Source organism: Nilaparvata lugens, chromosome 3 (assembly GCF_014356525.2).
Source record: "Nilaparvata lugens isolate BPH chromosome 3, ASM1435652v1, whole genome shotgun sequence".
Classification (NCBI taxonomy): domain Eukaryota; kingdom Metazoa; phylum Arthropoda; class Insecta; order Hemiptera; family Delphacidae; genus Nilaparvata; species Nilaparvata lugens.
Genome location: NC_052506.1, coordinates 7,761,985 through 7,906,163, shown reverse-complemented (window position 1 = coordinate 7,906,163; position 144,179 = coordinate 7,761,985). Strand labels below are relative to the sequence as shown.

The following is a 144,179-nucleotide window of genomic DNA, read 5'->3' as shown; positions in this document are numbered from 1 at the left end:
ACTTGGTATTGAATTATAAATTTTTGGTCCCAATATGTGTAGTTTCTTTGCCCAAATGTAGTGTTCATCCTTGGTACTATTGAATACGTGTTCTCTGCCTTGTTTGATGGTTATGATCTGCCAGTCTTATGTGTTCGTTGTTTCTCCTCATTCGCGTGATGATAGCCTGGATGTAGAGTTGTCTTACACTCAGTACTTTACTGTCCTTGAAAAGAATGTTCGTGGGGAATTGATTCTCCTTGAAGCCTATTATTTTTAGTATTCGTTTTTGAAGTTTATAGAGAGGTTCAACATGTGTAAAATTCGTAGCTCCCCAGATAATTATGACGTATCTTAAAATTGATTGCACTAAAGAAAAATAAACAGTTTTTAATGTTTCATAGTTGAGGATTTTACGGAGTTGATAGAATTTGTAGAGAAGCTTCCTGATCCGGGTAATTGATAGATTAATGTGCTTGTCCCATTTGAATTTGTTGTCCACTATTGTTCCTAAATATTTATTTCATTGACTTGTTGAATTGAAGGGCAATCACACGGGTTGTTGGTGCTTCCACAGTGATGCAGGATTATTGAAGAATCCGGTGGTCTCGTCCGTTCTGTCAGAGAAAAGGCTAAAAATTTCGTTTTTGTTGCATTTACTGTAAGCAAATTTTCTCTTAACCATTTATCGACTTTGATCAATTCTTCCTGTGCCAGATTAAAAACTTCCTCCCAGGTGTTTCCTTCAAATAGTATACACGTATCATCAGCAAAAGCTATTACTCTTCCTCTTATCTTAATTGAACATAGCTCATTTGCATATGCCAAATACAGAATTGGCCCAAGAACTGTTCCTTGGGGAATCCCAAACTTCATCGTTCCCTCTGAACTGAGATGTTCTTCAACTTTGACTTTTTGACGCCGGTCACAGAGGTATGATCTAAACCATGCTAGAGGAACTCCTCTAATTCCCATGGCTTCTAATTTCTTCAGCAGCAAACTGTGATTAACAGTGTCAAAAGCTTTTGCTAGGTCCAGGAACACTGCTGCACATTTTTGTTATTTTCTAGCTTATCTGTGACAAAATTTGACAATTCTAATACCGCATCTTCTGTACTCCTCCCCTCACGAAAACCAAATTGATTCCTAGATAGTAAGTTGTTTTTTTCCATGTAATTCACAAGACGTTTCTTTACCAGTTTTTCCAAAATCTTAGAAATATTGCTTATAAGTGAAATAGGCCTGTAATTGGTGGCATTTGTTTTGTCGCCTCCTTTATGTAATGGTCTAACACATGTCTCTTTCATAGCTTTTGGAAAAATTCCTTTTGACAGACTTAAATTAAATATGTGAATTAATGGTTTTACAATTACATTTTTTATCGACTTCAATGTTCTATTATTGATTCCATCAAGTCCTGGAGCACTGTCATTTCGCAAACTACTAATAGCTTCAAGAAGCTCATCTTCAGTTACTGGGTGAAAGTAGATGGAGTGTAGAGTTCTTGTAACAGGTTTATATTGGGATATGATTTGGTCTAGTGGTTTTCTTAAGGAATCTATTATTGTCTCCGCCATTTCTTCACCTACATTTGTGAAAAAGTTATTCATGTGGTTGAGCACAGTTTCTGGATTTTCCTTTAGATTGAAAATCCTATCATCTATTTTAATAGCATTCAATTTCATTTTTGTTTTTGATTTAGAGTCAGTAGCATCTTTGATTACTTTCCACATTTTTTTATTATCCTTTCCAGCTTCATACAATTTCTCTCTATAGTATTGGTCCTTTGTTTCATGAATTAAAGCTGTGAGTGTATTCCTATACCGACGATAGAAGTTGGTTAAGTTAATGTTGTTTGGGTCTTCCTTTCTTCTTTTGTTGAGAAGATTTCTGGTTCTTATTGCTGCTATATCTATATATCTTATCTATCTCTATATTGTTTAAAACAATATTTTTCCACTATTTTCAGTTTCAGTTTGTATATTGTAATGTATTTTGGAAGAATAAATTTCAATTTCAATTTCAAATTTCTTTCGTGGTTCAGTTCTCTTTCGTCAAATAATATCATCTATCTCCAAATTTGTTAAACCAATATTTTTCCATTATTTTCAGTTTCAGTTTGTATATTGTAATGTATTTTGAAAGAATAAATTTTAAATAAATCAATTTCAAATTTCAATCTATATACAGAGTGAGTCATATGTATGGGAACCCTTCATTAAGTTGAAGACTGTTGTAGATATAATACTGTAACTTTCAAGATAAGTTATTGGTCGATACTCTACCTTTTGACGTACAACTGAATTTCAACCCCAGGGGGTGACTTAGGGATTGTAACTCGAATATTTCAAATGTAAACACCCATTGTGTGGTACATCATTTTTGAGGCCTTTTCAAAACAAGAAAGATGACATCAATTAGAATGTTCTATGATATCTGTATCCAAAATACGTCAAATGGAGTGATCCGTGGTCTAGTGGATAGAGTGCTTGCGTAGCAGCATAGAGATCCCGGGTTCAAACCCTCCCATTACCAAAAGTTTTTCAACCAGTTCTCTCCCGTGTTATCGGATGGGCACGTTCACTGTCGGTCCCGGCTGAAGTATGACAGTCGTAAAGCTAATTGACGGCTTAAATTATATATTCAGGCGGTGAGACCTTCCCGTAAGGGACTCCCCACCAACAAAAGCCATACGAGTTTAATTTTTTACTGTATCCAAAATGGCGGCCGATTGAAGTTTTAGTTTTCGAAGAAATGGAAGGTTGCAACTCAAATATTTCAATTGTAAACACCTATTGTGTGGTACATCATTTTAAAGGCCTTTTCAAAACAAGAAAGATGACATAAATAAAAATATTCTATGATATTTGTATCTAAAATGGCGCATGATTGAAGTATCAAGTAAAAACTAAAACTTGAAATTTCGCAAATTTTTTTCTTGATTTACCGACGATGGTTATAGGCCTATTTTAAATTCTTCAGAATTTCAGTTAGTCAAGTTTTCAATTAGACCCTTGCGGAGCACGGGTTAACTGCTAGTAGACAATAAGATCAAGCTCTTTGAGAATTTAATTGATGCTTTATGTAGACTATAGAATGAAAATAAAAAGTAACAAATAACAAAATATTGAGTAGCCTATTGTTTGTTCGTACTGAATAAAGTAAAGTACAGTTTGGTCAAGTTTAGATCTCTTTTTTCGGGTTTCTTTCGCAAAATATAAGACTGCACAGTGACAGAGCTCTGTTATTAGTAACTCAAGTCAGCTCAAGTCAAGTCTTATAGTGTCGGTTAAATTTAAACCGTGATTAATTTCACGTGAAACACCAATCAGAGAAGCCATCTTATCAAAAAGGCATTCTCTGATTGGTTCTCGTGAAATTAATCACGGTTAAACTTTTTGTGTAGTTGAGAAGTTGATATTGTGGTAATTATTCATATTGAATGGAAAAGACTAAGAAATTGTCAAAAAACCACTGATTTATTGATTATTAGAAAGACCGGTTTCGGTTATTACACCATTGTCAATCTCTGATAAACACTAAACAGAGACAATTTGTCGACACTTGTCAATCTCTGATAAACAGAGACAATGGTGTAATAACCGAAACCGGTCTTTCTAATATAATCAATAAATCAGTGGTTTTTTGACAGTTTCTTAGTCTTTTTCATTCAACATCACGGTTAAAATTTAACCGGCTTTCGTGCAACCGGGCCTTAGTAGCTGAAGACTACAGTTTCAAGATGAATGAAAGGCTGACTGCCTTGTTTCGATCTCCTTTGACTCTTTCTTGAAGCTTTCTAGAAAGCTAGGGACTTCCGGAGGGTGCTGGAGTGTTTCCTCAATTCGGCTGATACTTAGTGGAGGGGCAAAAGAGAACAGTAACAGAAGATGGATTACAAAAGGAGAGTTGAAACAGTTGAAGAGTGAATGATGATCAGACGTCAGCGCATGAGTGGTGGGGGGAGCAGAAAGCTCAGGAGATGAATGAAGAGAAGGAGAATGAGAAGATTCAAAAGAAGAAGTAGCATAAGGAAGAATGAGACCGAAATGATGATTTCGGTGATGATAAACAAAATCTATCGCTCAATGTATCAACACATTCTTAGGCCCCGTTTCCGAGCTCGGGATTTAGCCAAGTTCTAGACTTTAACTGGCTTTAAACTCTGGAGTCAGAAAATTGGCTTTCCGAGTCAGAGAGTTAACGTAGTTTAGAGATCACGTTAGACCCTGGAGTTTAGAGATCACGTTAGACCCTGGAGTTAATAATTTTTCTTTCTGAGTGAAGGGCTTATAAGTCCAGGACTTGAATTAGATTCTCGCCTCTTTCCGAGTCAAGGATTTATCAAAAATCGTCAAGTACAGGACTTAAACCGCATGACTTTAAACCCTCGACTGGGGTGGGGTTTAAATTCAAGTTCTAGACTTAACTGAGCAAACACAATTCAGTTATTGTTTTGGAGTAGATAAAAAGCGAAAAAGATGTCATATAATACCTAATTATTTGAATTAGTCCATCTAAATTCATAATTTATGATTTGCAAGTTCATTTTGGAATAAAATTGTATAAGAATTATTCGTAAAAAAACTAACCTCATTTTACGACTGTGACATAACCTAAAAATGTTCAAGCAAAAAATACAAGGATTGCCTTGGAATTTATATTCCGATCTGAATGTTATTAATCAATATTCAACATATTCATAATAATAACAATAATAAATTATTATTCCAGTTTTTTCAAAACAAATACGTTTTAAAACTCAATAACCTAATGAAATTTTAATTCAAAATCACTGGTTAGGATCAATGATCAGTAATAGCATAACGTAAAATGAAATGTTTAATTATGTATTTTTCGAAGGTTTTGCTTTGAATACGCCCACAAAGAAATCGAAACGTATTATTTTACAAAATAGTTTGGTGAGCATGCTCACTTGAATTGTCCCGCTGCAATCAGCTGTTTCCGTTTTGCTATAATGCCAACAATATAACAGCAAAATATTGTGAATTTCCCTCATGTTTACTGCGTTAAAGTCCTGGACTCAAATGAGTCGAGAACTTGATAGACTCCGGAGTTTGGAAGATAAAATCGTGACTCAGAAAGTCAATTTGGACCCGAGAGCTTATTTTAGTCCTGGACTCTGTAAATCCAGAACTTATAGATCCCGATCTCGGCAACCGGCCCTTAGCAAACTCATAATACTCCTCCAGATTATACCATAGAGAAACGATAGCATAAGTAGATATCCCATGGTATAGGGAATTTATGTCGCAACTTTTACTGTTATCCCAAGCCGATAGTTCACGTAGTTCTTTCCCTTGCAGCTGTGTGACACTGGTAGTCTCTCAAATTGTGCCGTTCATACACTTTCACCCCAACAAAACAGTAAAAATTGACAATAATCGACAGTAATCGGCTTGAGATAACAGTAAAAGTTGCGACATAAATTCCCTATACCATGGAATATCTACTTACGCTATTGTTTCTCTATGATTATACAGAGTGGAGCGCGGTAAATTGCTTTAATCAAATCGTGAAGAATTGAAAATAGGCCTATAAAAACAATCCTCGGTTAGTTAAGAATTTATATGAAAAATTTCAAGTTAATCAGTCCAGTAGTTCAGACGTAATGATGCGTCATTCCTTAATTTACTTTCCCTACGTGTATAAGCCAGTTCTTTCCTTTATTATAGTAAAGATTTATGGATAAGAGGAAGGGGTGTAAAATAAGGCTTCTAAGGAAAAAAGGAGAGATGGACAAACAAGAGAGAAGAAAGACAAAGAAAACAAGGAGAAATGTGTGAAAAAAAGATGGAAAAGGAAAAAAGAAGATAAAGAGGGAGAAAAATATAGCCTTGGAAAGAGGAATAAGGGGAAAAAGACGGTAGGTACAGAAGAAATGGGCAGCAAAAAAAGTAATTACTGATTTATGGATAAGAGGAAGGGGTGTAAAATAAGGCTTCTAAGGAAAAAAGGAGAGATGGACAAAGAAAAGAGAAGAAAGACAAAAAAGATGGAAAAAGTGAAAAAAGATGGAAAAAGGAAAAAGAAGGAGAAAAATATAGCCTTGGAAAGATGAATTAAGAGAAAAACGACGGCATGTACAAAAGAAATGGGTAGCAAAGATAAGTAATAACTGAAAAATGGAATATGAGGGAATGGAAAGGGAAAAAGAAGATAAAGAATGGGAAAATCTAGCCTGAAATAAGGAATTCAGGGAAGAAAAAGATGGTAAATACAGAAGAACAATGCGAGGAAGCATTCAAAGACAGAAAACTCCAGACAGACCCTTTCAGGCAACCATCCATGACTACAATCATGTCTAACGAAGAAGCTTCGATGAGGGAGAACTTATGAATCAAGAGAGAGATTGACTGAGTGAGAAACTATTGTCATCGTCATCATAATAATCTTCATGATCATCATCATCATGAGGAGGGGAGGGAGAGACTATCATCATCATCCTCATCATCATCAACATCATGAGGAGGGGAGTGAGCACACCCTCTTCAATCGTCAACCTCTTGAAAAGATGGCTCTCCAAGGGACTTGACAAATTGTTTTACTCCCTAGGAGTTAAGCTTACCGTGGCGAGATGGGCGATATACTATGCACTCGTTATTAACTACGGCACTGAAAGCAATACTGGGCAGAAATTTCGAAAGGTCTCCAGCCGGGCTGAGTGGTCCGAAATAGCCATGTAATTCAATGCCTTTCTTGTGCATAATTATTATTGTAAGACAGCAGGGTTGCTGTGCGATATTATAGTACTGATTGAATTTAGAATTGCTCCAATTAGTAGGACTTCTTGTGAAACAAAATTAAGTCTTCGTGTCCAGTTTCATGAATTTATATCAAACGTTTTACACGTATTTTTGAACTTTTTAATTCCACGAGAATAAAGCAGGGAACCCACTATGCCGTCACCGTCAGGCGCCGTCCGGCACCGACCGTCACCGTAAAGCTGCGTACACATATTCGTGCTTCCAACCCGCACCGAGCACGCTCCTCCCTCGTACCGCCCTCGTACCGCTCTCGTACCACCATCGAACCACAGTCGCACCGCCCACGCACCCATCATGAACGTTACGGAAGATGTTAGATCTTCTCGCGTTCCCCGGTCGAACCACTGTTGCTCGCCGGTCGATCATCAATCGCTCTGCTGGAGTGACGTTCGGTTGCGGAGCAGAGCACCTTCAAGTACCGGTAACATTGCTTTGCATTGTTTTAAACGAACGGCAACCCACTATACCCGTCCGTCACCGGCCACGACCGTATCCGTCAGTCACCGTCGGCCACTATTGTTGTTTGGGGCATTCTTGCCGGTCATCATTCTTCCAGTCGACATTCAACTATAGTGCGGTCCACGTTATAATGTCAGTATTTGATCAACATTGGACTTGCTATCCTTGTCTATCATTCAACAAAGCAAATAGCGTTATACTTTTCTAGCTCCGCAAAGCTGCCAGATCGTTATTTAATATAATCTGGCAAGGCAGAGAATCAGCAACGCTGTTCTCCTATCCTTTTCCACTGCTATTATAACGTGGACTTCACTATATCAGTGAAGTCACATCGCCAGTGTTTTGTTGTAGTGCGCCTTTGTTCTGTGAGCGATGAGTACGGACGAAATGTTGATAGAGGCTATTAGGGAGTATCCCTTCCTGTATAATACTAGTGATAATAGTTATCACGACAACAGGAATAAAGATAATGCTGGGCAGGAAATCTCAGAAAAGTTTGATACCATGTCAGGTAAGTTATTTACAAATATTATTCTGTAAGTGAAATTATGAAATCAAAGTTTAGGCAGTTTGACAAATCACACGATGATGGGAAAGGGCTCAAATTTAAAGTCTTGATCCCAGGGACTCGGGAAAAGTTAGCAGTTGTCTTAAAAGTCAGCACATGCTGCGGCTATTACTAGCAATTCCTCGTCTGATGAACTCTCCATCGCAACTGATGCATTTCTTCTGGTTAGCTCCGGTTTCTGACGGAGCTAACCAGACGGGCAAATGGGTTATCGCCGGAAAAATGACGGTGAAGGCGGCGACTGACGGTGACGGTCGGTGCCTGACGGTGACGGCATAGTGGGTTCCCTGCTTTACTAATCTAAGCTACTAAATCAGCACCTCAATCTAGCTGGGGTATAAGGAAAAGATTGATAGCAAATCTAGCCATTTCCATTTAATTCAGGGTCAGGGACACAAAAATTCAATTAAACTACCGTAAAATGACGTCATGTTTGTTCATGCTCGGTGCATTGGTTTCTGTGGGTAACTATTTACGTTCATTTTACATTGGTTAAGTGGGTTTTTTTTTTCGAGGAGAAACTGGTGCTAGTTAAAATTTTGTGAAGTTTTTGAACAGAGCAGATTAGTACTTTCAAGTCGCATCTGAAATGAACGAGATAATCGTTAGTCCTGCGTTCTATTCCTGGTCTCACCAAATATTACACAAATATTATTAATGTAATTATTAATGTAAATATTATTAATGTAATGTGATATTGTAATGTAATTTTGGTAATATTACACAAATATTACCAAATCTCACGTAATATAGTTTTCGTTACTCTAGGGTCGCGTTTACGCCAGAGTTGTCAACTGAGTTTTCAACAAATTGTAACTATTTAATGCTAATTTCTTGAAAAGCACAGCAACATTTTGTCATCAACTAATAGAAATCCTTGTTTTCAACAAAACTTTTGTTTCCCACTTAGTGTAAAGGAAACACTGCGAAAGTTACCAACAAAATGTTCCTCCTCGACAAGTCCTCTTCCTCTACGCTTTCTATAAAGAAATTGACAACTATTGTTGCTCTACATATTTGAGATCGGAAACTTATTTTGTATACAACTCTAAACTACTACTTGTGGACAACATTTTGCCTAAAAGTTTGATGTAAATGCAGCTTTAGCAGCGTTCTTAGCAGTACTATTTTTGAGTTATCAACAATATTAAAGTTCAATATTGAAGTTTTATTAACAATCTATCTAAATTTGAAATTGTTTGTTTTATTTTGATTTGTATATTCAGACTGATGATTTCGTGTATAAATTGAAATGGACATTACCTGCATAATTTGGACAATTTAAGACAAAATAAGGAAATTGAAGAAGTTTGGGGCAATAACCTATTTTTTTTTCCGACTATTGTATTGTTTGCTCTAATTGACCGAGCGAAGTGAGGTCTAAGATTCAAGTCAACGGTTTGGCATTTCTCTTAATGTTTAAATGTTTATATGTTGCGCATTTACGGCGAAACGCGGTAATAGATTTTCATGAAATTTGACAGGTATGTTCCTTTTTAAATTGCGCGTCGACGTATATACAAGGTTTTTGGAAATTTTGCATTTCAAGGATAATATAAAAGGAAAAAGGAGCCTCCTTCATACGCCAATATTAGAGTAAAAATCGGACTATAGAATTATTCATAATAAATCAGCTGACAAGAGATTACACAGATGTGTGGAGAAGCTAGTCTATTGCTGTATTTCCATAAGGTCTATAGTTTCAATCAGGTACTTGTGGATGAGAATACTGCGTGAGGTCTACTGTTCACAGAACTACTAGTATAGTTATTATCAGTTGGTAATTGATAAGAATTTTCAAATTTACAATCCAGCGTTACAACCCATTTCCACTGAAACATGCAATACGATTTGAAGGTCTTTCAGTAAAATATGGTTCCGGCAATAATAGCCTAATCACAGTATAGCGTTACTGATTAGGCATTTTTTAATCTGCAGCCATAACTCCATAATCACTATCCCCGTATTTGGCTAACGATAATAGTAAACATGCAACCACCATCAATAACCAAATATGCGTTTCAAAAGATGTTACGAAATCCAATTTCCCGCTATTTCACGACAAACTATCATCTTGAATTACAACACTAATGAAATGTTTACAAGTTGGTAATTATGGGATTAGAATAACTTACAATTATTTATGGAGAAGTGTCGGGGGAAACTTAGGAATATCGTTGGTGGGATTATTTAGATATTGAGACACTCACAAATTAGATGTTGATCGCAAAACTTGAAGGTCCTAATTCTTCATTTCTAGTAAGGCTGGTTTATTCTATTGAAGGAATTTTTCAAGTTGAGAATTTCAATTTGAAAAGCTCAGGACCCTCGACATGCCATCAACACTGGCTAGAACCGATAGTATAGAATGTAATACTATACTAGAAGTATATTATCATTCTATGATCTCTGAGAAGGTGCGAATGACATTAACGAATAATATTAATTATAATAAATTGTGATGTTACAATACACTTTTACAACAGAGCTCACGATTTTGTTGCTTTTCGGACGCGTTTCGTTGCACTGAGCCCCATCCTTAGTGTACAAGGAGTAGCTAGATACTAGAGTATGTTTAGAGGATTTAGAGATCTAAATTACCCCCCACCAAAGGTGGGTTCGGGGGTACTCCCCCGGAAAATTTTGAAAATATACCTTCAATTTGGTGCGATTTTACTCAATTTCCACTTGAAAACAAACAAGTATTTTTGGTGATCAGTAGACAACGTATTATTTCGATTTTCCTTGAAAATTTCATAGGCCTATGGGTTTTCGATTAAATAACAAATGGAATGAAATGGACTGGAATTTTATTAGTCATTCAATTGTTAAAAAATAGTGATTTTGTAGAAGGCCTACTCATTATTAGATGACAAGCTAGAATGCTTAAATTTGGCTCCAATAAAGCACTATTTCAACCAACTTTATAGTTTTAGTTTTAACTTAATTAACAATTTTTTCAAATTCACATGATTTTACTTGAGTGTTCAAACTTACATTGGTTTGGGGGGGAGATAATTTTTTTTTTAAATATTGGGGGGGTGACCCTCCTGTCCACGATACAAACTACGCCCGTTCATCATAACCGGATTACTCTATAGAAGAAGGTGCTGGAGCTTTGTTTAAGAATATGCATGGAACTGAATAAACTATAATCAACTATAAGCTATAATAAGCTATTTTGAATTTCTTCATAATAAAGATGGTAAAAAACTAACTTTGAAGTGCAATCTGTTGTTTCTCTATCCCCTGCTATCTAGTCCCTACGCAAAAATGAAAGCATTCATTCTATTCTATTCTACGCACTAGACCACTCACTTTTTATAATAAAAAGCTCATTGCTATTGCAGTGCCATTCTCTCATCCCTTATATATCTTGACTTACATAGTACAATGTAACAGAAATATGGCATTAGATGCTAATTTTTGTGGCTGTTCCAGCCACAAAAAATTCAGGTTCATTTCGGATACGCCACTGCAATCTTCAATATTGACTATCCTATCATCTATCTACCGACTATGAAGATTAGGTACTACAACCTGTTCCTGGATAATGTACTCCATAGAATTACATCAATGAAATTTCTCCATGAGTACTTACTTTGTACTACATGATTTACAACTCGACTCACTAGAGCAAGGCCCAAATAACACAGTAAACCAATACTAGACATTTATGAATTATATTAGTATATATTGTTGGGCTTTTACTCAGCCCAGTTGGCACAATGATGATATGAAACTATGTCATGGTCGTGCGTTGTACCCAACTATACTTATGTTGTGCTTATCTAGTCAGCTTTCGGGTTCAGCTACGTGATTTCAGCGCATGACACAAAATTATCTAATTTCGTTACGAAATTTGTGTTGATCAAGAACTTTCAGCAACAGAAGACAATCTATCAAGGCTTTTGCACTACAATGAATTATCTTTCCATATTGTTGGAAATCATAAGAAAGAATTTACTGTAGATAGTATTCGTGAAATTTGTCCAACTTATATTATTGTTCTAGTTTCCAAGTATTACTTTGTTCTGATTTATTCACTATCAATGCAGGAAATTTGTCTCCATTTTTCTAGTTTTAGAATGTCACATCTGGCAAAATATCATTGTTCTGAGAATGGTATTGTTTCGTTATTCAAGTACATTAGGCCTTATATTTGCATCTACTACTAAGAAAGTATTGAATCTTACATTCTATACTATACCAGAGACAAACAACTTAGATGAGAATGTAGAATAGAATAGAATGACTTTTTTATTTATGTTGACGTGGCGAAGTTTGGACAATATTGTCCACTCTACCACTTAATCACGTCGTTAGCAAACAATACAATACAAAATATGATTGATTGATTGATTGAGTACTTTATTTATGTAGATTACAATATATACTGGCTTATACACTTATATACAATAGCTTACAATACAGCAAAATTATAGATGAATTTACAAAATATAAACTAAGAAAATAATTATTGAGCTGTATATAATATGAAAAAAAGCAATTTGGGATAACTATCGATAATATTGGTAGATATGCATCTACATAAATTGGCGGAGCTTTGGACATATCAATGTCCATTCTTCGGAAAGAATATTCGAAGTATCCTTCCCACTAACTCTCTAATATAAATATGCAGAGATAACAACAAAAAATTGAAGCAAGAAATGACAATAAAATGTAATAAATATGAGAGATTAATATTGAATAATAAAAGTATTTTAGAAAATAAGTGTTTTCCAATAAACTCAATCACTTCACTGCTGAAAGAAAAAGCAAAAAATAAATTAAAACAAAATAAAAGACAAGCTACTGGAGAGAATTAATACAGTAAGAATTGGAATCAAAGATGAAATTGTTTATTTTATGAAAAGTGGATATGGATATGAGGAAAAAGAACCTGTGTAGGCCTAACAGTATTCAATACCTGGGAAAGAGAATAAACAAAAGTGGGGAAAATCAGATAGCGAATAAGAAGATTTTAAATAGGAAACATTTTGAAAAGAAAGAGAATAAGATGTAGCTACCTAATCAATACATATTACCATAGAGAACCAATAGTGTAAGTAGATATTCCATGGTATAGGAAATTTATGTCGCAACTTTTACTGTTATCTCAAGCCGATTACTGTCGATTATTGTCAATTTTTACTGTTTTGTTGGGGTGATAGTGTATGAACGGCACAATTTGAGAGACTACCAGCATCACACAACTTCATAGGAAAGAACTACGTGAACTATTTGCTTGGGATAACAGTAAAAGTTGCGACATAAACGCCCTATACTATGGGATATCTACTTGCTATCATTTCTCTATGATATTACGTACCGGTATATTACATAAAATACAACTTACGCTCATCTTTTCTCTGAGAATATAATTATACTCTCTGCTACTACCCTAGATATAATATTTTTATTTTTTCCTAATCAATACGGAAAATCTCTGTTCTAAATATCGTTTTAATATGTAATGTTTGTGCTAACCTAACAAATAAATAAATAATCTGATTTTAGGTATATTTTCAAGTACAATGTTTTTGCATCATGTTATCATTTGAATCTACAGTGTTATGTGTTAACCAACTTTTATATTTGACTCTCACTACTTCCAAGGACAGTTGACTTTCCTTTGTCAAGTTTTCCATTTCATTTACAGTATCCTGTAGTCTTTGATTCGCGTGGGCCCAACAGGTTACGAAAATATACGAAGGAACTTTTTCGTTTTGGGTTTGGCACAACTGTATCAACACAACATCTGGCACAAACAAACAGATGTTTGAAGCAATATTTTGATTATTATTATTATTTGTAATGTGTAGTTGTGTGAACAAGTGGGATGAACTGAAGCATGAGTATGAAAGAGAGAGAGAGAGAGAGAGAGAGAGAGAGAGAGAGAGTTGTTGTTTTATCAAAAAGGGAGGAGCCCCAAAATTCAATCAGTATTTAGCCCTCGAGGTCGTACAAACTCATTAACCAACATCAAATAATAATGCATATCTGAAACAAACACCCCTATTTTTGTTAATCATTGTTTTATTGACAAAAAACTTTGCTAACTGGTCTGGCTTCCACTCCTCAGTAATTTGATATTCCTTTTGGTCCATATTCCTATGTTTTCAATGATAATAATACTGTACTTTTGTTTACTATTTCACCAATGTTTTTAATTATTTGTATTTTGTGTATGAATTGTGTATTTTAATAAAACAAAATAAATCTTATAGCACCCTTTATTCTTTAAAAAATATTAAAATAGTTGAACAACTAGTTTCGGTTTACACCATCTTCAGGTTCTAAAATAAAATAAAATTCAATAACTGTTTTATTTTAGAACCTGAAGATGGTGTAAACCGAAACTAGTTGTTCAACTATTTTAATGTTTTTTAAAGAATAAAGGGCGCTATAAGATTTATTTTGTTTTATTAATTTAAAAGCAGCCCATGTCAATAAGTGTTTTATTGTGTATTTTTTATTATGCATAGTGGATGGGGTGGTATTTATGTGAGAGTTAATAAGCATCGTAAATAAATAATGAAAATGATTCTAATGATATCGATAGATTCATAAGTAAGAAATTATAAACAAAATTCTAAGTACCTTTTTTAAAACTGTTTATTTACGACATTTTTCGTCCTTGATGCCATTATCATGTAATCGAATAAAAACTATATTCTATTACTTGATAATGGAATCATGGCCGAAACATGTCGTAAATAAATAGTTTAAAAAAAGGGTTTTTGGAATTTATTTTTATTACTATTCAAGAGTAGCCCTAACAAAAAAAATATCAATTAATTTGAAATTATCCCCACATATAAAATTTATTCAGACTTGATTAGAATATGGTAAGCCATAAAATCTTTATCCAAATATGAGATAAGAATGGACTATGTGTTTTCATCTTTCACGAGAACGACTTCAATTTGAACCGAGAGAAAATGAGATGAGATGATGTAAATGTATGAAAACAATTTAAATTCAGAGGAATTCAAGATTGATACTGTATCATGTGTGGTGATAATGTATCATTTTGTGGTGGTATTGTATCATTCACGATTATATTAAAGATAAACGAATGGATAGATTGATAGAGGATGAAGTAAAGAAACTATGAAAGAGAGAGAGAGGTCTCTTATAGAAGGCATGCCGTACTGGCCAATCACAAACAAGATACAAATCGAGACCACGCCTCGAAGCTCCATTGCTCTCTCTTGATTGGTCGACAAGGGATTTGCATTACGGATTTCTGCCGATAGATGGCATTAGGTACTGGACTGTGCAAGACTTTCTTATTCAAATATAGCTACAACCAAGTGAACATCCGTTCAATAAGTTTGTATTCATAACTAACAGGTAACCCGTGCTCCGAAAGGGTCTGTTTAAACACTTGACTAACTGAAAACTTGACGTGATGAAATCTAGAAAATAGGTATATACTGGGATCATCTTAACTTCTCTTTTCTTTTTGAAATGTAGTTAGCAGTTGCAACCAAGAGAACTATCGTTCAATAAATTTTTGTTCAATATATTATGAGACCTGCTTATATGTATTTTTCGAGTGAATGTTTATTAACCAGTTTAGAAATTGAGATTCCATTGAAACTTCAATACTTTTGATAATAATAGCCTAATGTAAAAGACTTAAAGTTTGTTAGAGGCATTAAAAATCACTTCATATTCATTAAAGTATTTAGTATGATGATTCAGATCATACTGATTCGGTTGTGGAACAATTTCGTTGTTGATTTATCAGACTCATGATAATGATTTATCAGACTTATAATGATAATTAAAGGAATATGGAGATTAATTGATTGATTTTCATATGATGTGCAAGCAGCAAACCTCGACAGACTCATTGCATAATCTAATAAGACAGACTCATTATCCGAATAATACATAACATATATAATATGTGTTACATAATACATCCGAATATACAAAATAAACACAATATAGCAAAAAAAAATAAGTATGGTGAAAAAAATAGAACCATGAAGAGATCCTTCAATTTCTTAGCCGATAATAATCAATTTACTAGACTTGTATACAATTCCACTTGAAATCCTGTTATATTCAGCGAGCAATTTCTGTATGTATTTATTCATGTATGTCCAACGGATCTCGAAAACGGCTCAACTCTATCGTTTTTCATGAAATTTGTAACATGACTCAGCTGTTGAACTATTTCAATCATTTGAAAAGATACTTAGTACTTGCACCAAAGCCGGTTAATTTTAATCCTGATTAACTCCATGAGAACCAATCAGAGAAGCCGTCTTTTTGAAATGGTCTTCTCTGATTTGGTTCACGTGAAATCAATCAGGATTAAAATTTAACCGGCTTTTGTGCAACCGGGCCTTTGTGAGAGAGATTTTTGCATTCCACTGGGAATCTCAATCTGAATCCACTGTGATTAGAGAGCCTTTCTGAATAAAGGCTAGTAGTTCTGTGAACAGTAGACCTCACGCAGTATTCTCATCCACAAGTACCTGATTGAAACTATAGACCTTATGGGAATACAGCAATAGACTGGCTTCTCCACACATCTGTGTAATCACTTGTCAGCTGATTTATGATGGATTAATCCTATAGTCTGATTTTTACTCCAATATTGGCGTATGAAGGAGGCTCCTTTTTCCTTTTATATTATCCTTGAAATCCAAAAACCTTGTATTTACGTCGACGCGCAATTAAAAAAGGGACATACCTATCAAATTTCATGAAAATCTATTACCGCGTTTCGCCGTAAATGCGCAACATATAAACATTTAAACATTAAGAGAAATGCCAAACCGTCGACTTGAATCTTAGACCTCACTTCGCTCGGTCAATTATAATCTCCTCTTTCGTAATAAATGTTCTATGATTTTGTACTCCAGCTCCAGAGCGAAGGTCGGTACCTCGATATTAGTTCAATAAGTAGTCAAGATGAACCAGATTACCACAAACTTGGAACATGTAGCTCTACTCAAAGCAGAATCATCGTGCACAAGCTTACTTTCTAAAATTATATATCAATGAAGTTATTATAATAATTAACCTGGATTATCACGTTCATTCTTCATCACAGATTCATTAATATTCAAATATTTTGGAATTAAAATAAACTTTACAGAATAAACCAGTAGTGCGATTAAATTCCATTTCGGCGCAAAACAACGTAGACGCTAACTTAGCACTTACGTGAAACCTTGAGCACTATAAAAACATATAAAAGTGACCAAAATTCACTTATTTTTGGGTTATTTCGGAAATCTGACTATCGCTTATAATTTTTGTGGGTGCTGGATCCAAATCCGAAAACAGAATCTTTCTACCAATGTGTGTTTACATGAATTGATTGTACTTTTAAAGTATCATGCTGATGTAAAAAGTATTTATTCAATCATCTAGAACTACACAACTTTCAGAAGAGTTCCACAGAACGGTTCCAATTCTAATTTATTCTAATTTCTATTTAATCATAATCGCACATTCAGAAATCAACATTGGAATAATCCTCCAGAAACCGAGAAGCTTCAACCAAATAATTTATTGTGTTTGTATTATCGTAATTCCGGTTTTTGTTATCCAACTCCTATTTCCTCAGTTCCGTCTTTGAGTTTTCCTTTGTGGTTGGCGCTGAGTCGGCGCTGAGTGACGGATGGCGTTCAAATTGACTTCCGTGGAAAGTGCAACAAAGCATGGCGCAAGGCACGATCTTTACCATGACCAATCGATTTTCCATCGATGGACCACGTTTCGCCTCTTAACACAACTATTTGTCACAAGTTACTCAAAATTCGGCATTGTTTTCTTAGGGTTTCAAATAATAACTCACATTTTTTCTTTCTGAACTAGTATTATCCTATTATATTGAGCGAGCAATTTCTGTATTTATATATCTGGATATTTATGTTTTAAGGATCTCGAAAACGGCTCTAACGATTTTCACGAAATTTGGAGCATAGAGAAACAATAGCGTAAGTAAATATCCCATGGTATAGGGAATTTATGTTGCAACTTTAACTGTTATCTCAAGCCGATTACTGTCGATTATTGTCAATTTTTACTGTTTTGTTGGGGTGATAGTGTATGAACGGCACAATTTGAGAGACTACCAGCGTTACACAGCTGCATAGGAAAGAACTACGTGAACTATCGGCTTGGGATAACAGTAAAAGTTGCGACATAAACGCCCTATACCATGGGATATCTATTTATGCTATTGTTTCTCTATGATAGTAGGTTTATGATAAAGATTCGATTGCACTAGGTCTCATTCTTTGGAAAACTCGCTGAACGATATTAAAAGGACAATTCATCCTTGGAAAACAGATGATAATTTCGTCGTCTCTCGATAACAGAAGATGCGTGTGCCTGTGTGGGAGAGAGACAGAATTATTTCCAGCTGTGTGATCATAATCAATCAGCTAGAAATTTTATCTAGCTAGACAATTTAATGGATTTGATCAACACAATCTGATTTGTTGACATGACAATCATGATAATCCTCCTAAACTAGAGTATATCATAATTTTATTAAAGTTGATCAATATTTGACAATTTCAAGTGATTAGTGAGGGTTATTTTGTTATTCAATTTGGCTTTTATATAACCTGAATTATAATTTTCCTGTTTTCAAATGTTTGAACAGAAAATTGAACCTGGATTCAAGTGTATGGAACATAACGTTCTTTCTGGACTATTTATAGTGTATAAATCAAAATTCGGGAAAGAAACAGTTTTGGGCTGTGCTGTTAGTACTTCCCCAATCATTTTAAAGAATTGTGTTCGGTTTATGAAAAGTCAATGAATAAATAACGAGCGAAGCTCGGTGCCCCGATATTGAATTTTTAATATTTATATTGAAAATTGATTCGAGGGAGGAACAGTTTTGGGGCTGTGCCTGTTGATCCTCCCCAATTATTTTAATGTGTCATCTTGGATCTATAAATGAATTTGAAAGTTATGATGGTGGACTCAAACGAGATTTGCAAAACTACAATTTTCGTAAAAATACAATAGACACTATAACAAATTCGCATGGATGAGAGCTCTGTAGTGATATTCATGTTAGAAAGTCAGTGGAAATGATAAGGAAAACATTGTTGCCACTTGTAGAGTATAGAATATACTATAATTTATTTATTTATTTATTAGAACAGTCACAAACACGATATTTGGAAAGAGAAACAGGCAATTGCCCAAAACTTCTTCAATTCCTTGATTTTGGCACATAAATAGTCCAAAGTGAGGTTAAGTTTACGAATACGTATTCGAGATATGACTGATGAATTTTGAATTTCGAATGGTTGATAAGAGCCGGAAATAACACTAAACAATCCGAAAGTTTCAATAATATTGAAATAAACTTGAAAATTTTGAGCAGAAAAATTAAAACTACTATCACTGCAACTATCAGCTGATTTTTTCAGCTGATAATCTCACCTATAGCCACCTATTCACTCACTATAGTCACCTATTCAACAACTTTTGTTGCATATATACAGAGTGAGTCATATATATGGGAACCCTTCAATGAATTGGAGACTGTTGTAGATATAATACTGTAATTTACAGAATCAGTTATTGGTCAAATACTCTACCTTTTGACGTACAACTGAACTTCAACCCCTCATAAAAGGGTGAGTTAGGGGTTGTAACTTGAATATTTTAAATGTGAACAATAACTGCCTGTATTTTCAATATTGGTGAAAGAGTGATTATCCAAAGAGAAGAATATTACATTCCATATTCTCTGGTCTTATCCAATGCCATAATTCAAAATCAACAACAATAAATTGATTGTAATTTATCATTTTCTCAACCTTCAACAAGAATTTATACTCAGTCTTTTCATCAATATTGATCAAGATGATAGAAATATTTGAGCTAAAATAACAGTACATGCTTGAGATAAAGACGACACACACAAGAATACATACACCAATACATCCGCCTCGAATATATTCCAAAGACTATGATTTGATTGACCGAGCGAAGTGATGTCTAAGATTCAAGTCGACGGTTTGGCATTTCTCTTTATGTTTAAATGTTTATATGTTGCGCATTTACGGCGAAACGCGGTAATAGATTTTCATGAAATTTGACAGGTATGTTCCTTTTTAAATTGCGCGTCGACGTATATACAAGATTTTTGGAAATTTTGCATCTCAAGGATAATATAAAAGGAAAAAGGAGCCTCCTTCATACGCCAATATTAGAGTAAAAATCAGACTATAGAATTATTCATCATAAATCAGCTGACAAGTGATTACACAGATGTGTGAGAGAAGCCAGTCTATTGCTGTATTTCCATAAGGTCTATAGTTTCAATCAGGTACTTGTAAATGAGAATACTGCGTGAGGTCTACTGTTCACAGAACTACTTGTATATAAATCAACAGATAATTTATTGATAATTCAATCTGAACTAAATAACATACTTCTGAGATCTATTCGCGTGCAGACTAGTTGCGTGCAGATAGCTCCATAATTAAATATAGTTAGTAATATTATTTGTTTTAAAATAAGACACAGAGAAGATAATTGACAGAGCATGAATGGCGAATTCTACTTCTTCCTCTTTAACTTCATCTCTTCTTCCTGTGCCAACATAATCTCCTCCTCCTTCTTCTACATTTCCTTCATCTCGGGACATCGACAGAGATTTACAGTTGCTTCTAGTTTCTCTACAACGTAATAGAGATGAGACTAAACGCTACTGTACGTGTTTGCATTTCTTTACAGTCCCCTTTAATCAAGTCCTGGGGGTTCTTTCTTCAGACCAGATGCCTTCCATATTCAGCACTCTGTTTTGTTTTCCATCTATGTGAGTACTATTCATTGTTACTTTCCTTGCCCTATTACCATAGGTAAGGAAAGTATTGCTTTCCAAAAAAATTAAGGTACCCTAATTTCAAGTTTTCTATACGTTTCAAGGTCCCCTGAGTCCAAAAACATGATTTTTGGGTGTTGATCTGTGTATGTGTATGTGTGTGTGTGTGTGTGTGTGTTGTGTGTGTGTGTGTGTGTGTGTGTGTGTATTTGTGTGTATGTGTGTGAGTGTGTGTATGTCTGTGAACACGATAACTCCATTTCTAATTAACCGATTGACTTGAAATTTTAAACTTAAGGTCCTTATACCATGAGGATCCGAAAATAAGAAACTCAATAAAATTCAATTCAAGATGGCGGAAAAAATGGCGAATAATTACTAAAAACCATGTTTTGAAGTTTTTCTCGAAAACAGCTCTAACGATTTTCTTCAAATTTATGCCATGGATAGCTATTTATAAGCCCTATCAACTGCCATTAGTCTCATTTCTGGGAAAATTGCAGGAGCTCCGTAATATTCTCAAGAAAAATGGCGGATAATTACTAAAAACCATGTTTTCCACGATTATCTCAAAAATCTGGTGTGGTACACTCACACAACTTTCCTTGCTCATATTCGAAACTACGATCAGACTTATGTATATGTGTATATATAATTGTTTTCAGAGTACTTTTTCCTTTGTGTAAATTGTGAAATTCAATGATTTTTTTAGTCGTCATTTTTTTAAAGTCGTCAAAACAGCTGTTCTACAGATGAAATATCTCGACTATGTGTTCTTTTTATGAACTGCTCTACCTACCTACCTCATGCACGAGAAGGAGGTTACAAAGTCCATTTCTCAAGGATGGGGTGGACCCCCCATTAGTTTCCCAGAAAAGAGACTCATGCCAGTTAATAGAGCTGATAAATAACTATACAGAGTATGAATTTGAAAAAAATCGGACAAGTTATTTTGAAAAAATCGTGAAAAACATGGTTTTTTAGTAATTATCCGCCATTTTTCTCAAGAATATTACGGAGCTCCTGCAATTTTCCAAGGGAAAAACTCATGTCATTTGATAGGACTTATGAATAGCTACCCATGGCTTGAATTTGAAGAAAATCTTTAGAGCCGTTTTCGAGAAAACCGTGAAAAACCTGGTTTTTGGTCATTATCCGCCATTTTTCTCAAGAATATTACGGAGCTCATGGAATTTTCCCAGAAATGAGACTCATGCCAGTTGATAGTGCTTATGAATATCTATCCATGGTATGAATTTGAAGTAAATCGTTAGAGCATTTTTTGAGAAAACGGTGAAAAACATGGAATTTTAGTCATTATCCGCCATTTTTCTCAAGAATATTACGGAGCTCCTGAAATTTTCCCAGAAATGAAACGTATGCCAGTTGATAGGGCTTGAAAATAGCTATCCATGGTATAAATTTGAAGAAAATCGTTGGAGCCGTTTTCGAGAAAACCGTGAAAAACATGGTTTTTTAGTCATTTTCCGCCATTTTTCTCAAGAATATTACGGAGCTCCTGAAATTTTCCCAGAAATGAGACTTATGCTAGTTTATAGAGCTTATAAATAGCTATCCATGATATAAATTTGAAGAAAATCGTTAGAGCCATTCTCGAGAAAAACGTGAAAAACATGGTTTTTTAGTAATTATCCGCCATTTTTTCCGCCATCTTGAATTGAATTTTATTGAATTTCTTATTGTCGGTCCTCATGGTATAGGGACCTTAAGTTTAAAATTTCAAGTCGATCGGTTAATTAGGAATGGAGTTATCGTGTTCACAGACATACACACACACACACATACACACACACACACATACACACACACACACACATACACACACACAGACCAATACCCGAAAATCATGTTTTTGGACTCAGGGGACCTTGAAACGTATAGAAAACTTGAAATTGGGGTACCTTAATTTTTTTTGGAAAGCAATACTTTCCTTACCTATGGTAGTAGGGCAAGGAAAGTAAAAATGACTTGACCGATTTTTTTCGAATTCATACCCTGTATAGTTATTTAGCAGCTCTATCAACTGGCATGAGTCTCCTTTCTGGGAAACTAATGGGGGGTCAACCCCATCCTTGAGAAATGGACTTTGTAACCTCCTTCTCGTGCATGAGGTAGAGGTCTAGTAGGTAGTAGGTAGGTAGAGCAGTTCATAAAAAGAACACATAGTCGAGATATTTCATCTGTAGAACAGCTGTTTAGACGACTTTTAAAAAATATCATCGAATTTCACAATTTACACAAAGGAAAAAGTACTCTGAAAACAATTATATATACACATATACTGTACAGTAGTCTGATCGTAGTTTCAAATATGTTGCTGCCAATCGTCATTATGTTATTCCCCTAAATTATTCTTTTTTAAGAATGGGGCTTACAGTTCAATGAGTAAGAAAAGTTGTGTGAGTGCGCCACACCAGATTTTTTTCAAGTAGTCATATACAGTACAAGCTTCATACTAGAGATATAGTATACTATAATAAAAGAAAGAACAGGCCTACACACTCACGGAATAGGAAAATTATGTTTGACGCATCATCACGTCTGAACTACTGGACTGATTAACTTGAAATCTTGCATATCAATTCTTAATAATCAACCGAGGATGGTTATAGGAGTATTTCCAATTATTCAAGATTTCATTACGTCAAGTTTTCAGTTTGTCAAGTTTTAAAATACACCCTTGCGGAGCATGGGTTTCCTGCTAGTATTTGTACACAAATCTTCTATGATGGTTCATGTAAAGGTGCGTACAGATATACGCGCCGCGAACATGAGCAATTCACCTTTAATCAGCTGACTATATCTGTATTTTTACAGAAACGGTAAGATACAGATATAAAAGTTTGGCATCAGCTGATTAAGAGTGAATTGCTCATGTTCGCGGCGCTTATATCTGTACGCACCTTAATATCTAGTATGTATTCATCAAATCGAATGAAATTTGAAAACGAAAATCTCTCAGATAATAAGCATGGACAAGCTTTCCTGTGTGGATTTCTTTAACCATAATAATTAGAAATTTAATGAAAAAGACAAAGTTATCACAACCGTTTATTTATCCAGGAAAATACTATTTAAAACCATTTAAATAGCCAATAAAATAGTATTTTAACCATTTAAAAACTATTAAATTTGAAACCATTCTCTGCCAGAGCGTATAGAATGCAATTGTACTATAGAATTAGTCTATATTGAAGACTTTAGTCTATATTAGACTAGTATATAGACTTATATAATTAGACGATAGAATTACATACTATACTCTCTGTTCTGACGTCGTTCTATTTTCTATTCAAAATGAACATGCATCAAATCATATCATTCACTAATGTACTACAAAGTGAACAAAGTAATTAAACTGAAAGAAATGAAGAATGAAATCGGAAAAATTGGGTTTTAAAATTGAGAATTGAATGAAAAAAATCTGATTAATTTTGAAAAACATATTTGATGACAGAACATACTTTTTACTCAAGGCTGTGCAAAGGCTAAAAATAAACTTTCTACTCGTGATATTTTCCAAAGTTTTTCGATTCGTATATCATTAAGCTTTCAGAATGAGAAAGTTTCCTCAGGAAAACATTTTTTTCCGATCATTACTTTTTGAGATATGAGCAACTGAAGTTTGAATTTTTGGGACAGAACATTTCAAATTAGGTACGATATGAATCCATGAGATTTAGAAGATGGATTCTTCATAGTATTGTTGATCTAGTGGAACAAAAATTTTCTGAAAATATCAAATTTTGGAAAAGTTATTCAATTTACCAAAAAAAACTCAACTAAAAGTTAGTTTTTGTAAATTGAACTATCTTAAAAATTGATATTTTCAAAACATTTTTGTTTTACTAGATCAACAATACCATGAAGAATCTATCCTCTAAATCTCATGGATTTATCTCTTACCGAATTTGAAATGTTCTGTCCCAAAAATTTAAACTTTAGGCGCTCATATCTCAAAAAGTAATGATCAAAATAATGATTCATTTTGATAGCTTGATGATATACAAATCAAAAAACCTTGAAAAATATCACCAGTAGAAAGTTTATTTTTAGCCTTTGCACAGCCTTAAATCTACTCTACACTCAAAAACTGAATCAGCGGCAACCTTCGATGGAGATTTCTTCTCAATGACTATAATTGGTGTAAAATAAAATTCACAACACAAAACTTGACATTTCCTCGAGTTGGATTGTCCTGTTTTTTGTAGAAAATAACGTTTGACATTCTAAGAGACGTGGGTTACACGGTAGCTGTTATTTTCGTTGCAGTGGGTTTTTTGGAAGTCGGTAGGGTGATGGACCTCCTCCTCCTCCTCCTCCTCCTCTTCCTCCTTCTCATCAAATTACTCCTCCTCCTCCGTCATTCTTCTTCTTCTCCTCCTCAAGTGACAGGCGGAAACTCTGTCTTTTCGACTTCCTTTTGACGGCTGTTTATTCATTCAGGAGTAGGAAGGTTGGATACGGCTACTTGTACAAAAGACCAAATGCTACTGAGTAGGAAAAAAGGGCCCCCGATATAAAGCTGCCACTTCCACTCGTGGGAATAGAGTTGGACCCCTGAGAACTCGCAAACACCTCATCACATGCATACATAACAACAGCCGTATCTAGAATATTATTCAATTCAACTTCTAATGGATCTACTACAATCTAGCTGGGTTTACAACAAACAGTAACGGATTTTGAGGTAATATTGGCATAGAAAAACAATAGCGTAAGAAGATATCCCATGGTATAGGGCGTTTATGTCGCAACTTTTACTGTTATTTCAAGCCGATAGTTCATGTAATTCTTTCCCGTGAAGCTGTGTGACGCTGGAAGTCTCTCATAATGTGCCGTTAATACACTCTCACCCCAACAAAACAGTAAAATTCGACAATAATCAACAGTAATCGGCTTGAGATAACAGTAAAAGTTGCGACATAAACGCCCTATACCATGGGATATCTACTTACGCTATTGTTTCTCTATGATATTGGTCAATTCAATTTCAAATTAACGAATAATTTTATTTGAGTTTCAACTGAGAAATCTATAAACTGAGAAATGAAAAATTGAAGATGACGCTGGAAATTTGGAATCTTTATTCTTGGCGTAATTTCAAAGCACTCGAGACACAACTTTTGTATAGACTACCTATCTGAACTTGCGTACCAATTAGTTTTCGGAAAAGCAGAAAAATGCTTAACGATTCGGGCCGGATCTTTGGTTTCATTTCGAAGCCCTTTCGATACAATATTTTTATACCTTACCTGAACTTCTGTACCAAATTTGTAAATTTTCTATTTATTTCTTCTCGGAAAAGCCTAGAAAACGCCCAAAAACTAAGATTGTGAGCGTATCTTTGAAAATTTTTACAAATCCGTTCTTAATGAGACTCTGGAATGTCAACTGAGCATAAGTGTGAGAACTAGTCTATATTTCATACAAACAGAATGGATAAATAACAGCCTTCATTGAATTTTTCGAATAACTTTAGTAACAAACTAATGGTAACTATTCTATTGTATGTTTTCCATAACTTCCAGATTCCTTTTTAAGGCAGCATTGGCATATATTGATATACAAATCGGCCCAATTCAATTTTCTGAGGAAAACATTCAAAATTAACTGTGATGTTTAAGACCTGTCTTAAACATACCTGAAATTTCATTGAGTTTTTCAACCGCCGATTCGGGGCGGATCTTTGGCTACATCTCAAAGTTTGGCACTTCTGCATCAAATTTGAAAATTTTCTGTTTATTTCTTCTCGAAAAAGCTCAGAAAACGCCCAAAAACTAAGATGGTGAGCGAATCTATGGAATTTTTTACAAATCCGTTCTTAGTGCGACTCTAGAGTGTCAACTGAGCATAACTGTGAGAACTAAGTCTTTATTTCATACAAAATGAATGGATACCACAGCCTTCATTGAATGTTTCAGAATTTTCTGAAAGTGAACGTTCAAAATTAACTGTGATGTTGAGGACCTGAAATTTAATTGAGTTTTTCAACTGCAACAAGATTATTCTTTCATTTAAAATATTCAATAATTGAATTCCTTGTAAGCTAATTTGACATTAACACATTTTTTTAGCCTACATTCTATATTCGTCTTCCTCCAAGGTTATCCTTGATTGAATGCAAATTCAATCTATATTCTCAAGTGTGCAAGTCTCAAATCATTCATTTAAGAAAATGATTATCTTTTAAATCTACCCGTATCTTAACAGGAATGCATAATGTTACGCAACAGTTGGCAAAACTGGAAAGTGCACACTGATAAAACAAGCTAATGACAATACTTCGAAGTAGGCTTTAAAAGCAGTACCAACTATTGCAAGGTAATGCAAGGAAATGCAACCAAACCGCATTGTGCAAGGTCATAGATACAACTCTAATAGACACTTTCACAGACTAACAAAATTATAGCCTAGACCGCAAGCCTAGATAATCGACTATAATCACAGAGTTCATAAACATGTGGAAACTCAAAAACCATAACATAAAACTGGAGCCAATTCTAACATGTCATTAAAATGCGACGACTCAAAGAAAAGGATGCATGTGAAATATGTACCATAATTATTTCAAACTGAGACTATAGTTTACAAAAATATCGGGGTCCGAACTTCGCTCTGGAGTACAAAAGCATAAAAAAATTATCACGAAAGAAGAAATTATAATAACATTCATACAGGAATGTTCTATCTAATCACAGTAAATTGGGATTAATTCTCTGAGGAATGCAAAAAATTCCCTCACAAAGGCCCGGTTGCACAAAAGCCGGTTAAATTTTAAACCTGATAAACTTCACGTGAACCAAATCGAAGAAGACCATTTCAAAAAGACGGATCTACTGGAGGAATTAATCAGGATTGAAAATAACCCGGCTTTTTTGCAAACGGCACTAAAGTACCTGATTAAATGATTACAAAAGTTCAACAGCTGAGTCATAATTTTGACACAGTCCCACACACATGAACTCGCTCACTCACATCCATCACCAACAGACGACGAAATAATTATTATCAGATGTTTTTCCAAAGATCAATAATAATTATCCTTTCAATGTCCTTCAGCGAGTTTTCCCAGGGATGAGACCTAGTGCAATCGAAACTTTATATTATAAACCTACTATGTTCTGAATTTCGTGAGAATCGTTAGAGCCGTTTTCGAGATCCGGTGAAATACAAATATATAAACATCGAAACATATAAACAGAAGTTACTCGTTCAATAGTATAGGATACTATATTACTATGATGAATGGAATAAATAAACTCTCATCCCTCATTCTTGATTTGTAATTGTACAGTATTTGAAAAATACTATATTACTTTGATGAATGGAGAAACTCTCATCCCTCATTCTTGATTTGTAATTGTACAGTATTTGAAAAATACTATATTACTATGATGAATGGAATAAATAAACTCTCATTCCTCATTCTTGATTTGTAATTGTACAGTATTTGAAAAATACTATATCACTATGATGAATGGGGTAAAGGTACTCTCATCCCTCATTCTTGATTTGTAATTGTATAGTATTTGAAAAATACTATCTTACTATGATGAATGGGATGAAGGTACTCTCTCCCTCATTCTTGATTTACACAAATAGAATATTATTTCAAACTGAGACTAAAGTTTACAAAAATATTACTATGATGAATGGGGTAGAGGTAGGCCTAGTCTCATCCCTCATTCTTGATTTTCAAAAGAGCAGTTTACTCTGAAGAGTTCCTTAGGGAACACTTATTTGAAAAGGGGAACGGATTCTCCAGTTTCATCATAAAATAGTAAGCACTGGGGAGCTCATAATTTCAATGCGTCTCAGGGCTAGGGGTTGGCATTCAGACATATTTATAGTAACCTTCGCACAAAGTACTAGATCAAGTTACCTAAAGACCCTTTTAGACTGGGCGTATATTAATACGATGGCAACATTGTATAATAAAGTCTTTCGGGTGAGAAATCTGGATTAAACATGTCTAAAAACATCTATGTGACATAAAAATACGAACAGTATGAAGAGACAAAATAACTTGAAGTTATAAAAGTCAAATTTCATTTGTTTTTTGCTCATTTCAATTTATAACAATATAGCCTGGTTTTCATTAGTAGAGTTAGTGGTAGAATTCCCTGGGCAAGTACTAACTATCTTGTGAACTCTCTCAATGGAAACGTTCATGGTAGAATAGAGTCAGGTTGGAGTACTAGTTTTTAGTAGAGTGAAGTAGGATAGCACAGTGGGATAGTACTGTACCACTTGCCTTCCCCCACCGTCGCTTCTCACTTTACTTTACAACTACTAGTAGATCCGTGAACAGTAGACCTCACGCAGTATTCTCATCCACAAGTACCTGATTGAAACTATAGACCTTATGGAAATACAGCAATAGACTGGCTTCTCCACACATCTGTGTAATCACTTGTCAGCTGATTTATGATGAATAACTCTATAGTCTGATTTTTACTCTAATATTGGCGTATGAAGGAGGCTCCTTTTTCCTTTTATATTATCCTTGAAATGCAAAATTTCCAAAAACCTTGTATATACGTCGACGCGCAATTAAAAAAGGAACATACCTGTCAAATTTCATGGAAATCTATTACCGCGTTTCGCCGTAAATGCGCAACATATAAACATATAAACATTTAAACATTAAGAGAAATGCCAAACCGTCGACTTGAATCATAGACCTCACTTCGCTCGGTCAACTATGCTAATAAAAACAGTCTCAAGCTAGTAGAGTAGAGTTGTGCCCTAGACTATCAAGTTTAATAAGTATTTTTATTATTATTGAAAAGAGCTAATTTATTAAAGTGTTAATTTATTAAAAAATATTGGCATTTCAAGGTTAGTTCTGTTCACTAGACAACACACTTTACCTACTATTCTCAATTATAGTGGAAACAGTTACTCGACCAAGTAAGTAGAGTACAGTTAGCTCAGTAGAGTTAGTATGTCAGATACTCTACCACTAACTATACTAGTGAAAACCAGGCTTATGAGACGTATTAAGTGAGATAGTATGAAAAGAGCGTACGACAAGATGTTACAACCTGTAGATTCTAATTCCAAATTAATTTTACTCATTCTAGTTTATAACAATGAGATCCATATAAATACAAACAGTTTGAAGAGACCCTACAACTTGATTCTGTAGCTTGAAAGGGTGAATTCCATATTATTATTTCAATACACCTTAGAGGGATGGACCAACCTTAGTATATAATCGACATGTTTGTGCTTTCCTCGAAAGAATTCAGTGATATTATTTTGACAATGTCTGTGTATTTTTCATTATGAATAAGCATACACTAAATAAGTCTTAAATCTGTGGAATAAGTATTACTATATGAATTACTATAATGAATAATGTGTCAATATTTCCTATTTCAGTGATGATAATAATGTAAAATATTTCTTCTATGTTTGGTTTTGGAGCATCTAAATTTAAAAATCTACTTTGTGAAAATAATTAAGGACTACTGAGAATTTTGTGAAGTGAGCAACTACAAGACTTAACCTATTTGGGACTATGTGTAACCTTATCTAAATTTGGGAGGGGAATAGCACAAGGTTACCTTATTCTTTCAATCCCTATCATTTTGATGATGTGATTATTGTATGAATCAGTAGAGAATATTGGTGCTCTTGCTCTTGAATGAATAATAAATTTCATCTCCACCATAAAAAAATAAAACAATTCACAAACACTTTTTGGAAATTAACTGATCACTACATTCTATATCTCATCAAACACTAGAGAGATTTGAGCAGTCATTTGAAATAACAAAAATACTAAAACTTTAAATCAAACTCTCATCTTGCTATTGAATGAATAATAAATTTCATTTCCAACATAAAAAACAAAACAATTCACTATCACTTTTTGGAAATTAACTGATCACTACATTCTATATCTCTTGAAACACAAGAGACATTTGAGCAGTCATTTCAAATAACAAAAATACTACAACTTTGCATCAAACTCTCAACACAAACAGCTTTGAAACTTTTGTGCCTATTTGCTTTTTAGTAGGACATCAGCAAGCCTACACATGCTGCAAAGGATGAGAGCAATGACTGCTTCCTAAAACCAACAATAAAACAATTTGTGCACGATTGTGTGGGATCCCAGCATTTGCATGCAACAGAAACAAGTGACATTGTCAACAATGCTCGGCTTTCTTATCAGAAGCAGTTGCTTTGACTGTCATCAGCCAGGCACGAACATGGGTCATTAGTCGAGTTAGTACACCAGACTTAGTACAGACTAAGTACACTAGACTTCAACGCACGCAAAGTTTTAAATAAGCGTACTTCTAGGTCGTTTTGTACCTACTCATGTACATGATCACAATGACTACTAGATAAAAATAAATCAACTTGAGGACATCAGAGGAGAAAGAGTGAAAAGAAGGAATGTGGATGAGAAAGACTGGAGGAATAATTATATTGTAAAGTTGGACAAGAAGAGAAAGAGAGAAAATGAGAATAAGGATGAGGAAGAGGAAGAAAGAAGGAATAAGGGAAGACTTATGTCTCATTTGTTTTGTACATATTCACGTACATGATCGCAACGATTCTTCTAAATAAAAGTACATCTCTTTTGTTTTGTACCTATTGATATTGATATTGTAAAGTTGGACAAGAAGAGAAAGAGAGAAAATGAGAATAACGATGAGGAAGAAGAGAGAAGGAATAAGGGAAGACTTATGTCTCATTTGTTTTGTACCTATTTACGTACATGATCACAATTGATTCTATAAATAAAATTAAGTCTCATTCGTTTTGTAGGCTACCTATTTACAAAGAAGATAGCGAACTATTAAGGGACGGTTTCCAAGCTCGGGATTTAGCCAAGTCCTAGACTTTAAACAGCTGGAGTCAGAAAATTGGCTTTCCAAAACGGGGCGTAGTCGCAGCTTTTATAACAGTAGTCGTAGTTTTTATTTTCTCATTTCTATAATTTGGAAACGGTTTTTCTTGACGAAATTATAGTCCAGTCACTATATACATTGGTGCTTGCAATTTATATTGTAGTTCCGTTTTTTAATATATTATTTGGGTACATAAGAGGAGTCCTGAACCAATTTCTTCATGCAAAATTTCCTTGTGCTGGATACAGGTTGGCCCAAAAACCTCGTATTTTCGGCTCATTTTCCAGTTTTCAGCTATTTCTGCCAAATCTCGTAATCGGACAGAAAAATTTGCTCTCGCCTTTTTTCAAGATTATAAAATTCTGGATAAAATGAGATTATTTGGAACTCTCTATCTCCAATCAGTACTGAGTTATGATTTTTCAAAAATGAGTGAAATTTGAAGAAAAAATCAATTCCGATGAATTTTAGTTTTTGATCAATAATATCTTCCGATTGTTACCATTTAGATGTATAATTCAAAATCCCTCTGGGCGTAGGTCTAATTTTGTGCTCTACAATCAGAGATCATGTAGAGTGCTCTATCTCATATAGATTTCTAGGTACACCTGACAACAATGCTCCTTGTATTGTGAAAAACACCTAATTTCCAGCTTCAACCATCATCACCAACTACATAGTCTTCACATTGATATTTCGCACAATGACATAAGTTCATGAGATTATGTTCTACGAGAATCACCTGTTAGATGCACTTCATTTCAGTATTTCCTAGTGGAGAGGCGCGCTCAAGGACACCTCAAGGATCAAAATTTCAAACACTTATTACTTCTGACACAATGCTCAGATTTCATCGTACTATACTTCATTCTTCTCGGCTCGTTAAGGTGGTCTAAAATCATGCATCATAAGTCAAATTCGGTCGAAAAGGGGAAAATTTATTGTTGAGTGTACTTAAGCCCATATTCCAATATGCAAAAAATGGCCATATGCAATATGCAATGACTGCGACTACGCCCCGTTTTGGAAAACCAATTTTCTGACTCCAGATGTTTAAAGTCTAGGACTTAGCTAAATCCCGAGCTCGGAAACCGGCCCTAAAACGTACTATCAGAGACAAGTTATACTACTAGAGAATAGCTACATTGTTTATTCTATGATACGACCAACTAATAAAAGCCCAGTAGAGGGAGTATTACTGTAAAAAGTAACAAAAAGCTCATTAAGGAGTCAAACTGTATTATTTGTTTTGCCAAAAGGTGCCCTCAGATTTCTATCATATGTTGTTTCACAAAGGATAGCGTTTTCCAAGTGTATACCATGTGAAAAAGTAACTGATAGCCCAGTATAGGTATAGTGCGGTCCACGTTATAATGGCAGTGTACGATCGACAATACTGTTGCTGTCCTTTTCTATCATACAACAAAATATATAGCGCTATCTCTCTCTAGCTTTGCAATGTTGTCTGTTTGCCAGAATATTTTCTTTTGACAGTGACTGTACAAAAGTAGACAAACTATTCTCAGCCGCCATTTTTCTTCATTCCATCAAAATTCTTTAGTAAACAAGTCGTATAATTGATTTAAAATGTATTTTTGAAACAATGAAATAATTTTTGAAAAATTACTGTATGAGAAACACTAATTAAAATACCTGAATGACATTTTAAAAGTTGATAACTAACCATCCTAAACTTCATCCATACTTCAGTTAGCCTACACATATAGGTTAGACCTACTCGTACCGGTATAAATAATATTGAAAGGTTATTCTTATTTCAGAATTATTTCCATTGAAATTAATTATTTTAAATAGGATTTATATTTTTCTATTATTTTTAAAGGAAATTGGGATAGAATACCTATCAAATAACGTAATTTATGTTGTTTTGAAATGCAGATTGGTGTATCACAGCTTTTTAAATTAGCCGCCATTTCAGGTTTGTATAGAAATAGAAATCTGATCTCAGTTATAGAAGCAAATTTTTAAATCAAATTATGAAAAAATATATTGTCTTGATTAATTTGACATTAAATTGATTATTTTATCAAGGAAATGATGATTATTATTAGATCAAATTTAATGGGATGAATTGAGTAACAGCTGTGTACACTCGGTGGCAAAATGGAGAGACTTGGCAATGTTGTTCTCCTATCTTTCTTCACTGCCATTATAACGTGGACCACACTATAGAGGGAGGCATACTGTATTGTCTTAGTTAAAAGGTACTCCTTCGATTCGTATCATCTGTTCTTCACTAAGGATAGAGTTTTCTAAGTGCATTCCATGAGAAAATAGCTGCACAAACCAAATTAGCGCAGCTCTGTTATCGTTGTCCTCATCTGTCCTTCTCCACCATCCTTTCCCTACTATTAAATTTATTGGTTCTTCTTTCCCCACTGTTTTCTCAAGCTTCTGATTTCTATTTTTTGGTCTATTTCCACATTCATCCCATCCTTGAATATTCTATACATATTTATCCACATGAATATTGTTTCCGAAGAATGGACATTGATATGTCCAAAGCTCCGCCAGTTTATGTAGATGCATAACAATATAATTATCAATAGTTATTACAAATTGCTTTTCTCATATCATATACAGTTCAATAATTATTTTCTTAGTCTATATTATGTGAGTTCATCTATAATTTTGCTGTATTGTAAGCTATTGTATATAAGTGTATAAGCCAGTATATATTGTAATCTACATAAATAAAGTACTCAATCAATCAAATCAATCAAGAAGATTGATTGATCTTCCTCATCAAGAACCACGTTTTTATTTTTCTTCTCTTCTCCTTAATTCTTCTTCTTCATTCCCCTCATCATCTTTCTTCTTCTTCTTCTCTTCTTCTTCTTCTTCTTCTTCTTCTTCTTCTTCTTCTTCTTCTTCTTCGTCTTCTTCCTCCATTTCAACCTCCTTTTTTTCTTCTTCTTCCTCCTTCCCAACCACCCTTTTCTTCTTATTTTTACCTTCTTCTTATCATTCTTCTTCCTCCTTCTCAACCACCCTTTACTTCTTAACCCATATCTTCTTCTTCTTCTTCTTCCTTCTTCTCATCTCCCTTTGCTCTTCCACCATCACCTTCCCACATCTATCTGCTTCCTACATCTTTTAACAGCCATTATCCGAATCTACAATCATCTAACACACACACACTGTGAACACACCACACAGCAGCCAAGATGAAATGGAAGTGAGAGCCTATTCATTTTTGGAGCAAACTGCTGCCAAACATTCACTGTTAAATTGGAAGCTGAATGCAGTCACAGACTTTGACGTAGACGTCGGTCGGTTTTGGCCTATCTAAACTTCCTGTCATCTCTCAGCTCTTACATGCCAACAAAAGTTGAAAATTTGAAACGAGCGTTCAACCCACGTTTAAGAAAACAACTACAAAATGTTGAACTGGATTTCATTATTTCACCGTTGGTTTGATCGCATAATCTGGGACTATTACACCATTTAGAACAAAAATTGATCTAACCTTGATATAAAAATGTCAAAAGTAAATAAAAACTAGAAGTTCCGTTAAAAGTAGACCACTCGCAGTTTTCTCATCCACAAGTATCTGATGTCATCTGTTCACCGGCTTCTCCAGACATCTGTGTAATGCATGGAATCCCACTTGTCAGCTGATTGATTATGAATAATTCTATAGTCTGATTTATCCTACCTTCAGAGTAGATTATACAATAGGAGTATTCACAATGTTGGAGTTAGCTGGCTAAGTCGAGCTATTCACTAACTCCACCTATTTGCTAAGTCTGTGTTAACTCAATGCTATAGTGGTACATTAGAAAAAAATTGCAGACGAGATAGCAGATAGCGTAGGTTTGAGTCCGCTAACTCTAGCTATCTCTTTTAAAACGGCAGCCATAACGTTTTATAATCTTACTTTTTCAAACTAACTTCAAGTTACAAAATTATCCGCTTGGATCGCTACTGCAGTTAGCTAATAGCAGATTGTTCTACATGGGGCGTTCACAATCACCAGTTATCAAATAGCACTTTAGCTGGCTAAAACAACATTGTGAATACCCCTAATATATCGGAGATATCGGATACCCCTAAGATATCGGATATCGGAGTATGGAGAAAATTTCTTTTCCTACAGTTACGTTGAAAAGTGGCCATTGCTGCACTGATTACAGAACGCAAAGAATCACTTTTCCGCTCTAGTGCGGGAAAAATTTTTCTGCACTCCAGATTTGCAACATGGCAACGCAAAATACTTAGTAGGTTATATGGAGCAACAGTGCAGCAAAATCAAAATGAAGTTGGTAACAGTGACTGCTGTGGCTGCTATAGTGAGCAGAGGTGCAACCAAGCACAACGCGCTAATTATTATTCATTATATATTATAACCAAGGACAACGAGGACTTTGGGATTTTAGGATTAAGGTTTTTATCAATAATAAAATTACACAGAAAAACATTTGATGCATTTCAGGCAGTTTTACCCATAATTACCCACTTTTCATATTCAATGGTAACTGTAGGAAAAACTTAATGTGAAATACGTGCGCAAAGTTCCTCTGCTGCACTCAATAAACCATTCCGCCCTCGCCTACGGCTCGGGCGTAAACGTTTCTTTCGGTGCAGCAAAGTGTCACTTTGCGCACTAGTTGCACAAATAACTATTTCCTTTCATATTATCCTTAAAATTCAAAATTTCTAAATACCTTGTGTATACATCGACGCTCAGTTAAAAAAAGGAATATTCCTGCCAAATCTCATAGAATTGGCCGTGAATGCGTTACATACAGACAGACAGACGAAAGAAAATCACAGACCTCACTGCGTTCAGTCAATTACGGTACACAATAAGGTTTTAAATAGCCCCTATTAATATATTTAAGCCGTGTCCACACTGAACAAATGTTCGACAATTTGTTGAAAAAGTTTGGGCAAATTTTATTATGTTTGCCCGTGGCCAGTGTGGACGCGTCACCAAACAAAATATTTGTAAGTGGGAAAACAGGATTTATTTTTTACAGCTGTGAACACTGAAAATGTTTGGAAAAACAGTAATTTTTTGTTTGACAAACAATGATTGTCCAAACTTCTTAAAATGTTTGTCCCTGAGCTCCTCAAAGAACATGTTTGCCGAACAAGTATGTCAAACATTTGTTCAGTGTGGACACGGCTTTAGACTTCATAATACCTCATATTCCTTTTTAAATTCCTAAACTTCGATTTGAATTTATCATGAAAAAAGTTATCTTTAGTTTATTGTTTAAAGATAGCATTTCATTACATTTATGTATTTTATTATTTTTATGCACCTGTGAAATCTATTTAGGTTTAGCGGGACCAATTTTGTGATGCATGTTATTGAATAGAATAATTGATTGAATTCATATCATAATCTGAGTTTCATGTGAATGAGCTACTCATTTTTCAATTAGAGTAATCCTATTGGGGAATTGATAGTAATTAGTTAAACCAATGTGAAACAATTTAAAGTAAGATTATTATAAAAATTCAAAATTGTAGTAGATACATTTTTGGACTCAAAATAGTGTGTGAATTAAGTTATCATTTTTACATAACCTCTAGACTGTGTATTCCAAATTAAGGTTTAAAGCAGTTTTGGGCGAATGCCTGTTGTTTTTAACTGGATTGTATTTGTATACGATTTAATAAATAAATAATGTATGGATGAAATCCAGTACTTCGTGGGGAACAAAGCAAGCTAAAGGTAGGCGCACACAGATCGTCATCGGACGGACGGCACGCATCGGACGATGAGATTTGATGCATTTTTTCAATTGGAGCACGCATACCTATCCGCATCGTATAGGTATGCGCACTCCAATTGAAAGCAATGCATCATATCTAATCATCCGATCCGTCCGAAGCGTGCCGTCCGTCCGATGACGATCTGTGTGCGCCTACCTTAACTCTGCAAGTAAAGTCTCAGGTAAAGGCGGCTTGGCACCTGACCTATGAGTAAAGACTCCTTGCTATTGCGCTCTGTAATGCTGGTTGCCGATCGTCGCAATTGAAGGCGCAACTGATCGTAGCTTGTACCGCCATATTTATCATTTATTTATTCATCAGTAAAAATTACTACTTATCATTGAAATGATATCAGAAGAGCGAAAACAGGCGAACCCTTCAACATTCCTCTCCCAAATCATTAGCGCTAACGTATACTAGTACATGTTTGAAATCGAAAGTTACTGCCGGCCAGTGCTTGAAATTACGTTACTTTCCATCAGAATCCGTAAAATCATGATTATTGGCCAATTATGGCTAAATTTAGTTGTTAATATTTTGAAAAAAAATTATGGATTGCTTCATATCATTGTTCAATTAGTTACCATTAGTATGATAGGATCAAACACGAAAATGAATAATTTTCTTCAATATTATAATTCTTTATTCATTATTTATTTATTTAATAATTCAGGATTACACAACTTACAGAAAAGTACCACAGGCTTATAAGCCCAAAACGGTTCCAATTTTAATTTATACAACAGTCCAAATGTAGCTAGGTTATGTGTCACTCAACATTCTTCAATTACACACTCAATTTACAATTCAAAACACACAAAAATCACTTTTAATTGAAAAAAAATACTTCAAAATAAATCAAATCAATCACAATTGATTAGAAAATTCCAAACTTTGAAAAAACTATGAAATTTTGTAATCAGTATGTATATGAAACATGAATTAATAATCTGAAACTTGTTGAAGAAATAGAAAATTTATAGTACCAGGGTTATTCATTATGCCAGATACCATCATGATACCTTTTCTCAATGGTTTTAATAATCTGAGACAAGTTGAATAAATAGAGATTAATTTCAAATACCTCACTCACCAAAATTCAAGAATTTTTCTAATACATTATTTTTTAAGAAATCAAAAAGCATCCTCATAAACTCTAAATCAGCTTTCAATCATTAAACTCAATCGCAATTGCTACTGCCATCTATAAAGACAAGACGACCCAAGTTCAAGCTAAACCCAGTACATATTGCCATCTACCGGTAGAAATGCGGAGCTCCCTCGTCGACCAATCAGGAGAGAACAATGAAGGTTGGAGGTGTGCCTGTAGGCGTGGTCTAAATCTGTACCTTGTTCGTGATTGGCCAGCCTGATAGGCCTTCTCGTACTCATTCATAGTTCCATCAATCTTCATTTTTTTTTGAATTTGAATTGAATTTAATTGTCAAAAATCACATACAAATACTTGTACAATACAATCACTATAGTATGCAATATACAATTACCTACAAATAGACATTGATTGTAACTTGCACAACAATAATTATCAATGTAATATTCGGCACTGCCAACATAAGATTCCTTCGGTGTTGAAAGTGAGTTGCGGCCAACTTATTCTGTTTCAATAAGCAGATGATTTTCCATCATCTATCTTGTTTCCATATATTTACTTCCACTCTTTCAATTTTACCATATTTAAATTATTAAAGATTTTCTCAAGAAGGGTGAAAACACTAATCGTTGATTTCTGTCTCATATTTGGAAAAAATATTTTAAATTAAATTTCATCTATCATAGATTAGAAATTCTTGTGAGTAATGAGGCGGAAGAAGATGAGAAATAAACGAACCTACAGTTTTAGGTGGGTTCCGAACCACCGGGAAGCGATTTTATAACTCATGAATCATATTCAGAGGAGTTGGCTCAAGCGGTGACCCTTCCAACAGGAGTATCAGGCACATGATTCTCAACTTATCTAAGCGATAGCTTATCAGCGGAACCATATGAAGTATAAATTATTAACCGTATATAATTAAAGATTTGTGAGTTGGGACAGGCAACAGCCTAATCCCTGTTTGAACTTCATCATCATTTATTTATTTACATTACAATATGAGGGCACCAGGAGAAAATACTTCCCATAATAGCCCTCTTGACACAACCAAAAATTACAATTCCAATGAATTAATGGTATAATATATATATATAAAGCGAAATGGCACTCACTCACTCACTCGCAGAACTAAAAATCTACTGGACCAAAAACGTTCAAATTTGGTAAGTATGTTCAGTTGGCCCTTTAGAGGCGCACTAAGAACGGATATGGAAAAATTTCCAAAGATACGCCCAAAATCTGCGTTTTTCCATCATTTTTTGCGTTTTCTCAGCTTTATCGAGAACAAATGAACAGAAATTGTTCAAATTTAGTACAGAAGCTAAGCTAGGGTGTAATAATGTTGTGTTAGAAGGAATTTGAAATAACGCCAAAGATACGCCCAAAATAAATTAGCGGTTTCTCAGTTATTTCATCAAGTAATAGACAGAAAATTTTCAAGCTACGGTCTAAAAATTTTGTGATGAGGTGACTTTAATATTTTTCATCAAAGATACGTCCAAAATCAGCGTTTTTCCAACGTTCTTCTCAGTACTTTGACTTTCTGATGGAATGAAGCATTCTCAAATGAAAAATGCAGGCGAGCGAAGCAAGCCCTCTGATATCATTTTTGGACGATCCAGTCGGGGGTTCAGGGGGCGGAGCCCCCTGGCTAGACGGATACGGCGAGCGAAGCCAGCCTGACGGCTAGTAATATAGTATACTTTTTGTGTAGTTGAGAAGTCGATATTGTGGTAATTATTCATATTGAATGAAAAAGACTAAGAAATTGTCAAAAAAACACTGATTTATTGATAATTAGAAAGACCGGTTTCGCTTATTACACCATTGTCAATCTCTGATAAATTTAGTTTATCAGTCTTTCTAATTATCAATAAATCAGTGGTTTTTTGACAATTTCTTAGTCTTTTTCATTCAATAATATAGTATAAGCCTATCTAATATAGAAAATTCACTAAATTAAAGAAAGATAGAAACTACAATAAATTTTTTAAACTAAAATTGAAGATGAAAAAGAGGAATATGATGATGATAAGTAGAAATGAATAAGAAAAAAGCACAAGATCATGATGTCAATATTTTAAACCAAGCATTGAAGATGGGAACGAGGGGTATGATGATGATGATGATGATGATGATGATGATGATGATGATGATGATGATGATGATAATGACGATGACTATGATGATGTCAATATTTTAAACCAAGCATTGAAGATGAGAACGAGGGGTATGATGATGATGATGATGATGATGATGATGATGATAATGACGATGACGATGATGATTTGCTACAATCAAAAATACAGTTTATCTATCTGGTTGTTATTGAACAACATCTTGGTGTTTTTTACACCAAGGAAGTCCAGCAAGGAAGTGAATGATCCTTACAACAAATAAATAACGATGGAAATGACTTTCAACTAATGAGGCAACCATCAATATTATTTTGACGTCGAAGAACCTGTCAATAAGTACCAATAAAACCAAGGAATAACCACGACCACCATTACCACTATTAAACATGTTTTAAATATGTATTCATCATTAAAGAATCTGTTTTCCATTCTTCTAGACTCAAGCAGAAGCCAAAGTGCATGCAGGACAACTTTAATACAGATTCTTTGCCAGCATGGAATGGGAAGCACTGCTCTTGCTTATAAGGAATGATGCTAACATTTCAAAGTGAATATGAATCCAGCAGCATCATCACTATCAATAAAAATAATTGATAGCAAGCCATTGTGCGTTTTAAAGCAGCACGGAACAAAGAAGTGAATGGAATCTTTTAATAACTGCCATCTTGGCTGCGATTTTAATAACGAGACGTCTTATATTAATCGAAAAGGGTGATGAAGAGAGATGGAAAGGATGAGATGAATGGAGACAGAGGCACAAGTGAGGTCATAAGATAGATAAGGACACAGAGAGAAATCGAAAGGGGTGATGAAGAAAGATGGAAAGAATGGTATGAATAGAGACAGAGGAACAAGTGAGCACATGCGATAGATAAGGACACAGAGAGAAATCGAAAGGGGTGATGAAGAAAGATTGAAAGAATGAGATGAATAGAGACAGAGGAACAAGTGAGGACATGCGATAGATAAGGACACAGAGAGAAATCGAAAGGGGTTATGAAGAAAGATGGAAAGAATGAGATGAATAAAGACAGAGGAACAAGTGAGGACATGCGATAGATAAGGACACATAGAGAAATCGAAAGGGGTGATGAAGAAAGATTGAAAGAATGAGATGAATAGAGACAGAGGAACAAGTGAGGACATGCGATAGATAAGGACACAGACAGAAATCGAAAGGGGTGATGAAGAAAGATGGAAAGGATGAGATGAATAGAGACAGATGAACAAGTGATGACATACGATAGATAAGGACACAGTGAGAGAGTGTGAGGGGGAGTGTGAGAAAGAAAGAAAGAGAGAGAGAGAGAGAGAGAGAGTGATGGTTTCCGGACCAGAGATGGCTCCAAAGGGTCATAATAATTCTCGATTTATTGGTACCTAGCTCTGCTCACCGCTTATCATTATTACACCACTATTGAATAGCACTCATATATTGAACAAGATAAGGGGAGAGCTTTTACAATTGTTATCCCTGCACAATGGCATGAACTTATTAAGAGCTTTCAACTCAAATTATCGCTAGTATTGACAACTGGATTTCAAATTATGGCTAACGGAATAAGCCAATAGTCTGGGACAATGTGGGGTAACCGCATAACTAAAAGTCGGATGATAAGATGTTGGAGTTATTCAATAAGTTTGGAATGTTTCCAAAAGATGACACTCCATACAGAATTATACTGGAGAAAAAGTGTCAAGTGATCCACAACAATAATGTTGTGTAATTCAACCTCAACTCCCAATACAGTACTTCATGAATAAAAACTTGTGCCGAGTGGCAAATAGTCACTATTACATATATGTAATATTATGTAATACATAAACTCTTCATTTTGCATTGTTGAATTGTTATTATTATTGTTGAAGAGAGATACCGACATATACGTTTTATATTTATTCAAGTCTAATACAGTTACTATACCGTACTATTTATCAAAATCAAAGGTTGAAATAAAGTTTAAAAATCTGGTGTGGCGCACTCACACAACTTTCCTTGTCGTTATGAAAATTGATCACCTGACGCTAGTGTTCCCGCGCATCTCAAGTCTACTATTCAAAGATTTGAGCCAGCTGGTGACAGGGCAATAACGCTGGAGACACACATGAGGTCTGCTATCTCTTCATAGTGAATGATTTAATAGAATCAACAATAATTTGCAATTGAATAATCACATTTTCTCGAATTTAAAGCTTATTTTCAATTTTAGGTGAAAATGTTACTGAACATTAATTGTAGAGATTTTCATGCTCAATCTACTCCACTTGATTTTTTTTGTTTCAATTGTATCTGAAGCCTGATAATTGGGAATCTATCTGCATTGATGGGGCGGAGCTCCTGAAATTTTTACAGATATGGACTTGTGGCAGTTGATAGAGCTTATCGATGACTATTTTAGGTATGAATTTGATCAAAATCGTTGGAGCCGTTTCCGAGAATATCACGAAAAACCCTGTTTTTGACAACATTTTCGCCATTTTAGCCGCCATCTTGAATTGCATTTGATCGAAATTGTTCGTGTCGGATCCTTATAGTGAAAGGACCTTAAGTTCCAAATTTCAAGTCATTCCGTTAATTGGGAGATGAGATATCGTGTACACAGACGCACATACACTCATACACACACACACATACAGACCAATACCCAAAAACCAGTTTTTTGGACTCAGGGGACCTTGAAACGTATAGAAATTTAGAAATTGGGGTACCTTAATTTTTTCGGAAAGCAATACTTTTCTTACCTATGGTAATAGGGCAAGGAAAGTAAAAAAGGTTAAATGAAAATTTAGTAAAGGTTAAATGAAGTTAAAAAGTTAAACTCACTCATGTTAAACAAATTCCTAGACTAGCTACACCTGTGATCCATATTATTACAGACTTTCCAACAATTTTAATGTAAATGAAAGGTTGATAAAAGTTAAATGAAGTTTAAAACAGTTCAATTCACTCATGTTAATCAAATTCCTAGACTAGCTACACGTGTAATCTATATTATTATAGAACTTCCAACTGAGTGTTCCGTTTTGCATGGAATAATTTAAATTTAGATAGATGCCCAAATGTGCAAAAAATCAAAACTATTAGATATCACAGCATCATCATGGCCCCAGAATTCCTTCACGTTTTTCAAGGACATTTGAAGAACAAACCAGTATTCACAATACTTTATCTTGACATAAATGAATAGTCAATTGATTCATTGTTGATGGATGATGGATATACGAGCATCCAGTTTCTATACTAGCAATCAACCAATAAAAAACCGTAAGATTGCATCTTCTATTTGTTTTAAAAGAGAATTCCAATGGAAAATTAATAAAAAAAAACTTAATCCTCGCTAACTCAATAGATAGAGGATGTACTTCTACTTAATAAACTGATGGAGAAAGAATGACTTGGCAAGCTGATATCACATTGGAGATAAAGCAAGGACAATAGTGTGAATAGCACAATCAGCTGCAAACAATGATGTATTCAGTACTGGACTGGATGTATTATGCATATCATATATGATGCATTGTTGATTTATTGTAGTTGGACATGGCTGATCTCAGAGGTTGAGATTGTATCTCTTTTCTGTATAGGGCTACTTGTAATATAAATATAAAGAAAATAAAAATCTCAGTACCCTTTTTTTGAAATATATTTCAAAATATTTCAAAAAAGGGTACTGAGATTTTTATTTTCTTAATATTTATGTTGAGATTGTATCTTGTATGATGCCTTTCATCTACTATCTACGTCAAGGGCTGATGGAAAATAATCATTGACCGAGCGAAGTGAGGTCTAAGATTCAAGTCAACGGTTTAGAATTTCTCTTAATGTTAAGATGTTTAAATGTTTAAATATTCAAATGTTTAAATGTTTAAATATTTAAATGTTTAAACGTTTTAATGTTAAAATATTTGAATGTTCAAATGTTTATATGTTGCGCATTTACGGTGAAACGCGGTAATAGATTTTCATAAATTGACAGTTATGTTCCTTTTTTAATTGCGCGTCGACGTATATACAAGGTTTTTGGAAATTTTGCATTTCAAGGATAATATAAAAGGAGAAAGGAGCCTCCTTCATACGCCAAAATTACAGTAAAAATCAGACTATAGAATTATTCATCATAAATCAGCTGACAAGTGATTACACAGATGTGTGGAGAAGCCAGTCTATTGCTGTATTTCCATGTCTATAGTTTCAATCAGGTACTTGTGGATGAGAATACTGCGTGAGGTCTACTGTTCACAGAAGCCAGTATTTCTCCACACATTTGTGTAATCACTTGTCAGCTGATTTTTGATGAATAATTCTATAGTCTGATTTTTACTCTAATATTGGCGTATGAAGGAGGCTCCTTTTTCCTTTTATATTATCCTTGAAATGCAAAATTTCCAAGAACCTTGTATATACGCCGACGCTCAATTGAAAAAGGAACAACTTATCAAATTTCATGAAAATCTATTACCGCGTTTCGCCGTAAATGCGCAACATAAAAACATTTAAACATTAAGAGAAATGGCAAAGCGTCGACTTGAATCTTAGACCTCACTTCGCTCAGTCAATTATCAGATAATGATAGTGTATTAGAGATGTTGATAGTGGTTTTATACAAAATAGTGTTTATGATAGCTTTCAAGCAGCATAATGTGCTTTTTCTATGGTTTTTCTTCTAGGTTCTGTAAAGTTTCAAGTTCAGAATTATGGTAATGTGCTTGGATTATAGAATAATTTATTCGATTTCAACTACATTTTTACCACTTTTCCAATTGCTTGCACATTTAGGGCAGTTGGACATTATCTATCACAGTACTTAAGCTCTTATTCACCAATGGTCTCTTGGTGGTGATGCAGGCGCTTTTTTATTTAACCTGGTGCTCTTAAGTAAATCAGAATTTTTTCTTAAATTTTTCTTTTTTGAACTCATTTTTATGTGCCAATTTTATTATAAAAAACCACTTTTAAATGAGTTCAAAAAAGAAAAATTTGAGGAAAATTCTGATTTACGTAAGAGTACCAGGTTAAATAAGAAAGCGCCTGCATCACCACCAAGGGACCTATTGGTGAATAAGAGCTTAATTACTGTGATAGATAGTGTCCAACTGCCCTTAATACTGACTGGCGTCAATCCAACTACAATATTTTTATCAATCTGACTAGTCTTATACTCCATAACTGGAATCTCCAAGGCGCAATTTAGAAAAATAAGATAAAACTCACCATAGTTAAGTTGTTGAGTTCTCCTAGCCAGGCGTTGAGCTGCCGTTCCGGATCATCCGGATCCGATTCCGGATCCGACTCAACCTCCGAGTTGTAGGAGGAGTCATCCTGCGGCTCCATATCCTGAAACAAAAACAGAAATAAATGAATAAACAATGGTCATAAATATCTACAGAATACATGAAGTGCCATGACAGACAAGCATGAAAACATTAGATGGTTTACAACAAAACTCAAAAACCATTGGTAAAAAATATACTGAGTATTATTTATTTATTTCATTTTACAATCACAACATCAAATAATTAAATTAGGATGTACAATATAAGCTTTGTAACACTTAAATCCAGTGAGCATCAGAATGTCAACAGATCATCAATATGTGGCGAACCAACTGATTGCCACCTGTGATGTTTTCAACTGGCATAGTTTGTTTATCACTTGTAACAGTTTATTTCCAATATTTATCCAGAGTCCAATTTTGTTATTCCAACATTAAAAATTATTTCATCATTCATCTAGTTCCATTTAATCAATTTCAACATTGATAGGAAATCAACAATCCTATAAATATATCATTATTATAGTGAGGTCCACGTTATAATGGCATTGTTTGATTAGCAATGATTAGCTATCCTTGTCTATCATTCAACAAAGCAGATAGCACTATCTCTTTCTCGCTTTGCTCTGTTGCCAGATCGTCTCTCAACAATGTAGAATTATAATTAATTAGAAAAATATTATAACTTAATGAAAACTTATTATGAAATTATTGAAAAATATAATTTCTTGTTTAATAAAATATAATTGATTATTTTAAACTGGAATGAACCGTTAATATTACATCAATAAACTGTGTCAGCTACCGTCTATAGAAGGCATCGATAAGACAGAGGATCGGCAACGTTGCTCTGCTATCTTTCTCCACTGCCTTTATAACGTGGACCTCACTATAGGCCTATTCTTTCAGACTGCAGTTAATGGTTCTTCCTTGTTATGCAGGTATGATGAAGTTTTTACACTTTTTACTTTTATGCAGGTTTACAGGTGTGATAAAAACGTTTTCGCAAGGTGGGAAACTTTTTTAAATATTCTTCCTAATGATATATTGTAAAAGTCTATATGTTATTCATTTTTCAAAACCAGGCTTTCTTTGTTCCATGTTGGAACCGGCCTGTCTGTAAACCTCTTTCTACAAATAACAATGACACCACACTGATAGTACCATAGACTAAGTAGACATAGATCTGTGATTCTATGTTTGGTTTTGAAGCATCTAAATCTATGTTGTAAAAATAATTAAGGACTAAAAATTTTTTGAAGTAAACAGCTACTAGACACCTACTACTACTACAAATACTAGACTACTAGACATTTTGGACTATGTGTAACCTTATCTCAATTTGGGAGAGGAAGAGCACAAGGTTACCTTATTTTTCCTCTCCCTATCATTTTGATGATTTAATTCTTGTATCAATCAATAAAGAAATATCGGGACACCAAGCTTCGCTCGTTATTTATTTATTGACTTTTGATGAACCGAACACAATTCTTGAAAATGATTGGGGATGGACTAACAGGCACAGCCCAAAACTGTTTCTTTCCCAAATTTCGATTTATACACTATAAATAGTCCAGAAAGTAGGTTGTGGTCCATACACTTGAATTAAGGTTCAATTTTCTTTTCAAACATTTGAAACAAAAAGTTTATATTCTAGATTATATACAAACCAAACTGAATAACAAAATAACACTCACTAATCACTTGAAATTTATTATATACTCTAGTTTAGGAGGATTATCATGTCATTTCAACAAATCAGATTATGTTGATCAAATCGATTAAATGTCTAAAATAAAATACGATAAAATTTCTCGCTGATTGATTATGATTACACAGCTGGAAATAATTCTGTCTCTCTCCCACACAGGCACACGCATCTTCTGTTATCGAGAGAAGACGAAATTATCATCTGTTTTCCAAGAATGAATTATCCTTTAAATGTCGTTCAGCAAGTTTTCCAAAGTATGAGACCTAGTGCAATCGAATCTTTATATCATACACCTACTATGTTCCAAATTTCGTGAAAATCGTTAGAGCCGTTTTCGAGATCCATAAAACATAAATAACCAGATATAAAAATAGCCAGATATAAAAATAACCAGATATATAAATACAGAAATTGCTCGCTTAATATAATAGGATAAAGAATTCTGATACAGTATCATCCTAGAATCACGCAGTACTGTGGATAATTATTGATTCCCCATCACCTGATTAAATACAATCATTGTTGCAGGTGTCGATAAACCTCTTCTCCAAATAACAATGAACCTGACTGATAATACTCAACCCAAGTTCCCATTACCACAGATCACACCAATAAACCACATCCTGGGAATACCTGCAACTGTTTACCAGTTATACTACCAAATTTCTTATTCCTTTTCAGCAAAAACAACACCATAAAAGAAAGTGAGACAGAGGAGTAGGGAGGCCTGAATAAAGAAGCAGCCAAGAATAGTAGCTGAGACGACTAGCAAGACACTATACCTATAGAGTGTATTTAGTGTGGTGTCAATATAACTATATCTATAACCGTGGTGTTACTATATACACCGTGGTGGTGATTTATAGTTATGGCATCACGACATTTCAGAATCTCATGTCTGAGCCCACTTTCAGACGTTGGCTGGATAGGTGACGCGAAATACGACATATTTGCATTTTATTTATATCTGTGTATAAAATACGCGATATTCGCTCCTATGTATAGCCTCACGTTTGGGTGAAGAGAGAAGAAAAAAAAGGAAAATCTTCAGTGCTGCTAAAGCCCTAGTGCCAGTGCTGTCAATATCGTGAAAATCTTCGATGTGTGGGGATCTCCATAAGTATTTATGTAGCCTATTTCCAGGTGAACATATTTTCGGGATATTTGAGGAACATCTCCGTTGGTGGACAATCATGTAAGTGAATACAAGGACTAGTCATTTTATTATTATTATTATCATTACAAATATGCAAGAAAATTATGATAGAGTTAGAGCCTCATCTTCCAGATAATGGGAAATGTTCCATTTAAAAAATGCAGAATTGTATTCATTCTTTATTTATTTATTTATTCATTCATTGGCCCATATGAATAAAGTTGAGCATTTGCTTATACTTCTAAAATATGGAGCATTTGCTTCATTTTCTATGAATAAACGTGAGCAAAACCTTTTGCTCATGCTCATCAAAAAAATAGTTTGAGCATTTGCTCAAAAGTAAAAGCTTATACTCAAAATTGTATGAATAAACTAGAGCATTTGCTCAACTTTTGAAGCAAATGCTTCAAAAAAGGTGCTTATCACCTTTTGCTCATAGTAAAATGGCTTAACTAATTCGTGTGAGGAAGAGGAAACTATACCAGATACGATCACAACCAATAGTTGAGAACTATAAAACTCTTTTTAGATTCAACCATGATATATATATCACGGTAAATAGAAGAAGACGGTAGGTGTCACGCGCATGTTTGTGCTAAATTTCCGATGTCGCTGACGTCATTTTATATCCAATCATCTGTTTTTAACAAATAATTTTCATAAATTGCCAATAGGTGTTATAAACGTCGGTTGGTGGCGATGACGCAATGTAGCTGGCTGGCCACTGCGCACACATTTCATGACCCCTACCGTTTTCATCTAAATACCGTGATATATATCACCAATCTTCCTACAAAAGAATAAATACAAAATATATGTACCTATCCGATATAAAGATAGCCATCACAGAATAGGAAAAAGGAGAGTGTAGACGATTATAAGAAGGCTATTGAGATTATAAGATTATGCTGAAGATTATTATAGAGATGTCATTTTTCTCGATATTATTTCATAATTCTGAATTCAACTAGCCTAAAACTTAATTCATAGATAGAGAAGAGAGCAGACGACCAAACACAAGCGGTGTCTATACTTGCATATGTAGCGCTTACGTGAGTAGCACATTCTAACCTTTCACTATAAAAACAAAGTAAGGCCACAGGTAAGGTGAATCAGCTAATGAAAAATCGTTAAAATACGTGAGCATTGGCTCCAAAGTTCAGGAGCATAAGGTAAGAGTACAAGATAAACTTATTCATATAAAAATGAAGAAATGCTTATGCTTCTACTTCATGCTCATGAGCAAACCCTTATGTTCCATGCTCATGCCCATGAGCATAATTATGCTCAGTTTTTATTCATATGGCCCATTGTATGAATCAATAAAGAATGCAATATTTATTCAGATAGATGCGTTACATATATTTGATAATTGAAGAGAAATTACCGATCACGACTGCTGCTCCTGTACATAATTGTCCTCCTGTCCCATTTTCATCAACGTAAAAAGTAGAATAATCCTAACACAAGCTTATAATATGCTCGCATTTTGGTAAGAGAACACCAACGTAAAGGAGAGAGACAGAGATGGTGAGAGTGAGATAGGCGAGAATTTAAATTGAAATGCAAGATGAGTTAAGAGATTGGCGCCTCACTTCTATGATAGACGGACACACGAGGAGTTCATAATAGCACCGGTCGGCAGACGCTAAACACAGGAAGTTGATACACTGTCAAGTGTCAAGCCATGTATGGATAACCACTGCACGAGAGAGAGAGAGAGAGAGAGAGAATGTGACTGCGAGTTAATTAGAAAAGTTACAGTGTGGAGAGAGAAAGGATAGAGAAGAGAGAGAGAGAGAGAGGAGGAAAGAGCGAAAAAGAAAGAGAGGAAATAGGAGAAATGAAAGCGAGATGGAGTGAGAAAGTGACAAGAAAAGAAAGAGGTGATATTGAATAAATTTTAGAAAGAAGGAGAATGGAGAGAAGAGGTCTTGGATGACAAGAATCAAGGGTAGAATAAACAAGAAGTATTAAGAGGAAGAGAAATTGAGAAAACAAGAGCTATAGTGAGGTCCACGTTATAATGGCAGTGTTTGATTATTGCTAACCTTGTCTATCATTCAACACAGCGGATAGCGCTATCTCTTCCTTTGCTCTGATACCAGATCGTCTTCAACAATATCAAATTAATAATTAATTAACAAAATATTTCGTCCCAATTATGAAAATTCATTATGAAATTATTGAAAAATATGGTTACTTGATTAATAAGATATAATTGATTATTTTAAACTGGAATGAACAGTTAATAAACCTCTATCAGCTACCGTCTATAGAAGGCATTGACAAGTCGGAGGATCGGCAACGTTGTTCTCCTATCTTCCTCCACTGCCATTATAACCTGGACCTCACTATAGGATGTAAACATATGGTATGTAGAATATAGCAGAATGAAGGAGATGGGAGTTAGAAAAAGAAAATATAAAAGAAGGATGAAAAAGAATCTTTTTCATATTGATTTTTATTTGGATGACGAAGATAGGGGATTATGATAAAAGTTTGCATTATTGATTGAGAACTAAATAAAACCCCCTCCAAGAACTACAGAATTCTACTCCTACAGTACACCTATCAACTACTTTGATTTTATCTCTTGATTTTGCACTGATAGAATCAAATTATTATCCACAAATATTAGTCTTGTTGACAATAATCAAAACCGTAGAAGTTAAAAGCAATGAATACTATCACCATTGAGAATAAGATTTTCTTTCGTTATCTCTGAGCTAGAGATTATTTGAAAGAAGAAGAGGAAGAAGAAAAAAATGAAGAAGAAGAATAAATCGTTTCTGTTTCCAAAGAGGTAAGAAACAGACTTCAACCCATTTATTTATCTGTTCACGATCTCTATGTCAATTTTATTATATTGAGTATCATCAAGTCTTGATCATGATAACAAAAATGTCTGTTCTTCACTTGCAGTTTTTGGATGAAACCAAAATTCGCAATCAACGAATCGACAGAACTAAATTCACAAAGAGAATTTGTGAAAGGAAGTGCCACTTGAAAAGAACAAAGATTAGAAGAAGAGAGTATGAAATAACTTGAAAATGAAAGAGAAAGAACACCATAAAAAAGCCAGGAAAGTCATAAACTGGAAGTCAACTCAACACAGTAGACCTAGCTTCAACGTTCCTAGTGATGCAAAAAGTTGAGATGAGAGTTGAGAAAGAGAAAGAAAGAAAGTTGAGTTGAGAAAGAGCGAGAAAGAACGCTCGTTTGAATTTGCCGCGTCGAGAAGTGCCGAGATCAGTTGAGGCCGCGACGCGAGGCCTACCAAAGTGGCGCCAGTCTCCTCCCCTCCCTTGCTGTACCCTCCTCGTCATCATCATCACATCTTCCTGCCTCCCACCAAATAACAACAATTTAGCAATCTGCATACCCGTGTGTCAAAAGCTGGACTGAGAGGGTGAGACCTAACCACAGAGAATAAAAGTAGAATACCATTGCAACTTGTGGAGCCAACCACTGAACTTGGTAGACGCAATGAAAGTCTGTCAAGGTTTGCGATGGAACCGCATTTCAGTTTATCAATCTGTGGACAGTGCTAAGTGGATCTAGAGTTGAAACATTTATAGTTTTCTGTTTCACCTACACTGGCCTCCAATTAAGGAGATGCTGATAATGAGAAAATGGAAGTACAACAACTGAGGTGGTAGAGAGAAGGTGCGTAAAAGATGAAACTTCCATTTCTACCACAGTACAATTATTCATTTCACCAACTTGTGATAGAAGATCTACTTCACTACATACAATGAGGGTTAGAATTAATAGAATCTAGGGCTAGAACTAATCCGTTCAATACCAGTAATATTGCAAAAATCTGGTGTGGCGCACTCACACAACATTCCTTCCAGTTATGAAAATTGATCACTTGACGCTAGTGTAAACGCGCATCTCAAGTCAAAGATCTGAGCCAGCTGGTGACAGGTCAATAACGCTGGATACACACGAGATCTGCTATCTCTTCATAGTGAATGATTTAATAGAATCAACAGTTGCCAACAGTTTCCAATTGAATAATTACATTTTCTCAAATTTCAAGCTTATTTTCAATTTTTGGTGAAAATGTTAATGGACATTAATTGAAGAGATGTCCATGCTCAATCGTTTCCACTAGAATTTTTTTGTTTAAATTATATCTGAGACATGATAATTGGAAATCTAAAATCAAACTTTGCATAGATGGGGCGGAGCTCCTGAAATTTTTACAGATATGGGACTTGTGGCAGTTGATTTAGCTCCACAATGACTATTTTAGGTATAAATTTGATCAAAATCGTTGGAGCCATTTTCGAGAAAATCGCGAAAAACCTTGTTTTTGACAACATTTTTGCCATTTTAGCCGCCATCTTGAATCGCATTTGATCGAAATTGTTCGTGTCGGATCCTTATAGTGTAAGGACCTTGAGTTCCAAATTTCAAGTCATTCCGTTGATTGGGAGATGAGATATCGTGTACACAGACGCACATACACACACACACACACACACACAGACCAATACGCAAAAACCACTTTTTTGGACTCAGGGGCCTGTTTCATAAAACCCAAGTAATACAGGGCCTGTATTACAGTACTTATAAATTAAAATTTACAATCCTGTAAAATTATGTTTCATAAAAATAATTCTACACTTGTAAAATCACCTGTATTACAGTGCCTTTATTTTGAATTAATGTTTCCGTTGTCCAGCTAGCCTAATATAATATTTAAACAAAGTGCTACTTGAGATGTTTTGGTGGAAAATCCACATTATCAAATTTTTGACGATGGACAGATTGCATTCATGCTGGAAAATTACTTTGTTAATGATAAATAGTTGAGAAATTATAATAACTACATATTAACTTATAACAGTTATGTGAGTAGTAATGTTTCAAAAAAAGTCAATTATCAAATCTTAATAATTAAACCAACGACATTTATTAAATTTGTTTAATAAAAAACATAAAACATTATGGACGTACATTTTATGAATATATCCAATAACGCTTTATTGAGGAAAGCTCAATCTAAACCGTTCATAATATTGATAAGTTTCCTGCATCATATTGTATGAAATTCTGTCTTCGAAAATTCTTGGCCTACGAATAATAACATAGTAATCTTTACCAGAACTAGAACTTCTACCTTCATCCATTTTAACACGTTACATTTTCAACAAAATGTCGCTTTTCAAGATTCTACCTACACTTGTGAAAGTTTTAGGATGGTCTAAACAATGATAAAATATTCGACATCTTACAGGTCCAGTAATACAGGAAGTTTCTTTTTATGAAACACAACTATGATAAAGTCCTGTATTATTTACTTGTAATACAGGCAAATGTCTTGTAAATTGTTTTACAGGGAAAATTGTTTATGAAACACAAACTTCTAAATTTTACCTGTAATACAGGAACTTCTCCTGTATTACAGGACTTGTAACTTTTATGAAACAGGCCCCAGGGAACCTTAAGACGTATAGAAATTTAGAAATTGGGGTACCTTAATTTTTTTCGGAAAGCAATACTTTCCTTACCTATGGTAATAGGGCAAGGAAAGTAAAAAGCAATATTGCTATATTTCTACCACAGTACAATTATTCATTTCACCAACTTGTGATAGAAGATCTACTTCACTACCTACAATGAGGGTTAGAATTAATAAAATCTAGGGCTAGAATTAATCCGTTCAATACCAGCAATATTGCAAAAAGTGGATCACAACGTTATCCTTACACAGAGCAAACAAGGAACAAAATCACTCTTATGAAATTCACCGGGTACTTTCAGTATTACCAACTCATACAATGCTACCCATTCAGCCAGTACAGTTCTGACAGTTTTGATGAATCTCACAATGGCTCCAGCCCAGTCTCCACCATGGATGGCTCTAGGTTGTTATGATAATTTAACCTTCAACAAGCAACAATTCTTGTAGACCGGAGAGCTCTGCACTGCAGTTACGTTTGCATACACTTGACCCATTTCATCCAGCAGCGAGGATTTGCCCAGCGATAAACAGCCGGCTATGAAACACACACTACATACTTGACAAGTAGGCGAAAATTATTATAACACTTGCAACAGTTGGCATTGTAGTATGATATTTGATAGACAGACATATTCAATCACAATTTATAACCACTTGGCATTCATTGTGAGTAGAATAATATAGTGTTATAATAAAAGTAATTTATTGTAGTTTCATATTTTTTATAGTGACAGGATGAAGGCTACACTCAATACTACAGACAACTGAAATATGAAATCTTCTTTTTTCAACCTCTACTCAGTACTCAGCATCCCACAAGCTTAAAAATCAATATGGGGACTGGATTTTTAAGTTGATTTGCGTTGGTTTTTACGACTGGAAGCCTTTCTTGACAACTCTCCAACACTGATATTCAGATTGAATAATAAATTATTGTTATAAATGAATAACAATGTTATTGAAATCAGTTGAAGCTATTTCAACGTTTGAAAGAATTGAATCTTTGTAGTCTACGTTAGGAGGTATATCCAGATGACGACACTTATTGCCTTTGAGTTTTTTGACCGAAAGAAGTGAGGTCTAATATTCAAGTCGACGGTTTGGCTCTTAATGTTTAAATGTTTGAATGTTTAAATGTTTATATATTTATATGTCGCGCATTTACGGCGATACGCACTAATAGATTTTCATGAAATTTGACAGGTATGTTCCTTTTTTAATTGCACGTCGACGTATATACAAGGTTTTTGGAAATTTTGCATTTCAAGGATAGTATAAAAGGATATAATATAAGAGTAAAAATCAGATTATAGAATTATACATCATAAATCAGCTGTCGAGTTGACTATAAATTGCATGCCATGACGCATGCAATTCAATATCTCAATGTAACTTGGTAAAAAATCAGCAGCTGTGTAGACTATAAATTGCATGCCTCATTGAATGCAATTTTTATGCACTATTAAATAGGATGCAAAGAATTCGTCTGGGCGCCTGGTTTTCTCGCGCTAAATTCCGGAAAGCGTTATATGATAATTAAATATTGTGTAAGCATGATCTGATCAAATAAATAGTTAGTGTATCAGTGTGAATGTGCTTATGATTTGGGACGTCGTTATAACTGCGCGAGGTCTACTGTTCACAGAACTACTAGTATAAAAGGAAAAAGGAGCCTCCTTCATACGCCAATATTAGAAAATCAGACTATAGAATTAATTATTCATCATATTAAAGTAAAAATCAGACTATAGAATTAATTATTCATCATAAATCAGCTGACAAGTGATTACACAGATGTGTGGGGAAGTCAGTCTAATGCTGTATTTCCATAAGGTCAATAGTTTCAATCAGGTACTTGTGGATGAGAATACTGCGTGAGGTCTACTGTTCACAGAACTACTAGTAAATTACTGTTGAAAATCAATAACAACATTATTGAAATCAGTTGAAGCTATTTCAATGGTTGAAAGAATCGAATCTTTGTATGTTAGGAGGTATATCCAGATGACGACACTTATTGCCTTTGAATTTTTTTAGAAAGATCTTCATCTCAATCTGACCCTAGATTATTGAAAACTAGCACGTAACCCGTGCTTCGCAAGGGTGTAACTGAAAACTCGAAGAATTCAAAATAGGTCTATACTCCTCGGTAAATTAAGAATCTATATATGCAAAAATTCAAATTAATCAGTCCAGTATATCAGACGTGATGGTGCGTCATTCGTGAATTTCCTATCCCATACGTGTACAAGCCAATTCTTTCCTTTATACTGTATTATAATAATAAGGATGCAGGGATTTCAACTCGTTTTCCTGTTCTGCTTAAGAAACCTACTGAAGAATTAACACAACGGCTAGTTGAAATTGACATTTCATGAAATGTTTAAACTCTAGAATCCTGTCTGAAAAGTTGAGTGGATTTAAAATAATACTATTTTAGTCACTCGAATTTGTGATTGAATAAAATTTCAGATTATGATTGATCAAAAATTTCATTCAGCAACTAACAGAACGGAAAATATATGATAAGTTAGATTAGCAATTCATTCTTAACTATACGATTTGTGATTGAATAAAATTTCAGATTATGATTGATCAAAAATTTCATTCAGCAACTAACAGAACGAAAAATATATGATAAGTTAGATTAGCAATTCATTCTTAACTATACGATTTGTGATTGAATAAAATTTCAGATTATGATTGATCAAAAATTTCATTCAGCAACTAACAGAACGAAAAATATATGATAAGTTAGATTAGCAATTCATTCTTAACCTTCCGGCTGTCGCGCTGTTGTAAAAAGTACTACAGTGTCAGATTTTTTGCTGCAATGGGGTGGTGTCAGTGAATGAGTCACCTATGCATTCCAAAACTTTCCCCCCATCACTCCACTGAGTTGCAGCATCAACCGAGCAATGATTCAGTCTTTAGGTGCCATTTAGTCGCGACAGTGCATAAGATAGGGAAATACTGTATACGGGGACTGTAAACGAAGCAATAACACAGAATTGATGGCTTGCTTGATGTACCTTATTGGGCTATGAAATGGTAATCATCCAAATGTTCATAGGCGTAAAATAATCCAAGAAGATGGAAAAAGTGAATATACAATTAATTAATATGTAAACATAGTAAATGTAAACAGAGTAACAGTATGTGACAGTAAACAGAGTACATAACACTTGGAAAATTGGATGTTGTACAAAATACAACACGCGACTGCTCGTGTGATTGAGAAGGGCGCGACTACCGGAAGGTTAAGAGCTCAGTGCTTCAACTTTCCTATAAGCAGCAAGCACATTCGAATCTAACAAAATACACTGCTCGTTTTTCATTGGTTGAAGTTGTCCAATGCGGTTACGATAGTAAGTCATTACCAAATCAAAATGGCGGATCAGTTGCCATGACCATATTATTTGGAATACTTGGGAGTGTCTAACCTCGGCCAATGACATTAGAGATCAACCTTCATTGGTTAACAGCTAATGGCCAAACGTGGGGCTACATCTACACTCTATTGCTGTATTTCCATAAGGTCTATAGTTTCAATCAGGTACTTGTGGATGAGAATACTGCGTGAGGTCTACTGTTCACAGAACTACTAGTATTCTGCTGCTCTATGTTTATGCTTTCAGTTTACTAGAGATTGATTGTGGTGTAATAACCGAAACATGTATCTCAAATTGTTTAAATAAATTGGTAGTTTTGTTAATATAAAGTCGTTTTCATTCAAGTTGGGTATATAAACTATACAGTAATGTATTTTTTCGAAATACGAGTATTGAATTGAACAGCAAAAACCAATGATCACACACAATGAACGGAAGCTGCTAAATAAGTACAGTAATATGCAAGTGTGTGAGCGATCATTCTGACTAGATGTTGATTATCTAATTGATGCTCAAGTCACGTGATTTTAGGCCTCCTGTCACCCGGTTTATTTTGGAGTCATCCGGTCACACCTACTGAATACCAAAATATATTATCAGATTATAATGATATTCATATATAACAGAAGAAGGGCTTTGGATATGAATCTCGAACAACATACGACAACGTTTGCATCTCCTTCACATGGCTTACATAATACATTATTGGAGACATGAGAAATCTATGAAAGAAAATAAAATTCTTGTAACAATAACAATACTTGAAAAGTCGTACAGGCTCTGTGAAGATAAGCAAAATTGAGAGGATATGTTGAATAATTATTGTATACGCAACATTTTTTTGGATCCTTTTGGGAAGAAGACAATATTAATAATTATGAATGATTTTTTAACAAGAGCAAGTATCAATTCTATATTGAGGTCCACGTTATAATGACAGTGGAGATCCACGTTGCCGATCCTCTGATTTGTCAATGCCTACTATGGACGATAGCTGAAACAGGTTAATTAATCCTATTATATTAAGCGAGCAATTTCTGTATATATGTATATATGAAATATAAAATGAAATTCTTGTAACAATAACAATATTTGATAGGTCGTACAGGCTCTGGTAAGAGAAGTAAAATTGAGAGGATATGAAATTAACCAGATATATTTATAATATATATATATAATATATATATATATATTATATATTATATATATATATATATATATATATATATATATATATATATATATATATATATATATATATATGTATATATATATATATATATATATATATGTATAATATATTATTATAATATTTATAATATAACCAGATAGATTTATCTGGTTATGTGGTTATCTGGTTACGTGGTTATAAGGTTATATGAGTATATATTAAATATATAACCATATATATTATATTCATGTTCAACGGATCTCGAAAACGGCTCTATCCATTTTCACGAAATTTGGAACATAGAAGGTTTATGATATGACAATTCGATTGCGCTAGGTCTCATCCTTGGGAAAACTCGCTGAACGACATTAAAAGGATAATTCATCCTTGGCTGAAACAGCTGTGGATAGTAAAAAGGGAATGAGCGAGTGAGGATGTGAAAAATCAAAATATCGCATCCCCGAAATTCATAAGATAACATATGGCCAGCTGGGAAATATAAACTCGATTATTCCAGAGAATTGTGTTCTGTTTACTGTTAGAGAATTCCGTTGTACAGTCATACTAAGTCACAAAGAAAGTGGCACTTCACATCCATCAAATTATATAACTCCACAGCTGACCACTTGAAAGTGCTCACTTGCACACAATTTAAAAAAATTAATATTGAAAGCAGTGTTAATGATGAATGTTTGTACACCGTACATGACTATTTTAGAATAGATTGGAATCGTTTTATGTGATTCATGTTATTTTATTGTATTGTACTGATACTGACTGATCTTAGTGTTTTGTGTTTGCTTTGACTTACTTAGTGTTAAAAAATTGACGAAGTCCATGTATTCATGTGAATATTTTATGACCAATAAAATTCTATTCTTTTTAAATAAATAAAATAACGAGCGAAGCTCGGTGCCCCAATATTGTAATATTAACTGTTCATTCTCGTTTAAAATGATCAAAAAACTTATATTTTTTTAAGCAAGGAATTATATTATTTCAATGATTTCATTATGAATTTTCATAATTAGATGAAATATTCTGTCAATGATCAATTCTACATTTTTAAAAGTCGATCTGGCAACAGAGCAAAGTGAGAAAGAGATAGCGCTATCTGCTTTGTTGAATGATGGAAAAGGATAGCAATAATACCATTGCTAATCAAACACTGCCATTATAACGTGGACCTCACTATAGGAAATCGAATATACCAAATTTCTATAACATAATGTGTTATAACAATCGAATTGAATAAATCTGATTAATTATAAATAATTATAAGCTATGGCTATTAATATAATAGCTATTAATTATAAGCTAATCTGCAATGAGAAGGCATTGGACTCTAGGAATTATACAAGACATTCATTTCTTCTTCAAAAGAAAAGTAGGATAGATAGAATCCTATACTCTTAGACGACCAACTTCTGTTTATATGTTTATTATGTTTGTATTTCACTGGATCTCGAAAACGGCTCTAACGATTCTCATGAAATTCAGAACATAGTAGGTTTATAATATAAATACTCGATTGCACCAAGTCTTAATCCCTGGGAAAACTTGCTGAAGGACATTAAAAGGATAATTATTATTCATACTTGGGAAAACAACTGACAATAATTATTTCGTCGTCTGTTGGTGATGGAAGTGAGTGAGCGAGTTCATGTGTGAAGGATTGTGTCAAAATTATGACTCAGCTGTAGGACTTTTGTAATCATTCAATCAGGTAGTGCCAGTTGCAAAAAAAGCCGCGTTATTTTCAATCCTGATTAATTCCAGTAGATCCGACTTTTTGAAATGTTCTTCTCTGATTTGGTTCACGTGAAGTTAATCAGGATTAAAATTTAACCGGCTTAAGTGCAACTGGACCTTTGTGAGGGAAATTTTTGCATTCCTCTGGGAATTAATCTCAATTTACTGTTATTAGATAGAACATTTCTGTATGAATGTTATTATAATTTATTCTTTAGTAATACATTTTTTATGCTTTTGTACTCCAGAGCGAAGCTCGGTCCCCGATATTATTATATATCTGCGATAGTAGAAAGAGGGAATTCAGCTGCAGGAATCAATCAATCAATCATGTGAATCATTAATATCACATTTTCTTAGCAATTGATGACGTTCTTCGACGTTGTATAGTCTCCAATCCACAAATTGACATTTTTAGAATAAACTGCTCAACAGTATTCCCAGAACTTAATTTGACCACATCAATCATTGATAACAAAGATAAACGAGTTGATTCGTTCGTTTTGGGTGAACGATGTCTGCTGTCTGTAGTTGCGTGACCTTCATCCAGTTAACTCAATTACTCCACGATTTAAACAGACTATTTGTCAAGGCACTAGATCTAATTAATTGACTCTTATCAATGGGTATTTTCGGCTACAATAGAATTTAAAAACTTCATGAGATCTTTTCATAAATAAACAACTATTTTTGAAGTGGAATGACAAATTTCTATATTCTTCTGTATAATGTGGAGACCAGTTCATATCATTTTCATAACTATTCTATTATAGGTGATGATTTCTTGATCCATTCCGAGCTGCTTTGTATAAACACACTTTTTTATGTATTTGAACACGACATGCAGTCGATTATTAAGTAAATATTAAAAACTTTTACTTACTGACTGGAGTACTTTCAATCGTCTGGCGATCATTTTCAACAGTGTAGACCGAAATAATGTTTTGATGGTTAGGAAGATTTGTGGTGTTTATTATGTGATCAAAAAGTTTGTTGGATTTGAAATTCAGCTGTTCATTTAGTATGTTGTTACTGTCAATTTCAGAGCTTCGCTCTGGAGTACAAAAGCATAAAACTTTATTACGAAGGAAGAAATTATAATAACATTCATACAGAAATGTTCTATCTAATCACAATAAATTGAGATTAATTCCCAGATGAATGCAAAAATTTCCCTCACAAAGGCCCGGTTGCACAAAAGCGGGTTGAATTTTAATCCTGATAAACTTCACGTGAACCAAATCAGAGAAGACCATTTCAAAAAGATGGATCTAATGGAATTAATCAGGATTGAAAATAACCCGGCTTTTTTGCAACCGGCACTAAGTACCTGATTGAATGATTACAAAAGTTCAACAGCTGAGTCATAATTTTGACACAGTCCCACACACATGAACTCGCTCACTCACTTCCATCACCAACAGACGACGAAATAATTATTATCAGCTGTTTTTCCAAGGATGAATTATAATATTATCTTTTTTAATGTCCTTCAGCGAGTTTTCCCAGGGATTAGACTTAGTGCAATCGAATCTTTATATTATAAACCTACTATGTTCTGAATTTCGTGAGAATCATTAGAGCCGTTTTCGAGATACGGTGAAATACAAACGTACAAACATATAAAAATCTAAACATCCAAACATATAGACAGAAGTTGCTCGTTTAATAGTATAGGATATAATATGTAGTAATGGATATATTATATTATATATATATAATAAATAGTAATAGATATATTATATCCATTTTCCGTATCTTCTATATGAAAATGGCAGTCAATATTCATGCTTTAAATCAATTTCTCTTCTCTCTTTCTTTCACCCTTATTCCACTTATCATCTTCTTTTATTATTATAATGTATTACATAATTTCTTATTTCATCTTTTGTAATTTCTTAATGACTCGTATTGAATTGTATTAGCAACTCTCTTATATTCTATAGGTTTCTTATATTCTTGCTGAACGTTCTGTTTTTTGTATATTTTTTGTATAGAAGACAAATTTTTGAATTGAATACATACTCCTCCATGGTAAACAATTTTTCAAGTTGAATGACAAATTTATAAATTTTCTGGAAACCAGTCTCAACAGGAATATGAGAGTCACTTTCCTTCTACATATGAAGAAATGAAAGAACCCATACAATTTCTCAATTCAGAATTACAGCCTATTACTTCCTATGATTGCAGGAATTCAGGGAAACATCAGGAGATTATCGTGCAACTATTATTTTTTCCTCCACCTACTGTCTAAAGTACTTACTTACTCCCTGAAACATAATTCTAAGGTGTCACTTTTTCGCTCTCGGTAGTAAAAAACAAAAACATTTAAATAACACGGGAAGCATCTCTATTTTAAAAACTTACATTGTAATAGGTAAGAAGGTCTAAGCTCAGATGAGGAAGCATATAGAGTAGTCAGTCATTGATACTACTCAGCATCATATCAACATATGAAATAAATGTTTGTATGCTAAAATTATTACAAACTTCATATCACTATACTAAAACAAATTATAAATATTTTTTTATATTCCATGCTATTCAAGATACCAGCCAACGAATATTCCTTATTAACTAATAATCAAATTTGAAACGACGGTAGTTGTGGCGGCCATTGTTGTTACAACTTTTGCCGACAGTCGGCGGAGAACTGTGATTACAAGCCTACTATTTTACTTTTACTTTACAAGTTTACTTTTTAGATTATGTTGTAAAAAATTGTTTGGTCACGTACGTTTTTAAAAATAATTTATTTGCAGTTTTTATAAAAATGTAGGTGGAGGAAAAATGTTGTGTATATCACGAGTGAAAAATGTTTTTTCTCCCTCAGGAAAATTGTTGTCCTCGGCTTCGCCTTGGGCTTCAAACTTTTCCCTCAGGGAGAAAAAACAGCACTTTTCACTCTAGATATACAAAGAACTATTAGCGTATGGCTTCGAATGGTGGGGAGACCCAAGGGTAGTTCCACCTCGTCGTATGTAGTCCTAAGTAGCCGTAAGTTTCCTAATGGGAAACCGGACACTAAGGTTATAGTGAGCACAATTTATCGTGAAACTAATAGGAAATAGGACAGTGTCAGTCAACCGCAACACACAACCAATATTTTCATATTATCAAATATATGTATTGAATAGAATACCAGAAATCTTGTCTCATTTGTCTTCATTAAGTAAATATTATTCCAGAGAATAAAATTGTGGTGAATAATGCTCAATTGTTGCAATGTATGACAAGCACTTTCACATTACTCTTCAGGTGACACACCTACTTCAGCTGCAACCCAATAATTTCACCCAACCATAAAAACGTCAATGATGGATTTCATCGCATTATGCCGAAGGAAAGTTAGTGATCTAAGTAACTAATATATAGTTCCTCCTTGATAGTATACAGAACCATAAACAACCATAATTGAGCTGCATTGAACAAGAAATGAGGTGAACAGGTCATGAAGTGGACTGCATTAGTGAGCTTGTAGCATGGACAACACAACAACCATAATCTTTGCACGCGCTGCTTTTCAAAACAAGCCTAATACCGGACAAAACGAGATGACAGAGGATCTTGAGGAGAGCGCAGTCAATAGTGTCTCATTTGTAAACGCACCGAGCGCTCGATGGACGACAATTGAACGTTTTCGAAAACACGAATGCGGCCCAGTAAATAACGACTGACACATGAAAAGCAACTAACGGGTCGTTATTTTCCTCCGGCGGGACAATTGCTGTCAAAATGCAGGTTGACAATATTGTCGGAGGGTTCAGGATTGTAGTAGGAGCGAAGGTTTTGTTGGCAGACAGTAACTAACTTTCTATCGGAAGTATCTAGGAGACGTGCATGAATTGTACATATATATTAGTCCAGAAACACTTTACTCACATGGGCTACTTTTTAACAAATTAATAAAAACAATATGAAAATCTTGAAGTGGGCCTACCCTTTATTTTTTAAAAACTTTGAAGTAGTTCAACAACTAGTATATAACTCAAGATTTTTATATTGTTTTCATTAATCTATTAGTCCAGGTATACACATACACAAACTGTACATACATATATATATCTGTAATATTTACTCTGAATTAATATGGAGATTTCGTGATGTTTCCACCAAAATCAACTCTCGATTTCAAGAATAATCTGATGAAACCTAATAATGTATTGATAGGGCTACTTGAATTGCTCAATTATAGAAATTACCCTATTATTACTTTTTCTATAATATAAACACAACTATATTCCGTTCAAGATTTCTTTTGAATTGGGAAGTACATGCGCAGCAGAGAAGGCATACAGCGGTAGGGAAACAACGGAGGCCATGTTACCGTTCTGACCCGGCCAGCGTTCTCTAATTTCTAGAGAGTATTCAAGAGCTCATGTTAAACTTACGAAGTTTCCTATTTGAAAGCATTGAGTCGACTGACTCTAATCGACAAATTGGCAACTGCCCTTCTGCTCCAACTACGACTCTCTCCATCACTGTATAATTGGCTGATCTACCTCCATTTCTCTACGCGACTGCGCCGCATATTCCTCCAAGTCAATAGTTATTTGTGCAACTAGTGCGCAAAGTGACAGTTTGCTGCACCGAAAGAAACGTTTACGCCCGAGCCGTAGGCGAGGGCGGAATGGTTTCTTGAGTGCAGCAGAGGAACTTTGCGCACGTATTTCACATTAAGTTTTTCCTACAGTTACCATTGAATATGAAAAGTGGGTAATTATGGGTAAAATTACCTGAAATGCATCAAATGTTTTTCTGTGTAATTCTATTATTGATAAAAACCTTAATTTATTGTCAAATTGGATAAAAATGTTGTCCTTGGTTATAATATATAATTAATAATAATTAGCGCGTTGTGCTTCGTTGCACCTCTGCTCACTATAGCAGCCACAGCAGTCACTGTTACCAACTTCATTTTGATTTTGCTGCACTGTTGCTACATATAACCTACTAAGTATTTTGCGTTGCCATGTTGCAAATCTGGAGTGCAGAAAAATTTTTCCCGCACTAGAGCGGAAAAGTGATTCTTTGCGTTCTGTAATCAGTGCAGCAATGGCCACTTTTCAACGTAACTGTAGGAAAAAGTAATTTTTTACTGAATATAATTTCGAGCACTCATGTAATTTTCAAGACAGTGTCAAGTTAAGAAACTTATTTGACACTGTGATGTCAAATCGTGATCCACTCTTCATTGAATATCTATCTATCTATCTAGAGAAGGGTCTAAAACATAAAAGAGGTATATGATTTGTTACAGTACAGTATTATAGTCCAGATATATACTACATGGCTGGGTTCTCAACTCAGGAATAGACAGTCCCACACAAGGTAGATTTAGCTTGCTCATATCTGTACGAAAATGGATTCTGCCTTTATGAGAAAATAGCCTACATATACTGTACACATATTTTCAATGATTTAAAAGGTGGATTATCGAGCAACATACAAAGATGATTAACTGATTTAATGATTATTTTAATTTTAGATTACTGTACTGTAATAGAAAGATATACAATTTTACTGTTGTGAATCGGAACAGGCAAGAGCCTAAACCTTGAATGAAGAAAGAAGAAGAAGATTATCGAGCAACAACCGTTTTCAACTATTTTGACTTAAACTTTTGACTACTTCATACACTTTATATCACAGATTAACATTGATCTTACTGTCTTCCTCATCTTTTTTCCAACAAAGAAGACTTGTACATCAATTATTACATTACAAATTTATTAACCCATAAATATTGTACACATTTTAAATACGCCAAAGTACTCAGACTAAAAATATGACAAGGGTCGACTGTATTCAAGAACAGAGTTACAGTAGATAAGAGCTCATCCTAGCTCATGTTTGCTTAGTAAGGAGTGAGTGATAAGATGAAAAAACATATTTTAATCTGTTAAACTCAGGGCAAATAGGTTTGGAGCCTTATTGAAACTACGTTGTGTAGCTTGAGAATTAGGCATTCCGAAATAAATAATTTAGAACAAGATAAGTAGAAGAGGGGATAAAATGGTATATTTTTAAGACTACATTCAAATTGTTTTATTATGTTGAGTTATTCATCGAAATGGTGAAATGAATATTAATTCCATGAATTTATAAATTTTATTTTTCTTATTCATTTATTACTAGCAGGAGGCCCATGCTCCGCAACGGTCTATTTGAAAACATGACAAACTGAAAACTTGACGAAATGAAATCGTCAAGAATTGAAAATAGGCCTACAACCATCCTCGGTTAATTAAGAATCTATATACAAAATTTCAAGTTGATCAGTCCAGTAGTTCAGACGTGATGATGCGTCAAACATAATTTTCCTAACCCGTACGTGTATAGGTAGCCAGTTATTTACTTTATTGACCAAGCAAAGTGAGGTCTAAGATTCAAGTCGACGGTTTGGCATTTCTCTTAATATTTAAATGTTTATATGTTTATATGTTTATATGTTTATATGTTTATATGTTGCGCATTTACGGCGAAACTCGGTAATAGATTTTCATTAAATTTGACAGGTATGTTCCTTTTTTAATTGCGCGTCGACGTATATACAAGGTTTTTTGAAATTTTGCATTTCAAGGATAATATAAATGGAAAAAGGAGCCTCCTTCATACGCCAATATTAGAGTAAAAAATCAGACTATAGAATTATTCATCATAAATCAGCTGACAAGTGATTACACAGAATGATGTGTGGAGAAGCCAGACTATTGCTGTATTTCCATAAGGTCTATAGTTTCAATCAGGTACTTGTGGATGAGAATACTGCGTGAGGTCTACAGTTCACAGAACTACTAGTTATGGTATAGGTTGTACATTTAAAATTTACAAAACATTTACAAAAATAATTCAATTTCGATTAGTCATTTTTACAAAATCTATATGTATTGATTACAAGAAATTAACACCTCTCTACGTCCTAATTCTTTACTTTTATTATAGTATAGGTTGTACATTTTAAATGTACAAAACATTTACAAAAATAATTCAATTTCGATTAGTCATTTTTACAATATCAATATGAATTGATTACAAGAAATTAACACCTCTCTCTACGTACAAAACATTTACAAAAATAATTCAATTTCGATTAGTCATTTTTACAATATCAATATGAATTGATTACAAGAAATTAACACCTCTCTCTACGTCCTAATTTATTATTAATTTATGTAAAGATGATAAAAATTATAATCTAGAAGAGAAACAAAGGATGATTAACAAGCGGGGAAGAAAATGAGAACAATTAAAATTAAAAAGCATAGAATCATAATACAATGAATAAAGCACAAAGACAGTCCCACAATTATTAACGATGCCATTCAGGAACTCTCCTTAGCTTTATTGAGCGCTCTGTCTGGAATTCCAAACACATTAATTTGATAGAAGCAATAACGCTTTATTGCCGGGGATGTCTGTCTCCTTCACTCATCGTTATCATCTTATGATTACAGTATGCTCGATATGGTGACGTCACACTATCATAATATAATCAAATATTATTTATAGCTCAAAAAAATGACCCACTACCAATACACCAGCCTAAAACATCAACAATAAAGCAATAAATTAATGAGACTCACTTGAAAAAAATCTGGTGTGGTACACTCACACAACTTTCCTTGCTCATTGATCTATAAGCCTCATAAACGAGGAAAAATTTAGGGGAATAACATAATGACGATTGGAGGCAACATATTTGAAACTACGATCAGACTTCTATATATGTGTATATAATTGTTTTCAGAGTACTTTTTCCTTTGTGTAAATTGTGAAATTCGATGATTTTTTCAAAAGTCGTCAAAACAGCTGTTCTACAGAACGTATAAAAACATATAGAAAACATGAAATTAGGGTACCTTAAATTTTTCTGGAAAGCAATACTTTCCTTACCTATGATAATAGGGCAAGGAAAGTAATATTATTTATAGCTCAACATATATGACTGGAGTGACCCACTATCAATACTCCGGCCTAAAACATTAACAAAAAAGCAATAAATTAATGAAGTTAACTTGAAAAAACGGACAAATGACTTGAGAGGGACAACATGAACTCATAAATTATCATGTAAACAATAGGTGAAGTAACTAGTTTCATTACAATGCAAGTACAAGTTGTGGGCGAGTCTGACTTTTAATAAGATTTACAAAGCAAACCACAACAACAATTTGAGTTCAAAAAGATTTTCAAGGAGTATTGCATAATTGTGATGTCGTTAGAGGAGTGCCGTTATATATGAAATCAAAATCCAAGATGCTAGATTTCTAACAAAATAATAATGACGGGATTCCAGTTGATTTCTTATCAAAAATGTTTAAACAATGGAGAATTACAATTTGTATCTCAATCAAAATGAGGTTGTAATTAATGGATTATTGTGATTCCAGTATTACAAAATATAAATGAGATCATGCAACAGATTTTACAATAACCTCTAATGAGCTGCATCATAAATAAGATTCAAAATGCAGAGATCTTCCTATAACCAGAGAATAGAAGATTTTCTCATTTATTGTTACTGACAAAAGTCAGTCATGACAACAACAACTCTTCCCTCTCATTGGTTATTTTGTGATTGGTCGAATTCTAAATTTCTGGACTCCTATTGGCTGTTGTCAAGACAACTAAATTACTTCTCCTCTCTTTCATTGGTCAGCCTGGACTTTCAGTTCTGAACTACAATTCTATTTAAGGTGCATTTTCTAAACTTCCGCAGTCGACGACGGCAAGCATTGGTGACATTCACATTGCCAAGTTTCAAGTGTGCTAGAACAGCTGATTAAATAACTTTTCATTATTTGTGTTTTTTAGTTGCCATTTAAAAGCATAAAAAAGTATAGACTCAACCTCCCCCATTAAAACATAACTGAACATAATCTTTCAGGTTATTTAGACAAATTGAAATCTACCCAATCTGAGATCCTCACCCTGTCGTGGTCGACGACGGCATTTACGCACAAACGAAAACCCCAGCTTTACTGTCGTAATGACAACAAAATATTATTCAATTCGATTCAATTCAATTTATTAAAACACAAAAAAAAAACAAATACATAATCAAATGTAAGATTACGATCCTACATACTTTCCTGTCTGCGGACGTGACCTCTCTCTTAAGGTCATTTGCATACAGTAATGGCTTATTTCTGCATGGTGTATATATATTATTATCTTTTTAACTTGTGAATTTCTATCTTAAGTTGCTGTCCACTGTTATTTTATTGTAGCTCTAGTAGGGTAGTCTTTTTGATGTATTTTTCGTTTGCATTGTAGCTCTAGTAGAGTAAGCCATTAACTGTATTGTTTTTTGTTTTGTTCTTTTTTCTCATTGTATTTCTATAGTGGAGCAGAATGATAATACTGCATGCTTAGTTTTCTATTACTCTTAATTTTCACTTGTTTTGTATATTTTCACGCAGAAATAAAGTCAAATTTATTAATGTTAAAACAGAAACAAATCAAAGAAATATATTTCCCTACTATACCATGTTTTCTTGTAGATATGGTTGCATTTATCGTAATGTGTTTAATTCTGAGGTTTAAACGAAAAGCTGAAATTTCTCCGTTTAAACTGATAATCTGCATACATGCCTAGATCCGACTGAGTTATTGTCAATATTGTAGAACCGTTCCATAATTAAATAACTCATTAAATTTTTAATAATTAATAATTTCATAATTCTAAATTTCTGGACTCCTATTGGCTGTTGTCAAGACAACTAAATTACTTCTCCTCTCTTTCATTGGTCAGCCTGGACTTTCAGTTCTGAACTACAATTCTATTTAAGGTGCATTTTCTAAACTTCCGCAGTCGACGACGACAAGCATTGGTGACATTCAAATTGCAAGTTTCAAGTGTGCTAGAACAGCTGATCAAATAACTTAAAATCAAAACATTTCTAATAATATCTACATATTGCCATTTAAAAGCATAAAAAAGTATAGACTCAACCTCCCCCATTAAAACATAACTGAACATAATATTTTAGGTTATTTAGACAAATTGAAATCTACCCAATGTGAGATCCTTACCTTGTCGTGGTCGACGACGGCATATACGCACAAACGAAAACCCTGCTTTACTGTCGTAATGACAACAAAATATTATTCTTCTCTTCAATTCGATTCAATTCAATTTATTAAAACACAAAAAGAAAAAAACAAATACATAATCAAATGTATGATTACATTGTATGATTACGATGTATGATTTTCCTGTGTGCGGACGTGACCTCTCTCTTAAGGTCATTTGCATACAGTAATGACTTATTTCTGCATGGTGTATTATGTATTATTATCTTTTTAACTTGTGAATTTCTATCTTAAGTTGCTGTCCACTGTTATTCTATTGTAACTCTAGTAGAGTAGTCTTTTGATGTATTTTTAGGTATCGAAATTTATTTATTTATTTGTTGATATAATTACAAATCATATGAATATGATCGGGATAGAACAACAGGCATAGCCCAAAACTATTCTGTTCCCAAATTTGAAAAATAATAAAATGTCCGAAAAAATAGGTTATGTTCATAGTGAGGAAAGTTTGCACTGTAGCTCTAGTAGAGTAAGCCATTAGCTGTATTGTTTATAGTTTCTTTGTTTTGTTCTTTTTTCTCATTGTATTTCTATAGTGGAGCAGAATGATAATACTGCATGCTTAGTTTTCTATTACTCTTAATTTTCACTTGTTTTGTATATTTTCACGCAGAAATGAAGTCAAATTTATTAATGTTAAAACAGAAACAAAACAAGGAAATATATTTCCCTACTAAACCACGTTTTCTTGTAGATATGGTTGCATTTATCGTAATGTGTTTAATTCTGGGGTTTAAACGAAAAGCTGACATTTCTCCGTTTAAACAGAGTATCTGCATACATGCCTTGTCAATATTGTAGAACCTTGAGTCATTGTCAATATTGTAGAACCGTTCCATAATTAAATAAACCTATGTGGTCACGAAACCATGGTCATGTACCGAATAAAATGGTCATGTTCATGTCCATGGTCATGTAGGTACCGGAGTAAACTGTGTAGAATTTGACAACATATGAGTGTTTTTATTAATTTAATTATGCCTTAGATCATTGTGTTGGGAATCGGTTAGCTGGTGAATGGATAGATTTCTGATTCTCAACTTATTAGCTCTTATTTTCTGGACTTATTGACACTTATTTCTGACTATCAGCTGCCATCAAGACAACAAAATCTCTTCTCTCTCACTGGTTACCTCCACTTCTAGTTTAATAAGACGAGAAATAAGCTAGCGAAACCAGGCGACTTGACGACTTGACCTTCGCATCTAACAGTAGTTTATTCGAACTGAATTCATTTATCGGGTCAGGTATGCTTATTTCCCTGCTTCCGCACTCGCACACCCGCACTTCTACAGCGAGATTCACTTGAACAATCAGCATTAGACAAATACAACGCATTGATTCTATTTTATGAGGTATACTGACAGATTGAAATGAAACTCACTATATAGCCGGGGGCGGGTTTCGGCTGCGATTCAGAGAGAAGATCCAAACAACCAAGGATAGTATATAGTGAGGTGCACGTTATAATGGCAGTGTTTGATTAGCAATGGTATTTCTATCCTTGTCTATCATTCAACAAAGCCAATAGCGCTATCTCTCGCTTTGCTCTGTTGCCAGATCGTCTTTTAACAATGTAGAATTAATAATTTATCAACAAAATATTTCATCTTAATTATAAAAAAATTATTGGAAATATAATTCCTTGCTCTACAAGATATAATTGATTGAATTATTTTAAACTAGAATGAACAGATAATATTATACATCAATAAACCTGTATCAGCTACCATCTATAGAAGGCATTGACAAGACAGAGGATCGGCAACGTTGTTCTGCTATCTTTCTTCACTGCCATTATAACGTGCACCTCACTATAGCTATATACTATTCTTGCCAAACAACAACTTAGGATACCGTTGCATCCAACTCCGCACTCCGCACTACAGCTAAGCATCCACAGCAATCATAAATGTATACGTCAAAAACAATATCCATAGATATGAAAAGAATACATCCATGTAAAGAGCAACGCAACGAGAGCACCTAAGCTTTACACTTGTGTTTGGAAGCACACAAAAAAAATCTGGTGTGGCGCACTCAAACAACTTTCCTTGCCGTTATGAAAATTTATCACCTGACGCTAGTGTTCACGCGCATCTCAAGTCTACTATTCAAAGATCCAAGCCAGCTGGTGACAGGACAATAACGCTGGAGACACAAGAGCTCTGCTATCTCTTCATAGTGAATGATTCAATAGAATCAACAGTTGCCAACCGTTTGCATTATTGAATAAACACATTTTCTCGAATTTCAAGCTTATTTTCAATTTTAGGTGAAACTGCTACTGAACATTAATTGTAGAGATTTCATGCCCAATCTTTTCCACTTGGATTTGCTTGTTTAAATTGTATCTAAAGCCTGATAATTGGGAATCTAAAATCAAACTTTGCATAGATGGGTGCAGTGCTCCTAAAATTTTTACAGATATGAGACTTGTGGCAGTTGATAGAGCTTATCAATGACTTTCCTAGGTATGAATTTGATCGAAATTGTTGGAGCCGTTTACGAGAAAATCGCGAAAACCCCTGTTTTTGACAACATTTTCGTCATTTTAGCCGCCATCTTGAACTGCGTTAGATCGAAATTGTTCGTGTCGGATCCTTATATTGTAAGGGCCTCAAGTTCTAAATTTCAAGTCATTCCGTTAATTAGGAGATGATATATCGTATACACAGACACATATACACTCATATACACACACACACACACACACCACACACACACACACATATATATTATATATATATATATATATATATATATATTATATATATATATTACCAATACCCTAAAACCACTTTTTTGGACTCAGGGGACCTTGAAACGTATAGAAATTTAGAAATTGAGGCACCTTAATTTTTTCGGTAAACAGAGCTCCATAGATATACTAGAATACATCCATGTAAAAGCAACTCAACGAGAGCACCTAAGTTCAGATTTATCTTCTTCTTCTTCTTCTTCTTTTTTCCTCCTCCTTCAATTATTGACCTTTCTTTCTCCATTTTATCATTGGCATTCTTCTTCATCATCACCTTTTTTCTTCTTCCTCCACGTTCTTAACCACCCTTTCATTCTTCTACATTTTCTTCTTCCTCCTTCTGATCCTCCCTTTTTTCTCCTTCTTCGTTTTTTTTTCTTCTTCCCTTTTCTCAACCACCCTTTTTCTTCATCTTCTTCTTCCCCTTTTTCTTCTTATCCTCCTCCTCCTCCTCCTCCTCCTCCTCCTCCTCTTCCTCTTCCTCCTCTCTTCTTCTTCTTCTTCTCCTCCTCCTTCGTCTCCTGCTCCTCCTCTCTTCTTCTTCTTCTACACTTGACTTTGGAAGCACATAAAAAACAACTGTAATGTAGCATCCATTCACGTTTATGAATAGCTGGCACTTTGAATAACTGGTGCTGTTGTAATTCCAGTCTGAATTGCCGGTACTGTTGTTCTAGATTGAGATGGACAGGTGATGTGTTATAGCATAGCCACCTCTAATACCTGTATTAGAGGTGGCTATGGTTATAGTGTAGAGCTACTTCATTTCCTGGCAATATTTCACTGTTTTAGTTGTTGGTACAGTAGCAACATTTTCTAGATGAACCATACTTGACGGTTGACGAATTGGAACAGAAATTGCTTTGAATTTATCTAAGTACGTAGAGAGGCTACATGAATGATGTGGAACAGCTATTTTTATATTAATATCGAGTGCCGTGAGTATTAGTGGAGTAATTTGAAGATTTTCAATATTATCAGGGTTTGAATTATTGATGTAATGTGGAAGGGGCAGGATGGACATTACTGTAATGTTTTTCAAGTTCGCTTTGTAGAAGTAACATATTTGACCTTATTCACAAACAATTGGTTCCAATTTTTAGTAATTAAATAGTACGCACATGTGTATGAAACTAAGGTTTCTTTTCGTAGGTGTCAAAAAAGTAGAGTAGTAAATATAGGAGCTTTATTTTGATTAAGTGTTATCATATCTTGGATTACTAATAAGAACGTTATAATTGGATACTCCAGTAACATTGTAGCGTTGAAATATTTTTGTCATAGTCATTCAATCTCAGCTGTTTTCCATGCATGAAATCAATCCGCTAAACAGCTGTTTGCAGAACAAATAAACATATGATTCTCATTACAGCATACTCTACTGTAATGAAACCATATGTTTTCTTTACAGTCGAGTATGTTTCCTAGTTCCGAAATAGGAACAGCAAAACTGCTACAAAAAAACCGCCTTTTACCGCTCCAGGTGGAAGTTTTGTCAACTACAATCAAGAAATTCATGATTCGGAATTTGCAAGCTAGGTTATGTCTATAGAATGAATGTAGTAACTTCAGCACAAGCAGGTAATGTTTTCCACTTCTCAATTATTCTTCTTGAGATTATTATAACAAAAATAGTGTACGTTACTTGGACGTGAATGTCTTTTGCAGTGCTCAAATAAAATTCTAGTCTCGGCTAACGCCTCTCGGCTAAACATCAAACAGCCTGCAGGCACCTTCCCGTCCTATGACGTAAGATACTATCAAAGAGAAACAATAGCATAAGTAGATATCCCATGGTATAGGGAATTTATGTCGCAACTTTTACTGTTATCTCAAGCCGATTACTGTCGATTATTGTCAATTTTTACTGTTTTGTTGGGGTGAGAGTGTGTGAACGGCACAATTTGAGAGACTACCAGCGTCACACAGCTGCATAGGAAAGAACTACGTGAACTATCGGCTTGGGATAACAGTAAAAGTTGCGACATAAACGCCCTATACCATGGGATATCTACTTACGCTATCGTTTCTCTATGATACTATTCTGTGAGAGCCAATATGATATGATTGACCTATGACCATACAGACTTCAGATTTATTACTCTATCATGAATTTTACCAATATTCATTTTTAAACATTCTATTGTTATCATGTTGACACATTCAATTCAAGTGAGACATTTTAGAACAGTAACTTGTTATCTTTAGATTCTCAAGAGATGTTGTGAACACATTCATTTCAAACTGTGCTATCGATCCTAAATAATTATTGGCAATGACAGTGATAGGCCCATTGTTTCAAGAGGTCCTAATAACAAGGAGAGTATCATTATTATCTGATAATAACGGTCTACTTAACAGAGAAAACAAATAGGCCTACTTCAGATGAATAACATAAATTTTCATTAGGATCGTTATATGAGCGAATCTACATGTCAAAACAGTGCTTGCTCATTATTCAGCTCAGTGTGGGTTAACTCCCACCGATCTCTCCCACGTTCAAAAATAGACAGAAAGAAAAAATCCGCGGGTAGAGAAATAGGGAGAAAGAAAGAGAGAACTGAAAAAGCAATGGGATTAAGATTGCATGAGCTTTCAATATTGTGCAGGATTGCAACGGGAGTTTTAGATTTCTGAACTACAACGTGTAGTTTTCAGATTTATGAAACTTATTTTTCTGCATGCTAGAATTTACGAATCTTGAGAGTTTTAAACATGGTATTTGAAAACTTAGGCTCGGTTGCACAAAAGCCGGTTAAATTTTAACCGTGATTAATTTCACGAGAACCAATCGGAGAAGGCGTTGAAAAGACGGCTTCTCTGATTGGTTCTCGTGGAATTATACACGGTTAAGATTTAACCGGCTGTTGTATCTTCTCAAAAACGCCTTCTCTGATTGGTTCTCGTGGAATTATACACGGTTAAGATTTAACCGGCTGTTGTGCAACCGGCACTAAGTAAGCTAATTCTTCACTCAAAGTTGAAACCCATCATATTCAAATTATCAAAATGATTTTTAAGGTGATATAACGTCACATTTCAAACTAGCCTCATAAACTGAATCAAACTACACCAGTCAACAATAATTAAAATTGAATGATGAGGAAAAACCACATGACAAATAATCAATTTCCATCCATGCATATTTTATGATGCACGAAAAAAATAGATCACACGATATCTCCTATTCCCAATTACACCCTCTTTTCATGATCACACACACTCCATTCATAAAAATGTCTTCTGCTGTTCATCGAAATCAATTTACTATCGAGCACAATCGAATCGATGATTCACAATTTTATGACAAGAGTCAATCGAAAAGTTCTCTCTCATCAATTTAGCATCACAAGGAAGTTATGCGATAACGAACGGCTTGAGGAGTTTCATCACACCAACATGACTTGCACAATATGACATTATCAACTCATTCTTCTTATCAAGTGTCAGGTTAACATTTCGCTGTACTGATAATATAATTTCGCAGAATAGCCTACTGACTACTGAAACTAAGCAGAAATTTAAGTGGGACATTATTTTGCAATATTTGAATTGGAATTTATGAGATTAAATTTTAGTCACTAAATAATTTGATTTTATGGTAAGAGATGTTGTGGTATTTCTACATAATTGAAAGAAAAAGACGTTGATGTTGTCAATACCACTATATTTACAACAGTAATATAAAAATATATTACTATATTTAAAATATAGTGGTATTGCCAACATTCTTTCATTTTTCTTTCAATTTAGTCACTTAATTTACAACGTGACATATGCTAGAGAGAATATAGCATAAGAAGATATCCCATGGTATCATTCAAATTCCAAATTTCACTGCTATGTCAAGCCGATTATTGTTTATTACTGTCGACTATTGTCGATTATACTGTGTAGGCCGGGTGATATGAATGGCACAGAGACTATTTAAGAATATGAGAGACTATTTAAGCAATGAGAGACTATTTAATCATCATTCAGCTTCACGAAAAACAACTATGGCTTGAACAAACAATGAAATTTGGAGCATAAACATCCTATACCATATCTTCTAATGCTATCTTTTATCCAAGCTACAAGTTATGTTATTCAACGTATATGACTGGACGAATAGTTATCACAGAAGATTATAAGACTTTAAGAACTCCGAAGAGGTTAATTAATTAAAAGTTATATTCTGTCTATATTGGATACTGTGTTACCATGATTTCTGATGTGAAAATTTTAAGGCTGTGCAAAGGCTAAAAATAAACTTTCTACTCGTGTTATTTTTCCAAGTTTTTCGATTTGTATATCATCAAGCTATCAAAATGAAAACGTTTTCTCAGGAAAACATTTTTTTGTAATCTATCCTCTAAATCTCATGTATTTATCTCGTACCGAATTTGAAATGTTTGTCCCAAAAATTTTAACTTTAGGCGCTCATATCTCAAAAAGTAATGATCAGAAAAAAATGTTTTCCTGAGAAAACTTCTTCATTTTGATAGATTGATGATATACAAATCGAAAAACTTAGAAAAATATCACGAGTAGAAAGTTTATTTTTAGCCTTTGCACAGTCTTAAGGCTGGAGTTGGACCAGCCTTGTGAGTAAATGCATGTTCTGATAAAAGATGAATAGAAATCTGGATGCAACTTTAAAATCTCACAAGCCATGAGAACTAAAATTGGATCAATACACTTCTGTAGACATAATTCATCATATTTCGGGTTGTTTCTACGTGTTTTATGCTCCAGAATATCGTGCTCTGTGCTCGATTGGTCTAAACCCAGCCTTATAGTGATCAATATGAGCCCATTTCAACAACAGTGAACATTTATTAAATATTTGAAGCTTGTTTAAGAAGACCAATATGAACTATTTTAGACAGTAGTGAGCGTTTATAAAGTATTCGAGGCTTGTTTGAGAAGATAGGCATACAATCAATGGAGGAAAAGAGTACATCCCTTATATGAAAGAAACCATTCATAAACTGAAGAAAACCACTTTGTGATTCAGGTGGTGAACTATATAGGACACTCAGAGTATTGACCGATTATCTACTACAAACATTCCATCTTCCACAAACATCCTCCAACTACGTTCGCAAGCACCCAAACAAGAAAAAAGTTCACAGTGATAAAACACCAAGATAACAGACACCAACATATGGTACCACCGAAATACCAGTCAGTTAAATCAACAAATTCCATCGGTTCGGAATGAATGCAATGCATACCAGAAAGTATATAGCTTCAGTTACTAGGCCTATATATAGATCTGCATATAGTTACTGTGTATGCAGGAAACAGTGTTCGTTTTCAAATGATAATCAAAGTTCAGACGTGTGGGCGGACCTATTCTTAAACATTGAAAAGTTTCAACAGAAGTCTCAGAGACAGGCTGTAGGTTTAGGTGGGTTGCAGACTGTTTCACACGTGGGATGAAGATGGGAAACCCAAACTGAGGTGTCAATGCAATCACATAGAAAAACACCGAATTCATTAAGTCTACTTCTAACAACCTGCTAGTAGACTCTAGTCGATAAATTAATCAATTACGAATCCCGTTGGCGGTTCAATACGCCTACGTTTTTTAACAACACTACGGACCCAGTTCTATTCGAACAGCATATTAACATTGTTAGTATCCGAAAAGTCCTGGTACAACTACATAAATTACGAAAAGAGAGTAAAAAACTGCTCCCAAAAACATATGCCTATTCAAACAGCCTACAGAATGTTACAGAGTACTAAAACGTCCATATTAAATTAGTTTAATGTCAATGATGAATACGACATAAACAGAGTAACTTGTTTATGCGCATGCAAGGAAAACTTGAGAGCTAAGTTAGAGAGCTCTTCTAGTAGCAGTAAAAATAGCTCATAAGTTAGTGTAGCCCACATAAAATCCTACTCATAGAGATAGTAATAACTCAGGAGAAATTAAGTTCACACCATGAGAAAATTGATCCGAAATGGAGATTTGAAATAGGACATGGCGTAGGAAGACAGCTACTTCTCTCTGTTTATCTCTTTTTTGTATAGGGCTACTTGTAATAAAAATAGAAAGAAAAATAAAAATCTTAGTACCCTTTTTACTTTCCTTGCCCTATTACCATAGATGACGAAAGTATTGCTTTCCGAAAAAAATTAAGGTACCCCAATTTCTAAATTTCTATACGTTTCAAGGTCCCCTGAGTCCGAAAAAGTGGTTTTTGGGTATTGGTCTGTATGTGTGTGTGTGTGTGTGTGTGTGTGTGTGTGTGTGTGTGTGTGGTGTGTGTGTGTGTGTGTGTGTGTGTGTGTGTGTGTGTGTGTGTGTGTGTGTGTGTGTGTGTGTGTGTGTGTGTGTGTGTGTGTGTGTGTGTGTGTGTGTGTGTGTGTGTGTGTATATATGAGTGTATGTGCGTCTGTGTACACGATATCTCATCTCCCAGTTAACGGCATGCTTTGAAATTTGGAACTTAAGATCCTTACAATATAAGGATCCGACTCGATCAATTTCAGGGCCTCTGACATGACCTAACGACCGCTTTTTTAGGCAGCCGGGACCGACGGCTTAACGTGTCCATCCGAAACACGGGAGTGGCCCGAGATAAATATCTTGCCCGGGCCGGGATTTGAACCCGGCCTCTGAATCATAAAGCCAGCATCTGATCCACTCAACTACGGCCACTCCATAAATTTATTAAAATTTATTATTATAATAAACTCTCTTATTATTCTTTCAAATTTATTTATTATTCATAGTTTGTAATTTGTTTTATTATTGCTAGTGTTTGCCCTCTGTCTGATAATTTGCGACTCCTCCCTGCACACGGACAAATCATCCAGGCAGGGAGAATTTATTCATGTAATTTATAACACTTTTATATTTTGTAAATATGTAATAATATTTTATGAATAAACCAATTTGAATTTGAATTTGATTTAACACTGAAAACTTGGATCGAAGAGAATAATGTTTAAGAGGAAAAAGTTCAGTTATCCAATCCTAACTATCTTGTTTTGTAAGTCCTGCTTATTATATTAAGGGAAGGACAAGATAATTTTAGACTATTCAAGCAGTAGACACACCCGTACATTCAAATAAAAGATTCGAGACTGATGGAATGCGAAAATTATAGGGACAAAACACTTTCCACCAAAAATACGCTGAATGGAGTGAAGTGAGTTCAAGACTTCTGTACGAGACAAGTTTCCTCACTGTTGCTTAGTTGCGAAACGTCTCAGATGTGTATGCGTACTGTAGACCAGAAGAAAGTTTCAAAAAGTTTTAGCATAGACTGAAAAAACAGATCTTCAAGGCTTGGATCTGGGGTTGCCGTTAACAGCTCAATAAGAAGGGACAAGAATTGAAAAGGGTTTTTCAAGATCTCAATTTCTATTTCAACTCATGACCTTTTACATAAACTTTTGCCCAACGAGTAGCCTATGTTGCTTTATTATGCAAGGATCAAAAGTTTAATCATTAGATTTCCATGATCCCAATTTGTAGCCTATTATCCGCAACAACTTCAGTTTTACCAAAACCTTCAAATAAAATATTTATTATTGTCATAAACAAACATTGATTGCTTGGACAAAAGTCAATTGAACATAATTATTCGTATAGAACATACACAAAAGATAATAAATATAAAGAAATACAAAAATCTCAGTACCCTTTTTTTGAAATATTTTATCACAACATGTTTCGGACATTTATGCCATTTTCAACACATATTTTTCTTGAAAATGACATAAATGTCCGAAACATGTTGTGATAAAATATTTCAAAAAAAGGGTACTGAGATTTTTATTTCTTTATATTTATATTACAAGTAGCCCTATACAGAAAAGAGACAAAAGATAATATACATAAATTGACAGAGCCACATAATATGAAAACAGACCACATTTAAAGCAATTGAGAACAATAATATTATGGATAGGCATTGCAGTTCAACATTTCGACAACCGAGTAAAATGCTCTCTCCTTCAACCATAACGTTACATCTTGTACTGTTCATATTTCTAACTTCAGATGATAGAGCATTGAACATTTTTACACCTAAATAGCTGTAGATTCTCTGCGTCCTAGCAGGTCTATTTCTTCAAACAGATTGAAGCAACATAGACCGCAACGTAGCAATATAAAAACTTATTCTTCTTTTTCTTCTGGTGCCTATCCGTTGGCAATCATTCTGGCAATGATGATCTTGTTGACAGCTGCTCTGAAGAGTTCGGGGGTGGACACTCCAAACCATGTTCTCAAATTCTTTAACCAAGATATACGCCTCCGACCAACGCCTCTCCTGCCAACAACTTTCCCTTGCAGATTGCAGTACTCATTTCAGCAGTTTGTATTTCGTTTCATCTATGTATATAAAAGCGAAATGGCACTCACACTGACTGACTGACTTACTCACTCGCAGAACTAAAAAATTACAGGACCAAACACGTTCAAATATGGTATGTTCAGTTGGCCATTTAGAGGCGCACTAAGAACGGATTTGGAAAAATTTCCAAAGTTACGCCCAAAACCTGCATTTTTTAGAGTTTTCTCAGCTTTATCGAGAACAAATGAACAGAAAATGTTCAAATTTAGTACAGAAGCTCAGCTAGGGTGTAATAATGTTGTATTAGAAGGAATTTGCAATAACGTCAAAGATACGCCCAAAATTAGCGTTTTTCCAGCGTTTTTTAGAGTTTTCTCAGCTTTATCGAGAACAAAAGAAATTGTTCAAATTTAGTACAGAAGCTCAGCTAGGGTGTAATAATGTTGTGTTAGAAGGAATTTGCAATAACGTCAAAGATACGCCCAAAATTAGCGTTTTTACAGCGTTTTTTGCGCTTTCTCAGCTTTATCGAGAATAAATGAACAGAAAATGTTCAAATTTACTATAGAAGCTCAGCTGGGATGTAATAATGTTGTGTTAAAAGGAATTTGAAATAATGCCAAAGGTACGCCCAAAATTATCTCCAGTCGGGGGTCCAGGGGGCGGAGCCCCCTGGCTAGACAGATATGGCGAGCGAAGCGAGCCTGACGGCTAGTTCCTCGTAAAATATTCATTTGAAGAAAAACACAGTTTTAACATACAGAAAATATAGCATAAGCTATCTCTTCTCTATGGTTTTAATTACTAGTACATAGTTAAAATTCCTTTGCTGGAGATATGCTCCATCACACCAATGATTCTGCAGTCTTGAATAATGTCTTCGCTCTTGGTCTTGACAGAGATGTCTTAATAAACCTACATCCCACACCGACACCGGAGCTCTTATATTGAACTAAGTACTCAAGTTCTAAGCCTTTGCAAACTGAGCACTAAACTTAAACTACGCACTAACTCACCAAAGTTCAAGTACTAACTCATAATAAGAAAAGCCTGCAGTGCAGAAGTTGAGGTTTACTACCGTTCTGTTTATGGTTATAACAACTACACATAATTAGTTTCCCTATTTACCTTTTGCGTCCTTCATTCATAATAATTTACCAGTTGACAAGTATTTCAAGAACTCAATATTTGCGTCCTCTATTCATTAGCTAATTTCATCAACCAATAGCTAATTTCAAGATATCAAGTGAGTATAGTGAGGTCCACGTTATAATGGCAGTAGATAAAGATAGAAGAATAGCGATGCCGATTCTCTGCATTAATTAATTATATTTCTACACTGTCAAAAACATAATTGGCATCGTTGTGAACCTAGAAAAGGATAGTAACACCGGCTTTGTCAAATGATAGACAAGGATAGCGAAACCAAAGTTGATCAAATACTGTCATTATAACGTGGACCTCACAATAGTTTATTATACAGAGTGAGTCATATGTATGGGAACCCTTCAATAAGTTTAAGACTGTTGTAGATATTATAATACTGAAGTAACTTTCAGGATAAGTTATTGGTCAGATACTCTACCTTTTGACGTACAACTGAATTCCAACACCTCATAAGGGGGTGACTTAAGGGTTGCACCTCGAATATTTCAAATGTAAACACCCATTGTGTGGTACATCATTTTGAAGGCCTTTTTAAAACAAGGAAGATGGCAACAATAACAATGTTCTATGAAACTTGTATCCGAAATGGCGGCTGATTGAAGTTTTGGTTTTTAAATAAATGAGGGGTTGTAACTAGAATATTTTCAATGTAAACATCCATTGTATGGTACATCATTTTAAAGGCCTTTCTGAAACAAGAAAGATGACATCAATAAAAGTGTTCTATAATATTTTTATCCAAAATGGCGGCTGATTGAAGTTTTAGTTTTTAAAGAAATAATTGATAAAGTTCAATCAGCCGGTAAAAGTATCATAGAAAATTTTTATTAATGTCACCTTTCTCGTTTTGAAAAGGCCTTCAAAATGATGTACCACACAATGGGTGTTTACATTTAAAATATTTCAGTTACAACCCCAAATTTCCTTAAAAACTAAAACTTCAATCAGCCGCCATTTTTTATACAAGTATCATAAAAAATTTTAATTTATGTTATCATTCTTGTTTTAAAAAGGCCTTTAAAATGATGTACCACACAATGGGTGTTTACATTTAAAATATCCTACTTACAACCCTTAAGTCACCCCCTTATGAGGGGTTGAAATTCAGTTGTACGACAAAAGGTAGAGTATTTGACCAATAACTTATCCTGAAAGTTACAGTATTATATCTGGAATAGTCTCCAACTTATTGAAGGGTTCCCTTACATATAACTCACTGTGTATAGTACATATAGTTTATAATATAGCCTTTCACTTTCAAGAAGTTGAGATGAGATGAATTTGAATTTCCTAACAACATATAATCTATAACATAATAAAGGAAAGAATTGGCTTATATACACGTACGTGATAGGAAATTCATCACGTCTGAACTACTGGACTGATTAACTTGAAATTTTGCATATAGATTCTTCTTAATTTACTGAGGGTGGTTATAGGCCTACTTTTAAATTTAAGTTTTTAATGAAACCCTTGCGGAGCACGGGTCACCTACTAGCATAACATAAGAAAGAAACGCATGGCTAATAAAACCGGTGAATTGTTAATTTATTATAAAATGAATAAAAAGACTAGGTGCCGGTTGCAAAAAATCCGGTTAAATTTTAACCGTAATTGCGTAATTCATTCCACGAGAACCAGTCTTATCAAAAAGGCCTTCTCTGATTGGTTCTCATGAAATTAATCACAGTTAAAATTCAACTGGCTTTTGTGCAACCGGGCCTAGATGTTATCCAACAACAGATTTATTAAAAGTCGAGATACCGGTTTCGGTTGTTACACAATTATCAATCTCTGGCAAACTAGAACTAAAAGTAAAGAGCTGCAATATTAATATACTAAGGGCCGAGCCCTGTGATTGGTGGAAGCCGTGACCTATCAAGGAGAACGTCTGTCATTGGCCTAGACAAGCCCCTCCCCAATTACCGGTTCAGATAGAACAAAATGGCGATTCAAACAGCAAACACAGCGATGAAAGATAATTAAATATTTACATGTTACGAGATAACTAAACGAAATCAATAAAAAAATGGCACAGAAACATGGAGAAACAAATGAATAAAGAAATACTGTAGCAAATGACTAAAAATTCATGATGGCACAGAAACATGGAGAAACAAATGAATAAAGAAATACTGTAGCAAATGACTAAAAATTCATGATGGCACAGAAACATGGAGAAACAAATGAATAAAGAAATACTGTAGCAAATGACTAAAAATTCATGATGGCACAGAAACATGGAGAAACAAATGAATAAAGAAATACTGTAGCAAATGACTAAAAATTCATGATGGCACAGAAACATGGAGAAACAAATTAATAGAGAAATACTGTAGCAAATGATTAAAAATTCATGATGGCACAGAACATGGAGAAATTAATGAATAAAGAAATATTGTAGCAAATGACTAAAAATTCATGAAGGCACAGAAACATGGAGAAACAAATTAATAAAGAAATACTGTAGCAAATGACTAAAAATTCATGATGGCACAGAAACATGGAGAAACAAATGAATAAAGAAATACTGTAGCAAATGACTAAAAATTCATGATGGCACAGAAACATGGAGAAACAAATGAATAAAGAAATACTGTAGCAAATGACTAAAATTCATGTCTGTTTAAGAAAATGTTCCTTTCTGCCGCCTCAATTATTATAGTGTGTCCAGCTATAAAAGAGTAGATTTTTGATAAATTGTAGCCTATGAATTATATAATTTGTAATGGATCACAAATGTTTACAAAAACTTATGATTTGCTGAGAAAGTTTAAACAAATTCAAATGAAATGAGAATCATCAAGTAAGTTACAAGTACAATCAAAATAATGAAGAGAGTAACGAGTTGAGTCAATGTTCAAACCAGTGAAAATTTCTGAAATGCTAAGACAATTTTAGCGGAATGTGATGGAGACTCTGTTGGGACAATTTCAAAACACTCCTGGAGCAATAGAAACAATCGAATTTATTGGTACAATAATGCTAAAAAACACTTTGAACGTGGCAGCTGTTCATTCTAGAAACAAAATAAGAAAAGTTGGTTACTATTTTTGAGAAGAAATAAAAATTTTGAAAGAAAGAAATGCGGGTTGATAATGGCTAAGTTCAAGGTCGTTTAGCAAAATTTAAGAACCGATGATTGAATGTTAGGTTGCGTGCATTCAGCTATCTCAATGCTGCATTGTATAATTATTAGCCATACCATGACATGCCAATTACAATGTCATAAACATGCCAATGACAAACAAGAATTTCAATTATCTTTGATAAAAGATGATTGAATTCCTAATTTATGTTTTTCCTACTCCTCCTCTCCAAGTATTATTATTTTCTGAAATGATCTAGAATTTATTGAAAAATACGGTAACTGCATTCAAAACAAAATTCAGTTGTATTTCTGTCAAGTCTTCTATTCAAGAAAATTATTATTTCAACCTTTGTTTTCAACCTACTATCTACAATTAACAAAATTATTATTTTCTTGAATAGAAGACTTGACAAAAATACAACTGAATTTTGTTTTGAATGCAGTTATTTTTTCAATAAATTCTAGATCATTTCAATTATAAACATGGAGTTTCGTTTCATTCATAATGAATTGAAAGATAGATTATAGAATACTGGAAATTTAATTATGATAATTAAAATTGACTGCAAGTCTTTGTTTCCAACCTACTATCTACAATTTAGAATTTTAAAACATGAAAATAGCATGTTAATGCATCGGAGTTCGGAGTGGAACAAGAATATATATCTGCTATAGTGAGATCCACGTTATATTGGCAGTGTTTGATTAGCAATGATATTGCTATCCTTGTCTATCATTCAACAAAGCGGATCTCTTTCTCGCTTTGCTCTGTTGCCAGATTGTCTTTTAACAATGTAGAATTAAAAATTAATTAACAAAACCTTTCATCTAAATTATGAAATCATTGAAAAATATAATTCCTTGCTTGATAAAATAAAATTGATTATTTTAAACGAGAATGAACCGTTAACATTACATCAAAAATCTGGTGTGGCGCACTCACACAACTTTCCTTGCCGTTATGAAAATTGATCACCTGACGCTAGTGTTCCCGCGCATCTCAAGTCTACTATTCAAAGATTTGAGCCAGCTGGTGACAGGGCAATAACGCTGGAGACACACGAGGTCTGCTATCTCTTCATAGTGAATGATTTAATAGAATCAACAGTTGCCAACAGTTTGCAATAATTGGATAATCACATTTTCTCGAATTTCGAGCTTATTTTTAATTTTAGGTGAAAATGTTACTAAACATTAATTGTAGAGATTTTCATGCTCAATCTTTTGATCTTTTCCACTCGAAATTTTTTGTTTAAATGTATCTGAAGCCTGATAATTGAGAATCTAAAATTAAACTTTGCATAGATGGGGCGGAGCTCCTGAAATTTTTACAGATATGGGACTTGTGGCAGTTGATAGAGCTTATCGATGACTATTTTAGGTATAACTTTAATCGAAATCGTTGGAGCCGTTCTCGAGAAAATCGCGAAAAACCCTGTTTTTGTCAACATTTCCACCATTTTAGCCGCCATCTTGAATCGCATTTGATTGAAATTATTCGTGTCGGATCCTTATAATGTAAGGACCTTAAGTTCCAATTTCAAGTCATTCCGTAAAATGGGAGATGAGATATCGTGTAAACAGACGCACATACACACACACACACACACACACATACACACACACACACACCATATTACCATGGGTAAGGAAAGTATTATACTTTCCGAAAAAAATTAAGGTACCCCAATTACTAAATTTCTATACGTTCAAGGTCCCCTGAGTCCAAAAAGTAGTTTTGGTATTGGTCTGTGTGTGTGTGTGTTGTGTGTGTGTGTGTGTGTGTGTGGTGTGTGTGTGTGTGTGTGTGTGTATATGTGTCTGTATACACGATATCTCATCTCTCAATTAACGGAATGACTAGAAATTTGGAACTTAAGGTCCTTACAATATAAGAATCCGACACGAACAATTTCGATCAAATGCAATTCAAGATGGCGGCTAAAATGACGAAAATGTTATCAAAAACAGGGGTTTTCGCGATTTTATCGAAATCGGCTCCAACGATTCGATTAAATTCATAACTGAAATAGTCATTGATAAGCTCTATCAACTGCCACAAGTCCCATATCTGTAAAAATTCCAGGAGCTCCGCCTCATCTATGCAAAGTTTGATTTTAGATTCCCAATTATCAGGCTTCAGATACAATTTAACAAAAAAATTCAAGCATGAAAATCTCTACAATTAATGTTCAGTAACATTTTCACCTAAAATTGAAAATAAGCTCGAAACTCGAGAAAATGTGATTATTCAATTGCAAACTGTTGGCAACTGTTGATTCTATTAAATCATTCACTATGAAGAGATAGCACACATCGTGTGTCTCCAGCGTTATTATCCTGTCACCAGCTGGCTCAAATCTTTGAATAGTAGACTCTTATGCGCGTGAACACTAGCGTCACGTGATCAATTTTCATAACGGCAAGGAAAGTAGTGTGAGTGCGCCACACCAGATTTTTTTGGGTTTTGTAGAACATATAATATTTATTCACAAATCAGATAAGTATGTTGGGTTTACACAATTTATTCAATTTTTCGTCTTGATATTTGAAGTATTTCTCCAACACCCAAAAGGTGACAGATAAAATCTTTCCCAGGAAATGCATTTTTAAAGACGCTTTCCACAATCCTAACCGATAAAATAAACCACCCAGCTTGTGATATTTGCAGATATCTCTCAATCCGCTTCTCTAAACATCATTCATAAATCTTACAAACACATCTTCAATCTCCAACAATATCAAATTTCATCATATAACTCAATAATTCTCTTAAATTCTACCTGCGTGTTGCTACAACTCTCTGAAATTTTATTAAAATAAAGCTACAGCTCAATATCATCCATCTGAAAGTTGTAACAACTCCATAATTCTCACAGATTTTAATAGAAAACCGTTTAAAGCTCTCAAATTTCATTTTATTTCAGCATGTGGTGGCAACTCTTCCATCTCAGCCCAACAGGTATTTGTGTCTCAATCAGTGGACACCACAGGCCTAAAACAGGTCACAGGTTCTGTCCGTTGTTATGCACTTTATCTTATCTATCTCCAAAGCCGAATAATAACTCTTCTCGCGAATGAACTCTGAAAGCCGGTTTCGCTACATGTGTAGCAGAGCAGACAAGGAAGGAGACAGTCGAATTCCAACCTCTCTATTTAAAAAAATATAAATACAAAAAATAAGTACGACCTTTCATCTGATTCACTGGCCACCCAATAACTTAGCTTTTATTTTTTAATGACTCAATTCAAGTAGAACAATAAAGCATAAAGCTAAACACAAGCAAAACTCCTACTTTTATGTTTGTTGAAACATAAGTAAGGAAACTCTAGCGGTACTTTCAAAGTATCTAATTATACGGCATTAGAATGCATCAAAGTACCGTACAACAATGATGTTATGAGTTTTCTAAGCAGCTTTCAACTTTTACCTACAGCTTATCAACACTGTACCTATACTGAGGTCCACGTTATAATGGCAGTGGAGAAAGATAGGAGAACAACGTTGCCGATCCTCTGTCTTGATTGTAAGAGTGTAAGAGAGGGCCGGCTGCGCCCTAACTCCGCCCTCCTAGGTAAAAATAAAGGAAGCTATTCTATTCTTGTCAGTGCCTTCTATAGACTGTAACTCAGTAGCTGATACAGGTTTATTGATGTAATATTAACTGTTCATTCTCAATTAAATTTTATTAAGCAAGAAATTATATTTTTCTCATTCTCAATTATATTTTATTAAGCAAGAAATTATATTTTTCAATAATTTCATAATGAGTTTTCATAATATTAAGATAAAATATTTTGTTAATCAATTATCTACATTGTTAAAGATGATCTGGCAAAAGAGCAAATCGAGAAAGAGATAGCGCTATCCGCTTTGTTGAATGATAGACAAGGAAAGCAATACCATTGCTAATTAAACACTGCCATTATAGCGTGGACCTCACTATAGATGATAGAACATTGAGCAACATAATTTTACTATAAACCACTCTTACCCTACAATGACCTAACATACAATACATAAAATATTTTAAATTTGATTTCAACAAAAATCATCCCTACATTATTTTTTGGAAAGATAAATACTTTTCTTCATTCCCCGTTATACTTTGGGTTTTGTAGAACATATAATATTTATTCACAAATCAGATAAGTATGTTGGGTTTACACAATTTATTCAATTTTTCGTCTTGATATTTGAAGTATTTCTCCAACACCCAAAAGGTGACAGATAAAATCTTTCCAAGAAAATGCATTTTCAACACGCTTTCCACAATCCCAACCGTTATAACCGATAAAATAAACCACCCAGCTTGTGATATTTGCAGATATCTCTCAATCCGCTTCTCTAAACATCATTCATAAATCTTACAAACACATCTTCAATCTCCAACAATATCAAATTTCATCATATAACTCAATAGTTCTCTTAAATTCTACCTGGAATGTTGCTACAACTTTCTGAAATTTTATTAAAATAAAGCTACAGCTCAATATCATCCATCTGAAAGTTGTAACAACTCCATAATTCTCACAGATTTTAATAGAAAACCGTTTAAAGCTCTCAAATTTCATTTTATTTCAGCATGTGGTGGCAACTCTTCCATCTCAGCCCAACAGGTATTTGTGTCTCAATCAGTGAACACCACAGAGCAGACTAGGCCTAAAACAGGTCACAGGTTCTGTCCGTTGTTATGCACTTTATCTTATCTATCTCCAAAGCCGAATAATAACTCTTCTCGCGAATGAACTCTGAAAGCCGGTTTCGCCACATGTGTAGCAGAGCAGACAAGGAAGGAGACAGTCGAATTCCAACCTCTCCATTAAAAAAAAAAAAATAAATACTAAAAATAAGTACGACCTTTCATCTGATTCACTGGCCACCCAATAACTTAGCTTCTATTTTTTAATGACTCAATTCAAGTAGAACAATAAAACATAAAGCTAAACACAAGCAAAACTCCTACTTTTATGTTTGTTGAAACATAACTAAGGAAACTTTAGCGGTACTTTCAAAGTATCTAATTATACGGCATTAGAATGCATCAAAGTACCGTACAACAATGATGTTATGAGTTTTCTAAGCAGCTTTCAACTTTTACCTACAGCTTATCAACACTGTACCTATACTGAGGTCCACGTTATAATGGCAGTGGAGAAAGATAGGAGAACAACGTTGCCGATCCTCTTTCTTGATTGTAAGAGTGTAAGAGAGGGCCGGCTGCGCCCTAACTCCGCCCTCCTAGGTAAAAATAAAGGAAGCTATTCTATTCTATTCTTGTCAGTGTCTTCTATAGACTGTAGCTCAGTAGCTGATACAGGTTTATTGATGTAATATCAACTGTTCATTCTCAATTAAATTTTATTAAGCAAGAAATTATATTTTTCTCATTCTCAATTATATTTTATTAAAATAAAGCTACAGCTCAATATCATCCATCTGAAAGTTGTAACAACTCCATAATTCTCACAGATTTTAATAGAAAACCATTTAAAGCTCTCAAATTTCATTTTATTTCAGCATGTGGTGGCAACTCTTCCATCTCAGCCCAACAGGTATTTGTGTCTCAATCAGTGGACACCACAGAGCAGACTAGGCCTGAAACAGGTCACAGGTTCTGTCCGTTGTTATGCACTTTATCTTATCTATCTCCAAAGCCGATAATATCTCTTCTCGCGAATGAACTCTGAAAGCCGGTTTCGCCACATGTGTAGCAGAGCAGACAAGGAAGAAGACAGTCGAATTCCAACCTCTCCATTAAAAAAAAAAAAATAAATACTAAAAATAAGTACGACCTTTCATCTGATTCACTGGCCACCCAATAACTTAGCTTCTATTTTTTAATGACTCAATTCAAGTAGAACAATAAAGCATAAAGCTAAACACAAGCAAAACTCCTACTTTTATGTTTGTTGAAACATAACTAAGGAAACTTTAGCGGTACTTTCAAAGTATCTAATTATACGGCATTAGAATGCATCAAAGTACCGTACAACAATGATGTTATGAGTTTTCTAAGCAGCTTTCAACTTTTACCTACAGCTTATCAACTGTACCTATACTGAGGTCCACGTTATAATGGCAGTGGAGAAAGATAGGAGAACAACGTTGCCGATCCTCTGTCTTGAGTGTAAGAGTGTAAGAGAAGGCCGGCTGCGCCCTAACTCCGCCCTCCTAGGTAAAAATAAAGGAAGCTATTCTATTCTATTCTTGTCAGTGCCTTCTATAGACTGTAACTCAGTAGCTGATACAGGTTTATTGATGTAATATCAACTGTTCATTCTCAATTAAATTTTATTAAGCAAGAAATTATATTTTTCTCATTCTCAATTATATTTTATTAAAATTATATTTTTCAATAATTTCATAATGAGTTTTCATAATTGAGATAAAATATTTTGTTAATCAATTATAAATTCTACATTGTTCAAAGACAAAAGAGCAAATCGAGAAAGAGATAGCGCTATCCGCTTTGTTGAATGATAGACAAGGAAAGCAATACCATTGCTAATTAAACACTGCCATTATAACGGGGACCTCACTATAGTGTTCAACTAAAAATTCATCATCTATTGCTGTTGGAGAACAAAGAATCCAGAGTAAGAATAATTCCAAACTGTCAGTATTCGTTGAATGGGAAAAGTTGGTGTTATAAATATAAGTAATGCTGAAAATTTGAAGTGAATCTAGACTTATTAGTCGCTGAAACAAAGCAGGGATCGGTGATTAAATTTCAATAAAGAGCGCTTAAAACCACGAGCTTACTTTCAATTGGCTCTAATCTATGCAAAAAAAAAACTGACAGAACAATAGAATTGATGAATTTTATGAGATTTATAATAGTATGGCGCTAGTGGAAAATCAAATACTATCATCCATTGGAATTTGACTTTGGAGAGAGAGATTATCAGCTATCTATAAAGATATAGCAGTCATCAAATAAGTTTTTCATGCTTCATTCCACAAGAACGACTAGAATATAAAGGTGCGTACAGATATACGCGCCGCGAACATGAGCAATTCACTTTCAATCAGCTGATTATATCTGTATTTTTACAGAAACGGCAAGATACAGATATATAAAGCTTGGCATCGAAAATGAATTGCTCATGTTCGCGGCGCGTAAATCTGTACGCACCTTAATATATATACTTTCGGCTCAATGCGATAAACCACGTTTTCTGTCGATTGGGAAAATTCTTAAAAGTTTTCGGTCATTTGGGATTCGGCTGAATGAGAAAGTTCCAGTTTCAATATTTCATTACGTAATTCTGTCGAATGGGATAAAGTAGTTTTCGGCTGTTTGGGATAATATAGCTTTTCGGTCGTTTGGGATTCGGTCAATTGGCATGCCACCGCAATGAATAGAGTGCATATTATACTATGCTCATCACAAAAGCTAATGAATAATATAGAAAATGACAAATTTCCAAATATAATGTACCGTATGTAACTTAAAATTTCGGAGTTCATAATTTATAATTTCGGAGAAATTTTTCAACATACTGAAAAGCATCAATACAATTATTTTATGTTTATATAATGAACAAGCACCAGATTTAAAGTAGCGGCTTCTTAAAAAAAAGAAAATTACGTTACCAAAGTAAAAAGAGAAATAAAAATATAATATGGCTAAATTTCATACTGCCGCTCTTATTATAACGACGTTCTGTAGTGTTTTCCATCTTTCTCTCTCACCTTATCCCATCTCTCCTATAAATATCTTATAGAGAAAATGTCTGTCCAACACTAGAGCACTGCATGACAAAAATTCTAAGATTCTAATCATCTAGTTCTTAATTTATTAAGTCAAGTTTCTCATTCAAACATTAGTTTGAGTTATAATTTCCAACAACTCTATTCCACTACCCGGTCGTGTTTTAATGGGAAGGATATTATTTTTTATATCCTTTTCAGAGTGTCGACAATATATTATTTGTTGATACCCCGTCGATTCATGTAGTTACATCACAATATTATATCATCGTTATTCAATATTTATTCTCATCAATTAATTTTTTATACTTAGTAAAATTCGTTGAATAATTAGCAATACTGGCATTTAATATAAATTAGTGTATAAGCCAGTATATGATTATAATAACATACATGATAGTCCAGTCAATATAGACATCAAAAAAGGGGGTGTGCTTGCAATTTATATTGTAGTTCTGATTTTTTAATATATTATTTGGGTACATAAGAGAAGTCCAGAACCAATTTCTTCATGCAAAATTTCCTTGTGCTAGATACAGGTGGCCCAAAAACCTCCTATTTTCGGCTCATTTTCCAGTTATCAGCTACTTCTGCCAAATCTCGTAATCGGACAGAAAAATTTGATCTCACCTTTTCTTTAGATTATAAAATGCTGAATAAATGCTGAGATCATTGGGAACTCTCTATCTCCAATGAGTACTGAGTTATAATTTTTCAAAAATGGGTGAAATTTAAAAAAAAAATACAATTTTGATGAATTTTAGTTTTTGAGCAACAATATCTTCCGATTGTTACCATTTGGATGTATAATTCAAAATCCCTCTGGGCGTATTTTTATGCTCCACAATCTGAGATCAGGTAGAGCGCTCTATCTCATATAGATTTCCAGGTACAGGAACACCTGACAACAATGCTCCTTGTATTGTGAAAAACGCGTAATTTTCAGCTTTAACCATCATCACCAACTACCTACATTGTCCTCACATTGATATTTCGCACAATGACAAAAGTTCATGAGATTATTTTCTATGAGAATCACCCGTTAGATGCACTTCAGTTCAGTATTTCCTAGTGGAGAGGCGCGCTTAAGGACACCTCAAGGATCAAAATTTCAAACACTTATAACTTCTGACACAATGCTCAGATTTCAGCGTACTACACTTCATTCTTCTTGGCTCGTCAAGGCGGTCCAAAAACATGCATCATAGTCAAATTCGGTCAAAAAATGGAAAATTTATTGTTGAGTGTACTTAAGCCCAAATTCCAAAACACAAAAAATGGCTACCTCTCTACCCACTACAATAGATAATACTTTCGATTCCAATACAATTCGAAAGTTACAGGAGATTTTAAAAATGACGATTTCAGTTTTCACATTTTTTTGTGATTTTACTGTGGCATATTTTTTGTGGCAGTTGATAGAGCTTATATCAATTACTATTTTTGGTATAAATTTAATCAAAATCGTTGGAGCCGTTTTCGAGAAAATCTCGAAAAACCCTGTTTTTGACATTTTTGCCATTTCAGCCACCATCTTGAATTGCATTTGATCGAAATTGTTCGTGTCGGATCCTTATATTGTAAGGACCTTAAGTTCCAAATTTCAAGTCATTCCGTTAATTGGGAGACCAATACCCAAAAACCACTTTTTTGGACTCAGGGGACCTTGAAATTTATTGTATAGAAATTTAGAAATTGGGGTACCTTAATTTTTTTCGGAAAGCAATACTTTCCTCCTTACCTATGGTAATAGGGCAAGGAAAGTAAAAACGTGTCTGATACATCATAGAAACTCACGATTTATTCCAAATTGTAGATAAATTCATCCTCTACGAGCTCAGTTGCCTAAAATCCATCTTGAATCACTTTCCCCTATCATAGAACTGCCAAAACCGGTCATATGAGAAAAATATCTAAAATTTCCGGATTTTTTCACAACAATCAAATCTCTCTCTACGAACATATTTTTTCATGAATCGTTTACAGCAGATGAAAGAGAAAATTATATTGTACATTTCAAGATCAAGTAAATTTTTATAATAAGGGGTTACCGAGATACATAGCTTTGAATATAGAAATTGGCCATTTTTTGTGTTTTGGAATATGGGCAAAAATGTACACTCAACAATAAATTTTTCATTTTTCGAACGAATTTGACTTATGATGCATGATTTTGGACCGCCTTGACGAGCCGAGAAGAATGAAATGTAGTACGCTGAAATCTGAACATTGTGTCGAAAGTTATAAGTGTTTGAAATTTTGATCCTTGAGGTGTCCTTAAGCGCGCCTCTCCACTAGGAAATACTGAAATGAAGTGCATCTAACGGGTGATTCTCATAGAACATAATCTCATGAACTTTTGTCATTGTGCGGAATATCAATGTGAGGACAATGTAGGTAGTTGGTGATGATGGTTTTTAACAATATATTAAAAATCAGAACAACAATATATTAAAAATCAGAACAACAATATATTAAAAATCAGAACAACAATATGAATTGCATGCACCAATGTATATAGTGACTGGACTATGAATAAAGAATTCCAATGTAATGTAATCCCTGTCAGAGGTACCAGTACGGCGTACCGGTGTGTACAGTCACAAATTAAGCCCTGGTTATAGCCATTAAAGTTACATGGTAGTCGATTAGTTAGGCTACCCGGAACTCACATACTATATACAAACGTATAGTCTTTATAGAGTAAAAGTTTCCTGTAAATGTTCCAGTGCCTGTGCAGACCTATCTATTGTGAAAATTCATTTGGCGGGAAAAATCATATTTGTAATTTGAAATGATTTTAAATTATCGACGGTTTAAAATGCCTGTCTTATCTCAGAATCAATCTTTTATTTGTTGAATGTTAAGGCTTGAAAAAGAAGTAAGCAGATCAAGGGTAAATAAATAAGGGTAAGTAAAGAATACTACGTCAGTAACGATTTTCTCTATTTATTGGTCAACAGAGAAGAATCCTTCTACACAGAATTTACATAATCATTCTATGACTTTCTAAATAGAGATAAAAATAATTTCAACTATTTCCATATTAATTGAACATTCTATTCAACCATTCTGATAATTGAGAAATTGTTATCACTTCTAAACATATTCATATATATATTCCAACATTCAATACTACTGTACTTAGATTACACACAAACACGTATCCCTACAACACTGACAACTTAATATCATAAGTAAAAAACGAAGTTTATAACAGCATCAATAGTGAGTATAATTTAATAATACGATTTATAATGTAGCCTAAATATCATATTCATATGTTGAGAAATAAACCGCTACATTCCCAATTATGCAATTATACATCATTTATACGAGTTTCAATAGTATGTGACGAATTTTCAAGCATTTTAAATAAAAATGCTAATTTTGAATGTGTTACGATACATTAAAATTACATAGACAACCCTTTATATTTATTTATACCATTATGAGATAGTGACAGCTAGTGAATAACGGGATTAATCAATTGATATGAAGCTACTTTTTTCGCAATGTATTAAAACCGTGTAGTGAGTTAATGCATATACAACTTACTTTAATTAACATTAAATTGCAACACTAGTGAAGAGATAAATGCTTTTATCACCGTATTTTAGTTACACAAGCAATGATAATCATAATATGGTAGAATATATTAAAATAAATACGGTAAGTAAAAACATTACCGGATAACAAGCTCATGAGATGATCATGAAGAAGAACTCAAAGAATTAAAAATCCTAAATAATGATTGAAAATGATATATTAGATGAATATTCTGTCAATTTATGGATTGTAAAACTGAAATATTAAGTTTTTTACATGGAACTGAGTTGTTATACACGAGAATTAGTTAACTGTTGAAACTGAACATAATATGTTCACTATAAGTTATTCTTTCCAACAAAGATGGACAACAATTATTAATATAAATTATTCTAATTCATAAATTATAATAGAAACTCAACTCAATACTTTAATAATTATAAAATCATAGTAGAATAATTGTAAATATTATATACATTACTTACAATTACTAGATATGTTACAAATAATTTACATTTCATCTTAACGACGATATTGTGGTTCTTTTTATTAGTCATTAAAAAAAAGATGCCCGAAAACTTGGGTTTGAGAGTGAAAATTTCAATTCAATACAGTACTGTGAATGTAATAAATTTAAGAGAAAAATTTTCTCTTATTATTATGGACACAACAGATTATAGATACCAGCTAAATCGTTGCAATAATGCTCCAGAAAACGAGATCTCATTGAAAGAATGTCATGAAATTGCAATTGAAGCTTTATAAAAATTGATCACACTTTCAACAAAGTCAGTCTTCTGTAATGGAATGAAGTAAAGTTTCAATTCACAGTTACAATAAAAAAATAGAACACAAAGTCCGATAGTTTATTAGTAGCTTTGAGACATTTGCAAATTTTCTCAAATCAATTTTGGAAAGTTATTGTAGGATAATTTGAAAATGTATCTCACTCATACTGAAGCAATGGAAATAAATTGAAACTCAAATCAGTTCGTTTGACATTATGGAAAGAAAATTGCGTAGTTGGATAGTACATTGAATGAGCTATTGATAACAATGTACCAAAAAGTAGAAAAATAAGTAACATAAATAAATATATTATGGAAAACCTTATCACAACTGATTAAATTAGTTTTAAAACGAATAGAAAATTGGGAAGGTATAGGAGATGCCACGAACATGGAAAGCTGCCATTTAGTGAGTGGCTAATACAGTATTTGTAATAGATGAAAGATGAAAAAGTAATGAAATTAAAATAATGAAGAAGAGAATAAAAGTTGAAATACACATCTAGATAAAACACAAGACATTTTTAAAAGTTCTACATTATTATTCAATAGAATGAATAGCTTAATCGAGACATATTGCAAAGATGAAATCTTGTCAATTATTACTCAAGTTAGAACTCGCGAAGCTTCACTTCACTTAAAACGAGAAAGTCATAATAAAAATAATGTGAAATGGAGAGATAAGGATTGAAACATAGGCAAAAATGTAATAGAAGAATATACAGAGTGAGTCAGATATGTATGGGAACCCTTCAATAAGTTGGAGACTGTTGTAGATACAATACTGCATCTTTCAGTATGATAAGTTATTGGTTGAATACTTTACCTTTTGACGTACAACCGAATTTCAACCACTCAAAAGTGGGTGACTTAGGGGTTGTAACTCGAATATTTTTAATGTAAACACCCATTGTGTGAGACATCATTTTAAAGGCCTTTTTGAAATAAGAAAGACGACATTAATAAAAATGTTCTATGGTACTTGTATTCAAAATGGCGGCTAATTGAAATTTTAGTTTTTAAATAAATGTTTGGTAAAGTAATGAAACTTGAAACAACACTTTTTTTGAATGAATAATGAAACGCATTGAAAAAACTGGTTATTTATTTAGCAATCTGTTTACTACTATTTAAATTTCAAAAGATGCTCGAAATGCCCTCATCCCAACGTTTGACAGTGTGCCAGGCTGTCATAAATGTAAATAATAGTGTGTAAAATGATATGTGAATAGTAGTAAACAGATTTGGCTACTAAATAATCAACTAGTTTTTTCAATGTGTTTTGTTATTCGTTTTAAAAAAGTGTTGTTTTAAGTTTCATTACTTTACCAATCATCTCTTTAAAAACTAAAACTCCAATTAGCCGCCATTTTGAATAGAAGTATCATAGAACATTTTTATTGATGTCATTTTTCTTGTTACAAAAAGGCCTTTAAAATGATGTACCACACAATGGGTGTTTACATTTAAAATAAAGGGTGGCACACAGAAACAGAAAATTTTGAATTTGCCGTTGGTACACGGCGTAAGTCTCGTAGGAGTGGGAAGAAGGTGTCATGACGTCAAGTAGTAACGGGCATTTACGTCATTTAGATGAGATGGAGCAGTAGAGTGGAGCGGAGCGTGCAGTCGCCATGAGAGCGCACTACAAAAATGGCGACAGTGCAACAGCTGCACAACGAGAGTTCCGGCGCCATTATGATATTCCTCCCCGCGGCCGAGTTCCTTCCTCACATGCAAAATTGACATGGGTTCGGAATTTCGAAGAGACTGGTTCGGCCTTGAAGAAACCTCCTGGGAGTGTAGTGAGTGTTCGAACCCCAGAAAACGTTGATGCAGTGCGACGCAGTGGAAAGGAGTCCGCGTCGTTCAGTACGAAAAATTGCCTCATCATTACAACTTAGTCGTCGGAGCGTGAAAAGAATTTTGCACAGCCTACACTTTCATCCTTAAGAGCTTCAGATTGTTCAAAATCTAAAATCCAATGACGGTGAGTCACGCTTAGCTTTTTGTCAACAGCTACTGACTAAAATCAATGACGTTGCAAACTTCCTTTAAAATCTTTGGATGTCTGATGAGGCCCACTTTCATTTAAATTGACATGTCAATAAGCAGAGCATGCGTTACTGGGCTCAACAAAATCCCGCGGAACTTCACCAACTTCCGTTATGCAGCCCCAAAGTTACTGTATGGTATGCAGTGTCTCGTCGAGGGGTGATTGAGCCTTACTTTTTTGAGGATGAAAATGGTTCCACTGTAACGGTCACATCTCAACGATACGTTCATATGCTGGAGACATTTTTGCTTTTCCAGATATTGAAATTCAGCAAACCTCGTTCAACAGGAAGGAGCCACCTCACACACTGCCAATCTGTGAATGGCTGCATTGAGACGTTTGTTTGGGGAGCGCATAATTTCAAGGAACGCTAACGTCACTTGGCCTCCTCGGTCTCTAGTCCTTTCAGTTTGCGACGTCTTTCTATGGGGACATGTAAAGAGCGTTGTGTACCTAAGCCAAGAAATCTTATTGACCTCAAGACTCAGAATTAAAGAACACATCGCCTACATCCCGGAGGACACATTGCATCGCACAATGCTTAGTCTTCAAAATCGATTGAACGAATGTGTTAGGCGCAATGGACATCACTTAACAGATGTGATTTTTAAAAATGTATTTTTCCACTCTTGACTAACACATTTTCAGCATTAAAAATGTTTTGTAAAATTTTCGTTGGTTTATTATGGTTATTTCAAAATTTCCCGTTTCTCTGTGCCACCCTGTATGTCTGGTTTTAAAATAAAATAACAATAGTAGAATTGATGGTGATGTTGTGAAATCTCTCCATAATAAGAAAACAAAGATATTGTCAAATTTCACTAAAAATTTATTGAAAACTTTAAAACAGAACCATGGTTTCACGTGGTTTCAGAAGAATTATTGCTGAATTCTTATTAATGTCGAGAGACATTTTAATATTTCAATTTCAGAACTTTACTGTAATAGAAATTGATGACAAGAATAGAAATATTTTATCAATTCAATGTATTTTCAAGTGTTGAATCCATTGAGTGAATGTAGAAATTTATATGATTTTGGTAGCTACTGTATTTCAATCAGAGACAATTCTGTCAAATCTGTTGCACACAAAAATGTATAGACAATCTGACTTCAATCATTTGTAGTGAATTGATAGGAATTGAGGTACACAAATGAAAAAAAATGTAGAAAAGAATAATAAATAAAGAAATAAGAAAGATCTAGTTTTGGCAGGAATTACTGATGATGAAATTAAAAATAGAAATAATTTCAAAACAAAAGTGAACAAATGGGAAATTATTCCAGAGATAAAAGCACCAAGAGTTGGCACAAGGTGGAGTGAAGAAAGAAAAGCTGCATTTTCTCAGAGAATGAAAAGCTGGGTGGCGAACAAGAAAACCGCCAAGTCTAATAAAAATCGATGATCATGATTTTACTCAGCGTCTTCCACTTAGGGAGCTCTACGACTAATAATAATAATATAAAGAAATAAATAAAATTAAAAATACATTCCGTTATTGATTTATTGTTGCTGAGAAAAATAGGTAAAAGACTAAGAAATATTTCAACACCTATAAATTTTACAACTCTTGCTTGGCTTAAGCTCATGGTTCTCTTGGCTCCAACCAAGCTAAAAACAACTGAAACATAGAATGTAAAACCTAGCTTGGTACCTATTTACCTAGGTAGATCCAGTTAGGTACCTATTTTATTATTAATGATTAGTATACTTGAAATTAAATTCATTCTCATTAAATAATTACTTACAATATTAAAATAGTTCCAGAATATTCCAGGTGAATAGAAATTTGATATTCAAACCCAATCACAGTTCTTGGAGAAATTTATCAAGTGTTTGGAATTAATGTAATTATAATTATTGTCCGCCAAAATTTATTGAACACTTGCACACAAGTTAACCAGAAAATTTTGAAAATTATCATTAAAAACGAATAAATATCAATTATGGAATGAGCTGTTCAGTGAACTCAATAAGAATTAGTAGTTTCAAATCAATTTTAATCTATATGCAGTAGAAACAGAAGAGGAACAAAATTTTGAAACCTCTGTTAACACTATACTATTCACAGAGCTCAAATATTGGAAAAAATACAATTTCTAGTACACCTTTCCACCTTATTCACGAATTCAGACAATACTAACTCAAAATTCGAATGATTTTTTCAACAGAAATATTCGCGCTTTCGGCAAAATGCACAAAACAGGCTCAAAGGCCAATGTCCAAAAGCGGAGTGAACCTAAATGGAAAATGTTTTTCCAAATGAAATATTAAAAACTGTGCGACCGAGGTGACAATAATTGGCCAACAGGCACGCGAAAAAGTATTATGACAACATCGGTTAGTGATTGATTAGTCAGCGAAAATATAAATGGTCAAATTTTATGTGCAGACTTGCAGGTAACCCGTGCTCCGCAAGGGTCTAATTAAAAACTTGTCAAACTGAAAAATTGACCTACTGAAATTTTGAAGAATTCAAAATAGGCCTAGAACCATCCTCGGTGAATTAAGATGCAAAATTTCAAGTTAATCAGTCCAGTAGTTCAGACGTGATGATGCGTCATTCATTCATTTCCTATCCTGTACGTGTATAAGCCAGTTAATCCCTTTATTATATTATACAGAGTGAGTCATATCATAGAGAAACAATAGCGTAAGTAGATATCCCATGGTATAGGGCGTTTATGTCGCAACTTTTACTGTTATCTCAAGCCAATTACTGTCGATTATTGTCGATTTTTACTGTTTTGACCGGGTAAGAGTGTATGAGCGGCACAATATGAGAGACTAGCAGCGTCATAAAACTTTACAGGAGAGAACTACGTGGACTATCAGCTTGAGATAACAGTAAAAGTTGCGACATAAACGCCCTATACCATGGGATATCTACTCATGCTATTGTTTCTCTATGGTCATATGTATAGGAACCCTTTAATAAATTGGAAACTGTTGTAGATATAAAAACGGAACTTCTGGATAAGTTGTTGGTCAAATACTCTACCTTTCGACGTACAAGTGAATCTCAACCCCTCATAAGGGGGTGACTTAGGGGTTGTAACTTGATTATTTTAAATGTAAACACCCATTTTTAGGTACATCATTTTAAAAACCTTTTTGAAACAAGAAAGATGGCATCGGCAAAATGATACGTGTATTCAAAATGGCGGCTGATTGAAGTTTGAGTTTTTAAAAAAAATATTGATGAATTTTAATCAGCCGCCATTTTGGATACAAGCATCATAGAACTTTTTTTATTCATGCCATCTTTCTTGTTTTGAAAAGGCTTTTAAAATGATGTACCACACAATGGGTGTTAACATTTAAAATATTCCAGTTACAACACCCAAGATCCCTTCATGACTGATTGAAATTCAGTTGTACGTCAAAAGGTAGAGAATTTGACCAATAACTTATCCTGAAAGTTACAGTATTATATCTACAACAGTCTCCAACTTATTGAAGGGGTCCCATACATATGATTCACTCTGTATATGGAAAATTTCAAGTCTAGTAGTTCGGACATGATGATGCCTCATCCATGAGATTCCTATCCTGCACGTGTATAAGCCAATTCTTTCCTTTATATTATATAGAATATCGATTAGAAATGAAAAATATAGATGGTTAACAACGATAAAAATCTGGTGTGGTACACTCACACAACTTTCCTTGCTCATATTTGAAACTACGATCAGACTTCTGTATATATTTATATAATTGTTTTCAGAGTACTTTTTCTTTGTGTGAATTGTGAAATTCAATGATTTTTTTAGTCGTCATTTTTTTAAAGTCGTCAAAACAGCTGCTCTACAGATGAAATATCTCGACTATGTGTTCTTTTTATGAACTGCGCTACCTACCTCATGCACGAGAAGGAGGTTACTAAGTCCATTTCCCAAGGATGGGGTGGACCCCCCATTGGTTACCCAGAAAGGAGACTCATGCCAGTTGATAGAACTGATGAATAACTATACAGGGTATGAATTTGATAAAAATCGGTCAAGTTATTTTTGAGAAAATCGTGAAAAACATGGTTTTTTTAGTAATTATCCGCCATTTTTCTCAAGAATATTACGGAGCTCTTGCAATTTTCCCAGAAAAAAAAACTCATGTCATTTGATAGGACTTATGAATAAATTTATCCATGGTATAAATTTGAAGGGAATCGTTAGAGCCGTTTTCGAGAAAACCGTGAAAAACATGGATTTTTAGTCATAATCCGCCATTTTTCTCAAGAATATTACGGAGCTCCTGAAATTTTCCCAGAAATGAGACTCATGCCAGTTGATAGGGCTTATAAATAGCTATCCATGGTATAAATTTGAAGGAAATCGTTAGAGCCGTTTTCGAGAAAACCGTGAAAAACATGGTTTTTTAGTCATTATCCGCCATTTTTTTCAAGAAATTTTACGGAGCTCCTGAAATTTTCCCAGAAATGAGACTCATGTCAGTTGATAGGGCTTATAAATAGCTATCCATGGTATAGATTTGAAGAAAATCGTTAGAGCCGTTTTCGAGAAAAACGTGAAAAACATGGTCTTTAGTAATTATCCGCCATTTTTTCCGCCATCTTGAATTGAATTTTATTGAATTTCGTATTGTCGGATCCTCATGGTATAAGGACCTTAAGTTTAAAATTTCAAGTCAATCGGTTAATTAGGAATGGAGTTATCGTGTTCACAGACATACACACACACACATACACACACACATACACACACACAGACCAACACCCAAAAATCATGTTTTTGGACTCAGGGGACCTTGAAACGTATGGAAAACATGAAATTAGGGTATCTTAAATTTTTTTGGAAAGCAATACTTTCCTTACCTATGATAGGGCAAGGAAAGTAAAAACTGCAGACATTATCAATTTATTACTCTGATAAGGATTCTAGAGTTCCATGAATGAAAATGAAGATTCTAGAGTTCCAGTCAGCTTGAAAATGTGACGTGTGTGTGGTCACGAAACCATGGTCCTGTACCAAATTGTGTAGTATTTGACAACATTTATGTGTGTTTTTATTTAATTCCATGAATGAATTTCAGATTCTTGATTCTGATGTGCAACAATATTCAAGAGCAAAAAGTACTGTATGAAACTACAGTACAAATTACTTAATTAGACAATCAACAAACGACTGTTTAATCATTCATTCCAATTGATAGGCAACAACACAGTTCTGTAACAATGGTTTCGGTACAACATGACCAGTGATCGTTTATTTTCATTAGTTTAATGAGATGTCAGTGGGTGGTAACTAACAACTCTCATCAATAATGCCCAGACAAAGGGATAAGTGCAATGGCAACTTAACTATAATTAAAACAAAACTTAAACTACCTTTTGTCATTCGAATTGAACGGATGAGGCTAATAATGTATTAGTTTTTACTTTGAACATTAAAATTTCTGACGAATTAACAATATTTACTTTACAGTAACACGAACAATACGGTACAGTATCGCAGTACTTTTCGTAACGTAATACATTATTTTGGTATATTTTCAGTAGCCTATGAGCCTGGTTTTCATTAGTAGAGTTAGTGGTAGAGTTAGTTCCCTGGGCAAATACTAACTATCTTGTAAACTCTCCCAATGAAAACGTTCATGGTAGAGTACTAGTTTTACTTTCCTTGCCCTATTACCATAGGTAAGGAAAGTATTGCTTTCCGAAAAAAATTAAGGTACCCAAATTTCTGAATTTCTATACGTTTCAAGGTCCCCTGAGTCCAAAAAAGTGGTTTTTGGGTATTGGTCTGTATGTGTGTATGTGCGTCTGTGTACACGATATCTCATCTCCCAATTAACGGAATGACTTGAAATTTGGAACTTAAGGTCCTTTCACTATAAGGATCTGACACGAACAATTTCGATCAAATGCAATTCAAGATGGCGGCTAAAATGGCGAAAATGTTGTCAAGAACAGGGTTTTCCGTGATTTTCTCGGAAACGGCTCCAACGATTTTGATCAAATTCATACCTAAAATAGTCATCGACAAGCTCTATCAACTGCCACAAGTCCCATATCTGTAAAAATTTCAGGAGCTCCGCCCCATCAATGCAGATAGATTCCCAATTATCAGGCTTCAGATTTAATTGAAACAAAAAAAATCAAGTGGAGTAGATTGAGCATGAAAATCTCTACAATTAATGTTCAGTAACATTTTCACCTAAAATTGAAAATAAGCTTTAAATTCGAGAAAATGTGATTATTCAATTGCAAATTATTGTTGATTCTATTAAATCATTCACTATGAAGAGATAGCAGACCTCATGTGTATCTCCAGCGTTATTGCCCTGTCACCAGCTGGCTCAAATATTTGAATAGTAGACTTGAGATCAGTAGCGGCTCGTGATCTTCTAGCTTGGGGGTTCAACCTCATGATCTATTGGACAGAAAGGTCAAGAGGATATACAGTATTGAGCATAATCAAGTGTGAAAGTGATCAATAATAATTTTAAGGAATTACACCCCAAAGATTGAGCATATTTTCTACAAATATAAATTTTTTGTCCTGTTCATATTTTTCTTGTTTGATTTTTACTTCGGGAGTTGGTCACCATTATGTTTTATTTTACACCTACCCTCAATATCAATATTGTTTGTATTTAACAAATACTGAACCTTATTCATATTTCTTCATCAAAATGCTGTTACGGTATCACAATAAATTATATTCACACTCTGACTAAAAGAAAATGGACACACTAGAAATACTCATGAATACACGAAACACACTAGAAATCACTATATTCTTCTACACGCAAAACAAATTTATATAACGAAAAATGCAGTGAGATCTATCACAACTGTAAACAGTGTATACCCGAAACCATACCGTATAACCTCAAAACTGTCACGCTTAGGCTACTTCTTGTTTACCGCTTTTTTACTGTTTACTGCCACCAAATTTAAATTTATTGGTTATAAGCAAGTTCAAGATGGCACTCCGTATCACGAATACTCACGATTCATTCCGAGGTTTACCGAATGCTTCACTTGCCTCGGCTAGGTTCGGCTACTCTCGGATGAACTCGTGCAAAATTGGTTCAGACAGGATTGTGAACCAAATCCGTGCTAGCAAACCGATTCCCCTCCTCCGTTCCACTACCTCACCCAGCCCTGTTTTCGGGTTCACATCGGGGAATGAACACTGTTTTCCACCTCCACCCGTCTCGTCATCCCATTCGGTGCTGTTTCAAGCAAGCCACTCCGGGATCTCAGGCACCGGCAGCAAAACATCAACGTTTACGTAGATGAAAAATGTTGTGATGTAATTTAATGAGAATAAAATAAAAATATAATTATTTGAGTTGCAAATTCATCATTGTATAGGAAGTTGATTCAATTCTGGGGGTTCAATGAACCATTGAACACATAGGACGAGCCGCCACTGCTTGAGATGCGCGGGAACACTAGCGTCAGTGATCAATTTTCATAACGGCAAGGAAAGTTGTGTGAGTGCGCCACACCAGATTTTTAGTAGAGTAGAGTGGGATAGCACCGTGTGATAGTACTCTACCACTTGCCTTCCCCCACCACCGCTTCTCACTCTACTCTACCACTAGTTTTTAGTAGAGTAGAGTGGGATAGCACCGTGGAATAGTAATCTACCACTTGCCTTCCCCCACCACCGCTTCTCACTCTACTCTACCACTAGTTCTTAGTAGAGTACAGTGGGATAGCAACGTGGGATAGTACTCTACCACTTGCCTACCCCCACCACCGCTTCTCACTCTACTCTACCACTAGTTTTTAGTAGAGTACAGTGGGATAGCAACGTGGGATAGTACTCTACCACTTGCTTTCCCCCACCACCACTTCTCACTCTACTCTACCACTAGTTCTTAGTAGAGTAGAGTGGGATAGTACTCTACCACTAGCCTTCCCCCACCACCGCTTCTCACTCTACTCTACCACTAGTTTTTAGTAGAGTAGAGTGGGATAGCACCGTGGGATAGTACTCTACCACTTGCCTTACCCCACCACCGCTTCTCACTCTACTCTACCACTAGTTCTTAGTAGAATAGAGTGGGATAGCAACGTGGGATAGTACTCTACCACTTGCCTTCCCCCACCACCGCTTCTCACTCTACTCTACCACTAGCTTTTAGTAGAGTACAGTGGGATAGCAACGTGGGATAGTACTCTACCACTTGCTTTCCCCCACCACCGCTTCTCACTCTACTCTACCACTACCATGCTACTGAAAACAGTCTAGAGCTAGTAGAGTAGTCACTCAAGAGTAGAGTAGAGTACATGACATTTTAAGGTTAGTTTTTTTAACTGGACAACACACTTTACCTACTATTCTCAATAGCTGTGAGAACAGTTACTCGACCAATTAAGTAGAGTAGAGTAAATATTAGTTAGCTCGGTAGAGTTAGTATGCCAGTTACTCGACCACTAACTCTACTAGTGAAAACCAGGCTATAGTGAGGTCAACGATATAAAGACAGTATTTGATTAACATTAGTGCTGCTACCCTTGTCTAACATTCGACCAAGCAAATAGCACTATCCTTTTCAAGCTCCACAAGTTGCCAGATTGTTTTCAACAATGTAGGAATATAATTAATTAACGAAATATTTAATCTTAATTTATTATGGAAATTTATTATCAAATCATCAAAAATATATTTACTTAATGAAAAAAAATTTTTTCGTTTAGATCCAGATATGGATAATATTATTGAAGAAAATATCACTATAGTGATATCCTTCCCCATTCAACGAATACTGACAGATTGAGATGATTTTCACTCTGGACTCTTTGTTCTCCAACAATAGATGATGAATTTTTAGTTGAACACTATAGTGAGGTCCCCGTTATATTGGCAGTGTTTGATTAGCAATGGTATTGCTATCCTTGTCTATCAATCAACAAAGCGGATAGCGCTATCTCTTTCTCGCTCTGTCTTTTGCTCTGTTGCCAGATCGTATTTAACAATGTGGAATTATTAATTAATTAACAAAATTAATTAACAAAATTGATTAACAATAATTAATTATCAAATCATTGAAAATATATTTACTTAATGAATAGAAAAAAATTTATTATTTTTAACAAGAATGAACAGTCAATATTACATCAGATATATTGGTATCAGCTATTTTCTATAGAAGACAGTGACAAGACAGAGAATCGGCAACTTTGTTCTCCTATCTTTCTCCACTGCCATTATAACGTGGGCCTCACTATAACAAGATTATCGTGTTTTTTTTTTTGTTTTTATATATGTACAGTACCCACAGAGAACTATAAACCTATCTGTAAAGAAATTACTTTGTCGAGGACTGAGCTAAATGTACTCAAATTATCTCAAAGTAAAACTATCCAATGAATGTATTTGAAAATATATCAATCTATCTTGTACAATAAACATGAAAACTCTGTAAAACTATCCTATACTGTAAACTAGAAATTTCTGTTTAGATGTTTGGATGTTTAGATGTTTATATGTTTGTATTTCACCGGATCTCGAAAACGGCTTTAACGATTCCCACGAAATTCAGAACATAGTAGGTTTATAATATAAAAATTCGATTGCACTAGGTCTCATTCCTGGAAAAACTCGCTGAACCATATTAAGATGATACTTATAATTCATCCTTGGAAAAACAGCTGAAAATAATTATTTCGTAGTCTGTTGATGATGGAAGTGAGTGAGCGAGTTCATGTGTGTGGGACTGTGTCAAAATTATGACTCAGCTGTAATCTTTTGTAATCATTCAATCAGGTACTTAGTGCCGGTTGCAAAAAAGCCGGGTTATTTTCAATCCTGTTTAATTCCAGTAGATACATCTTTTTGAAATGGTCTTCTCTGATTTGGTTCACGTTAAGTTAAACAGGATTGAAATTTAACCTGCTTTTGTGCAACCGGGCCTTTGTGAGGGAAATTTTTGCATTCCTCTGGGAATGAATCTCAATTTACTGTGATTAGATAGAACATTTCTGTATGAACTATGAATTTTATTATAATTTCTTCTTTCGTAATAAATTTTTTATGCTTTTGTACTCCAGAGCGAAGCTCGGTCCCCGAAATTGTAAGATTATTCAACATTCAATACAGCTGTCAATCAAACAAGTTTGATAAATGTCAAGAGATTCCAATTCGATTCTATCGATAAAGTTGAGATTGCTACTAGAAGTTTCAGTACACGTTTCCACGGTGCAAGTTGAAATTGCATTCACCGAAATGTCAAAACAAAAAACCTGAAAGAAAGAATAGATCAGGAAGAACTCGGCAATACATGAAGCATGCGAATAAAATTCAGAATTCAATAAAAGTTAGTTGGAAGCTAGCATGCAAACATTTCACATGCACGGTTCTATTCAGGTATGTATGTTTTAATTCGCTAACAATTTCAGAGAAAAAAGTTGGCAAGTAGGTTTGGGGTAGGATAATAAGAGGTATGATTCGGCACTATATTGCAAAAAAATTCATGAGGAAGAAAGAAATGGAATAGAGAAGAAAAGTAGATGAAAATTAGTGGAGTGATAAAGATAGTTGGCAAGTAGGTTTGGGAAAGAGGAAGAAATAAGATTCGACACAATAGAATAAAATAATAACTTAAAGAAGAAGAGGAAAAAAGAAATGGGATAAAAAAGGAGAGTAGATGAAGATCAGTGGAATGATAGGCTAAAGCTGATAATTACTGATAAAACAGCAGAAAAAATGTGATTGAAAACTGCAAGTCACCATCTTTCTCAAGCATTGCTATTCCATATCAACCATTGGCAATTAAATTACAATACAAATAAATTCAGTATTAATTTATTCATAAAATGTTAGAGATTCAAGTCAATAGGTATTAAGTACCTATAGTATCAAGTCAATAGTAGATTAGAAACTGAGTAAGTCCAATTTGACTTTTGCATGATTATGATGAATGAATATTTTGAATGAGAGTTGAATCAACAGTAAGAATTATCAGAAGATTTCACGTTTTATTATTGTGAATTATGATAATTTTCAATAATTATTATAAATTTGGGAGGTTGATGTGAGATTGAAAGGAAACACTGAAAGAGAAATAGAAGAGGATATTATTTGAAAGTTTTTACTGTACAAGTTTTGTAATCTTACGTGGGATTAAATTGAATTGTAAACTTTAGGCAAGAAATTACCAGAAAATCAACAAAATCTTATCATATTGAGCGAGCAATTTCTGTATATTTGTTTATATTTTTCTATTTTTATATCTGGTTATCTGGCTATCTGGTTATATGTTCAATTTATGTTCAACGGATCTAGAAAACGGCTCTAACGATTTTCACGAAATTTGGAATATAGTAGGTTATGATATCAAAATTCGATTTCACTAGGTCTCATCCCTGAGAAAACTCGCTGAAGGACATGAAAAGGATAATTCATCCTTGGAAAAACAGATGATGATTTCGTCGTCTGTCGATAACAGAAGATGCGTGTACCTGTGTGGGAGATCAGCTGTGTAATCAACTATCTTACCGTATCTCGCGAGAAATCTAGAAATTTTAATTGACTCGATCAAAGTACAGTAATCTGATTTGTTGACATGAGATGGTATTATATCATAATATTCATATACAGTTCTAAGTGATTAGTGAGTGTTATTTTGTTATTCAATTTGGTATGTAAACAATCTAAATTAGAACTTTTATGTTTTCAAATATTTGGACTGAAAATTTCACCTGAATTCAAGTGTATGGAACATAAACTACTTTTTGGAATATTTATAGAGTATAAATCAAAATTCGGGGAAGAAACAGTTTTGGGCTATGCCTGTTAGTCCTTCTCCAATCATTTTAAAGAATTGAGTTCTGTTTATCAATAAATAAATAACGAGCAAAGCTCGGTGCCCCGACATTTGAATATACACAGTGTTTCCATTCACAGAACAATGAGATGTCAGTGAATGAGGGACAAATAGAAAAATAAAAAGGAATCGAGAAATGGGATGATAAGGTGAGAGGTCAAACAAGGTGAAGAAAAATCACGGAAAGAAGAAAAAGTATGGAAATTCTTGCTGAGTCCAAGGTACAAGGGTACAAGGGACAAGGGTAGCGCAACAGCCATGACTTCAGCCGTGAACTTACATTGTAAACTGAATGCCTCGCACGAGATGAATAAAAATACAATGAATGATGGCATGATGGGGTTGGGAGGTTTGCAAGAAAGGTAGCCTTCTTATATTTTCATTATCCATATAGTTTATATCAATGTGGGATCATTTCATCTATATCTCTATATTTGTGTATGTGGAAGTGGAAGAAAAGAAGCAGTTTTATATTTTCCATAATATCTATAGATGAGGATTTTATCTACATATGTATCTCAGTATATCTTTATCTTAGGGGTGGAAGAAAAGATACGGTGCTATATTTTCAGTTTTGCATGTCTTCTCTATACATCTATATAATTTGAGAATTGAGGAAGATAAGCTATGTTATATTTTTATCCCGCATGCTCTTTACATATCTATTTATGATGAGGATTTCATCTTCATCTATATGTAACTCTATATATATTTATCTTAGGGGAGGAAGAAAAGAAGTCGTGTTATATTTTAAATTGTGCATGTTGCTTATATCCATATAGCATGGGCATATTCCCTATATTTGTATATACAGTATAGTTATAATAGGAAGGGAATTGCAAGAAAAGAAACCGTGTTATATTTTGAATGTTGCATGTTGTTCATATTTATATACACACGAGAATCCTATCTATATGTATCTTTCAAGTATATAATTGACCGAGCGAAGTGAGGTCTAAGATTCAAGTCGACGGTTTGGCATTTCTCTTAATGTTTAAATGTTTATATGTTTATATGTTTACATGTTTATATGTTTATATGTTGCGCATTTACGGCGAAACGCGGTAATAGATTTTCTTGAAATTTGACAGGTATGTTCCTTTTTTAATTGCGCGTCGACGTATATAGGCCTACAAGGTTTTTGGAAATTTTGCATTTCAAGGATAATATAAAAGGAAAAAGGAGCCTCTTTCATACGCCAATATTAGAGTAAAAATCAGACTATACAATTTTTCATCATAAATCAGCTGACAAGTGATTACACAGATGTGTGGAGAAGCCAGTCTATTGCTGTATTTCCATAACTATAGTTTCAATCAGGTACTTGTGGATGAGAATATTGCGTGAGGTCTACTGTTCACAGAACTACTAGTATAATTATAATGATGAGAAGGGGGAGAAAGATGCAGGGCTATATTTATATTATATACATACGGGAATGTTATCAATCTATATGCATCTCCATATATATAGTTATGATGAGGGGTGGAAGAAAATAAGCAGCATTAAATATACTTTTATTTCTACATGTTGTGTACATAGGTAGATACATGTATCTTTGAATGTATCCCTATATTTCTATATATAGTTATGATGGGAGGTAGAAGAAAATAAGCAGTGTTTTATATATATATTTTTCATTTCTGCATCTTATGTACGTCTACATAGGTAGACAAGTATGTATTTTTGTATCCCTATATGTAGTGGTTTATATTATACACACACACACACACACACACACACACACATATATATATATATATATATATATATATATATATATTATATATATATATATATATATATATATATATATATATATATATATAGAGTTCATTTCTGCATGTTGTGCACGTCTATATAGTCAGACAAGTATGTATTTTTGATTCCCTATACCGTATATCTATCTCTTTATCTATATATGACCGCGTGAGGTTTTCCATTTTCGCGCATCAACCTGTCACCTTTCAACTTCTTTCAAGACATTGAAAAGATGGTGGGGGGAAGGGAAGAGTCTGCAGTGAGGAGGTGTATATGTGGCTGTATAATACATTATCGATCCCTGTCTTCCCCATTGTTATGGGGGTGGAAGGGACCAGAGGTTCATATTTATTTTCGACATTTACAAAACAGCCTTGAAATCTTTTTTCCGTTTCTGCTCCCTGCCATTTTTTCAGTGTCAGCCACACAACACACAAAGAAGGGCCGTGAGGCGAGGCAAGGCGAGGCGAGGCGAGGTGAGGCGAGGCGAGGCAAGTGAGGTAAGAAGTTCGTCCTAGGCTAACATGTTCTTGGTGTTAGCTCCTCAGTTGTACCTCAGCACACAACCAAAACGCGGCTAAGGGCTAAGGAGTACTGAAAGAGTCCGTGTGAGTAATATTTTTTTATTATTTAAAACCAGTAATAGAGCTTCAATATAGTGCAATAACCTTTCGGTAATTCAGTAATTATCTGTTTATTTATTTACATTATTCAAAAATTCAACTGAGTCATTGTCAATATTGTAGAACCGTTCCATAATTGAATAAAAACACAAATATGTTGACAAATTCTACACAGTTTTTGTGTAGAATTTGACAACATATGTGTATTTCTATTCAATAACATTATTCAATTTTAATATTTTAATTAAAATTAGTCATAGAATTGATTTATTTACTGATTTGAATAATCCGATTTTATTAAAGATAAAATAGTAGTCATATAGATCAGCTGTGCTAAGTTCTAAATAGTTTGTTTGACTTTCGATCTCAAAATTCTATATTTTTTCCAAAGTTTGGAATTTTCTAATTAATTGTGATTGATTCAATTCAATTTAGAAGTATTTTTTTCAATTTAAGAATGACTTTTGTGTGTTCTGAATTTTAGATTGAGAGTGTAATTGAAGAATGTTGAGTGACACGTCATATCCTATCTACATTTGGACTGTTGTATAAATTAGAATTGGAACCGTTTTGGGCGTATAAGCCTGTGGTACTTTTCTGTAAGTTGTGTAATTCTCATTGATTAAATAAATAAATAATATTAAGTGAGCAATTTCTGTATCTATTTATATATCTGGTTATTTATGTTTAACGGATCTCGAAAACGGCTCTAACGATTTTCACGAAATTTGGATCATAGTAGGTTTATGATATGAGGATTCGATTGCACTGGGTCTCATCCTTGGAAAAACTCGTTGAACGACATTAAAAGGATAATTCATTATTGGCTGGAACAGCTGTGGATATTAAAAAAGTGAGTGAGCGAGTGAGTATGTGAAAAATCAAAATATCGCATCCCCGAAATTCATAAGATGACATATAGCACGCTGTGAAATATGAACACGATCATTTTAGAGAATTGTATTCTGTTTATAAATAAATAAAAATAACAAGTGAAGCTCGGTGCCCCGATATTGAATTCTTTAAAAAAGTATTGTGAGATCCCTAGAAAATACCGTACATCAAACACGGTTATTAATATTAAGAAATGACTTTTTATAATCAGTTATTCATTTGAATATTATTTATTTATCAATTTTGTATTTTCAATCAAAATTGATATTCATATTTAGTACCTATTTATAATTATTGTGAAATTATATTTTATAATCAGTGATTTATTTCATTTTTTATTTATCAATTATGTATATTTCCAGGACCGATAAACAGTTTTTCAAGTGAATCATTTAGTTTTGTTTTTTCAATTAAAATTATATTATAACTCTTTATTTTACAAACTTAGCATATTTAGTATTCAAAGGCTACTAATACACTTGAATAGCAACAAACCTTACAAATTTAATAATTTATTTTATCTGAAAAAGAATAAGTGTATTTTAAATGTTTTGGAATATATCTCGTACGTTTGGAGCTAGATAATGTGTTAATTCTTGTTGGAATTAAAAATAAAAAATCAACAGATCGCCTAAGGAATACGAATACCGAAGAGCTTAAATTAAGAACGAGAACAAGACTGACAAAAATCAAACTACAGTATCTTATTTTTTTGATCTCCCGAAATAAGTAGTCTGACTAGCTAATAACTATGAATCGTATTCAAGTCTGGCGTTACAACATAAATAATTGGCATACAAGCCACAAGCATACTTGTTTAGTAAATTACCGGATGTCATTTTGAGATTTCTCAACTTTAAAATTACTTTTCGCCGAAGCACTCGTCTGTGAAAATGAATATTCTTCGATAAATCGCGTGAACTAACTAAAATAGTTATTTGTGCAACTAGTGCGCAAAGTGACAGTTTGCTGCACCGAAAGAAACGTTTACGCCCGAGCCGTAGGCGAGGGCGGAATGGTTTCTTGAGTGCAGCAGAGGAACTTTGCGCACGTATTTCACATTAAGTTTTTCCTACAGTTACCATTGAATATGAAAAGTGGGTAATTATGGGTAAAATTGCCTGAAATGCATCAAATGTTTTTCTGTGTAATTTTATTATTGATAAAAACCTTAATCCTAAAATCCTAAAGTCCTCGTTGTCGTTGGTTATAATATATAATAGTAATAATTAGCGCGTTGTGCTTCGTTGCACCTCTGCTCACTATAGCAGCCACAGCAGTCACTGTTACCAACTTCATTTTGATTTTGCTGCACTGTTGCTCCATATAACCTACTAAGTATTTTGCGTTGTCATGTTGCAAATCTGGAGTGCAGAAAAATTTTTCCCGCACTAGAGCGGAAAAGTGATTCTTTGCGTTCTGTAATCAGTGCAGCAATGGCCACTTTCCAACGTAACTGTAGGAAAAGAAGATTTTACTCTCAGTTTCTATCAATAATTAGGTATGATGTGAATAATTAGTTATGATTAGTCATCGAGGTATGACGAGATAACAATAATTATTTCCAATAATCAATTCAAAAACATAACACAGAATATTCCTCCAATAAGGTTGAGGAAATTTTCTAAGGAAATTGACAAGTAGTAAAGTATAATACCCCACACTATTAAGCCTGGTTTTCACTAGTAGAGTTAGTGGTCGAGTAACTAGCATACTAACTCTACCCAACTAACTCTACTCTACTTACTTGGTCGAGTAACTGTTCTCACTACAATTGAGAATAGTGGGTAAAGTGTGTTGTCTAGTGAACAGAACTAACCTTAAAATGTCAATACTTTTTAATAAACTAGTAGTTCTGTGAACAGTAGACCTCACGCAGTATTCTCATCCACAAGTACCTGATTGAAACTATAGACCTTACCTGTTATGGAAATACAGCAATAGACTGGCTTCTCCACACATCTGTGTAATCACTTGTCAGCTGATTTATGATGTATAATTCTATAGTCTGATTTTTACTCTAATATTGGCGTATGAAGGAGGCTCCTTTTTCCTTTTATATTATCCTTGAAATGCAAAATTTCTAAAAATCTTGTATATACGTCGACGCGCAATTAAAAAAGGAACATACCTGTCAAATTTCATGAACATCTATTACAGCGTTTCGCCGTAAATGCGCAACATATAAACATTTAAACATTCAAACATTTAAACATTAAGAGAAATGCCAAACCGTCGACTTGAATGTAAGACCTCACTTCGTTCGGTCAATTAATACTTTTAAATAAATAACAGTACTTCTTAAACTTGATAGCCTACGGCATGACTCTACTCTACTAGCTCGAGACTGTTTTCATTAGCATAGTAGTGGTAGAGTAGAGTATGAAAACGTGGTGGGGGAAGAGAAGTGGTAGAGTACTATCCCACGATGCTATCCCAAAATGTCAATACTTTTTAATAAATAACAGTACTTCTTAAACTTGATAGCCTACGGCAGGACTCTACTAGCTCGAGACTGTTTTCATTCGCATAGTATTGGTAAAGTAGAGTGAGAAGCGGTGGTGGGGGAAGGCAAGTGGTAGAGTACTATCCCACTCTACTCTACTAAAAACTAGTACTCTACCATGACTCTACTCTACCACGAACGTTTTCATTGAGAGAGATCACAAGATAGTTAGTACTTGCCCAGGGACTCTACCACTAACTCTACTAATGAAAACCAGGCTTTAGTGTAAATCCCCATGCAATAGATAATTCTCCACGAATTTCCCAACTCTCTTACTACACCTACGGAGTAGACCATTTCAAAAAATAGCCTACTTCTGAAAATTAAATTTGATATATTATGGTTGTCAAGGATTTTGAAACTTTACCTAATCTCTCATAAAAATTCCTCTACCCACACGCTTAATCATCTATTTCATCTATCTTTCATCTATTTCACACAAATCTTCAACTAATCTCCAACAATGCTCATTAAAAAATGTTGGGCCTGTCCGGGATTTGAACCCGGGACCTCTCGCACCCGAAGCGAGAATCATACCCCTAGACCAACAGGCCATACCCTTCGCTGAAAGTACCCAACATATAACAATTCAGCACTAGTTACAATGGACCTTGAGGAAGTGAAAGCTGCTATACAGTTATCTACAGCTATCTTTGCTAGCAGTCAACAGTCAAACTATTCAGAAGTGGGACTGTTTGTATTCAAAAGCGTTCCTGTCATACTTCACGTCAACCGTACTCTAATCCTTTGAAGGTTTCTGGTGATAAATTTTCATAACGGCAAGGAAAGTTGTATGAGTGCGCCACACCAGATTTTTACTCTAATATTGGCGTATGGAGGAGGCTCCTTTTTCCTTTTATATTATCCTTGAAATGCAAAATTTCCAAAAATCTTGTATATACGTCGACGCTCAATTAAAAAAGGAACATACCAGTCAAATTTCATGAAAATCTATTACCGCGTTTCGCCGTAAATGCGCAACATATAAACATTTAAACATTAAGAGAAATGCCAAACCGTAGACTTGAATCTAAGACCTCACTTCGTTCGGTCAATTAATACTTTTAAATAAATAACAGTACTTCTTAAACTTGATAGCCTACAGCACGACTCTACTCTACTAGCTCGAGACTGTTTTCATTAGCATAGTAGTGGTAGAGTAGAGTGAGAAGCGGTGGTGGGGGAAGGCAAGTGGTAGAGTACTATCCCACTCTACTCTACCAAAAACTAGCACTCTACCATGACTCTACTCTACCTCGAACATTTTCATTGAGAGAGTTCACAAGATAGTTAGTACTTGCCCAGGGAACACTCTACCACTAACTCTACTAATGAAAACCAGGCTTTAGTGTAAACCCCCATGCAATAGATAATTCGCATACAGTTTTGTTTACACGAATTTTCCAACTCTCTTACTACACCTACGGAGTAGACTATTTCAAAAAATAGCCGACTTCTGAAAATTTTCAAAAAGTTGATATATGGTTGGTCAAGGATTTTGAAACTTTACCTAATCTCTCATAACAATAAATTCCTCTACCCACGCTTATCCGCTTTTGAATACATTACAATTTCATCTACAGTATTTCACACAAATCTTCAACTAATTTCCAACAATGCTCATTAAAAAATGTTGGGCCTGTCCGGGATTTGAACCCGGGACCTCTCGCACCCGAAGCGAGAATCATACCCCTAGACCAACAGGCCATACCCTTCGCTGAAAGTACCCAACATATAACAATTCAGCACTAGTTAGAATGGACCTTGAGGAAGTGAAAGCTGCTATACAGTTATCTACAGCTATAGTTATCTATGCTAGCAGTCAACAGTCAAACTATTCAGAAGTGGGACTGTTTGTATTCAAAAGCGTTCCTGTCATACTTCACGTCAACCGTACCTACTCTAATCCTGTGAAGGTTTGTGGTGATAAATTTCGAAAATAGTTATGACGCATTTCAAGATTACTTTGAATACTTCAGACAATGTAATTATTGTTCTCGTCTTTTGCTTGCATTATTTATTACAGATAATGAAAAGTTACGTCTATCAGTTCTCACACCTTCCATGATTGGGGGTTACAAGTTTTCCGATAAGGAATGAAGAGTTTATGTCCATAAATATTCAGAATGATCCAGCCAGTCCTATTTTATTTCAACACAAATTGACTACGTTTTTATTTCATTTAAATTTCAACTGTTTTGTGCATTTAACTTGTTGGTTTGTATTTTTGTTAGAATAAAAAAGATATTGCATTTTAACAACAAAATTTCTGATAAGTCACAGAATAGATCCTTCATGTAATATGTTCAAACTCTACCGTTTTAAACTGATTTTTTTGTCTAGCAGGTTTTTATTCAACACAATATTTTATTTTATAATCATAATAAATTCGATTTGAATGATTTATTCATCATAATGATGGTAATTTTTAAATAATATTGGGGGACCGAGCTTCGCTCTGGAGTGTAAAGGCATAGAAGATTTTGTAACGAAAGATGAATTTATAGTTTATATTTATTTATTCATTTTCTCAGTCGTACAATTATTTTTAGAGTTATATGAGGAGGCACAACAGGCTTATGCCCAAAACTGTCCCTTTTCAAATTTATACTACAGTGCAAATGAAAATCTAGGTTAAGCTACTATCACTCATCAAAATAACAATTTGTTCACACTTCAAAAAGCGAACACATCATCAATTACAAATAGATATACTATGAATTCGATTTAGAATGATATACTATGTTTGCTACAATATTTTTTGTTAATATACTATGTACTATTCTACACTAACAGCATCTAGTTACTATTTTGGACTTTCTGAAGTAAACATGTTTTCTAAAAAAAGAGAAATAAACGAAAATAAGTTTTGCTGAATTTTTCTTCTCGTGCGATCAGCTTGATGATCCCACACATGCACTCGTTCACTCTCTTCCATTACGGTATCGACAGACGACAAAATTTCCAGCTGTTTTTCCAAGGACGTAGTTATCCTTTATTTTTCCTTCAGCGAGTTATCCCAGGGTTGAGACCAAGCGCAATCGAATTTTCATATCATAAACCTACTATGTTCCAAATTTCGTGAGAATTGTTAGAGCCGTTTTCGAGATCCGGTCACATACAGATATATAAGAGATATAAACAGAAATTGCTCGTTTAATAGTATAGGATTATTATTATTTAGCGTATGGCAGGTACACAACACATATAAAGCTCATGAGTCTCAAATGTCTACATACACTGTATATTTTCAATTTCTTTGAGATGTTGTGTTTATTTTTCGGTCAGGAGAACATAAGTTTGTCTGACCACCATCATTTGCTAGTCCATTGAGCGCTACCCAATGTGCACCATGGAGGAACTTTAATTTATTAATAAATTTCAAACCCATATAATCTATTTATGTTTGCATTTTCTCATACTGAGCTCTCCTAAGGTAACTAATGTGAATAATTTATTTTACTAACATTTCACAATACATTGCTACCTTAAAATAACCAATCTATCACACATTTCAATAAAATCTATCTTATTCAAAAGCACATAATAAAAGCAGCACTTGGCCGACCTAGACGATACCCTACACATCTCCTTTTCATTGAATTTCCAGTATTAACAGTTAGACAGTTATTTGTTAAGAATATAATACTATAAATAGTTAAAAATATAAATCAATTTACACCACAAATTAGAACTTACGATTTCCGTATACAGGGTAATTTCCAAATCAATAAAAAGTAAAAGTTAATTCGTATGGCTTTTACTTTTTATTGATTTGGAAATTACCCTGTATACGGAAATTGTAAGTTCTAATTTGTGGTGTCAATTGATTTATATTTTTAATTATATATAGTATCCAAATCAATAGAACAGACATGACTGTATGCCGGAGACAATTCCCTTACATAAGTAACAGACTGATCAACCTTATAACAGATAACTTAATATTAAAAACCAGTATTATAAAGATAGCAGAATGGATAGTCAGTGAATATCTCGCAATTCATTCACACATAATGCACTAGTAAATGCCACCTTCACTCTCAATTATCCTATATTTCTTTTATTGCAGTTACCTTTTTATTTTTCTTCCAAACCTCAAATATATTTTTTTCTCAGATTCATTCTCTGTGATTTTCCAATTTATTTTTCTAACCACAAATATAATAATATTGTAATATTTATCTTTTAAGCCACATAATGTAATTCATCATCAAGTAATATAGGCCACTTATATATTTTAGTGCTTCAAATTACACTTTTGAATTTACTTTTCCTTTTTAGTTTATACTATGTTTATTTATATTTCCTTTCATATGTATATCATTCTTGTTTCATTTATTCATTTCCTAATTGAAATTTTTTATATTAAAATTAATTTTTGGATAGTAGTTCTCATCGAATTTCCATCTAGCTGTTAGCCCTGTTGTCAATGTCTGCAGTAGCAGAGGTCTTCGGGGTGATTTGCAGCATTTATTTAGGATTTTCGTTCAATAATAATTATAAAAATTAATATCGATACTCGCTGCCAGCATAGATAGTTTCAAGATAATAGTTTTATTTAACAACAATGACAAAACAACTCAATCATAAAATGATTGGAAACGAAGAAACAGGCTTTTAGCCCTTACTATTCCATTCCCGAATTTTGATTGCATATTAGTCCAAAAGAGGCTGTGATTCTTCAGCACTCAAACTTCGGTTTTGCAGGCAGCGCCAAACATGTTATTTTGTTTTGACAAAGTTGTTTTTCGTGTATATTTAGATATTGATCAATATGTTTTTTTCAACTTTGTATTGAGGATTATTATTTTTGTTGTGGCGAAATAAAATTTGATTTGATTTGATTTATCGATACACTCTGTACTATGTAGAATATACACTCATGTGAGATGTGACTACATGTAATTTGATTCAATTAAAAAATATCTACTTCAACTTATTATTCTCCCCTTAATTTATTCTTGTTTGAATAGATGTGACAATGATCCAAAAATGGATAACTTCAATTCATTCAACACGTAAATTAATACAAAATACTCTCTCTAGGAGCTCTCTAGGAGCGACTGATCCGCTTATTCTAATAAAACCGACAGTTAGACAGTTATCGACTCAAACAGATTCAAGGAACGTCTGGAGAAGGCTTCAGTGTGTAATGACAAGGGTTGACAATCCAAAACGAGAGAACCATAATCCCGTTAAGCTCAAATAAAAGTTCCAAGTGCATGACTTCCGGAGGTGAGGGCTATTAGGATAGGAAACCTCACAACACGTCTCCTATTTCCTCTGTGACAATACACAATGCACGAAGTCTCCCTTCCGCACTTTTAAGCATCAAGCCACCCCACACACACTCGGTCCACAATAACACTCAATTATCAATTCATATTTTCCTATTAAAAATACATCTGAGGGATGTGAACTTAATACAATGGCAGGAAAACGATAAAACGGTAGGGCTGGTCCATGTAAACTTATGATCAAATTGAATTGTTTTTGAATAATTTAGTAATCATATTATTTTTACCATAATCATCTATGATCAAATAAGACTTTTTAAATGATTAAGGGGCGGTTTCCGAGCTCGGAATTTAGCTAAAGCTGCGTTTACACCGGAGTTAGTAACACGAGTTATTAACAAAAAGTTATTAAATTGACTGAATCGTCAAAAATTTCTCTTGACAAAAGTTAATAACTCATGTTTCTAACAGAAAATTCCTTGTTATTAACGAGATCTTCTTATCAATATAATTGACTTTCATTATGATTTCATTTAACGAGAGTATTCATTATGATAAAACAACCGGAATAAAAAGCAAAACATTATCTTCAAAATACTTTAAATTGAAACATGTGTGATCATTAACATAATGATCTTCATCTGATCTAAGGTAAATAAATTATAATGCGTTTACACCAGAGTTTGAAACTAAAGTTTTCAACATAAGCATAGTCACCTCTAATACAAGGCCCCGGCCTACGATATTGCAACGTCGCATTTTAGGCCTAGAATCTAATACATGATTGGTGAAAAAGATCAGCTGGTATTTTTTTAAATCTTTTTCACCAATCATGTATTAGATTCTAGGCCTACACTGCGACGTGGCAATATCGTAGGCCGGGGCCTTGTATTAGACTGAGGTGGCTATGACATAAGTCAATAACATTTTCTTTAGGCTGCTAGTTCTGTTATCAACAAAAGTTAATAACTTTGTCACGTGTTTAGACAGCAGCTGTAGTTATTAGGGAACAGCTGTAGTTTTAGGGTAGGGATGCAGAGCGAGGGGGTTGCGGGGAAGATAGTAACCTGTTATTAACAAAAGTTAATGCGATAAAAGAGGCTTTTGTTATTAACATAACACATTTCCTTTGATCCTTACCTACTCTCGATGAATAACATAAATCTTGTTAATAACAAGAAATTTTCTGTTAAAAACACGAGTTATAAACTTTTGTTAAGAGACATGTTTGCAGATTCAGTCAAGTTGACAACTTTTTATTAATAACTCATGTTATCAACTCCGGTGTAAACGCAACTCAACATGATGTTATTGACTTTAGTAATAAGTAACATCAATAATTGATAACAAAAATGTTGAAAACTTGTGTTATCATCTCCGGTGTAAACGCAGCTTTAGTTCTAGACTTTAAAAAGCTGTAGTCAGAAAATGGGCTTTCTGAAACGGGACGAAGTCGCAGTCCACGTTCAAATTAAATTTCGAAAAACTAGAAAATTAAACACAAATTAATATGAAGAGAGAATAGTGTAAAATTTTTGCTATTTTGAATTACTTAGGAATGTTTCATTTCGTCAAGGAAAACGTTTCCAATATTATGGTAATAGGGCAATGAAAGTAATAAACACATGTGAGATGTTACTACATGTAAATTGATTCAATTGAAAAATATCTACTTCAACTTATAATTCTCCCCTCAATTTATTCTTGTTTGAATAGATGTGACAATTATCCAAAAATGGATAACTTCAATTCATTCAACACGTAAATTAATACAAAATTAATTTCAAATGCTTGTACTGAGCTCTCTAGGAGCGACTGATCCGCTTATTCTAATAAAACCGACAGTTATCTACTCAAACAGATTCAAGGAACGTCTGGAGAAGGCTTCAGTGTGTAATGACAAGGGTTGACAATCCAAAACGAAAGAACCATAATCCCGTTAAGCTCAAATAAAAGTTCCAAGTGCATGACTTCCGGAGGTGAGGGCGTGAGGGCTATTAGGAAACCTCACAACACGTCTCCTATTTCCTCTGTGACAATACACAATGCACGACGTCTCCCTTCCGCACTTACAAGCATCAAGCCACCCCACACACACACACACTCGATCCACAATAATACTCAATTATTAATTCATATTTTCCTATTAAAAATACATCTGAGGGGTGTGAACTTAATACAATGGCAGGAAAACGATAAAACGGTAGGGCTGGTCCATGCAAACTTATTTATTATCAAATAGTTCTGATATAAATGTTTTTGAATAATTCAGTAATTGAAGCGGTATACGGTAAAAGGGCACATAGAGCAAAATTGTGTTTTGAGAAAATCGCATTTAAGTTGGATAGATGTATTTTATAATTGAATTAAACATTCTGTTAGTACCAAATCGAAATTCAATATATTGATCTCATGTTGATTAAGAATGATACATGATTATATTTCTAATTTTTTCCAATAAATATGTTTGAAAAATTGGTTATTTGGTTAAAATTCTGTACAAATTTGGGTTTGATAAACTAGAAAACACATGTTATTCAATGCTAAATGCTATATTTCTCTTAAATTGGAAAATTATATACATATAAAAAAGTTTTCGATCATTTTATTAAAATTGGGGTAGGGCATCACTTGTGGTTGAATGTCAGGAACAGGACCATTCAAGAATTTGAATGGTTTGAAATAATCGATAAGCTCTATCAACTGCCACAAGTCTCATGTCTGTAAAAATTTCAGGAGCTCCGCCCCATCTATGCAAAATTTGATTTTAGATTCTCAATTATCAGGCTTCAGATAACATTTAAACAAGAAATTTTGAGTGGAACAGATTAAGCATGAAAATCTCTACAATTAATGTTCAGTTACATTTTCACCTAAAATTTAAAATAAGCTGAAAATTGAAGAAAATGTGATCATTCATTTGCAAACTGTTGATTCTATTAAATCATTCACTATGAAGAGATAGCAGACCTCGTGTGTCTCCAGCGTTATTGTACTGTGTCACCAGCTGGCCCAGATCTTTGAATAGTAGACTTGAGATGCGCGTGAACACTATAGCGTCAGGTGATCAATTTTCATAACGGCAAGGAAAGTTGTGTGAGTGCACCACACCAGATTTTAAATAAAAAAATGTTCACACGCATCTCAAGTCTACTACTATTCAAAGATCTGGGCCAGCTGGTGACAGGACATAACGCTGGAAACACACGAGGTCTGCTATCTCTTCATAGTGAATGATTTAATAGAATCAACAGTTGCCAAGAGTATGGTATTTTCGAAATCCCCGTCCTAACATTATTCAGTTCAGTTTCATGATTATGAATATTTCCTTCAGTGATTGGCAGACAATTGAACTTTCCTATTAGATTATCCGAATCGTTGCCTGTAATTACACATTACTTATAGCTATTTGATAAGTCAGTAACAAAGTCATAATCATTCTTCCAAATTCGGTAACATGAAAGCCAAAAGGTTAGCGGAACTGAGGTTCAACTGATTACGGAAAGGAATTTTTTTTAATGAAATCTCATTATCAAATCAACTTCGGCAGTGTTACAAATGAATGAAATCGTAGATCTGCTGGTTATTTTTGGAAAATGAGCGGAAATTCCGTAAGTATTTATAAAATTTTGATAACAAAAAACCAGTGTAAATGCTGTGATAGAAAAGTGTTGGAATAGGAACAATATAGTCTACCATGGATAGAATATATTTATGCTGAAAGATATTTATACTATACAATTCACGATACAAATGGCAATTATAATATTATACATATATTTCTATGCTGAATGTAACAGAACATCAAACTAATCTCCCTTCTAGGACATAAGAGTAAAATATTTCAAAATTAACCAGAGATTTTTGAATAATTAGTAAATATCGTGGACCGAGCTTTTCTCTACAGAACAAAAGCATAAAAAATGTATTACGAAAGAATAAATTATAATAACATCCAAACAGAAATGTTCTATCTAAGCACGAGTAAATTGAAATTAATTCCAAGAGGAATGCAAAAATTTCCCTCACAAAGGCCCAGTTGCACGAAAGCCGGTTAAATTCTAATCCTGATTAATTTCACGTGAACCAAATCAGAGATTCTTGAATAATTGGTAAATATCGAGGACCGAGCTTCGCTCTGGAGTACAAAAGCATAAAAAATGTATTACGAAAGAAGAAATTATAATAAGATTCATACAGAAATGTTCTATCTAATCACAAGTAAATTGAGATTAATTCCCAGAGGAATGCAAAAGTTCCCTCACAAAGGGCCAGTTGCACAAAAGCCGGTTAAATTTTAATCCTGATTAATTTCACGTGAACCAAATCAGAGAAGACGATTTCAAAAAGATGGATCTACTGGAATTTGAAAATAACCCGGCTTTTTTTGCAACCGGCATTAACCTACCTGATTGAATGATTACAAAAGTTCAACAGCTGAGTCATAATTTTGACACAGTCCCACACACATGAACTCGCTCACTCACTAACATCACCAAGAGACGACGAAATAATTATTATCAGCTGTTTTTCCAAGGATGAATAATAATTATGTCCTTCAGCGAGTTTTCCCAGGGATGATACCTAGTGCAATCGAATCTTTATATTATAAACCTACTATATTCTGAATTTCTTGAGAATCGTTAGAGTCGTTTTCGAAATCCGGTGAAATATAAACATATAAACATCTAAACATTCAAACATCTAAACAGAAGTTGCTCGTTTAATAGTATAGGATACTTTCGACAAAAGTAAATTTTAACCCAGATGACTATTAAAAGACACTTTTTAAAGTGATCAGCCAATATTAAAGGTGCATAGTTTTGAAAAATAATCAAGTAGGTATTGCACTGTACATCATTCATTCGAATTAAAAAAGATAAATATAAAAAATATCCTAAGGAAAGGTCACCTAATGGTAGGTACTATGGTAATGGAGATAGTAGTAGCGAATAGTACCTTAATTAGTATTTAGTTACTATACAGTAATTAAATAGTTATTAATATATTTTGCATAATTACAATAATAATATTCGTAAGGCTTTTACTGGTGGGGAGTCCCTGATGAAAGTTCCACCTCGCCTTAATATATAATTTAAGCCTTAATTGGGACTTACGACTGTCATTCTTTAGCTGGGACCGACAATTTAACGTGCCCATTTGATATCGCGGTAGTGACCAAGTCTGAAACTTTTGAACTGGGTATCTCTAGGCTGCTACGCAAGCATTCTATCCACTAGACCACCGATCACTCCTTATAAATAAATATTTTGTTAACGATAAAAGAAATCAAATAAGTTGAAGAGTTTCAAGAATAAAGTAATATTTTTAAGGATCAATGGTAGACTCTTCTTGAACAGTGAAAACCTATTCAGCTGGGACTGTACCAGCATAGACAGTTGAAGAAATTTTTGTTTGAGATGCATAGAGCCACAGACTTCCATGTTAATAAAACAAGAAACAAAAACCGTGATCGATGATAGATCTGAACAATCTCGAAGTGCACTAGCTTCAACTGCATCAGTAACTAGATTCAAATCAACGGGATACGCTATGCATTATTCTGGCCTGCATCTCGAGAACAATAGGTGCATAACAATGGGAACATAAAATGTAGGTTGATAAATTATGTTTACAAGAGAGATAGTCGAAAGAATATAAAATTGATAACGAATTACAGATAGAGTGGGGATACTCTTGATATACTAGTAGTTATGTGAAGAGTAGACCTCGCGCTCAGTAAGTTACATTGATCTGTTGTTACGTTTTCTCAAAAAATTAATAATTTATCAATTTAAATTGTCTAAAAAAATCCTAAATAAACATAGAGCTTTCTGTCCTATCGTACCGTGACGTGTCGTCCCGGAGTGTGAGTGTGAGCGCTGTTATCAGGTCTGGCTGCAACGTTGATGGAAAGATACATTTTCAAGATGTTCGATGTTTTTGAACGGGTAGTATTATAGTCAACTGTCTACTAACGTTGATGGAAAGATACATTCAGGACCTCCTAAATATTTAGGAGGTCCTGATACATTTTCAAGATGTTCGATGTTTTTGAACGGGTAGCATTATAGTCCACTAGACAGATAATATGTATGATGAATAATTATATAGTCAGATTTTTACTCTAATGGCGTATGAAGGAGGCTCCCTTTTCCTTTTATATTATCCTTGGAATGCTAAATTTCCAAAAACCTTGTATATACGTCGACGCGCAATTTAAAAAGGAACATACCTGTCAAATTTCATGAAAATCTATTACCGCGTTTCACCGTAAATGCGCAACATATAAACATTTAAACATTAAGAGAAATGCCAAACCGTCGACTTGAATCTTAGACCTCCCTTCGCTCGGTCAATTAGTTCAGAAGATAATAATAGACAGTTTTATTAGATAAGATATTGGTTTTTATTTTCTATTTTCTATTATGGTACACAATTTTTTCGATCGATTAAGCATATTTGATTAATAGAGTGGAAATTGATAAACCCATAGAGAAAAGATATCATAAGCTATGATGTTAATACCTAAGATACCTAAGCATATTTTATGCTATTTTTCTCTATTATAACACAAGTTACAGCAATTAAATGGTTGAATTTAGCTGGAACTAATGTGAATTTATTTCAGCTTCAGCTACAATAATATATGGGCTAGTAATTTACAATAATTGGTATAGAAGAGGTACCTACAAAAGAGGATGTAAGTTTGCTGCCTCTTAACATCAGAATAAGACTTTTTAATCTCTCAACTTATCAATAATTCATATAGTTTAAACTGGGTACAACGCTTTACAGATATTCAATGGAATGAATAATGTTGCATAAATCAGTGGAATAGCTTATAACTGATTTCTCGATCAGTATTGTAGTTTTTAGACAGTACTCAATTATCCATTCTTCTCCAACTATCCTACACTTTACTTCTTTTTAAATAGTAAATTTAAAAGCCTTTTACTAGGTAAATAAGCACTGTCTACTTTGAAATGATAACTGCTAATAAATGTCTACCTTCTATCAGCTTGAAATTCAGATCATGGAATTGAACATGAAACCACTTGGATAACTTTAGCAATAAATTGTTTAGACATAAAAAGTGACATTATTACAACATGATCTACCGTACATTGAATTTATTGCCGCAATTCATGATTTTTATGAAGATGACAATGTCAGTTATAATCAAATAAAGATTTTCTCCACAGAAAACAATTTATGTGTAAACCATTTTCATAAACGGATTTAATGAAAACGATTAAATAAATTACAAGAATGTGATATCATGACCGCTATTCAATAACTTGATTTTTTCTCTATCTAGTTAGAATGTGAGCAATTAGAACAGTCAACAATGATTTATAGGCTATGCTTACAGCGGAATAGATGGACTACTGCCTTAATTTTATTTGAAAATAAAATACAGCAAAGTATGCTTCAAATGAAATATATTGAGCTATGAAGCTTTGATTTAATAAATTTATTAGCTACAGTGGGTGATAACATTATATTATTACAAACCAATAAGGTTTTGCTGGTAACGTCAATTAATTTTAAAACATTCAATCATTATATATTTTTTGTACTTTAAAGTGATTTTTTAAATATAATGTATTGTTTTTGTGTATTATTTTTAGACAATAGATTTAATTTGATTTATAATATACGGTAATATTAGATGCTAGCTTTATAATTTAGAGGCCCGGGTTCAAATCCCGGCTCGGGCAAGATATTTTTCTTGGGCCACTCCTGTGTTTCGGGACACGTTAAATTGTCTGTCGCGGCTGCCTAATAACGGTCTTTAGGTCATGACAGAGGCCCTGAAATTGATAAGGTGCAACCTGAAAACTCTGACACCAGACCTGAGCCAGTCAGGTCACTCGTTATTATTTTTTAGTAATTTATTTGTTGACTCATGAGAAGAGAATCTATAGTTATTACCGCGTTATTAGAGTACCGTAGCTTACTTCCAGTATCAGATTTACCGGTTATATGTAACCTAATACATATTTTCAAAAATTAACATTTTCAATCAATTTACATTTTCAAAATAGTTATAAGCCAGAGCAGAGCGTAAATTCATAAAGAAATGTTATCAGTTTCATTTATAGATCATATAATAGAAATATTTATTGAGATTGAGAATCATCACTTCTTGGAAATGATGAAACATAACCAAAGAATCTCAACGATGCCGACAAAGCATTTTATGGAATATCTTTTGATTTTGGAGACAATCAAACAATTGAGGAGTAGTTTTAGTTGTTCACAGATTTAATTCACAGATTATAGAGAATTTCAATGATAAATTTATTTGTAAAAATAAAAAACAGCAACTTCGCTAATCGATTGCTATCAGTGTTGTCTAGCGGACGACAGGCTGTGGGCGTCAAATGCAAGTGTTCACATTTTGATAAAAGATAACACAAAGGTAACACAGGATGTCTTGTATTATAAACTTACCTCTTCTTCCTTGAGTAAAACGTAGTTCAAAAGCTAAATATTAATAAAACAACCATAAAAACCAATCAAAAACCGGAACAAAGAACAGATCTCTACTAAAACACTACACTACGGGCCCCCATTGAGTCATTCACTGCCTTAAAAATTTCTTAGCAGCTGACTACTTTTTGCTTCGAATCCAGGTAGCGCTGTAATCGTGCAAGGCGGCAAATTTTGAATTGTAACCGCTTTGTCGATCAATGGGCTTGACTTCTATTTTCTAAAGGCTCTTAGAGCAATCCTAGGACTAACACAGCGAGATTCATGCAGGACACATTTCCCTAATTTGGGTATACTAACCCTTCCATCTCTCTTCATTTATTCCAATTTAATTCACGTCAAGAAAAACTCAGAAAAATTTTTCATTCATGAAGATTACCATGCATATAATACTAGGAACAGTCGGAACATTGTAGCACCACAAATAAGACTCACTAAAACTATGAGAAGCCATACTTTCCAACAGTGCATATTGTACAATAAACTGCCTCAAACAATCAGGAATCTGCCCCCAAACAAATTTAAGAAAATTGTATACAGTTATCTGAAAAATAATGCCTTTTACTCACTTGAGGAATACCTGAATACCTGAATTGAATGTATTTTATGTAATGTAGATAATTATGCTTTATCTGTTCAATTTGTATCGATTTTCTGTTCAATTGTGTGTAGACTACTTTTTAAAAGTATGTATTATGACTTGCCTAATGCTATAATTGTAGCCTGATGGTTTATAAAACGAATCTTGAATCTTGAATCAAGAAAATTTAATATTAAAAGCAATAATATACTGATACTGTACATGAATTGTGAATTTGTTAGTTCTTCTAGTTCTTGAGAGTATTCAAATAGTTTTATTCATATGATTTTTGTATTCAACATATCAGTTTCACCATTATATTGATATTCATTCAAGTAATCTAGAAAAGATATTATTTTTAATGTGAGTGTCGTAGGTAATTATTAATTGGAAGTACCCCACGCTGTATTTCCATGTTCTACCTGAATGATTTAGCAATATTCTATCCTGGGATAGTTCATGCTATGTATTAATTTTTCATCAGTTGAGTCTTGCAAACTTAAAAAACTTAATTATCCTGAATCAGGATAAAAATATCCTCACTCCAGGAAAACCTGTGGCCTTGATCACGATATTGGATATATTTGATTTTCTCATATTCAAAAAATAATTTAGTTTTCAGATAGAATATGCGGTAAGGTAAAATATTACTGAAACGATTGTCAATGTTTTCAGTGAATTATAATGACACTTTTGGAAAAAAAGTCAGACCCAAGATTGGATCCAAGAGTACCGCTTCTAACTCGTATAAAATTTCCAAGAATATGGGTCCGAATTCCTGGTTTCAGAGTGGAGGATCTTCAAGAAGACAGATTTGATGAAGCACTTGAGCATATTAAGGTGAGTTTTTGATCCTTATTGGTACAACACCATACGTTACTAATCGTTTGCACAGAATCGTAAAATTGTTGGCATCTTCCAAGGATGAACACTGTTCCTATAATAACAGCTGCCACACACTATTCTTCTAAGTTGATTGTACTAACTTGCTTCAAAGATATTGCTTTATAAGATTATTTTTATTTATTCATAGACAATAGATACAATGCAGGTAAAAACAACAGGCCTTCCCCCAAAACTGCTTTGAACCTTGATTTGGAATACACGGTCTAGAGGTTATGTAAATAATAACTCAATTCACACACTATTTTGAGTCCAAAAAATGTATGTATTACAATAATATAAATTACATTATAGTCTAAATCATTTAAAGAATCTAGTAATGCTATATGGAAGACAATTCTTGAGAAGTTTAAGCAAAATAGAATCTAAGTAGAGATATCTGTAACTTACCAAATATCTAATTGAGTTTGTAGCGTGAATATTGATGTTGTGGAACTCTTCCATAATTGGAGAGACTTGAAATGTTGTAAGCTGATGATGTGTGAGCACACACGAAACCATGCTCCCGTGAAATAATAATTTTTATTGAAATAAATTTGATTTTTTGACAACATTTCAAGTCTCTTGAATTACTAAATCTCATTGTTCTCCATAGAGAAATACCTAAGAATATTTTCCATGACAGGATGTAAATATTAAAAAAAAAATCAGTAGGCTACTTCTATACATCTTAAACAAAGAATTGAACAAAATTCCAAATAATAAATTAATTATGATGAACAGAATAAGGAAGTAACTAATTCTGTCCCTTTCTTTTCTTCTTTGTTATCCTCTTACTTAATTTCTAAGTTCTCCTCTTTTATGTCATTGTAAATACTTCTAGTCATTCACATGATCTTCTCCAATCTAAATGTGTTCAATATGATATCAAAAACTTATAAAATGATGAAACTATGATAATTGACCGAGCGAAGTGAGGTCTGAGATTCAAGTCGACGGTTTGGCATTTTTCTTAATGTTTAAATGTTTGAATGTTTAAATATTTATATGTTGCGCATTCACGGCGAAACGCGGTAATAGATTTTCATGAAATTTGACAGGTATGTTCCTTTTTAAATTGCGCGTCGACGTATATACAAGGTTTTTGGAAATTTTGCATTTCAAGGATAATATAAAAGGAAAAAGGACGAGCCCCCTTCATACGTCAATATTAGAGTGAAAATCAGTCTATAGAATTATTCATCATAAATCAGCTGTCGAGTTGACTATAAATTGCATGCCATGACGCATGCAATTCAATATCTCAATGTAACTTGGTAAAAAATTAGCAGCTGTGTAGACTATAAATTGCATGCCTCATTGAATGCAATTTTTATGCACTATTAAATAGGATGTTATAATATAACAGCTCGTCTGGGCGCCTAGATGTCTTCTGGTTTTCTCGCGCTAAATTCCGCAAAGCGTTATATGATAATTAAATCTTGTGTAAGCATGATCTGATCAAATAAATAGTTAGTGTATCAGTGTGGATGTGCTTTAGGTTTGGGACGTCGTTATAACTGCGCGAGGTCTACTGTTCACAGAAATACTAGTTAAAAATTGATAACATTTGTGTTGTTGATGAATTTATTATGTGATTAACTGTATATGTTCATTGTCTCAATAACACAAGTGATATTATCAATATTATGGTAAGAAATTTTGTACAAATGAATGGATGAATAGCAAAATCATCATGATCGAATTGATCTTTGAAAATTTGTAATCTTGATTTTCCAAGGATTTATTGGATTTCTGTATTGGAGTTATCATATTTGATATAATAATAAGACTTTGATATAAGATGGATTATGACCGATATTTGTTATATAAATACTGATACTATATGATGAAAACAGTCGGTTACAGTGTTCTATAGTGAGGTCCACGTTACAATGGCAGTGGATAAAGATAGAAGAATAGCGATACCGATTCTCTGCATTAATTAATTATATTTCTACACTGTCAAAAACATAATTGGCATCGTTGTGGACCTACAAAAGGATAGTACCACCTGCTTTGTCGATTGATAAACTAGGATAGCAAAACCAAAGTTGATCAAATACTGTCATTAAAACGTGGACCGAACTATAGAAACAAAACAACCGATCTGACAATTGGAAATTGAAGAGAAATTGCATTATTTATACAAATGGTAATCGATTATTATTAAACTATTATGTTATTAAAATTATCAATTACTTTCAACTTTGAATTTTTGTCTAATAATAATTATTATTGATCTGACAATTACCTTGATTATTGAACATGAAACTTTGTAATGAATTGAAGCCTGTACTTCTCATAGTTGATTCAAAATTATGTTGGCAGAACTGTTACTTGATGGACGACCCCCTGTGCAGGACTACCAACATTCTGAAAGATGAAGAGTCGATTGACAACTATTTGAAGTTGATACGTTGGTGGATGCAGGACACTCAATCTCTAATCGCCATCAATGAGGAAACTGGAGAGATTGTCGGAACACTGGTTGAAAGAGTACTCGATCTCTATCTGATGAAAACATTTAGCAACGTTATGGTAGAATTTTTTTCTATTCACATGATATTTGGTATTGCTTTATTTATTTAGTTGAGGTACCTATGTATTTATAGGATTCTATAATTTGATTTTATGGTGAGAGATGTAGCTTTTTTGATTGAAATGTTTTAATGGCAGCAGGACAAAAAAGTACAACATCTTAGAAATACATAATAAAAGCTTTGTGTAGTTCAGACACTGTGTCAATAATAAAAGCAATACAAATTTGACAACATGGGAAAATACTATAACAGAATAAAATGAAATGCCAATTGAGTATTTGCATCTCGAGGTACGGTACTAGACCTTTTTGAGATGGTGATATAAAAATTGATTACAAAACTAGCGCTAAAAAGTTGTTAATACCACAACATTAACGTCTTATTCTTTTACTTTTTCAGAATTTAATAAAAAATCTGTTGTGGCGCACTCACACAACTTTCCTTGCCGTTATGAAAATTTATCACTGACGCTAGTGTTCCCGCGCAACTCAAGTCTACTATTTAAAGATCGAAGTCAGCTGGTGACAGGACAATAACGCTGCAGACACACGAAGTCTGCTATCTCTTCATAGTGAATCATTTAATAGAATCAACAGTTGCCAACAGTTTGCTTTATTGAATAAACACATTTTCTCGAACAACAAGCTTATTTTCAATTTTAGGTGAAAATGTTACTGAACATTAATTTTCATGCTCAATATTCTTCACTTGAAATTTTTTGTTTAAACTGTATCTGAAGCCTGATAATTGGGAATCAAACTTTGCATAGATGGGGCGCAGCTTCTGAAATTTTTACAGATATGGGACTTGGGGCAGTTGATAGAGCTTATCAATGACTATTTTGGGTATGTATTTGATCAAAATCGTTGGAGCCGTTTTCGAGAAAATCGCGAAAAACCCTGTTTTTGACAACATTTTCGCCATTTTAGCCGCCATATTGAATTGCATTTGTTCGAAATTGTTCGTGTCGGATCCTTATATTGTAAGGACCTTAAGTTCTGAATTTCAAGTTATTCCGTTAATTGGGAGATGAAATATCGTGTACACAGACGCACATACACTCATACACACACACACACACACACCACACACACACACACACACACACACACACACACACACACACACACACACACACCACACACACACCACACACACACACACAACACACACACACACACACCACACACACACACACACACCACACACACACACACACCACACACACACACACAACACACACACACACACACACACCACACACACACACACACACACACACCACCACACACACACACACACACCACACACACACACACACACACACACACACACACACCACACACACACACACACACACACACACACACCACACACACACACACACACACACACACCACACACACACACACACACACACCACACACACACACAACACACACACACACCACACACACACACACACACACACACACACACACACATACAGACCAATACCCAAAAACTACTTTTTTGGACTCAGGGGACCTTGAAACGTATATAAATTTAAAAAATGGGGTACCTTAATTTTTTTCGGAAAGCAATACTTTCCTTACCTATGGTAATAGGGCAAGGAAAGTAAAATGAGAATATGCATGAGAGATTGAATGCTCAAAAATGAAAACAAGAGAGAGATAAATAAACTAGAGATCATGTAAGAGTGTGTCCATAGAAGTGGAATTTGTAATTATAATTGGAATCTATCATGCTAATGAATATTATTTTAAAGGAAGACTACCTATAGTCCTACTGATAATGGCAGTGTGTGATTTGCAATGGTGTTGCTATCCTTGTCTATCATTCAACAAAGCAGATGGCGCTATCTCTTTCACGCTTTGCGATGTTGCCACATCGTTTATCAACAATTGAAAATTTCAACTAATTGACAAAATATCTTATCTCAATCATGAAAATTTATTATTATATCTTCAAAAAATATATTTTCTTGACAAATAGAATTTGATTAACCATTTTCAACAATAATGAACAGTTAAAATTGATCAGATATACCAGTATCAGCTGTTTGGGTGGCAAGGCTGAGATCTGGCAACCCTTTTCTCCTATCTTCCTACACTGCCATTATAACTTGGACCTCACTATACGATACTCCACAAGGATGTTAACAACAGAAGCATTCAAATATTGAAATGTATGATGTCATAAAGGATGTTTCTGAACCTTTCAAGCTATCATTACATCATAGGCCTACGATAAATAGTTTTATGCCGTCAATGATATGTTATCATTTCACAGTGATAATGCATGGTACGAATGCTTATATTTATTCTGTTCAAATATGGAGAGTAATTAATGAACTAATATTAACGTCAGTTGGTGTAAATATCTATTTTATTTGCCATTACTACTGGATATCAGATTTAACATTCAAGTTCTCAAATATCAAACAAATGATGATTCATTCATGAAATGGATAATGGATAATAAAAATTATTGAGATCTCTCTTTATAATTATAGATATAACGCATATCGTTATGATAGCTCGAGCTTACGCACAGGCCTTTGTTGCCTATGTAAGCTCTTTCCTATCTGATACAAGAATTTTATATACGAATAAAATTGTGATAGCTCAAGAGTTTTATTGTTTAGTATAGTTCTATATTCTGTTGTTTGATTTTAGTAAGTATATTAAATCGTTTCTTGAATTGTATAAACTTTATTGCTTAAGATTCTATGTAACTGCTTTGAATTGTATTCAGAAGGAAAAAAATTGAATTGAATTGATTCATCAATACTGAATCAATTAGGTGATGATTTTAAACATTGAAAACCTCCAATGTAATTTTTAAACCAAACCCCTATTTAAAATTTCACATCTATTTTTGCTTAAAAATCCCATGAATCATTACAGTTAATAGTTAATCATTACAGTCTCACTCTGGGTTAGACTGAATAAAATTAATAAATTATATTCTGATCTACGTTTGATATCAGAATATCGCAAGGAATTATTGAAACGTATATATTGTGATAATTTTACCATTTGAAAACGAGTCAGTCACTAGTATAATCTTACCATATATATGTTTTCCTATACCACTCACCCACTCTCACTCTCTCAATAAAATATAAAAATAACATAATTTACAATAAAAATAAAATCGTATCTTATTTCACCATAATTACAATACCAAGAATATAGTGAAATGAATGCCCATGTGCAATATATCAATAAAAAATCATAAATATCATAAAAATGTCACTAATATTGCATATTTTTCACAGAACTATCGAGGCGAGAGTCTATGCAAAATACAAAAGTTCAGGATTCACATGAATAAATCAGTGGATCTGAATAAAATTTTCAGAGTGAATAATTATACTCAGATTTATGTTTGGTCAGTGAATTCAAAATACCGCAACCTTGGTGAGTATAAAAATATTCTATTCTATTAAGGACTTGTAGGGGATGACTTTACGTTACAGAAAACATCAAAATAGAAGAGAAGATGAAAAATTAAAAAAATTCTATCTGGCTTCAATTATTGAATAATTTTCAAGAAAGATTTTTTGATGCTCAATTTCATACATGGGATTTGCTATAGATTAAACAATAAAAATATGTTTGCTACAGCAATATCAATGTGGAAAGATCAATAATTTTATTATAGAAAGAATGAAATATGTTTCATAAAATTGTGTAATCTTGACTATAAAGCCTGATTACTCAATATCTATAATATTCAATTCTGATATGATTATATTAAAATAGCTCGGTTATCTTCAAGCTCCTAATTACTATAAAGGCGAGAAAATTGCAACACTTGGGGCATATTATGAGAAACCCTCACCGTTATGATCTCCTACAGTGCATATTGCAATGGGAAGGGGAGGGGTCGGCAGAAGAATTTCATAGCTGAAAAATTTGAGGAATTGGTTCTCCATGAAAACCGTGAAATTGTTTGGTGCAGTTGTGGATAGGGTGAAACTAGCCAACGTCTGGAAGCGGACAGGCACATGAAGAAGAAGATCTTCAAGCATTTCAAAAGTTTCTAATCATTTTGAGAATGAACTGACATCTTGTTACAAAAGGACATTTTAATCAGGCATGTAATAAAATGATGATTGATGATATGATTCCCAAGTTTTAGTGTATCATGTATGAACTGTGATTCCAATGTAGGGGAAAAAATAAAAATGTGGTGTGGTGCACTCACACAACCTTCCTTGCCGTTATGAAAATTGATCACCTGACGCTAGTGTTCACGCGCATCTCAAGTCTACTACTGAAAGATCTGAGCCAGCTGGTGACAGCACAATAATGCTGGAGACTCACGAGGTCTGCTATCTCTTCATAGTGAATGATTAACTAGAATCAACAGTTGCCAACAGTTTGCAATTCAATAATCACATTTTCTCGAATTTAAAGCTTATTTTCAATTTTAGGTGAAAATATTACTGAACATCAATTGTAGAGTTCTTCATGTTCAATCTTTTCCACTCAAACTTCTTTGTTTAGATTGTATCTAAATCCTGATAATTGGGAATCTAAAATTAAACTTTGCATAGATGGGGCGGAGCTCCTAAAATTTTTACAGATATGGGACTTGTGGCAGTCGATAGAGCTTATCAATGACTTTTCTAGGTATGAATTTGATCGAAATCGTTGGAGCCGTTTTCGAGAAAATCGCGAAAACCCCTGTTTTTGACAACATTTTCGCCATTTTAGCCGCCATCTTGAATCGCATTTGATCGAAATTGTTCGTGTCGGATCCTTATATTGTAAGGACCTTACGTTTCAAATTTCAAGTCATTCCGTTAATTGGGAGATGAGATATCGTGTAAACAGACGCACATACACTCATACACACACACACACACACACACAACAGACCAATACCCAAAAACCAATTTTTTGGACTCAGGGGACCTTGAAACGTATAGAAATTTACAAATTGGGGTACCTTCATTTTTTTCGGAAAGCAATACTTTCCTTACCTTTGGTACGAGGGCAAGGAAAGTAAAATTATTCATAGAATTTATTTATTGATTTGAATAATAAATTCATTAAAAAAGTATTGTGAGATCCCTAGAAAATACCGTACATCAAACACGGTTAATTAATTTGGAAATTGGGGTACCTTTAATTTTTTTTGGAAAGCAATACTTTCCTTACCTATGATAATAGGGCAAGGAAAGTAAAAAGTTTTTTAGAGCTTCCAATTTCTGATTCCCCAAACACTTATTTCTACCAATGCATCTCGAAATTGAAAGTTTTCTGTTGCCAGGAGTTCCTGAAGCCCTCCTCCAAGCAAGCATCCTACAAACCAAATCGTTCAAGCTGAGAATCGTCTCGATTGTGGTCACAGACTATTCGGACCAGGCGATAGCTCTGGACGAAGGATTCCAGTGCATGTTCGAGTTCCCTTACAACAAATGGGAGAGAGACACTAAACTGAAATTCGACAACGCGGAGAGTGAATGCAAGTCAGCCATGTTGATGGTCATGAACATTAGCACAAATCCCAAATACAGGAATAAGCATCTGCAAGAAGTTAAAGAGAGACTTCGAGAGGCCGTTTTCAAAAAGACCAAACTGGCCAAATTGAGATAGAACATCTGAAATGTAAGAGGTAATAAAAAACTGATATGTTTCAAAAGTGGCAAAATTAGGATAAAAGATAGAACATTTAAAAAGAAGAGACAATAAAAAACTGACATGTTTTAAAATGGCAAAATTAATATAAAAGAAAGAACATTTAAAAAGAAGAGACAATAAAAAACTGACATGTTTTAAAATGGCAAAATTAAGATAAAAGTTAGAACATTTGAAAAGAAGAGACACTAAGTGTCGGTTACACAAAATCCGGTTGAATTTTAATCGTGATTAATTTCACGATTAAAATTCAACAAGCTTTTGTGCAATTAACCGGACCTAAAAATTGGACTTATTATATCTGCAGTGACAAGTTTCAAAACGTTGTCACAATTTGTGGGTCAATGGGATGGGTTAGATTGTCAATTATTTGAATCTCCAATTTCATGTTTTCTCTATTTTACTTACCTCTAAGGCTCAACTCAAACTTACGCAACTCAGGTCGAAAAGAGACTCGACCCTAGTCGAGAGCAAGTTTTTCCAAATGGTGACACTCAGACCAGTCGATTCTAGTCTCCGTGACTGTCACCATTCGAAAACACATGCTCTCGACTAGAGTCGAGTCTCTTCTTGACTTGAGTCGCGCAAGTGTGAGTTGAGCCTTACCCTCTCTATTGATTAATACTCAACATCTACTCTACTGAAACTTTACAATGTAACTTAATTATTAAGAATTATGATACAGGGAATCACTATTACAATCAGGAACTATATCACATTATCCTAATGAAACTGTACAATAGAAATAGGACACAGGAAATCATGACTCTAAAATATTTTTGAATGTCTTTAAAGTTTGTTATATCAAAAGATTTCAGCTTGGGATCTACATTGATTTATACTCTACTGTACTGAGACTATATCTACTATACTGAGGTTATATCTATTCTACTAAAACTACACGATAAAATTATAAGGAATAAGGATACAGAGAATAATTTATTATGATCAGGAACCATATCACATTATTCTACTGGAACTGTACAATAGAAATAAGTCACAGGAAATCATGACTCTAAAATCCTGAAGCTTGGGATCTACATTGATTTATACTCTACTATACTACGTGACTATATCTACTATACTGAGGTTATATCAATTCTACTAAAACTACACGATAGAATTCTAGGAATAAGGATATAGAGAATCATTTATTATGATCAGGAACATATCACATTATTCTACTGAAACTGTACAATAGAAATAGGACACAGGAAATCATGACTTTAAAATCCTGTAGCTTGGGATCTACATTGATTTATACTCTACTATACTGAGGTTATATCTATTCTACTGAAACTGTACAATAGAAATAGGACACAGGAAATCATGACTCTAAAATCCTGTTGAATGTTTTGAAAGTTTGTTATATCATAAGATCTTAGCTTGATTTATACTCTAGCATTAGAGATCTAGATATAAGATCTAGCATTGATTTACACTCTTAATCTACTATACTGAGACTATTCAATGGAATTAGGATACGGTACAGGAAATCACTATTACAATAAGGGAATAAGAAACTATTACACCTTGATAATCATATTGAATGAAAAAGACTAAGAAATTATTGTCAAAAAACCACTGATTTATTGATAATTAGAAAGACTGGTTTCGGTTATTACACCATTGTCAATCTCTGACAAAAAAAAGAAAAACTTGATAATCATGTTGAATGTCTCTAATATGAATGAATCCCATATACGCTCTTGACTCATGCGCGGGTGATGGAAGAGATGATGGTGAGAGATGAGTGAGTTTTAGGTGTGTATTATGAAGTGAAAAAAGTTATTTTCAAGGTCATAATTGTGTCTTATCAGAGCTGCCCTGAAGCAGACATCGTTTCGACAACCGAACCGATATAGCACATGGTTTTAATACTCTTTGTGTGATTGAAATGAAATAAGAATCATCCTGTATGATTCATTCACATCATTGATTGATTCTTTCAGATGCATTTAAAATGCATCAATTATGAAGTGAGAAAGTTATTCTCAAGGTCATAATTGTATCTTATCAGAGCTGCCCTGAAGCAGACATCCCTTTCAACAACTGAACCGATAGCACGGTGATTATACTCTCTGTGTAATTGAAATAAAATAAGAATCATCCTGTATGATTCATTCAAATCATTGATTGATTCTTCCAGATGCATTTAAAATGCATCGATTATGAAGTGAAAAAGTTATTCTCAAGGTCATAATTGTATCTTATCAGAGCTGCCCTGAAGCAGACATCCTTTGGACAAACGAACCGATAGCACGGTGATTATATATACTCTCTGTGTCATTGAAATAAAATAAAAATCATCCAGTATGATTCATTCACATCATTGATTGATTCTTTCAGATGCATTTAAAATGCATAAATTATGAAGTGGTAAAAGTTATTTTCAAGGTCATAATTGTATCTTATCAGAGCTGCCCTGAAGCAGACATCCTTTGAACAACTGAACCGATAGCATGGTGATAATACTCCCTGTGTGATTGAAATAAAATAAGAATCATCCTGCATGATTCATTCAGATTATTGATTGATTCTTTCAGATGCATGTAAAATGCATCACTAAAATTTAAAAGGGTACTGGATGATTGTTATTTTATCAAAATAATGGTTGTAGCCTATAAAAGTAAAGTGAATATCTGTGTGATTGAACATCTCTGCATACAAGAGCTCTATAAAATTGAAATTGAATTTTTCAATTCATATTCTAGTTTCTTGATTTCAAATAATTCTTAATTTAGAACCGAAGTTATAGCGAATTATTCCAGAACATTATAGAAGATACACAATAGAATTACACAATATTGTTCCTGTAAAAAGCTCTTGACCCTGTGATATTATTACTGTACCATATTTTCAACAATTAATACGTACTGTAGACCTGTAGAAATTGTAATATTATTTGTAATAATAAAACACGTATTGAATAGAGCTATCGTGTACATCAATAAAGTTTCAACCCTCAATCCTTAATGTAATGATAGACAAGTACTTCTCAGAAAATTCAAATAAGATATAAAAATTGATAAAGTTTCAATTAATCATAATTAGAGAATGAACTTGATAATTGATGATTCATACAATGAAATATTACAATTTTCACAAAAAAATTGAGAAAAACCATGGACTAAAAAATGATAATGGAATTAACTTTTAAAATTTTTAAATTTAACTTTTTAACTTTTTAAATTCACACATCG

The 144,179-nt window shown here is 33.9% G+C and overlaps 1 protein-coding gene and 2 non-coding genes across 3 annotated transcripts; 1 reads left to right on the top strand and 2 right to left on the bottom strand.

Annotated features, from left to right (window-relative positions):
• Positions 1–48,685: 48,685 nt before the first annotated feature.
• Positions 48,686–141,980, top strand: LOC111056614. The gene is made up of 5 exons (XM_039425314.1): positions 48,686–48,700; positions 132,573–132,737; positions 135,111–135,320; positions 138,606–138,747; positions 140,609–141,980. The coding sequence occupies exons 2-5, from the start codon at positions 132,582–132,584 to the stop codon at positions 140,932–140,934; spliced, it is 834 nt and encodes a 277-aa protein (XP_039281248.1). The 5' UTR covers positions 48,686–48,700; positions 132,573–132,581; the 3' UTR covers positions 140,935–141,980.
• Trnap-cgg lies at positions 118,061–118,132 on the bottom strand. The gene has a single exon. It is a non-coding gene; the product is annotated as a tRNA-Pro (tRNA).
• Positions 119,214–119,285, bottom strand: Trnap-cgg. Its single transcript has one exon. It is a non-coding gene; the product is annotated as a tRNA-Pro (tRNA).
• Positions 141,981–144,179: the final 2,199 nt, after the last annotated feature.

Coding starts and splice junctions, on each gene's coding strand:
- LOC111056614 (XM_039425314.1), top strand. CDS start 132,582: ATGACACTTTTGGAAAAAAAGTCAGACCCAAGATTGGATCCAAGAGTA. Junction 135,321..138,605: donor AAACATTTAGCAACGTTATG/GTAGAATTTTTT, acceptor TATTTTTCACAG/AACTATCGAGGCGAGAGTCT. Junction 138,748..140,608: donor TTCAAAATACCGCAACCTTG/GTGAGTATAAAA, acceptor TTCTGTTGCCAG/GAGTTCCTGAAGCCCTCCTC.